Source organism: Ascaphus truei, chromosome 5, assembly GCF_040206685.1.
Source record: "Ascaphus truei isolate aAscTru1 chromosome 5, aAscTru1.hap1, whole genome shotgun sequence".
In the NCBI taxonomy this organism is placed as follows: Eukaryota; Metazoa; Chordata; class Amphibia; order Anura; family Ascaphidae; genus Ascaphus; species Ascaphus truei.
The window spans coordinates 138,316,310-138,460,488 of NC_134487.1; the positions used below are offsets into that span (position 1 = coordinate 138,316,310).

The window sequence follows — 144,179 nt, forward strand, 5'->3', positions numbered from 1 at the left end:
AAGCGCTATGTACATTAATGGCGCTACATAAATAAAGATATACATACATACATACACTGTATCTGGCTTGAGCTATGATTCTCAGCCTCAGATCACTGACACGTGAATAGTGGTTGCTGCTAAGACATATACTATATGGAAAGGAAGGACTCAGCAGGAAATTGCAGCACATGCAATATGCAACCTCACTCTCTTCAGCGCAGTTCTTAGTTGGAATTGTAAGATAGAAGAGTTCTTGTCACAGGATACCTGAAAGACTGGAAAGGGCATAACTCTCGAACAACTGGTAAGTCCCTTTCTAATATTAACTCTTTATGGCTGCCAAACTCAAGTGAAAGAGGTTATTTTCTGTTCGGTCACTGAATGCAGACATTGTCTAAGCCTATATTTGAGATACTTCTTTGAGAACAGCTAGTTTAACTACCTGCCACATCCTTTTTACAACACTACACAACATTATACAGCCGGGGCTTTAAAGGAGGAGTGTGGGATGGGAAACAAATTGATTTGCACAGACATAACCGCTGTGTGTAAATGCAAAATGATCATACTTCCAAACATCCATACATATTTCAGGCTGTTCACGGTCATTTACTTTTATTATCAATGAACAAATGGAAGGAATGGGAATGAATGTTGGACCCTATTAGGTTTTACAAGGTGCCTTACTTACACTTACTGCAGATATAAGGGGACTGGAGTGGGATATAGAAGCACCAGCAGTTTATAAGACCCCCATGAAAATGAGCATATCACTATATAAATGTATGCTGAGAATATGAGGCAAGTGACTGTAGAGCATCTAGTCATAAGATATGCTCTGTATGTAGCAAATATGTATATATTATTACTGGATTTACAACTTGGCATTGGGATAAGACCGTGTTGCCATTTCTTGTTAACATCTTCAGTGCTGGATGAAGTGCATCACACCCTTCCCAACAAGTCGCAATCTTGTAATTGACTGTGTAGTGATGCAGATGATGTGAATGGAAGAGAAGAGCCCTATTCTTCAGTTTAAATGGATTTATATAGAATCTAGCCTAGAAAATGGGCATCAAGCTGATGATGATCACAGGGACGTCATAAGTGCCATCTGCTCTGACAGACACTTAAGGGGTTAAACACCAATATGTTTTCTTTCTCCAAAAGTTTCGATTTAACTTTAGCACCATTACTCAAATCACAGCCGTCCCCAGGGATTAATCTGTTTAACGGGCTTCATTTTTATGATAGAGATTAGATTGGAGTCTAAAATGTCTATGGTACATGATACAATTGCACATTTTGTTGTGCTTTTGTATTCATCATAGTATTCTAAGCAGGATAATTCACTGATTGCACCACTTGTGAAAGACAAAACTGCTGGAATCAAACTGGGGATCTTTTTCACTTGAACTTTGCACAAACAAAATCTTTTAATCTCTCTAAAAATGACTGTTTTTACTTTAACTGGATGCACCAAATCAATTCTTCACATGCCTTTTAGAAGGTGTGACTGTCCTTTTGATTATACCTGTGGGTTACAGGCTAGCAAGAGTGGGTACAGTGCAAAATCCAAGTGGCAACTTGGTAAGTGTCTGTGTCTTTTGGCTACTTTGAATTGCATTTTTATTTAGGAAGATAGAGCATTGGCAACATGTTCATTTTCCGGGAGTAAAGCATTCAAAATTTAAAACAGACACATGAAAAGCTAAGTAAAGTAATTCCTGGAGAAATTATAAAATGAGACTAATAACAGTGAAATAGTTTGTATTCCTGCTCCCAATCCATGCCCACATGGGCACATCTATCTACTCTATGCATTATTGCTCCCTGAATTGGTTATGTAGGCTTCTTTGGATCCTGCATTAGTCCACCATATTACTTAATCACAGTGGTGAAAATAGTATGATCCTAAGCCTGAGTGGCAATTAACCTCTCCAATGTACAATGAAACAATATTTTAAGATGCATGACACAAAACCAATGTATGAAGAAAATATGTGTATTTGCGTGACTATTTGATCTACTACAGTCCACCATTAATTAATAGTGGGGACATTTCTGTTATATTTAGAAAAATGATTAATTTCTAAGCAGCCCCCTTAGTGGTGACTCATATGCAGTCAGATAGTAGAATGAAGCAAGAGGAAGTCTGTGCTTGTCTGAGGAAATCCACCTATTGCATCAACAGTGGCTTTGTACAGTGTGTTAATAGTTAGATTGTGGAGAATTATACATATTGCCCACTGAGGACTGAGTGGACACTTTTTAGAGAAATACATAGGGGGTGTAGAAGTATTACATAATTTAGTAAGGCCTTCATAAAACAGAAGTAAAATATTTACTGTACTGCTGCGGCCAGCTTGAGTCTAACATTTGCCCGTAATTGTCCAGGGCTTTTTTCGGCTGGCACCAAACTTGGCCGCGCGCCAGCCGCATCTTCCCCTCCCCGCGTGCGCATCTTCGTTGCTGTTCCCCTCCCCTTCCGACCCCCTGGCTGCTCCCCCTGGCTCCTCCTCTGCTTTGCGCAGCTTCCCCCTTACCCCTGCTTCCCCTTCAGCCTTCGGGGATGCCGGGGAACCCTGGCACGTGTGACCGGCGCCACAGTGACGCGCGGCACGCGCCAGGAAAAAAACTAAACCAGCCGCCGTCTGCCCGCTTATTGCCCCCACATTGCGGTGGCGGCCGCTGAAGACTCAGCTCGGCCGCCACTGTATATTATCCTAAGCCGGCCTCAAATTTTATTTACAGAAGCATTCCAGACTTGTTCTTCATTAGACATAACAAATATTGCAGACACTGCAATGCTCTCACCATTTTTGTAAATCTGTGGCTAACAAACCTCTTTTGGGCTACATCCCCAAAGCTCCATTAAATCAGGGCTCATAACATCATCTATATATATATTTGAAAATCTTGTTTGTGAGTCTCTGTAGACCATTTGATTGGTCCATCGGTCCGCCTGCCCCCCCACGGCTCTCATTGGCCAGTGCTCTAGCCCACTGTTACATTCACACACCACACTGCATACCCGCAGCCTCACACACTCCACGCCTTTGAGCCCACTCACCCTCCCCCGGTGCTCACGCTCTCCCCCGGCGCTCTCCCTCTCCCCCGGCGCTCACCCTCTCCCCCGGCGCTCTCCCCTGCCCTTCACCCCCCACCACCCTCCCTGCCTTTCACCCCCCATCCTCCCTGCCCTTATTGTACCATAGCATTTCATTATTTTCCAATTGCATGACATTAAATATTTCTGAGCCTTACTCCAGTTCAGACCCTGAAATAAGTGGTTTAACTCATCTTGAGAAAAAGATGAGAGGGAAATAACGCTGTTGGGTAAAATATTTTATTGTTCACATTATGCTCTTTACAAGAGAAAACATGAGTTAAAGCTGCATCCTAATGTGTGTCATTTTTAATAAATCAGTTCTGTGCTATGAGAAAATACTTGTAGCATTTTTTAAAGACATTTTAAATGTATTCTAATGTAAGAAGCATTTTTGTTTCTATAGCAGCCATTTACAAAGTCACATCCCCTTCCTCTTTTGAGACAGGCTCTGTCTCTTGAGCCCTGCCCTCTCTCTAGGAGTTCACCAATTGTAACAAGTGCCTACCTGGTCACATGATCTCCCACACAGAACTATGCATCTTGGGTAATCCTTTGCAGAACCTAACAGTGATATAAAGAACCCCTGAGCCAAAACTTCAGCGATTGATTACATGAGAATGGGTGGATCGACAACTTAGGTAATCACTTGCAAGTGTGCAGATTGTATTGATGCACATATTGAATGGAAAAAAAAATTAATTGCAGCTTTAACATTATGTTTTTGTCCTTTGTAAAAACACTGCTAGATTTACTGTGTCATTAAGTAAGGTTAAAGAGGCAATCTAAGCATCTTTAAAAATATATATATATATATATATGCATATTTTCCTTCCTTCCTTCCAGTGCCCACCTCCTGGCTGTTCTTAAGGGCAGGACCACCCTAAAGTGAGTGGTGTCCTTCCCCTCTAAGGCCGTGCCTATAGTGCCGTCAACGGCGACGGGTGACATCACCCATCGCCGTTGCCACCAGCGAAAGTTATATTTTGCCGGGCGGCGGCGTTGCGTGTTTCCGGCAATTTGATTGGTTCAAGGACCGTCACGTGACGCGACAGCCCTTGAAAAATCAAATTTTGCCGGCTACAAGTTTTCGCTCCATTGCATTGTCGCCGTCACGCGCACTATAAGCGCACACGCGGCGGCGGCGGCAATGCATTTGTTTTCGAGTGACGTCGCATCGCCGGCACTATAAGCGCGGCCTAAGGAAGGCAGGTCGCACAACTGGGAGCCTGAGATTGGGGCCTTCTCATGTGCTGTTCCCTCCACGGGAGAGTGAGTGTGGACCATTGTCATGAGAGGATTTGGCCCGGGATTAAAGGGGTGACCTCCCATTTGGCCACCCTCTACTCTCACCTGGGAAGCAAGGGGTTAACTGGACTGAGGTCCAGTAATGTGTTTTTGCCTTGCTTCAGTATCCAAATGTTTATTCCCCTGTGTAAATGTAATGTGTTATCCTGGTGTTTGCACTCACACATACACTAGGGTTGATGCGGGAGGGAAGGGGTTAATGTTAATTTAGTGATTATAGCCCTTTGTTCCCTTTTCCCGTCTTCTCAGGCTCCATTTTGCAGCCGTCCATAGGTCGCCATTGAGCCTCCATGCTTTCTAATGGCAGAAGTAGCGGTTTTGGACCTGTTTTCCAGCGATGACCAGCAGGTGGCGTCCGAGAGGAGGAGCGGCGGTTTCCCATTGTAAGTCAATGGGCTCATTGACTTCCATGGAGATTCCTCAACGCCGGCCTCGAGGAACAGGTTGGCAGCCATCCAAACCGCAGATCGCAAAAGCGGATACAATGTCTTTGAAAAGAGTTTAATCACTTTGGTCAAGTTCAAAGACAATTGACGTGGGAATCTTAAGTTCTAGGGCCCCTGGGAATAAAGTTATTTTTGTCACTAGCTCTTGGGAACCCCCACACACGATCCACACCGAGTCCAGGAATGAGAGACCCCCGTAAGGGGTCGAGCGGAGAAGGAGGGTCGCGCCATTGACTTCAATGGCAGAACGGAGTTCCCATTGAATCTAATGGCGGCGTGCACCATGCATTGTCTATGGCGGTGCCGGCCATTGATTCCAATGGGGAAAAGCTGCGTGGCGTAAAAACGACTAAGTGTAAAATGATGAAAAATGTAAGTCCATATCTCCGGTTCTGGAATGACCAGGGGGATGGGATTTGGGTGGCATGTAGCCCAGGTTCCGGCTTTAATGCATGACCCTTCCCAGCCCCCTCGGACCAACCAGACGGAGTGTGGACGAATGTAAAGATTTGTGTTTTTTCCATAGGCTCCAATGGCGGCGTTTCCCCATTGAAAGCCTATGGCGGGAAATCCCCTTGACAGCAACGGCGGAGCCCGCCATTCAACGCTATGGCAGCGGACCCCATTGATTTCAATGAGGATTTAGTGAAAAGCAGAGATTCATTTTTAAAGGGACGAATCCTGTATTTTAAAAAATGTATTAAAGTGCATTTCTGTATCTCTGGTTCTGGAGGTCCCAGAGAGTTGTAATTTGGCCAATATGTAGGGTCACTGTAGGCTTTAATAACTGGCAGATTTCGACCCACTGGACCCACCAGAACGGAACTTATTAATATGTGAAGATATTAAAGTATATATGGGATTTTGGATCTGCTCTGAAAATGCAGACCCCATCTGCTATGCTAATAGGGCAGGAAGGGCATCCTGAAAGAATCAGCATAGCCCTGTGATTTAGAGTGATCAAAAGGTAACTGCCCTGATTGTTTATACTAGGGGCAGGAACAAAAGAGCTGAGTGTTTTTAAGTGTGGTACTTCACACTTACAGAAGAAGCCAAAATCTACTTCAAAGAGATTTTTCTAGCCAACTCGGCACCAAGGGTTAAAAGTAAAGGGTTGAAATGGTATATAAGTCAGAGTTACCCCTTACTCATTTGTCTTCATGCATGGTCTTCATGATTGTCGTGATGTCTACATCTGAACCTGAATTATGGAAGAAATGGCCCATCCTGTATCCTGAGGCTTTCTTGTCCAAACCTTTCAGTAAGTGTCTATATTTTGTCTGTTATTTGTATAATCTGTTGTGTTCACCTTTTTCAAGGAATAAATTATATTTTATCATATCTAAGCCTCGTCCAGTTCAACCCAGTTATATTTTTGTGTGTATTATTAATAGCCTGTCACAAAGTTACCGTCACAGGCATTAATAAAACTGGTGGCAGCGGCGGGATTGAACTGGACCTGTATTACAGAGTACTGCGGGATTCTGTAATATAGTGGGAACTCGAGAGTAATTGCGAGTTCCTGGGACTAAAGATATTGAACACACAGTGTACAACATATAACACAAGATATGGCACCTCCTCACTGTTCCCCTACTTGTGAGAAGCATTGCCTCCAGAACCAAAGTGCCGGCCATCCGTGTGACTGGAGCCGGGCACCGAGACCGGAGGAGTGCATCAAGTCGGCGCGGGGACCAGCAGCCGGCAAGGCTGAAAGAGAGGCGGCGATCAGTGAGCATGAAACCCGGCAGGCTGAGCAAAGATCCACAGCTGCAGCCGCTGTAACCATCCAACCGCCGGAGAGCAGGGAATGGACCCAGCTCCGGGACGGCAGAGACCTGTGGAGGGAGCGGGTGGTCTCGGAGACCACGGAAGTCTTGCACCAGGAGAGGTAATGGCCGTTGCGGCGGCCTGTCCATTTTCCCTGAAAGAGCTAGCACTGGTGCGTGCATTGGGCAAGACGTGGTTCCCAGCGAAGTGGACCCAGTTCATGGCGTTGGTGCTGCACCGACCCGCTTACCCCCTCCCAGAGCCCGGCGCTCAAGCAACTCTGCTCTGGACTCAGCAACCCCTCGCAGGGGGTAGTCCACAGGTGGCAGAGAAGCTCCGGCCGGCGCTATGGCACTGACAACAAACAGGCCACAATAATGCCCCGTGCCCGGACCGTGCGCGGTCGGGCGAAGAAGCCCCTCAGGGCCAGCGATCACGAGCTGCGGAAGAGGTAACCCCGTTAGCGGCGAAGAGCGGCGGCCATCCATCAGATCCCAGCGGCGAGCCGGCGGCGGCGGAGAAGAAGCCGCCGTTCCGGCATCCTGCCGGCGGCAATTTTATTTGGGGGGAGGGTTGGGGTGTGCGAGAGGTGGGTGTTTTAAATTGTTTGGCGGAGTCGGCGATTCCCAGTGATGACTGGAGCCCCACAATCCACGCCGGTGACCCTGCACCAAAGCCAGGTACTGTTGCGGCAGCTACCCGGGGCTCGCCCATGGCGGCGACGCCGGCGGAAGAGCCGCGATTCCGGCAAAGTGCCAGAGCCCTTTCTGAGTGGGGGGAGGGACAGGGATTGCGGGAGGGGGTTATTTTACCTGGTTGGCGGGAGCCGTGTTACTCCACAAAGACCTGGGACCCTTGTCCTGCACCGTTTCACCTGTACCAAGCCCGGGCGCTGTTGCAGCAGCGGCCCGTTGCTGCCCGGCCCAGATGATGCCAGCGGCGGCCTCTCCAGTCCCCCTGCAATCGGGACCAACGAAGGCGGCGGTCTCTGCGGGGACCAGCGAGGTAAGCCAGACCAAGTCGCAGACTGACCCTGACTTATTTTTCCCTATGACTGTACCCTGTTGTTTCACTATAGGGGTGACCGGGGGGTGGCAGGAGATAGGGGCACCAGGGGAGGGGAAGGAAGGGCAGCTTGTAGGGCAGCCAGGCTTCCCCATTACCTTGGCGGAGCAGCAAGGGGACTCTCAGTTAAGAGCCCCACTGTTGTAGCCAGGTATCCGGGGCAGTGGCACAGTTAGACCACCCCAGGATCACCTACCAGCCAGGAGCTAAGGTGGGTGCATCTGCACCAGCAACCCTGAACTCATCCCCGGTAATGGGGAGGCAGTGTCAGGGAGATGGCCACACTCAGGTGTCCCTAGGATCCAGGTTAGGATTAGCTAGGGAGAAGCGGAGTGAGAGAAGGCTGCAGGTAGGTAGCCAGCATCAGATCTCAGTGGGAGAAGAAGGGCTAGTGGTAGCCGGGGAGGGAAAGCAGCAGGTATGGCAGCTAGAGTTCCCGATTACCCTGGCAGAGCCTCAGGGGGTTCCACAAATCAGCAACCCTCTGTTGCAGCCTGGCTATGGGCTGGGGGTATCATGGGCAGTGGCAAGCTTGTGCCACCCCAGGGATACCTGCCAGCCAAGAGCTAAGGCGGTTGTATCTGGAGAGGTGCCCCATAGCTCATCCCTGGTAAGGGGGAGACAAGGTCAGGGAGGTAGGTGCACTCAGGTAGTTCCAGTGTCTGGGTTAGGATTGCCCAGGGGGGAGAGGAGTACAGGTGGGCTGCAGGGAGGTAAGCATCAGGAGTCATCATCCGGGGCTGAGGTGCTGGGCCTAGGGGAGGCTAGGCAGGGAGACACTGTGGAGCAGGGGGAGATACGAAGGTCAGTGGGGTGTCAGGCAGCTGGCAGAGGCTAGGGATGGGCTAGGTAGGCAGGAGGTCCCTTGTTCTGACTTGCCAGGAGTGACCCCCCTGACAGATTCCCCAGGGTTCCCAGAGGAGGGGCTGTGGGTAGATAGGCAGCCAGGGAGGAGAGTCAAGGGTATAGCAGAGCAGCTACAGGTGGGCACAGGGCCAGGGCAGGTAATGTCCCTACAGGATAGTGACATAGCTCTTTCCCAGACTTGGTTGACAGGAAAGCGACGGTCTGTGCTTGATAGCTGGTCTCTCGCTGGTGCAGAGACATGCCAGTCCCTGGGCAGTATGCAGCCTGGTCTGCAGAGATGCCCCTTCACCATGGACTTGGTTCGCCAGGCACGGGGTGGGGGGCAGAGGGAGGCAAAGGAGAATGCCCGGCGGCCATGGTGGAGCCCTGCTCAGCAGGATCTGGACTTCACTATCCAGTGTGGCCAGGACAATGTACTGGACAATGCCGGAGGACAATTTGGCCAGGCCAATCCCTCAGGACTTATTGAGTGCTTCAAGGGTGCCAGTGGTATCCCAGTGCCAGGGAAGGCAGCTGGGGCACCAGGCACCCATTGAGCAGGGGAGGTGTCATGAGAGAGAGGATTTGGCCCGGGATTAAAGGGGTGACCCCCCATTTGGCCACCCTCTACTCTCACCTGGGAAGCAAGGGGTTAACTGGACTGAGGTCCAGTAATGTGTTTTTGCCTTGCTTCAGTATCCAAATGTTTATTCCCCTGTGTAAATGTAATGTGTTATCCTGGTGTTTGCACTCACACATACACTAGGGTTGATGCGGGAGGGAAGGGGTTAATGTTAATTTAGTGATTATAGCCCTTTGTTCCCTTTTCCCGCCTTTTCAGGCTCCATTTTGCATCCGTCCATAGGTCGCCATTGAGCCTCCATGCTTTCTAATGGCAGAAGTAGCGGTTTTGGACCTGTTTTCCAGCGACGACCAGCAGGTGGCGTCCGAGAGGCGGAGCGGCGGTTTCCCATTGTAAGTCAATGGGCTCATTGACTTCCATGGAGATTCCTCAACGCCGGCCTCGAGGAACAGGTTGGCAGCCATCCAAACCGCAGACCGCAAAAGCCGCAATGTCTTTGAAAAGAGTTTAATCACTTTGGTCAAGTTCAAAGACAATTGACGTGGGAATCTTAAGTTCTAGGGCCCCTGGGAATAAAGTTATTTTTGTCTCTAGCTCTTGGGAACCCCCACACATGATCCACACCGAGTCCAGGAATGAGAGACCCCCGTAAGGGGTCGAGCGGAGAAGGAGGGTCGCGCCATTGACTTCAATGGCAGAGCGGAATTCCCATTGAATCTAATGGCGGCGTGCGCCATGCATTGTCTATGGCGGCGCCGGCCATTGTTTCCAATGGGGAAAAGCCGCGTGGCGTAAAAACGACTAAGTGTAAAATGATGAAAAATGTAAGTCCATATCTCCGGTTCTGGAATGACCAGGGGGATGGGATTTGGGAGGCATGTAGCCCAGGTTCCGGCTTTAATGCATGACCCTTCCCAGCCCCCTCCGACCAACCAGACGGAGTGTGGACGAATGTAAATATTTGTGTTTTTTCATAGGCTCCAATGGCGGCGTTTCCCCATTGAAAGCCTATGGCGGGAAATCCCCTTGACGGCAACGACGGCCCGCCATTCAACGCTATGGCAGCGGACCCCGTTGATTTCAATGGGGATTTAGTGAAAAGCAGAGATTCATTTTTAAAGGGACGAATCCTGTATTTTAAAAAATGTATTAAAGTGCATTTCTGTATCTCTGGTTCTGGAGGTCCCAGAGAGTTGTAATTTGGCCAATATGTAGGGTCACTGTAGGCTTTAATAACTGGCAGATTTCGACCCACTGGACCCATCAGAACGGAACTTATTAATATGTGAAGATATTAAAGTATATATGGGATTATGGATCTGCTCTGAAAATGCAGACCCCATCTGCTATGCTAATAGGGCAGGAAGGGCATCCTGAAAGAATTAGCATAGCCCTGTTATCAAGAGTGATCAAAAGGTAACTGCCCTGATTGTTTATACTAGGGACAGGAACAAAAGAGCTGAGTGTTTTTAAGTGTGGTACTTCACACTTACAGGAGAAGCAAAAATCTACTTCAAATAGATTTTTCTAGCCAATTCGGCGCCAAGGGTTAAGAGTAAAGGGTTGAAATGGTATATAAGTCAGAGTCCCCCTTACTCATTTGTCTTCATGCATGGTCTTCATGATCTTCATGTATTGTCTAGATATCTACATCTGAACCTGATATATGGAAGAAATGGCCCATCCTGTATCCTGATGGCTTTCTTGTCCAAACCTTTCAGTAAGTGTCTATATTTTGTCTGTTATTTGTATAATCTGTTGTGTTCACCTTTTTCAAGGAATAAATTATATTTTATCATATCTAAGCCTCGTCCAGTTCAACCCAGTTATATTTTTGTGTGTATTATTAATAGCCTGTCACAAAGTTACCGTCATAACCATGCCTCTTCTAGGGTAGTGAGGAAGAGCTAGGACGGCTGCGAGTGCCCTTGGCCTATAGTGGCGGTCCAGAGACCATCATTCAGTGAGAGCTGAGGGTACCGCATCGGGCAGAAGTCTGCCACTGTAACTGTGCTGTACAGAATGAATAAACTGTTCCTGTTGTTATATACCTCTTGCCTGGTGCATGACCTTACTGGGGGGAGATCTAATAAGTTCTACCGTGGAAGATCACCTTCAGTTCCTGGAGTCTACGGCAGATGGAGGCACTGCACTGCTAAAGAGATATGTGGGGTATGAACCGCAGAAGCCTGTTCCTGTGTCCCCACTACCATCGGCGGATGACTCAGCCCTCTTGTTGCCAGTAGGTATTTGCACCATACACCCTGTAATGGCCCCTATCTGCGACCGGGTGGGGGAAACACCCTTACATTTGGAGGCGCTGCTGAGATCTGTAACAGGACAGGCTTTCAGCGAAACAAAGCTGGAAGTAAGGTAAGCTTCCAGAGCAAGTGCTAAGGAAAGAGGGAGGCTAGGTGTAATGTACAGGGGGATATTGCTCCTCGCAAGAAAGATGGCCTAGACTGCCCTATCGGGTGAATGGTCTGGAGATAAGAAGGCTATTGCTGTTCTAAGTTGCCCTGAAGAGGGTCCGTGCGGTTGGCAATTAAGTGGGGCGGTGTAAGAGTACTAAAAGGGAAGAGCCCAGAGTACTACTAGCCAGTAGCCAGATCATGGAACCACAGAGTGCTTGTAATGGATTAAAATCATTTACAGCATATCGAGATGGAGCTTTGCTAGCCTGGGGTACATCCTACTCTTGGTAGACTGCTAATCTATGTGCTGTGAGGAACCACAAAGAATGGATTCCTGTCGGAATCGCGGTCATTGCGTGGCCTGTGAAGGAATTGTGCCCAAAATGGAGGTTCCCTTGCCCGGGAATACGCCACATGAGTTACATGAGATAAAATGGTGCTGCTTGCAAACAGGCTGTAAGTGAACTTTTTGCAGAGTCCTGCAAGGGTTTGGTGTGTAAACCAGAACCCCACCCAAGTGATGTGACTGGGTCAGCCAGGAGTCATTCACGCCCATCTACGTCACCGATTGCCCCATGTCTAATCTCCACAAGAGGTAGGGGACACGGCGTCAGCCAATGCCTAAAGACTTTTGAGAATAAGGGAGGTACCGGATGCAGCGGACCCTCAGTTCTTCAGACCCTGGCGAATGAAAGGAGTGAAATACCCTTTGCTCTTGTGCCCGTTTGTTCAGAAACGAATGGCTAATATGAATTTTGACCATTACAGACTACCAGGAGGACTCTTGGTGGTAACCGTGGAAGGGAAGAGGTACCTTCGATGCCTCTGTCCCAAGTGTGACTTCCCAGGTGTCGACCTGGTCTGGGGAGTCCAGTGTGCCCGCTGTGGAGCACATTTCCTGAAGCCCACGCTGTTGCGGCCTATGGAGTTCGCCCAGAAAGATGCAACTGACCCCAATACTTGAGCTGTCGATACTGCTGCTAAACAATCTACCTCAAGTATGGAGGCTTCGGAGGGTCCCTGCGCCTGAGATGAGGCCCAAGGGGATTCGAGTGCCCGATGACTATTGAGCAGACTGCAACGGAACTAGACCCAGTCACCGGAGATGAACCAGAGATGGTCGGTGACCCTGAGCCAGCCCACGAGATCTCGGGTAAGGTGACTGCCTGGGGTGATGAGGCACCGCTGTTCCCAGAGGCGCAGGAGCCTGGTGAGGCCTTGCCTATTTCCACTGTGGATACAGAAATGGTCCGGTGCCTTTCCCCTGCGGATGTGTCCCTATCCTCTTCCTGCACCAGTAGCCACCGATCGTTGGTGGTGTTTCAGCTGCTGTTGATTATGCAAGCCGAGATGGAGATGGACCAAATGGTGTCAATGACTCTGCACGACAGCGGAGTCCCTTACGATAGCTACGACCGTGAGACCTGAGAGGCGGATGACCCACCTTTCATGGAGGTGTCCCGAGGCCCATCCAGAGACTCTCCGGTACCGATGGAGGTACCTTCCGGCCCTGATGACCACGTATTGGAAGCAAGTCAAGATACAGATTCGACCTCTACACAGCGACCGGATGTCAATGCTCTTCCAATGAAGGATCTGGACGAGCCCCAGGATCCTGTGCAACTTGCCAGAGATGACGTCATGCTGATAGCGACCGCTGGGGCAGATGAGATGGTTCCGATTCCCGCTCCGATGAGTACCGCTTCTCTGTCTGTACCGAGAACTGCCTTTATTCCCTCTATGTATGAGCACAAGGGCTCAACTGAAACAGCAGAAGTGGCCAAAGAGGATGATAGGCCTCTGGTGTGTTCGGATGTCCCCACCCCTGCTTTTCTGGCCCAGTACCGTGACTATTTGCAAGGTCAGAAACCAAGGCCAAAATCGATTGCTGCTTAGCCAATAGTTAGCATAACCCTAGTGTCTGGTCCCAGGGATGTAACTGTTCAGGGTTTAAGGCCCCTTTACCTACGACCATTTCAGTTGGTCTTCAGGTGTCTTGAGGCTCTTCTTTTGCTGGAACTTCTAACCAGGGAACACTTGCTACCCAAGTGTCTCAGGGTGGGTTACCGCCTGGGGAAGCGTATGTCCTCGAACCGTTAATGCGGGAAATTGATGCTAACCGGGAACAGTGGTTAATAAAATCTGTGAAGGCTTAAGTTCTCGAGCATAGTAGGAGCATTTTCCATAATACTCAATCGTACACCGGCGAAGACGTGAACGAGCTTCTGGCTCAGTTCAAGGCTCTCCGCCAAAAGGAGGGAGAAGAATTTTCCGCATTTCTCCGCAGGCTCCAACTATCCCTGTGGACACTGCTATCCAAGAAGATCATCTCTGTCTCAGATATTAAATACAAAAGTACTGTGACAAGCGCTAGACCTAATATTACAGTGCTGTGCACTAAAAAACTAAGCTGCCTGGTAATCTACTGAGACATCTCATATATCTCAAAACATAATCAATAAACACAAAAATAGATACAAAACCTGGTGCATAAGTGTGTGATGAAAAAAGTCCCAAATGAGTATGTGATAAAGTGATAGTTCCAATTTTACAACCTTGAGTGGCCGGTGAGAAACGAACCCAGTTCACAGTTCATAGGGGCAATAAGCAGTTCTTCTCATGGGATGGACTTGATCCTGCATATATGAAATATCAAGCAGAGAGAGCAAACATTGCGCAGTATATTTGAACAGACAATGGTTATTCCAAAAGTTGAGTTATCTGAAATGCCTACTTACTAGAAGTGGCTAGATCACATGCAGGGGAGAGAAACTGTTCTTTATGCCTTCCTGATCCTGGAAGCCTCGGTTATAGCACGAACCCCTCGTGGTATCCGGTGTCTCCGTGGGTCGTGAAAAGCTGTCTCTTCGAATCCTGTCTTTAAGGAATCCTGCACCTTTTTCTTCGTTAAGGAACAGAAAAAGGACAGAAGATTGCGCAGCACAGTAAAAACTTTTAATGACGCCTTCCTAAAAATATAGATAAAAATACTCACAAGAGAAGGTGAGTATACACACAATACAGAAGTGCTCGGCCTAGCACACACAACACAGCCGCCTCAGTCACTGAGAGTCCGTTCCGGTACCGCGTGTACCTCGCGTGTATCCGGCGCACTTGGGTGACGTCACCGTCTTCAGTTTGACTGGCAGCCGGGATGTCTGGGACACTGTTTCTTAGGCTCCTCCCTACGCGTTTCGTGACGGGGAACGTCAGTTTGTCAGGGGATTGACGAAGTGACGTTCCCCGTCACGAAACGCGTAGGGAGGAGCCTAAGAAGCAGTGTCCCAGACATCCCGGCTGCCAGTCAAACTGAAGATGGTGACGTCAACCAAGTGCGCTGGATACACGCGAGGTACACGCGGTACCGGAACGGACTCTCAGTGACTGAGGCGGCTGTGTTGTGTGTGCTAGGCCGAGCACTTCTGTATTGTGTGTATACTCACCTTCTCTTGTGAGTATTTTTATCTATATTTTTAGGAAGGCGTCATTAAAAGTTTTTACTGTGCTGCGCAATCTTCTGTCCTTTTTCTGTTCCTTAACGAAGAAAAAGGTGCAGGATTCCTTAAAGACAGGATTCGAAGAGACAGCTTATCACGACCCACGGAGACACCGGATACCACGAGGGGTTCGTGCTATAACCGAGGCTTCCGGGATCAGGAAGGCATAAAGAACAGTTTCTCTCCCCTGCATGTGATCTAGCCACTTCTAGTAAGTAGGCATTTCAGATAACTCAGCTTTTGGAATAACCATTGTCTGTTCAAATATACTGCGCAATGTTTGCTCTCTCTGCTTGATATTTCATATATGCAGGATCAAGTCCATCCCATGAGAAGAACTGCTTATTGCCCCTATGAACTGTGAACTGGGTTCGTTTCTCACCGGCCACTCAAGGTTGTAAAATTGGAACTATCACTTTATCACATACTCATTTGGGACTTTTTTCATCACACACTTATGCGCCAGGTTTTGTATCTATCTCTGTCTCAGAAGTGGACCGGTATCGGTTCAAACAATTGCTGAAGGGATCCCTACCTTCCCATCCGGTACCCCTTCTGATGCGGGACAAAAGTCCCGAACAAAGCTTGTGCAATAAATTTAAGCCACAATGGGAAACGAATAAGAAAATAAAGGAACGCGCCCTCTCCTGGCTTAAATTTATTGCACAAGCTTTGTTCGGGACTTTTGATAACTCGACATACTACCCAGTGTGGTGAGACGCGACCGGTAGAGGGATGCCACTTGATGATGTCACACGCACACGCGGACTAACCTGGAACTGATCAGGAGATCACCCCCTCTGAACTGACGGCTGGAGTATCTTCAGTGTACAGGAAGGCTTCTCAAGCAGAGTTGAACTTTCCGATGCTGGATACCAGCGACCAGAGGAAGGACGTTCCAGCTGTACATCTGCTCGTGCCCTGCTGTCCCCGCCGAGTGGTAACATGTCCCTAACATGTTATGCTGTGTAATTTTTATATTGATATACGTGCAATACTCACCTTTTACCCTATAAATTGATTTTTAATATACTACACTATGGGTTTTTTTGCGCTGTTTTTTCTTCTGTTTTGTATTAGTCTGGAGTGCTGAGCCATCCCATAAGAACAGCGGCATAAAACCTCCCTCCAATTAGGTTATATTTTTATTTAGGTCACAATAGCACTTATCACTCACTAATCACTTATGAGCGCAATAATTCTTTGTATCACCATGTCAGAAAGCATGAAGTTCAGCTGCACTTCCATGCCCCTAAAAAGACCAAAGAGCCCCTCAAGAATGAAGCCAAAAGGGCCGTCAGCTCCAAAAGTCCAAGAGACCTACCGTACGAAAGAGGTTCCTTCCCCCAAGTCATCGATAGCCAAGTCCGGGTGAGTCACTCCTACCTATCGGAGTGAAGGGGACCTCAGTAACGTCATCTGCTACCACTGTGATCAGAAGGGTCACATGTCACAGGCCTGCCCAGAAAAAAAATCTCCCCCACTAGGACTGTCCGTCCTATCATAATAATTTGCAGGGTCCAGACAGCCGAGACACCGTCCATATCAGTCAAACCACCAGACGTACCTGGTGACACAATAAAGAGAAGAAAGTGTGATCGCAAATAACACTAATCAAAGTGATACACAAAAAATATATAATATATATATACTCTCCTTAAGAAAGTGCAGCTCCAAGAACAGGGCACAATCCCTGCCCGAGAAACAAACAGTGAGAATAGCAGGGGCACAAATTTCATCAGGACATGAAGAGAAATAAAAAACAGAACAAAAAGAGTGCAACACTGTATATCAATTTACACAAGTATTGGAATTCTTTGAATGTTAGACTCACGTGTTCCACGTCATAAACATGCAGTTTGGTTATATAGAGTGACCAACTCTGAATTCATCCAAGCAAGTACTTCACACCATCACAGACAATATCTCAGATGATCCACAGGGGACATAGAGGGAGGGGAGCCCCACATACAAGAGGAGAAAGCAAATATAGTATAAAATTGCTTTAATTCATATAAAACACAAAGTAATGCACTTACATAAGTGTCTTTGTGGCAGGCATTCAGACCACCCTGGGTCACAACGCAGGAGCTAAGCAGACGACACTCCCAAAAAACAGCTTCAGATCCTGCTGCACGGCCAATAGGCAGTCACTGGGCTGGATAATGAAGTCCACCAGCAGTGGATGAAGCCACCCAAAGTCTTTGTACGGCACAACTCCACGCTACGCGTTTCGACTGTCCATCCTTCTCACGGGATAATCTACCTGGCGGCACCCCTTCCGAGCCAAGCCCCAATGATGGAATTCCACCATTGGACGCTTACTGTTAGGTGGGACCCGCTGCCATCATACACATCGTCGTGGACGGTGTTTATTAATTGGCGTTGTTGGACACTGGGTCACAAGTGACCATTGTGTATAGGAAGTTCTACAACAAATATCTTCAATACTGATCTTTACAGTCGGCAGAGACCATGAAACTGGGAGGACTCAGTAATGAAGATTACCCCGTCGATGGGGTAGTGAAGGTTCGGTTGGAGATTCTGCAGCTGAACACTGGCAAATCGCACCCTATGGATGTGGAGGCATTGGTATGCCCCGAACCCAAAGAGCATCCCAGTTCCCCGATCATACTGGGAACCAACACCGACATAGTGTGAGCCGTAATATGGGCCTACCTGCAAGAAGCCATCAAACTGCCTCTGGATAGCCTAACCATCCATGCCATCCTGTTGGAGGAGTTTGCAAGGTATCTGCCCTAGACCGTCATGGAGATCTGTTCAACTTGCAACCGAGCGTAACAGAGATTCCACCAGGGGGAGTGAAGTGCATGGTCGCACTGTGCTGCTCCCCCGACCGAGATGAAGCCGATCACCTCTTCTCCCTGGAGAGTACGCTCAAGGAAGACGCCCAGTGAGGCTACAAGCTGGTGCCCAAATTGCGGGAATGGACCTCCAATCTTCCGGGAAGAGTTAAAGTGTTCGTCCAAAATATCTCCCCATATCCAATTGCTTTTGATCAGGGATGAAAATTGGGGGCGAATATACCCTGTCACCCCCGTGGAAGAGATGCCTCAGATGAATGCCGCTGCGGCCTCCGAGCAGTCAGCTGGCCAGATTGGAAGAACGCCGGGCCGTATTCTCAATTTGTGAGATAGACGTGGGCTTGAGCCGAAACACCCACCACACAATCCTGCTAAGTGACGCTACCCCCTTCCGCGAATGTTTTCGTCGCATCGCCCCTCAGGATATGGACGATGTGAGAAACATCCTACAAGAGATGGAAACATCCGGGATTGTGACTGAGAACCGGAATCCCTACGCCTCGCCTTTCGTGGTGGTGAGGAAGAATGGGTCAGTACGATTGTGCGTCAACTACAGGACTCTGAACAACCGCACCGAACCTGACCAGTACACTCTTCCAAGAATAGAGGAGATACTCAACGCGCTAAATGGGAGTCAGTGGTTCAGTGTTCTTGACTTGCGAGCTGGGTACTACCAGGCACCGATGAGTGCAGAAGACCAGGAGAAGACCGCCTTCATCTGTCCCCTGGGTTTCTATCAATTTACGCGCATGCCCCAAGGCATCTGTGGAGCCCCCGCAACCTTTAAGTGCTTAATGGAGAAAACCCTCAGCGACATGAATCCGCGAGAATGCTTGGTCTACCCAGATGATATTATCGTCTTTGGTAAGACCTTGGAAGAACACGAGGAATGGCTGTTAAAAGTGCAGGACTGTATGGGTCGAGGCTAACAAAAGGTGAACCCCGCTTCAGCTAAATACTAAATGTGTATAGAGGGTAAGGTGCTGTGGGTGATACGGTAGGTAAACAGCAAAGAGGCAAGAACCCAAATGTAGCTCTCGAAACCCTCAAAATAGTAATATGGCAATCTTAAAATAATCTTTAATGTGATACTGATTAAAATAATGGGTTTTAAAATTCAACAAGGACACACATATATTAACCCTGAGTTGAGTGTATATGACACTCCGGGTTCTAAGAAGATATGAACAGATGAGGTAAATTAGATCAAATGTTCAATAGGGGAGCTGGTATACAGTATTCCCTGGGTACAGTTACTTCGGTAAGAGCAGAGATGAGGAAATGTTGTGGACCTGCCTATAGGAAGCAGGTGTAAACCAAACAACAAGGGGTTAGGTACATATATAGCTTGCAGTGGATGGAACAGCTGACAGATACCAGGTGGCGGTGTGGCTGATTGAGTATGCCTATGCACATATTAAAGAATGTGCTCAACCGTCATGGATAGTATTGCCACTATAATATACCTGGTTGGTGATAAAAAAAACAAGCACTAGCCTCACCGTAAGATCTCCGAGTGAACTGACAAACTCAAGCCCAGTTTGAGGGGGTATGCACACATGCAGTCTGGCAGCTGCTCGCTATGCGAGGTAGGAGGCTGCCACGTCAATACTGACAATGCGCGTGCACGTGACGGGTGCCAACGCGCGTTTAGTGAAAAACGCTTTCTCAAGGCTTTGATTTCTTTCGTGAAACGCGCGCATCGGCACCCGTCACGTGCACGCGCATTGTCAGTATTGACGTGGCAGCCTCCTACCTCGCATAGCGAGCAGCTGCCAGACCGCACGTGTGCATACCCCCTCAAACTGGGCTTGAGTTTGTCAGTTCACTCGGAGATTTTATGGTGAGGCGAGTGCTTGTTTGTTTTATCACCAACCAGGTATATTATAGTGGCAATACTATCCATGACGGTTGAGCACATTCATTAATATGTACATAGGCATACATATAGCCACACCGTCATTTGGTATTAGACAGCCACTTTAGCCACTGACAATAATCTATGCAATTAGCCTTCAATTATTTAGGCCAGGGGTGGGCAACCTACTTTTCAATGTAGCCACAGGTGTGGCGAATTAGAAGTGAAAATAGCCACACCATATAAAATGGAGGTATTATGTTGCGCATGTGAAAACAAGTTTATAAATTCCCTGGCCCGTTCTATAGTATGTGCGTGCGTGCCTGTGCGAACGCGCGTGCACGTGACACATGCTTTTTGTGTGTATGCTGTGAGCGAGTGAGATACTGTGTGTGTGTGTGTGTGTGTGTGTGTGTGTGTGTGTGTGTGTGTGTGTGTGTGTGTGTGTGTGTGTGTGTGTGTGTGTGTGTGTGTGTGTGTGTGTGTGTGTGTGTGTGTGTGTGTGTGTGTGTTATAAATACGTTTGAAATAAATAAATTAATACTTTAATAAATTATTTATTAACATTGTACATGCGTACATACACACATACACACACATTTCAGCGGCGGTAGCAGCGCGAAATCTTTCTTTTCGTCATCTTCTCCCGTCGGCTGGTTATACGCTCACTGCCGTGCACACGCGCGGCACCATTATAGAAAGGCTGACTAACCTCAGCCAACTATAACTGCCGTGCGCGCGCACGGCGCAGCAAGCGCACGCACTATAGAACGGCCCTCAGAACGCAAACTCCCTCATCCTCTCATGCCACCACCCCTACCATCATCATCATCTCCTCACCCCAATCATCATCATCTCATTTAATCCCCCCTCATCTCCCCCAGCACCCTTTCCTCTCCCAGCACTCTTGTCCTGCCCCCAACACCCTTGTCCTGCCCCCAGCACCCTTATCCTGCCCCCAGCACCCTTATCCTGCCCCCAGCACCCTTATCCTGCCCCAGCACCCTTATGCTGCCCCCAGCACCCTTATCTTGCCCCCAGCACCCTTATCCTGCCCCCAGCACCCTTAATCTCCCCAAGCACCCTTGTCCTCCCCCCAGCACCCTTGTCCTCCCCCCAGCACCCTTGTCCTCCCCCAGCACCCTTGTCCTGCCCCCAGCACCCTTGTGCTGCCCCAGCACCCTTGATCTCCCCAGCACCCTTGATCTCCCCCAGCACCCTTGTCCTGCCCCCAGCACCCTTGACCTGCCCCCAGCACCCTTGTCCAGCCCCCAGCACCCGTGTCCTGCCCCCAGCACCCTTGTCCTGCCCCCAGCACCCTTGTCCTGCCCCCAGCACCCTTGTCCAGCCCCCAGCACCCTTGTCCTGCCCCCAGCAACCTTGTCCTCCCCCAGCACCCTTGTCCTCCCCCAGCACCCTTGTCCTCCCCAAGCACCCTTGATCTCCCCCAGCACCCTTGTCCTCCCCCCAGCCCCTTTCAGAAGTCCCCCTCCTCATCAGTCCCCCTCCCCCATTCCTACCAGATCGCGGCACAGAGGCGATGGAGGCAGTGGTGGGGGGAGGAGGGAAGCGCAGCAGCACGTCAGCTGGAGCCGGCTCGGAGGGGAGCGTGGAAGTGCGTCAACTTCTGAAGCCGGCTCGGAGGGGAGGGAGCACGCTCATTTGGAGCCCTGGAGCGGGCGCGCGCATTCGGAGTCCTGGAGCGGGCGTGCGTTACGTGCTGCAGTGCGTGCGCACGGCACACATGTGCCGAAGCGGCCGGGGGGTGAGGGAGGGGAGCGCGTCACACCGCTGGAGCGCGTGCGCACGGCACGCATGTGCTGAAGTGGCCGGGGGTGAGGGAGGGGAGCGCGTCACACCGCTGGAGCCTACCACACCTTCCCTACCAGGGGAGGAGGGGGGGCACACAAGAAGTCCTGGCGGCCCTGTTCGCCACAGTTTCAGTGCCAATTCGCCACAAGTGGCGAATGGCGACAGGGTTGCACACCCTGGATTTAGGCTATACTCCCTTTCAAAGGCAGTACTCAGTGGTGTTACCTATACTTAGGAGCGTACATGATCACCTTCACCATCTACCTACATATATGGAAGCACAGTACCTGACGGTTGAGCACATTCATTAATATGTGCATAGGCATACTCAATCAGCCACACCGCCACCTGGTATCTGTCAGCTGTTCCATCCACTGCAAGCTATATATGTACCTAACCCCTTGTTGTTTGGTTTACACCTGCTTCCTATAGGCAGGTCCACAACATTTCCTCATCTCTGCTCTTACCGAAGTAATTGTACCCAGGGAATACTGTATACCAGCTCCCCTATTGAACATTTGATCTAATTTACCTCATCTGTTCATATCTTCTTAGAACCCGGAGTGTCATATACACTCAACTCAGGGTTAATATATGTGTGTCCTTGTTGAATTTTAAAACCCATTATTTTAATCAGTATAACATTAAAGATTATTTTAAGATTGCCATATTACTATTTTGAGGGTTTCTGGTGCTACATTTGGGTTCTTGCCTCTTTGCTGTTTACCTGTATGGGTCGAGGCCTGAAGCTGTCCCAAGACAAGTGCCATTTCTGCCATACCTCTGTGACCTACGTGGGACACTTTGTGTCAGCCGATGGAATCGCCAGGGATCCGGCCAAAGTGAAAGCCGTAGTGAATTGGCCGCGACCCGAGACCGTCATGGAACTTTTTCCTCGGTTTCTGTGGCTACTATCACTGATTTGTGGAGGGGTATTCGATTAAGGCCAATGCCCTCAACAATCGCCTCAAAATATACCCTTAGGACACAGGCCAGACAGCCATTCGATGATAAATGGACCACCAACTGTGAAAAGGCTTTCATTGGGTTTGAGAAAAGTCTAACAGAGGCACCCATACTCTCTGACGCTGACTCAGAACAGCCCTATCATGTGGACATGAGCCTCAATGGCCTAGGGACTCCGACCTGTGGCCTACGTCAGTCGCAGTCTAACACCCAGTGAGCAGAATTACCCCTTCCACAAGTTGGAATTTCTCGCCCTCAAGTGGGCAATTGTGGACAAGCTCCATGACTACCTGTACAGGGTAGTCTTCGAAGTATGGGCAGACAACAATCCGTTAACATACATCCTGAAATCCGCCAAACTGGATGTGGCACAGATGGCTGGCAGCTCTAACCAACTATAAGTTCACTTTGAAGTACAAACCAGGGTCCCTGAACATCGGGGCTGATACCTTGTCCCGAAGACCAGCTAGCGGAGAAGGCTGCTGCTCACTTTAACGCCAATAACAAGAGGCGCTACGACCACAAGGTCAGACACCGGGAAATCCACCCTGGAGACTCTGTGCTTCTCCGCAACCTCGGAATCCCCAGGAAGCACAAACTAGCCGACCATTGGCATGACAGTGTATTTGAGGTTGAGTCACAGATCCCGGGCCTCCCGTCTACCGCATAAGAGATGCAGAGGGCCGGATAGAGGTCTGGCACCGTAACCACCTCCTCCCCATCCCGCAGATGGGAGACAATGAGTCAGAAATACCGGCGACTCCCCTTGACGGTGAGCCGGAACAGTTAGAAGCTGACCATGAAACCATCATTGAGACCACCAAGGATCACACAGACGGTGAAGAAACCGCCCCCTAAACAGTAGAGGACCCTATGGAGGGACCCTCTCAAAGGGGACCCCAAAGTTACGGAGCACCTCCCAGAGGAGTTATGGGTAAAGGGCCCCGATGAACAACGAGACTATTCAGAGACATTTATACCCTCAATGGGAGAGGCTGAGCCTCAGGACTCTGTATATTACCCCCCTCCCCCCCAGGGAGTAGCTGAAGAACCGCTCAGACGGAACCAAAAAGTTAGGCATCCTCCCAATCGAATGACCTATGATTATGTTGGGGCACCCCACTATGAGGCTCAGCAGTGGTCTCGGGATAAAATACGATTGGTGATTGTGATGTTCACTGAGTTGTATAATCTCATGTAAAGCCATACAATGTGATAAGATTGTAAATACCCACTGCATTTTTATTGTGTAATTAAAAGTTAATTGGCTACGTTGTTCCGTATTCCCTGCACTCTGTGTGATAGCATAGAGTAATGGGGCTCAAAGGTCCCAATTATAAAATCTCAGGTGTTCGTCAGCATCAATCACATATAGCAACTGCTCCCATCATTGTGGAAGGACAGACTACTAAAAGCCATAATAAATTGCTTCATGAGAAAATATTAGTGAGACGACGACGCAATGTGTGTATTAATATACAGTATACAGATAAGAACAACAAAGTATTGTATTGTATGTCTTTATTTATATAGCGCCATTAATGTACATAGTGCTTCACAGTAGTAATACATGTGGTAATCAAATAAAAAACAGCGCATGGGAATAAGTGCTTTAGACATAAAAGTAACATTAAGGAAGAGGAGTCCCTGCCCCAAGGAGCTTACAGTCTAATTGGTAGGTAGGGAGAACGTACAGAGACAGTAGGAGGGAGTTCTGGTAAGTGCATCTGCAGGGGGCCAAGCTTTATGTATCATGTGTTCAGAATATCCACAGTGCTATTCATATGCTTCTTTAAGCAAGTGTGTCTTAAGGTGGGTCTTAAAGGTGGATAGAGAGCTAGCACCCTCTCTATCCACCTTTAAGACCCACCTTAAGACACCCTCGGGTACTGAGGGGAAGGGCATTCCAGAGGTGTGGGGCAGTCAGTGAAAAGGGTTTAAGGCGGGAGAGGGCTTTAGATACAAAGGGGTAGAAAGAAGATATCCTTGAGAAGAACGCAAGAGTCTGGATGGTGCATAACGAGAAATTAGGGATGAGATGTAAGGAGGGGCAGAAGAGTGTAAAGCTTTAAAAGTGAGGAGAAGAATGGAGTGTGAGATGTGGGATTTGATCGGAAGCCAGGAGAGGGATTTCATGAGGGGAGATGCTGAGACAGATCTAAGAAAGAGTAGAGTGATTCTGGCAGCAGCGTTTAGGATAGATTGTAGGGGAGACAGGTGAGAGGCAGGAAGGCCGGACAGTAGGCGGTTACAGTAATCAAGACGGGAGAGAATGAGGGCCTGAGTCAGAGTTTTAGCAGTCGAGCAACAGAGGAAAGGGCGTATCTTTGTTATATTGCGGAGGAAAAAGCAACAGGTTTTAGAAATGTTTTGAATGTGAGGGGCGAATGTGAGAGAGGAGTCGAGTGTGACCCCTAGGCAGCGTGCTTGGGCTACTGGGTGAATGATCGTAGTTCCAAAAGTAATGTGGAAGGAGGTAGTAGGGCCAGGATTGGGAGGAAGTATGAGGAGCTCTGTTTTAGCCATGTTGAGTTTAAGGCGGCGGAGGGCCATCCAGGATGATATAGCAGAGAGACATTCAGAAACTTTGGTTTGTACAGCAGGTGTAAGGTCGGGTGTTGAAAAGTATATTTGTGTGTCGTCTGCATAGAGGTGATAATTAAACCCAAAAGATGTTATTAGGTCACCTTGAGAGAGTGTGTACAGAGAAAAGAGAAGAGGTCCCAGGACAGAGAGTATTAAAGACTATGATGGTAAGGTATCAATGAGTCATTAAACACTAAATAGTGTAGGACAGCATTTCCCAAATGGTGAGTCGCGACCCGGCACCGGGCCACGGCACCAAAATTGCCGGGTCGCAGCGAGGCTGGCCGCGCGGTGTCTCCCGTCCCCCCTGCTCAATTTTTAAAAAATGGCGGCGATTCCCCCCGCGGTCCCGCGCGCTTGCGCAGGGCCCGCTCCCTTCCTCCCCCCCCCCCGCTTCCAACGTGGGATGGAGGAGGAAGTACCAGCTCCTCTGCGGCCCGCACGTTATGTGGGACGGAGGGGGAAATACAAGCTCCTACTGCGGCCCGCTTCCCCCAGCGGCCAGCTTCCCCCTGCGGCCAGCTTCCCGAGCCCCCCTCCCGTGGCACCCCCTCCCGAGCCCACCTCCCGTGCCCCCCCCTCCCGAGCTCACCTCCCGTGGCACCCGCTCCCGAGCCCACCTCCCGTGCCCCCAAGCCCACCTCCCGTCCCGGGCAGCAGGGGATATCGGGGGCAGCAGGGGAAAGCGTCCGGCGGCAAGGTAAGTCACCCCACCCAGTCACTGCCTCCCACCCAAGTGCCCCTGCCCCCCCCTCCCTCCCACCCAAGTGCCCCTGGCCCCCTCCTTCCCTCCCACCCAAGTGCCCCTGGCCCCCTCCCTCCCACCCAAGTGCCCCTGGCCCCAAAGTGCCTCCCTCCCACCCAAGTGCCCCTGGCCCCCTAGTGCCCTTGGCCCCCATAAAGTGCCCCTGGCCCCCTCCCTCCCACCCACACAAGTGCCCCTGGCCCCCTCCCTCCCACCCACCCAAGTGCCCCTGGCCCCCTCCCTCCCTCTCCCCCAAGTGCCCCTGGCCCCCTCCCTCCCACCCAAGTGCCCCTGGCCCCCTCCCTCCCACCCAAGTGCCCCTGGCCCCCTCCCTCCCTCCCACCCAAGTGCCCCTGGCCCCCTCCCACCCAAGTGCCCCTGGCCCCCTAGTGCCCCTGGCCCCCTCCCTCCCTCCCACCCAAATGCCCCTGGCCCCCTCCCTCCCACCCAAGTGTCCCTGGACCCCTCTCCAGTCACTCACATCCGTCGTTGCCTGTAATTCACTGTTTGTGTCTGTGTGCGTATAGGGGAGAGCGAGTGTGTGTGTGTATCTGTATCAGTGTGTGTGTGTGTGTGTAGCAGTGTCTCTGTGTGGCTGCGTGTGTGTCAGTGGCTGCGTGTGTGTGTCAGTGGCTGCGTGTGTGTGTATCAGAAGCTGTGTGTGTGTGTATCAGAAGCTGTGTGTATGTATCAGCGTGTCTGTCAGTGGCTGTGTGTGTGTGTATCAGTGGCTGTGTGTGTGTGTGTGTGTGTGTGTGTGTGTGTGTGTGTGTGTGTGTGTGTGTGTGTGTGTGTGTGTGTGTGTGTGTGTGTGTGTGTGTGTGTGTGTGTGTGTGTGTGTATATCAGTGGCTGTGTGTGTGTCTGTGCAGGCCCTATAGGCCAGTATAGGCGATAAAATTTTTAGTGGGTCACGAAGGAGAAGTTCAAAAATAACCGGGTCACGGAAAAAAAAGTTTGGGAAACCCTGGTGTAGGAAAACAGGTAGTAAGACTCATATTACTCAAACTTGCCCTAATGGCCATCTCATATCTAGGATGTATATATGGTAGTAACTACCTCAAATAGTTCAAGCATATACATATAATGTGTACAAAAATGCAGCCAAACTCAATGATCTAAAAGCAAGGAGTTGTAGCCATAGCCCAGAATCCAAACCAGTGCTTATACAAATACAGCTATATAAGTGATAGCATGTCTATGTGTTGGATCGGGAGTATCCTGCATACATAGTCAGAGAAGCTGCAGCAGAGTGATGCATACACAGTAATGTTTAAGTACTCATAATGGCAGAATAGTAACAATAAACATTAATGTCAGTACAATAACACACAGCCACACTGTAGCAGATATGAGTCAGGATATATAGCCCTCAGTGGTAAAATATCAGGTAACAATTGTATCGTAATACGACGGTATACAACTAGTTTCCACGATGGTAGGGGAGGTTCACCAAGTGCCTCCACAGACGTCAACGCGACGACGTCATGACCAACTAACATTTCGCGTTAGGGATAGGCGCTTTGTCAAGGTAGGAGGTGCTGATGTGTGTCATCTAACGTTCTTTCTACCTCCAACTAGAGAGTGGCTAATAGATATCCACCAATGAATTAACCTAACAATTAATAATAATTATAATGTGAACAGGGAATTCAGCAGAAGACCCTATTCTGTACTACTAGATTGATGACACTGTAATTTGAAATTGCCATATACAAGATGATGGTATAAAGCAAATAGCCTGCAATATGCAGCTATATACAGGAAGTCAGTAAAAACGTAGATACCAGGCTAATGCCTGAATCAAACAACAACATAGTTGATAAATGTTGTTTGATAGACATAAAATAAAGATAAAGATAGATTGGATTAAAATTTAACCTAGCAGCAGCAGACCAGGCTAATAGAGTGTAAACTTGTATGAGTGGACAAACCCACTCTGTCCACCCCACAAGTCAAAACGGACATCTAAGTTGCCACTGTATCCTTGAATGCCCTCCACATAGAAGTAGATAAAGAGAATAAGGTCTGCTGTAGTAATCTCTGTGTTAATCAACAGTGTCACATATTCACCCACTAGGGTATAGTCACTCACAGGGGATAGTGAAATAATGTCAATATCAGGTGGGTATGTGCTAGCAGAAACCCTAAACCAAGATCAGGGTGTGGATAGGGTATTGGTTCTTAACGCTATATATTGCCCTATAATTACTATATCGTGGAAACTGGTTGTATACTATCGTATTACGATACAATTGTTACCAGATATTTTACCACTGAGGGCTATATATCCTGACTCATATCTGCTACAGTGTGGCTGTGTGTTATTGTACTGACATTACTGTTTATTGTTACCATTCTGCCATTATGAGTACTTATTTCAAACAATCCAGGAGGAGCAAAATATAGGGAAATAAAAAACAGAAAACAGTGCAAATTTAAGTGCAGACGTTGAGACTGATGAAATATTAATGACGATATCTTGGCTCTGCTGGTCTATCTACTTACAAGATGTAAGTGGTAAGCATGCAGTTGGCAGATTGGGCTGCCACCCCAGGTAGTATCTGTGTATTTGTGGATATCCCTCCAGGCTTATCTCGTCAGGGTAACCATGGTGTACATAAGGGAGGAAACAAAGCTACATAGCGCGATCTGTCTTTCCAAAAACTTTATAAAATGAATATGAGCATATAAAATGTGCACCATGGTTAATATATGCTCATATTCATTTTATAAAGTTTTTGGAAAGACAGATCGCGCTATGTAGCTTTGTTTCCTCCCTTATGTACACCATGGTTACCCTGACGAGATAAGCCTGGAGGGATATCCACAAATACACAGATACTACCTGGGGTGGCAGCCCAATCTGCCAACTGCATGCTTACCACTTACATCTTGTAAGTAGATAGACCAGCAGAGCCAAGATATCGTCATTAATATTTCATCATAGTCTCAACGTCTGCACTTAAATTTGCACTGTTTTCTGTTTTTTATTTCCCTATATTTTGCTCCTCCTGGATTGTTTGAAATACATCTTTCTACTTGGAACCCTGGAAACAGGTTCTACCAGAGGGTTTGAGCAGGGTTTTTTTATTATTTGAGCACTAATATTAATTATTATTGCACTTGCACGTATCACTATTATATGTATTTAAGTTGTTAGCGCCTTATATTCACTTATTCACGATATTATGAGTACTTAAACATTACTGTGTATGCATCACTCTGCTTCAGCTTCTCCGAATATGTATGCAGGATACTCCCGATCCAACACATAGACATGCTATCACTTATATAGCTGTATATGTATAAGCACTGGTTTGGATTCTGGGCTATGGCTACAATTCATTGCTTTTAGATCATTGAGTTTGGCTGCATTTTTGTACACACTATATGTATATGCTTGAACGATTTGAGGTACTTACTACCATATATACATCCTATCATGGTATTCAGAAAGTCTTCATTACCGTTCATAGGAAAATTCCCAAAACGAGCGATTTGCTGCAAACGATAACATAGAGCCTCTGAAAAGGCCTAACCCGGTGATACATTTCTGCTGCAGAGAGAGCGGCTCTGCGAGAGCCGCCTCTCCCAATGAAAATGTCGCCCACAAATTATATTTTTTAATATACATGTGTTTCATAGTGTAGATGTGCAGGGGGTCTCCGGGGCTGAACCGCGTTGGTTTTATGTCTGGGGACCCCCTGCTTTCCGAGATACAGGCTCCTTTATGGGGTGCCGGTATCTCCTATGCTTTGAAATGTCCCGGTCACGTGACGCGGGACATTTCAATGCTGAGAGATACCGGCACTCCATAATGGGGCCTGTATCTTAGGAAGCAGGGGGTCCCCGGACATAAAACCAACGCGGTTCAGCTCCGGAGACCCCCTGCACATCTACACTATGAAAGAAATGTATATTAAAAAATATTTAATACACATCAATACACGCCCCCCTCCGCCCAAACACACACAGTAATGGGCAAAATAACTATTATCCAGATATGGATAATAGATTATTTGCCCATTATTAAACACACCATTAGCATGCATCAATAAAGTAAATAAATACAGCTCTACTTTCCACACCACCATGTCCCTCTGTCCTCCGTTGCCAGAAAGCATATATACATAATAAAGAAATTCTAATGACCCCTAACCCCTTAATCACCTTAGCGGTTAATAACCACTATAGTAATAAAGGGGTTAACCCACCCTCCCCCGATACAAACCGGGAGGCCTAAGCACCCACAACGGACTGACTATACCCACCCTGTACCCATTGAGTAGTATAGTGGTACATCATACCCATATAATAATAATATGGGCATGATAAGCCTCTATAGCACTCAATGGGCACCCTAATTACAATACATTAATGCACCAGACACACAATAATAAAACATAACCCCAAAAAACATACTTCACTAAATAAAAACAGTAGCCAGCTAATCCAATGAATACAAGCAATAAGAACATCAACAACGAATTAATTAAACCATTAACCAATCCAAACAATTATTTCCTAAAACTCGGAATTATTTTAATCAAACCAACTAATTACTAAACCAACTCAAAATTAATAGTCACATTAACCAATCAAACCAATTAATTTCTACAACATTAATGAATTCATTGAAACATTAAACTACAAAGTAATAAATTCAAACAGTATCTGAAATAACCATTAAACGCATTAGCTAACATAATACAACAATAAGTAAAAACGAACAACAATCGCAAACATTTGATTTCCATCAAGCAGGAAAAAAACAAACAATGACATCCACATAATAAACTGTAATTAAAAAAAACAAAAGCAATACCAAACCAGAAATGCCCCCCGAATATTGTCACAATAATTTATTAATCTGTACCCTAAAGTGGTACAGATTTAAATATTATCAGTCAATGTGCATCCCCCAAAAAATCAAAAAACACATCCAATGAAAAAACCTGTTAAAAAAGACATTTACAAACATTCAATATATTACTTACCATTAGAAGCGCTGGCCCTCCGACTCCCGGGGAAACAGGAAGCTCACGTACCTTGAAGGCCTCCAACAGCATCCGATGCCATCCGCCATGAAGATCCGGATCAGGTACCCAAATCTTCTTTTTTCTTTCTTTTATCACCTTCTTCTATCTTCATCTGTCACCCTTTCTTGATCTTTTTTTATCTTCTATCTTCATCTGTCAATCCAAAAAGCCCCATGGTAGATACCAACCGATGTTGTTTCGTCGTCTTCTTGGGCTCAAATGAGGCGTCACGGCTTTAAATAGGGCTTCTGATGTCACATTTAGCCTCAAAATGGTTAACAGTGGTTAACACTTGATTGGCTGTTAAAACCATGTGCCGACTTTAAATATTTATTTTTAAATTACGTCACTTAAAGGGAATAATGCCAGCCAATCAGAATGGCTGTGCTTCATTTGCCTTTAAGATGACGTGACTAAATCCAAGATGGCCGGCATCACATGGTAGTTCAGCCAATCAGAGTGTGGAGTGTGGAATTGGATCCAACTAAGAGCAATGTTATCAACATTTCAGATACAACTTTGACACCACAACAGATTTTACTTTTGAACAAAGGACTTAATTTCGCTCCCCAGGAGGATTTTGACCTATTCTAAACAATTATTGTTTTGCAAAAATATACTAGGAAACTAGCACTTAAGAAATTGTTCTCAAAAAATGACAATATTACTGTTAATTCGACTTTTGATACAGATGTACATGACTCTGACGGTGTACCGACAAATACAAATGTATGTTCTTTTAGGGAAAATGTCTTCAATCTTGAGATGGATACTCTTTGCCAAGAGGGTTGTATTGAGGACACACTTGACCCCCCATTTTTTGGTCGTGTAGACTCCGGTCTTAAGAGAAAGTCACTATTTATTCCTAATAGTTCCAAGGGCCCCTGTATATCCACCTTTGAGAGGTTGGTTGACAGGGACCTCAGGATCTTGGCTGAAGGTTTTTCCTTTTCATCGCCTACATATGACAATCTCACTAGACAGGAGAGGATTGACCTTGACATCTTAAGATATGACGATACAATCATTATAAAAAAGGCAGACAAAGGGGGTGCCATTGTGGTCCAATCTTCCCTTAAATACAAAGAAGAAGCTCTAAGATTATTAAGTGACAATAATTTCTATCTAAGATTGAAGACAGTTCCCACCATGATTTATATTAGGGAATTGCAGAATTTGTTAGAACTGGGGGATATACTTTATATTTTGAGTGTTAAGGAAAGACAGTACTTGAATTGTGAACATCCTATCGTACCGGTGTTCCACCATCTCCCGAAGATCCATAAATTCCTTGAGAACCCCCTAGGCGTCCCATCGTCTCTAGCATTGGATCTTTGGGAGATGGTGTTTCCCGGTACGTGGATAGATACCTCCAACCATTAGTACAGACTCTGCCCTCTTATATTCAAGATACGACAGCTCTATTGATTGCGTTGAGGGATATTACCTGGAGGGATGAATACAGATGGGTCACCATGGATGTTACGTCCCTATATACTATCATTGAACACCAGCACGGTCTAAAGGCTATTTATCACTATCTTCAATCTTCTTCACTCTCCTCAGCACAGATTTCGTTTATCACTGATTCTATTTTATGTTTACTAACACACAACTATTTTTTATTTGACTCTCAATTCTATCTTCAAAAACGTGGCACGGCTATGGGGACTTCTTTTGCTCCCTCATATGCCAATTTGTTTATGGGTCTATGGGAATCTGCACACATTTACGGTAGCACTAATAGTTTTCGTTCTAATATTATTTTCTATAAAAGGTACATTGATGACCTGATTTTTATTTGGCACGGTGAGTTGGACAGTTTACACTCTTTTATTCACAATCTAAATACCAATGATATTAATCTTAAATTTACGTTTCACACTGATACACATTCGATTAACTACCTTGACGTTACACTCCATGGTGATCCTGATACAGTTATACAAACTGACATTTTCACTAAGCCCCATTCCAGGAATTCCTATTTATACGCTAAAAGTAGTCATCCTAGATCCCTCATTCGGGGGATCCCCAAGGGCCAATTTTTAAGATATAGAAGATTGTGCTCTAATAAAGATTCTTTTATGAAACATTCAAAGGAACTTAGTTCCAAATTTTTGGCGAGAGGCTATTCTCCAGATGATATAAATGCAGCCTACGTTAATGCTGAAGCTATGGACCGCACTGACTTAGTCCATCATAAAAAAACGGAAACAAAGTAAGTTTCAAGATAATCCTTTATTTATCACAAAATTTAATAAACAAGCACATCAAATATGTACAATCATTTCTAAACATTGGGACGTATTAAAACTAGACTCTGATTTAGACTCTATCACTAAATGCGGTCCTAAATTCACATTCAAAAAGGCAAATACATTGGCCACTTCAGTCTCCAGAAGTCTCTTTCAATCAAGACATCAAAAACTCTTGGGCAATATACCTAAAGGATTTCACAAATGTGGTTTCTGTAGATGGTGTCGATTCGCAGAACCTACAAAAGATTGCATACTTTGTTCCCCAAAAATAGATATAAGATAAAGACTTTTATTAATTGTCATACTAGTTATGTAATATATGTTATTATGTGTGGGTGCAATAAGAAATACGTCGGTAGAACCATCAGGTCATTGAATACAAGAATTTCTGAACATGCTAGATTAATTACCAAACAAGATGTTACACATCCAGTATCGAGGCACTTCACAGAGTGCCCACAGGGTGGAATGATCAATTTCAAATTTATTGGTGTCGAACACGTGCCCTTCAATGTCAGAGGTGGAGACAGACTCAAATTTCTTAACAGAAGAGAAATGCACTGGATTTTCTCTCTCCACGCACTCCATCCACATGGATTAAACATTAACTGGGAACTTCAACACTTCATCCAGGATTGATTTATATGTTTAATTCGTTAATTGTTTCATTTTCCCCCCACCTCCCCTCTCCCCCCCTTTCCCCCTCACCCCCGCCCAACCCCCCCCCCCCCCCCCACCTTTCCCCCTCACCCCCGCCCACCCCCTCTCCCCCTTCTCTCCCTTTCCTTTCATATGTGGTTTACATTTATTTTTGATGGTTATATTATATTACAACATACTTACCTTTTGTTCACTGTTCTTTGTAACTCATTATATATTGATTTTTGGACTTTTTGCATGATATGTTTTATGTCTTTAAGCATACAAGAGGTAGTTTCTGGTCTTGCCAATCTTTTTTAATTATTATCAGTTTCAGGTTTCTTTCATATGTGTGTTTATTCTTAACAGTACACAAGTATTAAGTACATTGAATATGAACCTGGTTGTATTTTATTTATTTATATTTGTCTCCTAATATGGTGACGTCACTCTTGACACCTGCTGATCATCATTTGGTGATTAGGCTTCACAGGTGTTCTGACTCTGACACTCCATATTAGGGTTACTTGTCCACTGGCTGATCACTCTTTGACAAAGGCCCACTGCGGCTGAAACGCGTCAGAGGATCCGCCAGAGCTACACTATGATGCTCCAATAAACTTTTTCAGTCACCACTCCAGCCTTCCTAGCGACTTCTTTCCACGGCGGTGCATCGTTCTTACCTCCGGTGGGAGGTGTTTCATCTGTTCCAGTACGTCATCGGTAGCACGCCGGGTCACTGTGTCAGCTGATCGCTCAGTCCCTGCGGGTCATAGACCATCCACCGATACAGAGGAGCTTCCTGGTGGTTGGCAGTTCAGCTGTTTGTGGCTTATTTCTATTCACCTATCCGGCTTCATCTGCTTCAGTAACCGTGAGTCTCCATATTCACACTCGTGCTCTCCGGTGAGCTAATTGTTAGGAGAGTCTACACTCACAGGTTTCCTCTGAAGATTAGCCGTCACTTCATTCATTCTTAAGCAGGACACAGTGACTATTGTGACTCTTGGAGCACCTGATTGGTTAACCCTTTGGTTACCCAGTATACACTTGAAATACCGTGTGACGCCGGCTTCGTGATGTCATCTTAAAGGCAAATGAAGCACAGCCATTCTGATTGGCTGGCATCATTCCCTTTAAGTGACGTCATTTTGGATTAACAGATGAAGATAGAAGATAAAGAAGATCAAAAAATGGTGACAGATGAAGATAGAAGAAGGTGATTAAAGAAAGAAAAAAGAAGATTTGGGTACCTGATCTGGATCTTCATGGCGGATGGCATCGGATACTGTTGGAGGCCTTCAAAGTACGTGAGCTTCCTGTTTCCCCGGGAGTCGGAGGGCCAGCGCTTCTAATGGTAAGTAATATATTGAATGTTTGTAAATGTCTTTTTTTTAACAGGTTTTTTCATTGGATGTGTTTTTTGATTTTTTTGGGGGAGGCACATTGACTGATAATATATTAATCTGTACCACTTTAGAGTACAGATTAATACATTATTATGACAATATTTGGGGGCATTTCTGGCTTGGTATTGCTGTTGTTTTTTTTAATTACAGTTTATTATGTGGATGTCATTGTTTGTTTTTTTCCTTCTTGATGGAAATCAAATGTTTTCCGATTGTTGTCAGTTTTTACTTAATGTTGTATTATGTTAGCTAATGCGTTTAATGGTTATTTCAGATATTGTTTGAATTTATTACTTTGTAGTTTAATGTTTCGATTAATTCATTAATGTTGTAGAAATTAATTGGTTTGATTGGTTAATGGTTTAATTAATTCATTGTTGATGTTCTTATTGCTTGTATTCATTGGATTAGCTGGCTACTGTTTTTATTTAGTGAAGTATGTTTTTTTGGAGTTAAGTTTTATTATTGTGTGTCTGGTGCATTAATGTATTGTAATTAGGGTGCCCATTGAGTGCTATAGAGGCTTATCCTGCCCATATTATTATTATATGGGTATGATGTACCACTGTACTACTCAATGGGTACAGGGTGGGTATAGTCAGTCCGGGGTGGGTGCTTAGGCATCCCGGGTGGGTGAAGGGGGTATTAGCCCTAAGGATGGGTGTCTTGACCTTGCGGGTGGGTAGCGGTTGGGTTAACCCCTTTATTACCTTAGCAGTATTAACCGCTAAGGTAATGAAGGGGTTAAGTCCCCCCAGCAACCCCTCCGCAAGGTCTAAACAGCCACTAAGGGCAAAATTCCCCCTTCACCCACCCTCGCTAGCCACAGTAAGCCTGGCACGGGTGTTTAACCCCTTAATTCCTTAGCGGTTAGCCGCTAAGGTAATAAAGTTGCTGTAAATGCATTTTTCCTGCATTGGATGCATGCCGGGGGGCTCCGGTGCTGGTATTAATGGCTATCAGCTCCGGAGACCCCCAGCATCAATCCGAGCAGGAAAGAGCCTGATTTTTTCTAAGTCCCCACTTATCGCAGCTCATCGACGCATCTCCCCACCAATCTGCCCAAATTTTGAGGTGTATTGGATTGGGGAGAAGATCACCTTTTTAGGGCTGCAATAGGCGGCAATAGGCGAATCACGCAAGTTTATGATCATTCCGAAAATGGTCGTTAAGTGGCTGATCGCCGCTCAGTCTGCGATTTTATTTTGGTCATACGATTTTGCGGCGATACAGGCCAATATCGGCCACTTATCGAGGCTTACTGAATACGAGTAGCCATTTTGGCCGATAAGTGGTCGATAAGTGCATTATCGACGCTTATAGAATGAGGCCCTTAGTGTTTAAATACTCATTGATACCTTACCATCATAGTCTTTAATACTTTGTTGTTCTTATCTGTATACTAATACACACATTGCATCGTCGTCTCACTATTATTTTCTCATGAAACAATTTATTATTTTTTAGCCATTATATGACTTTTAGTAGTGTGTGTCCTTCCACAATGATGGGAGCAGCTGCTATACTCTATGCTATCATACAGAGTGCAGGGAATAGGGTACTTGGGGAGATTTGTTGCATATCTTGAATATGTTATCCCTATATGCACCGTATATGTAAGCCATTCCAGTAATACGAAATTAGGTGAGCGGTTTTCCATTTGATGTTGTTATGTTGTTCCCAAGCGGTGTCATTGGGGTTTTCACCGGGGGGAGGATGTAGCCATGTCTCCACCTGGCTCCCCCTCCTTTCCTCCTCACTATGTTGCTCCGCAGGGCAACTACACTTCCCAGAATGCCCCAGGATCTGAGGTCATGTGACATAGTACAGCCAATAGGGCAGCTAGAATCTCCTGAGGGAAGATTGGAACTTTGGGAGTGCTTGAAGTGCAAGCTGACAGTTAGTTCAGTTGGAGCCAGGACTCAGACAGGGAAGATAATATCTGGGTGTCAGTGGCACCCAAACTAGGTCATATTAACCCCTTAGGTCCAAGAGAGTTCACAATCATCTAATTAGATTGTGGCTGCTCCAGGGAAACCCCTAGCTAGGGACATTTCCCCAATCTCTGTATATGTTAGTTTATAGTGCCAGTGAACACATCATGTTGTGAAGCATAGCCTTCAGTCTGGGGCCCGATTTAAGCATACATCATTAACGACTATTTTATTGGTGGGACCATGCTGCTGGAACCCACCCCACACAGAGGCGGGGGCTTCGCTGATTGTGACGTCGCTGGATCTCCAGGATCCCTGTTGTTAATCAACCACTCCAGGTATTGGAGTACCCAGCAGGTACCTCAACTAAAGTGCACCAACGGGTAGCGCTACCATACATACATTTGGGTGGGCCTTGACATTAGGTAAAATGACATTAGGGTATTGGTGCCAAGCACCCTTTGTACTATGGGGACCCACTTGGTGTAAGGGGGTTGGGTGTGTGTATGTATGTGTAACGGGTATTCCCTATGAATACCGCCGCTACTACCTGCTGTGCAACCTGTGTGGCTCTCAGGAGCCTAAGCCTCCGCTTGGGGAACCTGGGGTACATACATATCATACATCTCTAGGTGCAACGCCTCCACCTGGGAGGGATCCCAACGGAGTGGGAGGAGGCCCTCACAGGAAACAACCACACAACACGAGCGAATATAAAACAGGACTGGCTTTACTGCATGGAAACACATATATCACTCAATAACATCATAACATCATCATGCGCCACGGCGGGCGCTAACCACACTGGGTGTCACGGCGGACACTAACCACACTAGGCGTCACGGCGGACGCTACCACCTCTAGGCGTCACGGCGGACGCTATCACCTCTAGGCGTCACGGCGGACGCTACCACCCACAATGTGACCCCACCCTGTGTCCAGTAACCCCCCACCCAAATGTCTCGTACTCCCAGAGTCAAATACCACTGTGCATATGTGTGTGTGACTGCGCAGCCACTATGTTTGGTGATAGGCCTGGTTGGTGCACGTGAGTTGCAGGTTACCTGCCCGGGCTCCAGCCACGGGTACCGCGATATCAATCCGCACGATCCGACGTTGTCCTCCACACCGCGTGGGTTGAAAGTCCAGCGCGAACAATGTCTCTCCTAGTCTTAGGGTCTTGGGTGATGTTCTGAGCCCACCTCGCAGGGCCGCACGGCTTCCGCTCTGTGTCCCTGACTACTTGACCAAATAAGGGGGGCAGTGTCCCTATCTAGGGCCTGTCCCTAAGCTCCACAAGCTATTAGATGACTCAGGACCTAACTGGGACCTTGGGGGCTGCTGGCCTATGCAGAGGGTCACTGACCCCTGCATCCACCTCTTACCCCTAGCTGGTCCGGATCCTGAGTGCCTGCGTAGCTGCAAAACCCCGGGAAATGTATCTAACTGGGAGCAGGGGAATCCGGCCTTCTGATTGGCTCCCTGGCGTCAGGTGTCTCTGCCCCAAAGCACCCTGGGGGCTGGCAGTCTATTCTCGCGCATGCGCGAGCTGTCTGAGCCTCCCGCGCTGTGCACTGCCATTGCGCATGCGCAACAGCCCTGTGTATGCGGCGCCCTGCTTCCCGAGCCGCCGGGCCGGTGGCAACGCGATCGCGGCCTTAGCGACGGCCCGATCGCGTCCCCGGCAACCGGCCTGCTCGCCGATCGCGTCCCTAGCTACCAGGGATCACTATGCTTCCGCTCCAGCCCGATCCACACGCGCGCTCGCAACTGGGAAGGAGGGGGTGAGTGCGCGAGGGGGGGGGAACCTGACTACACGCGAGGGGGACCTGGCTACATCCTCCCCCTGGTGAAAATTCTAACGTCCTCGCTTGGACCACATAACTTCCCACCAATGTACAAAAATTATATAATAAAAATGCAGTAAACATATAACTTAGCACAGGTAACTCTAAACGAGATTGCATAATTCGTTGAGCATCACAATCACAGACTGTATCTTACTACGAGAACACTGCTGAGCCTCATAATGGGGTGCCCCCATTTGATCGTAAGTAACCCTAGTTGGCGGGTACCTAACTCGTTGACTCCGTCGGAGTTGTTCTTCGGCAACTCCCTCGGGGGAGTAATAAGCATAGTCCTGAGGCCTAGCCTCTTCCCTTGAGGGGAGAAATGTCTCTGAGGGTACAAAACACGGGCTCTGCGGATCCAAAGGCTGGCCTGTTGGTGCCACCTTAGTAGGCATTGGCCTACGGGGCCCTTTACCCGTAGCTCCTTCGGGAGATGCCCCTTCTGCGGGGTGGTCCCTTTGAGAGGGTCCCTCCATAGGGTCTTCCGGAGTTTCAGAGTGAGTCTCGTTAGTTACAGTCTCTTGACCCACTTCTGATAGATCGAACTCACCGTTGAGCGGTGTGGCCTGTAGTTCCTCTTCTTCATCTCCCACTTGGGGGATGGGGAGAAGGTGATTACGATGCCAAACCTTTACCCGACCATCGGTGTCTCTGATGCGATAAACCGGGAGGCCAGGCATCTGTGACTCCACCTCATATACGCCATCTCTCCACCGGTCCGCCAATTTATGTTTTCCGGGGATTCCCAAATTACGAAGTAACACTGCATCCCCAGGACGTAACTCTCGATACTTGACTTTATTGTCATAACGTCTCTTGTTACCAGCATTCAGTTTGGCTGTAGACTTCTCAGCCTGTTGATACGCTTGTTGCAGACTGTCTTTTAGCCTTTGCACGTACTTAAAATGAGTTGTATTGAATATCCCATCCGTTGATACTCGGAGACGCACATCTACTGGAAGTCTGGCCTCCCGCCCAAACATGAGGAAGTACGGGGAGAACCCCGTGGACTCATGGCGAGTACAGTTATACGCGTGTACCAAAGTCTCCACATGACGACTCCATTCTGTTTTCTGCATTCCCTTCAGGGTTCCAAGCATGTCCAACAGGGTCCTGTTGAATCGTTCAGGTAAAGCATCTCCTTCAGGGTGGTACGGCGTCGTCCGGGATTTGGCGATGTTCAGCATTTTAAGTAATTCTCGGATCAGAGTACTCTCAAAATCTCGCCCTTGGTCGGAGTGAAGTCGGTTTGGAAGACCGTAGTGAACGAAGAACTTTTCCCATAGAACTTTCGCGACCGTGATAGCCTTCTGGTCTTTTGTGGGGAAGGCCTGTGCATAGCGGGTGTAATGGTCCGTGATGACCAGCACATTACCGATTCCTCGACTATCAGGTTCGATACACAGGAAGTCCATACACACCAGGTCCATTGGACCAGAACTCTTTAGATGGGCCATGGGAGCTGCTCGGGTAGGCAACGTCTTGCGTTGAACGCACCGGGAACAACGGCGGCAGTGTTGTTCCACCGCTTCCCGCATCTTGGGCCAGAAAAACCGGTCTCGGACTAGCCCAAAAGTCTTCTCTACCCCGAGATGCCCGTGGTCATCGTGTAGAGACTTCAACACCATATATCTCAAGTTTTGGGGTAGAACTAGTTGTCGCCTATCAGGGTGGTTATGATATGGAACTACCCTATAGAGCAAACAATTATCTATCTCGAACTTGTCCACCTCACGCATGAGTAACGCGACCAGATCTCGGGGAGCACTCTTCAATAGAGCAGGGTTCTTCCGCTGAACGGCTTGTCGAATTATGCTGATCACTGGATCTCTTAATTGATAGTTTACCAAGTCTTTCCATCTTATGACTTTGTCCTGGGTTATGTTCATCCCTGCGGGGCCGCAGTAGGCTGCAGGGATCGCTTGCGACTGGCACCCTAACGAATCGGCAACTCTTAGTTCAGAGAATGCGACCTGATCATTGATGACGGCCGCTATACTACACATTGCACGCATCCCAGGTCCAGGGATCTCTTCCCATTCATCATCATCAGGGGTGGCACTCAATCCTGGTCGTCGTGATAGCGCATCGGCCCCAATGTTCAGAGGCCCCGGCTTGTACTTCAGGGAGAATCGGTAATTACATAGTGTCGCCAACCATCGGTGTCCGGCGGCATCCAATTTGGCGGAAGTATTGATGTACGTGAGGGGATTGTTATCGGTCCTTACCTCAAACGTAACACCATAGAGGTAATCATGAAGTTTCTCCGTGATCGCCCATTTGAGAGCCAGGAACTCTAACTTGTGCACCGGATATTTCTGCTCACTGGGTGTCAGACTGCGGCTGATGTAGGCTACCGGCCGAAGACCCTCGGGGTGTTTCTGATGAAGGACAGCGCCCAGTCCATTGAGACTGGCATCCACATGCAGGACATATGGTTGTTCTGGGTCAGCATATGCAAGCACTGGTGCTTCAGTCAGGCTTTTCTTCAAATTCAGGAAGGCCCGTTCACACTCAGGCGTCCACTTATCACCAAACGGTTGACGGGCCGACGTGGCCTTTCTCCCAGTATCTTCAGGGTATATCTTCAGCAAATTGTTCAGGGGTTTAGCTCGACTAGAGTACCCTTCTACGAACCGACGGTAATACCCACAGAACCCGAGGAAGGATCGCAGTTCCGCGACATTATCGGGACGCGGCCAGTTCACCACCGCTTCTACTTTGGCCGGATCAGTAGCAATCCCCTGGGCAGATACGATGTGTCCCACGTAGGTCACTGAGGTGTGGCAAAACCTACACTTGTCGAGTGATAGCTTCAATCCTTCTTGGCCAAGACGATCTATCACCTTCAGTAGCCTCTCCTCGTGTTCTTCTAAGGTCTTCCCAAAGACAATGATATCGTCCAGGTAAACCAGGCACTCCCGAGGATTCATGTCCCCTATTGTTTTTTCCATCAACCGCTGGAAGGTAGCAGGGGCTCCGCATATACCTTGGGGCATACGCGTGAACTGGTAGAAGCCCAGGGGACAGACGAAGGCAGTCTTTTCCTGATCCTCTTCACTCATGGGTACCTGGTAGTACCCAGATCGCAAATCGAGCACACTAAACCATTGGCTCCCGTTCAGAGCGTTCAGGATCTCTTCAATACGAGGGAGATTGTATTGGTCAGGTACCGTACGATTATTTAGGGTTCGATAATCGACGCACAATCTTACAGATCCATTCTTCTTCCTTACTACCACTATGGGTGATGCATAAGGACTCCGCGACTCCGTCAGTATTCCAGCGGTCTTCATCTCCTCCAGGACATCCCTTACATCGTCCACATCCCTGGGGGCGATACGACGAGAGCGTTCACGGAACGGAGTGGCGTCATTCAGCCTAATAGTGTGTTGGGCGCTGCGACTGCGGCCCACATCCATCTCGCTGGTAGAAAATACTGTTTTTCTTTCCTTCAGCTTGGCTGTCAGTCGATCCTTCCACTCGGTCGGCAGGGTCGAATCCCCGAAGTTGAAGTCCAGGTCGACTAACCGCTCACCTACTACAGCGGCGTTCACCTGGGGCGCGGTTTCCACCGGGCTGACGGGATATATACTGCCCAGACTTTCTCCTACATCGATGTCCATTGGAAATGGGGAGATGTTTTGGATATACACATGGGTTCGGAGAGGAACTCGGGTCGTCCACTCTTTTACTTCAGGTATTACCCGATACCCTCTCTGGATCTCTTCCTCAGGATCACTCTCCAGTGAGAACAGATGATCGGTCTCCTCCCGATCCGGATAACAGCACCAGACGGCCATGCGTTTCACTCCCCCTGGTGAAATGGTCGTCAGTCCGCGTTGACGATTGTAGAGGTCCCCGTGACGCTCTAGGGCATATACTCGGTTGCACTCCTCTCTCAGTACAGGATCTAGGCGGGTATCGGCCAATGGCAATTCATTAGTCTCTTTCAAGTAGGCTCTGATGACAGCTCGTACTATATCCGTATTTGTCCCCAGGATGACCGGATACTGACACTGTCCTTGAGGTTTTGGGCACACCATTGCCTCCACACTCATGGGATGTTTCTTGCCGGTATTCAATTGAAGTATCTCCAGTTGAACGCTCACGATCCCATCGATGGGGTAATCTTCGTTGCTCAACCCCCTCACTTTCATATGTTCCGCCGACCGCAGGGGACAATGCTTCAGGTGCTGGTCGTAGAAGTGCCGGTATATTATGGTCACTTGAGACCCGGTGTCCAATAGGGCAGCAGCATAGACTCCCTCTACTACCACACGTACGATGGCCGAAGGGCCCACCTGACAGTAGCCATCTCCCCCTGGAGTTCCTTCGCCTGAGCTCAGGTCAGGAGCGGCTTCGGGAGGCGTGGGGGTAGCCTCGGCGGTTTTGGCTTCTGAGGTCTGCCTCTGACAGATCATAGTCCTGGCCGAGCTTCCTTTACGGAGCGTTTCCTTTTCTTGGGTGTCTCCATTAGGGCACTCTCTAGAGAAATGGCCTTTCTGTCCACAGGTATAGCAGACGACGTCTTTGAGGTCCAGTCGTCTTGGGTAGGTGGGGGAGGATCTCCCCGAAGCCCGCCCTTTCGTTGAGGGCGACTTGGGTGGCGCATCTTCCTCTTTGACAGGGGTCTTGGGCCGACGAGCGGACGCTCCCGGGGTGGCACTGGCCGGAGGATCTTTGGCTTTGGTGCCTGCATGCAGCTTGGTATAGGCCTCATGCCCTTTTACGATTCCCAGAATGTCCATGAAGGTAGGGGGAGGTCCCTCCTTTAGTGAGCACCTGATCATAATCACAATGTGATGCGTGGGGATGGCCCCTCGGAGGAACTGCTTGCGCCGATATTCGTCCATCTCTGAAGATAGGATGAGGCCGCAAGGTCGCAATTTCCACAGGACCAGCTGGATGCGTTGTAGGAAGTCGGACAGGTCTTCCTTCTCCTTCTGTCTGAGAGCGTAATACTTGAACCACAGCTCGCTCTCCTCTTCCTCCTTGCCATAGATCTGGACTAACAAGTCTACCATCTGGTGAGCAGAGAGATCAGGGTCTTGGTCACGCTGTGCACTGACCATGGTGGCCGCTGGGGGTCGTAGACTTTCCAGGATTCTCTGTCGTCTGACCGTTTCAGAGCAGGGCCATTCGTCGATCACCTTGAGGGTGTGCTCCTTCCAAGAATCGATACTCTCTTCGCCTGTGGGGACAGGGACCGTCCCTGAGAACGCCTTCAATTTCCTATAATTTTGGGCTTGAGCGGACGTAGTTATCGCTTCCACTAGCTGTGGGAATGTCACTCCTAACAGGGAGCCGTCATTGTTGGAGCCACTGGCTATCGCTGCTCGCTGCCTGTTAGGGGTTGGGGTAGAACTGTTCACGGACCGGTTAGTAACCGGTGATGTGGTCGGACTGCCGGCCCAACTGGTGGCCCCTTGCCTAGCATCTGAAGAGAAGGTCACTCTGGGTAGGGATATATCTGATCGGATGGGTATACTGGCGGCCATATCTCTGTCGTCCCAATCCTCATGTCTGGGGAGGGAAGTGACGTGACTGGAAACAGTTCCCGGGTAAATTAGAGGGCATCCGTGCGGCAAAGTCTCTGGTAGATACACTACTCGTGGGCCTCTATCAGGAAGTATAGCTTGTTCAGTGGCTAGCAATAGGGTATTCTCTTGCCGGTCAATGTCATAGTGCTTGCTGATGAGGCGGGCGTCTGCCAGACCAGGTAATGTCCTTACTGCGCTGCAGACAGTAAACATGGAGACATCAGCAGGCACTCCGTCTACGGCGACCACGTGTCGCAGAAGCTCTCCTAGCTTTTCGGCCCAGTCGGCCACTTGTTTGGGCGTGAGCGCAGACATGCTGACTGACAGGGTAACGGTACTAAAAAGTGGGGCACCCCAGGACGATCTCAGCAGCGCCTCCAAATGTAACGGGTATTCCCTTCAGGAATACCGCCGCTACTACCTGCTGTGCAACCTGTGTGGCTCTCAGGAGCCTAAGCCTCCGCTTGGGGAACCTGGGGTACATACATATCATACATCTCTAGGTGCAACGCCTCCACCTGGGAGGGATCCCAACGGAGTGGGAGGAGGCCCTCACAGGAAACAACCACACAACACGAGCGAATATAAAACAGGACTGGCTTTACTGCATGGAAACACATATATCACTCAATAACATCATAACATCATCATGCGCCACGGCGGGCGCTAACCACACTGGGTGTCACGGCGGACACTAACCACACTAGGCGTCACGGCGGACGCTACCACCTCTAGGCGTCACGGCGGACGCTATCACCTCTAGGCGTCACGGCGGACGCTACCACCCACAATGTGACCCCACCCTGTGTCCAGTAACCCCCCACCCAAATGTCTCGTACTCCCAGAGTCAAATACCACTGTGCATATGTGTGTGTGACTGCGCAGCCACTATGTTTGGTGATAGGCCTGGTTGGTGCACGTGAGTTGCAGGTTACCTGCCCGGGCTCCAGCCACGGGTACCGCGATATCAATCCGCACGATCCGACGTTGTCCTCCACACCGCGTGGGTTGAAAGTCCAGCGCGAACAATGTCTCTCCTAGTCTTAGGGTCTTGGGTGGTGTTCTGAGCCCACCTCGCAGGGCCGCACGGCTTCCGCTCTGTGTCTCTGACTACTTGACCAAATAAGGGGGGCAGTGTCCCTATCTAGGGCCTGTCCCTAAGCTCCACAAGCTATTAGATGACTCAGGACCTAACTGGGACCTTGGGGGCTGCTGGCCTATGCAGAGGGTCACTGACCCCTGCATCCACCTCTTACCCCTAGCTGGTCCGGATCCTGAGTGCCTGCGTAGCTGCAAAACCCCGGGAAATGTATCTAACTGGGAGCAGGGGAATCCGGCCTTCTGATTGGCTCCCTGGCGTCAGGTGTCTCTGCCCCAAAGCACCCTGGGGGCTGGCAGTCTATTCTCGCGCATGCGCGAGCTGTCTGAGCCTCCCGCGCTGTGCACTGCCATTGCGCATGCGCAACAGCCCTGTGTATGCGGCGCCCTGCTTCCCGAGCCGCCGGGCCGGTGGCAACGCGATCGCGGCCTTAGCGACGGCCCGATCGCGTCCCCGGCAACCGGCCTGCTCGCCGATCGCGTCCCTAGCTACCAGGGATCACTATGCTTCCGCTCCAGCCCGATCCACACGCGCGCTCGCAACTGGGAAGGAGGGGGTGAGTGCGCGAGGGGGGGGGAACCTGACTACACGCGAGGGGGACCTGGCTACATATGTATATACATATATATATTGTGGAGTAGTTGTATTATATCCTGTTCAGTAAAACCTGTTATATTCTACTGGTGTGTGTTTATTATGTTGTCCTGCACGGGGTTATCCCATATTGTTAGGATCCCGCGCAGGTGGAGGTGCTGTTGTCAACCGGATCAGGTACACCCCAGGCTCCCAGTAGCGGAGGTTCGGGCCTCCTGTGAGCCGCAGGAGACGCACCACATACACCGTAGCCGCTATATCTCCCAGGGGGAGGGGGAAAGTGTGTTACTTTACTAAGGTAACATTATCTATTGTGACACTTAACAGCCAAACTACTGGAAACATTGGCAACAAATGATTACAAACAGGAACCTGTTACAAAAATCTTACTCTCCTGGGGAGGTGGGCTAGAGCATGCTATAGAAATTAAAGGGTCCTCAGTTTATTAAGACTCATGAAAAATTGCTTTAAGAGTTGAATTTTCAATTTAAAAGAAGGTAGTAAGTATTATCTAATACTACAGAACTCATTTTTGTTTTTAAACACACATATAAGAGGATATTGCTTGGATTGCTCCTTTAAGTGACTTAATGGGGCTTCGTGGATCTGGGCCTAAGGGTGCGCTTTTGCAATTGTGAATGGATAACATTGTGTAAGTGTCACTAATCTACAAAATTAATGTAAATTGGGATTTTCAGACAAAACCTGTCCCAACTGCCACATTGGACTGTGTAGAATTACACCTTAAATTTGTATAAAAAGGAAACTTGAGAATGGTAATACAACCTTTGTGATTTTTTTCTTTGTACAGGGAGTGTAGCCACCTCACATGATGCACCACTGACTTGTCTTCAAACATACAACAGCACATAGAGTGGGACTTCACCCCTTCTGGGAAGCAAATCAACTTTCTGCCAGAAATCAAGCAGAACTCTGTGGCTGGTGTCCGTTTCCTACATAATAGTTCTGCTATTATTATGGTTGCAACAAGGATGGATCAGACAGTTTTGTGCACTAAGTTCATGTTGTTTCCATTACTACCATGGCTTGTACTGCTTGCTTCAATTAACAGAGGGGACAGCTACTCACTACCAGACTGTGAAGTGCACAAAGTCAAAGAGCAGCAGGTGAAGGTTCTGTGCTTTCACATGGATTTATCACGCTTCACTCCGCAGCTTCCAAAGAAAACAACCAACCTCGACATTTCTCATAATAACATTGAACTCCTACAGAAAGTTGACTTTCACAATATTACACTGCTGCAGATAATGAATGCTTCGGCAAATCAAGTCCACCACATTGAGAAGGGAGCTTTCCAGAAATTGGGTGCATTGCAGCTACTGAACCTCAGCAGCAATAGACTAGATGCTCTGACCACTAGTATGTTTGAAGGTCTGCAAAACCTTAGCACCCTATTATTGGCTGATAACTACATGGCGACAATAGAGCCGGGTGCCTTTTCTAATCTGCCAACCCTTAAGATTCTGGATCTGTCATCAAACAGACTTTACACATTGCAAGCTATGAGTTCTATCTTTCAGATAAGGAGTCTGGACGAGATATATATAAGAAACAACAGTTTACAATTTTTTTCAACTAGGGACATACTGAATGCCTCTGCCACGCTTCATGCAATAGATGCGTCTAGGAGTCCATTTTCCTCAATCAGTTTCATAACTAATGCCTTACAGAACCTTACTTCCCTAGACATATCGTTTTCTGGGCAACTACAACCTGTTTTATGGCACATTCAAGAACCGTGCTTCCTGAGAGGGTTAAAAAGATTAAACATGGAGGGGATACTCATGAAACCTACAGCTCTGTCCAGTGTGATCCAAAACCTGTCTTGTACCTCCCTTGAAGAAATTAACATAGGCTATTTAAACCTGACGGACTCTGACAGCCTTATTCATCAAATATGCTCCAGACACCCAAAGGTTCAAATTCTTTTCCTGCAGGGCAACAATTATACAGGATTTAAGTTAGACACCTTCCAAAACTGTACTTTCTTAAAACTCTTAAATTTGTCTTACAACACGTTCCAACATGTGCCTGCACACACTTTCCAGCATCTCAGCTCTCTCCAGCAGCTGTCTCTGGCCAATAACTTATTAACTGTACTACCACACAACTTATCTCATATGACCTCATTGAAAAGTATCGACCTCGGCTTCAACCATCTTGGTGATGTATTTTTAAATGACTCTATGTCCTATAGCAAACTTAAGCATCTCAGTTTGGTCGGAAACAAGATATCAAAGTTCAGTTCCTCATCACAAAGTGTTTGGAATTTGCAAGATTTGTGACTGGGGGATAACTTTCTCTTGGACATTGTTGGCTCCTTTTCAGCCAGTCTCAAAATGCTGCAGAATCTTGAGCTAAGGAAAAATAAGTTGAGTTTAATCACCTCAAACACTTTAAAAAATCTGGTGTCCTTGAAATGCCTGAATCTGGTTGACAATCAAATAAGTGCCATACATCCTGGAGCCTTTAATGGTCTTGAAAACTTGCAAACATTGTTACTTGGTAGCAATAAGATAACAAGTCAAGTTTTCCAGAAAAATACTTTCCAAGGACTAGGATCACTTCTTGAGCTTCAGCTTTTTAGCAACTACATTGCCTATGATTCCACCGAAGAGATAGATATTCCACCTTTTCACCTACTGAAATCCTTTAAAATGCTTACCTTTAACAGCCAGGGCTCCAAAGGCATGCAGAATTTACCAGTTAATGTCTTTATAGGCTTGGTGGCTTTGAAAAAAGTTCATGCAGGTCATTTGGCAATTTCCAGCATCGACCCAAGAACCTTTTCATATACTCCCCAGCTAAAAGAATTGGATCTGAGCAACAATCCACTCCAGAGATTGGATTCACAATTGTTACAACCTCTATATAACCTAACTGAACTGCACATCAACCAAATGCATCTGGAGTCACTTGATTTTCTCATTGAATCAAAGAACTTCAATCTGTTTCACTTGCGAGCTGCAGGCAACCAGCTCAACATGTTTACTTGTGAACAGCTTAAGAACCTACCTTCTCTTGTTTTTTTGGATCTGCGCAGCAACCCACTGACCTGCAGTTGTGACAACCAGTGGTTTATAGACTGGGCGCTGAGAGATATGAATACCCAGGTTCTGCATTTCTACCATTACACATGTGCTTATCCACCTTCTTCTAAAGGGAAGAAACTTGTCACTTTCAACATTAAATTTTGTGGGCTGGACTCCTGTGCTTTTATCCTATTCCTATCCACAACTCTGTTCATAAGTAACCTGTTGATTTCTCTAACTGTATGGCATTTTTGGAGATGGCAAGTGGTCTATGCTTACTACATTTTGCTTGCTTTTTTGTATGACAGAAAGCACCAGGAGAGGAAACATAAGTATCATATGATGCTTTCATCTCCTACAACTGTCACAATGAGGAGTGAGTCTTCAGTCAGTTTGTATCCAATCTGGAAGAAAATTATGTCCGGAAGCTCTGTCTTCATCACCGAGACTTCGAACCAGGAAAAGCCATACTGGAATACATTGTTGATAGCATCTACGGTAGCCGGAAAACAATCTGTATCATCAGCACTCACTACTTGGAGAGTGAGTGGTGTTCAAAGGAAATCCAGGTGGCTAGCTACCGCCTCTTTGATGAGAATGCAGATGTCCTAATTTTGGTGTTTCTGGAAGATATCCCCAATCACAGGCTGTCCCCTTATCATAATATGAGGAAAATCATAAAAAAGAAGACATATCTCGTCTGGCCAAGGGAGAAAAACGCTGCCCCTGTCTTCTGGAACAAGGTAAATCAGGCCTTGCAGACTGGTGAAGGCGAGGAGAAGGAAAATGGCCTGTTGCCTGGTGTATGTCTATAAAATATAGGCAAAAGTAAATGTTGAAGGTAAATGCTGCAGCCGTAACCTTGAAATACAACATGACACTTTAGCATTACCAGTACTCACTTACTTTTATAGATTCCTATAGAATAGACGTATGCTAACTCTGCTCCAATGGAAAATGTGTCTTATGTACATACAATGTGTATTATAATGAATCACCTGGAAGATATCATAGCCATATAATCCAGCCTAAATGCCACATTCCGCTAATATAAGGTCAAAAAAGGCCTGCCAGCAAATAATATTTGAGGAATAAATAAACCGTCATGCAGCTACTGGTTGATGTGACTCAAGTACCATGCAATATACAGTATGACCAATAAGTGCCTGTGGTACAACATAGGATTGGTAATCGAACCAACATGATGTTGAGTTAAGAGACTGTTGGATTAACTTTCTGGATACGATTGCCCCAACTTGACTTAAAGGGACTTTGCAGCAAGGCAGCTTTCTGACCATTTCACTTTGTTATTTACATAGGTCAGAAACTTGAGGTAACTGATATTTTTTGACCTTCCAGCTGGATGTACTCTGTGACTCACACCAGTGGTGGGATTGAAAAAATGTAATAACCGGTTCTTATCTTGGCGGCGAGCAATGGGCGGCATCAACCAGCATCTTTTCCCTGCATCTCTGTAACGCGTAGCTCACCACAAACGAAGCGCGACCGCGGTGCTGAGGCAGGGAATTGAGATATGCTGACCCACAGCCATGCGGGCGCGCCTAGAGTGTAGAGTAGTCGTTCAGGCCAGGTCAGGATTATAGATATTAGAATGGTTGAGGTACTTGCTAGGCTCAGGAGTGGAGAGTTGCGGATCGTCGGTGTGCGTAGCCAGGTTCAGGATTGGTGAGTATCGGACTGTCAGGGTACGTAGCCAGGTGCAGGATAGGAGATGGTCGGATCGTCAGAGTACTTAGCCAGGGTCAGGACAGGAGCCAGGAGAGAGGTCAGACAAGCCGGATCAGAAGAAGAGATAAGCGGAGTCCAAGGTACTAGCAGGGTTCAGGTAACAAGAGGAACACACTCCTGACGAAGCCATTGACAGCTTGCTGAGCTGGGCGAAACGCGTAGAGTGGTGTTTTGGTCTAGTGAGGGATCCGTAGCTGTACCTTCCACTGAGCAGTGACGTCACACGCGCCGGAGGAGAAACGGAGCTGAGCGTTCCAGGCTGCAGACAGCTGATATCCTGAGCCAGAGAGGAGGCGGTGAGATCGGATTAAACCCCCTAGAATCACTGTGATTGTGATAAATGCTATTTTAATTCTAGCACATTGTAAGTGCACATTTTATATGTTTATATGTTCATATTCATTTTATAAAGTTTTTGGAAAGACAGATCGCGCTATGTAGCTTTGTTTCCTCCCTATGTATACCATGGTTACCCTGACGAGATAAGCCTGGAGGGATATCCACAAATACACAGATACTACCTGGGGTGGCAGCCCAATCTGCCAACTGCATGCTTACCACTTACATCTTGTAAGTAGATAGACCAGCAGAGCCAAGATATCGTCATTAATATTTCATCATAGTCTCAACGTCTGCACTTAAATTTGCACTGTTTTCTGTTTTTTATTTCCCTATATTTTGCTCCTCCTGGATTGTTTGAAACAAGAGGTTAAACAGCAGCAAGGTCAGACAAGACAAGGTTCAGGAACTAGATGTGGCAAGGTACGGCGTCACAACGACAATGCTCAGCAAAGGTAAGCTGAAAGTGCAGGGTATATAAAGGAGGAGGCTCCAATAGCAAACAGGGGTGTAACCAGGAAGTGAATCGTCATAGGCTGCTGGTGCACGCAGGTGTGTCCAATGATGCAGTCGATCAGGTAGGAGGTTGCTTGCAGCCTACGCGTGTCACAGGATTCAGAGGGCGGGATTTGGAGTGTGTGATACTCCCACGCCGGTTCCGTGAGACGTCAGAGCGGAGGTGGAGCCTGGAGCGCTTGTCACTGCCACGCTGGTCTTGTTTATCAACAGAGCAGGGCGGAACCTACCGCGCACCTCAGCGGGGAGACTAGACGAGCGCCCGCGACGTACAGCCAGATGAGGGACGGGATTAGAGACCGCAGAAGGCGGAATAGACTGCGCAGGGTCCGCGCGTCACAGGACCGGAGGGCTGCACTATTTGAGTGTCTGTGACCAAAGGGCCAGTAAGATGAGGAGATGGTCCCTGAACGCCGGAACGACGAATCCTCACAGTAGCCCACCCCCCCTCTAGGAGCGACCTCCGGTGACTCCAAGAAGGTTTGTTCGGAAATTTCGTATGAAAGATGTGCACCAATGTGGGTGCGTGAACCCGGTGGCTAGGAATCCAGGTCCTTTCCTCCGGACCGAAACCTTTCCAGTGCACTAGATAGTGCAGTGATCCTCTGGAGATCTTGGAGTCCAGAATGGATTGAACCTCATATTCAGGTTGGCCTTGGACCACCAGTGGAGAGGTAGAAGGAACAGGAGCAGAAAAATTATTCGAAACCACGGGTTTGAGAAGAGATACGTGAAACAAAGAAGGAATTTTCATAGCGGGTGGAAGAGCGAGACGGAATGCAACCGGATTGATCTTCTCAGAAATCGTGTAGGGTCCAAGAAATCTAGGTCAAATTTCATATTAGGAATATTGAGCCTGCTATTTTTTGAAGAAAGCCAGACCTTGTCACCAGGTTTGAAGTCTAGAGCAGGTTTGCGATGGCAATCTGCCTGGGTCTTCTGTCTGTTGACCGCTTGCCTTATGTTGACCTGGATTGTTTTCCAAAGTTCCTGTAGCTCTTTGATCCTCTCGTCAGCCGCTGAGACCCCTGAGGAGGGTAACACCATAGGAAGAGTAGAAGGGTTAGATCCGTAATTGACATAGAAGGGAGATTCCAAAGTAGAACCACTGCATGTGTTATTATGAGCGAACTCTGCCCAGGGTAGGAGTTCAGCCCAGTCATCCTGTGAATCAGACACAAAACATCGTAAATATTGTTCAAGCAACTGGTTGGTCCTCTCCATTTGACCATTGGTCTGAGGATGATATTGTGACAGGGAGCAAAGGGTTAATACCTGATTTGCCATGCATTACTGTTGTTGCCCTGTCCCCACCATTTTTATTCCCCATTTGCAGGCCATTCCCTGTCTGCGAGGGTAAAAGACAAGATGCATTGCTTGCCATACCCTCTAACCAACACATGATAGCAGATCTTAAATGTAAGGCAGGATGTATTTTTTTGTAAGTCCAAGCAGGAATTACTTGGACCTCCAGCTGTGATATGGGTGAATGAGCTTCGGTATTTTTATGACCAAGCCTCAAACGGTTGTAATTATTTTTATGATGGAGCGTCAAAAGGCTCCCACAGATTTAGAGTCCCCCTGTCTAAAAGAGTGTCAATTATGAAAAGACCCAGAGACCCATAATGTATACAATACTGGCATACTGATGCAATGCAGATGTCAGGCTATTGACATCTTTAAGACAGAGACCAGACACAGTGGCCCCAAGAAATGGGTGTAGCCCAGGTATGCTAAGTGGCATGGGCGTCAACCTGACCCATGCGCCCTGCCCACCGGACAGCCCTTTTGACCGGTCTTATGAATTGTGGGTCACTTGGCTACTCGTGGTTTTTTTTGTTCCCACAAGGGGATTGGATCCACATGTTAAAGATAGCTTTGGCCAGTCTATAACTGTGGCTCCCCAGGTATTTCCCAGTGTGATTCCTGAATTTTAATCCATGATGTAAAGATGCAAGACTTTGTTCCAGTACAGCAGCAACCAGTCCAGGAGTGAAGGGGTTAATAACCACATAACCACAGGACTTTTAAAACCAAGGCTGCATTTCTTGCACTGGCAAGCAAAGGACAATTTCTTTCGTTCCAAGGACAATTTCTTTCATTTCCTTATCTCAGTGAGTGTTGTTTTAAATGTATTCTGCAGATGTTGTGTGTTTGTCTATTAAGGAAATAAATCACAATTTATTTTGCAACTTGTTCTGTTCAATCAAGTACCCAGAAATATGAATGTGTTGATAAAAGTTGGTGTCATCGTGACAAGCTTTTAAAAAACTCCTCCCCCACTCAAGACACAGGGACTGCCCTGACCACCCTGTCCGGTGGCTGGGCTGACCTGCCAGCTCTTGAAGTTAGTAAGTCCTGAGGGCTGTCCTGGCGGGAAAGGCCATCAGCATTACCATGCTCACTTCCCTTCTTGTGCTGGATGGTGAAGTTCCACTCCTGTAAGGCAAGACTCCAGCGCAAAAGTTTAGCATTTTCCCCCAACACCCTCTGTAACCAACTCAAAGGATTGTGGTCAGTTATTACTGTGAAATATCTGCCATACAAATAAGGCTGTAACTTCTTTAGAGCCCACACTATGGCCAGACACTCCTTCTCAATGGTGGCATATGCCACCTCCCTGGGCAGCAGTTTGCGGCTTAGATATACTACCGGGTGCTCATCGCCCTCCTCCCCCACTTGGCTGAGTACAGCACCAATGCCAAAGTCTGAGGCATCAGTCTGCACCAGGAACTTTTTTGCATAGTCTGGAGCAGCAAGTATGGGAGCGCTGGCTAGTGCAGTCTTTAATGCCTGAAACGAGACCTCACAGGCAGGAGACCAGACTACCAGCACAGACTGTCGCTTCTGGGTCAAGTCAGTCAGGGGTTTGGCAATGGCGCTATACTGAGGGACAAACTTTCTGTAGTAGCCTGCGGTGCCTAGGAAAGCCATGACTTGCTTCTTGGTTTTGGGAATGGGCCACTGCACTATAGCTTCCACCTTAGCTGGTTCTGGCTTAAGATGCCCGCCACCCACTCTGTGCCCTAGGTACAATACCTCTGAGATCCCTACTAAGCACTTGGTGGGTTTCAACGTGAGTCCCGCTTCCCTAATCCTGGCTAGCACTGCAGCTACATGCACTAAGTGTGAGTCCCACGAATTACTAAAGACAGCAATGTCGTCCAGGTATGCCCTTGCAAACCCTTGCATACCCTCCAGCAAGCGATTGACCAGGCGTTGAAAGGTAGCCGGTGCATTTTTCATCCCGAATGGCATCACTAGAAATTCATTGATGCCACTTGGGGTAATAAATGCAGACTTCTCTCTACCCTCCTGGGTCAAAGGGATCTGCCAGTACCCTTTACTGAGATCCATAGTCGTCAGATACCTTGCCCCCGCGAGTTCATCTAACAACTCATCCATGCGGGGCATGGGGTAGGCATCTGACACCGTGCCTGCATTGAGCTGCACGTAGTCCACACAGAACTGGGTGGTTCTGTCCTTCTTAGGCACCAGGACTACAGGACAAGCCCAAGGGCTCTGGGACAGTACAATTACCCCTAGGGCCAGCATCTCTTCTACCTCCCTCTCTATAGTGCTCTTCACCTCTGCTGACACTCTATAAGCGTGCTTATGCAGAGGTCTCAGATCCCCTGTCAACACTGGGTGTTCTGCAATGTGTGTCTTCCCTGGCTTGTCTGAAAACAGAGCCCTATACTTCTCTAGCATAGCCCTGGCTTCTGCTCTCTGCCTGACACTCAGCTGAGCCCCTATCTCCACCTGCTCTATGGTACCTCCCTGCCTAGCCTCCCCCAGGAGATCAGGCAGAGCATTGCTCGCCGGATCCCCCATCGGTGGGCTGCAAATGGCAAGCACCGACGCCACACTCGGTGCTATGTACTCCTTCAGCATGTTGATGTGATAAGTCTTATTTCTCCCTGTCTCAGCATCTACCTGTACAACATAGTTGCACTCGTTCATCTTTCGCAGTACCGGATACGGTCCCGACCAGGCAGCCATTAATTTGTTCTCCCGAATGGGCTTGAGAACAAGTACCTGCTGTCCTGGGATGAACTCTCTGCTACGGGCATTCTGATCATACCAAGTCTTCTGCTTGGTCTGAGCAGCCCTAAGGTTGTCCTGTGCCAACCCCATGAGCATCTCTAACCGGTCTCTGAGATCTATCACATAGTGAAGCACAGAAGCATCAGTAGTGGTAGTCTCCCCTTATAATCCCTCACAGAATAGGTCCAGAGGTCCCCGTACCCTGTGACCATATAGCAGCTCAAAGGGAGAGAAGCCTGTAGATTCTTGCAGCACCTCTCAGTATGCAAACAGCAAATGCTGCAGGTGAATCTCCCAGTCTTTTCCCTCTGCCTCTATAAATGTTCGCAGCATCTGCTTCAGGGTACCATTGAACCTCTCACATAGTCCGTTGGTTTGGGGTTGGTAAGGGGTCGTGCGCTGATGCTTCACCCCGCACGCCTCCCAGAGACACTGGAGCAATTCACTCATGAACTGCGACCCCTGATCGGTTAGGATCTCACTAGGGAAACCTACCCTAGAAAAAATGGCTAACAGAGCTTTAGCTACTGCCCTAGCATCAATACTGGCAAGCGCTACCGCCTCAGGGTACCGGGTGGCAAAATCCACCACCGTGAGAATGTAGCGCTTTCCTGACCAGCTGGGAACCATGAGGGGTCCCACAAGGTCCATAACTACCCGCTGAAAGGGTTCCCCTATTATCGGTAACGGGTTCAGGGGTGCCTTCACACGGTCACCCGCCTTACCTACTCGCTGGCAGGCATCACAGGATCGGCAGAACTCTGCCGCCTCACTGGATGCCCCCGGCCAGTAGTAACGCTGCAACAACCGGGCTCGCGTCCTAGCGACCCCCTGATGCCCCGCTAGTGGAATGGAGTGGGCTACCCGCAACAACTGCTGCCTATATTCCCGGGGTACCATTAGCTGTCTCTTCCCTGTCCATACCTCATCTAACCCGGTGGTCCCTTGCTCTCTGTATAGGAGCCCGCGGTGCCACAAGAAATAATCAGACCCCTTGCTTGGCTTAGACTCGGACGCCCACAGTCTCATGCCCTCCAAGCTGGGATCAGATCGCACTGCATCCCTAAACTGGGCACCTAACTCTGGCCACCCCCCGGTCACATCTGAGTCAGGGGGACAGGGAACAGGTACAGGGAACAGTAAGTCAGTGTCAGAAAGCGACTGAGTCTGGCTTACCTGTCTGGTCTCTGCAGAGACTACTGGAACTGTAGGTCCCAAAATGCAGGGGGACAGGGGCTGGTTCTGCTGCAATCCTTGCTGACTGGCTCCATGTGATCGCTGCAACAGGTGCCAGATCAGTGGTAAAAACACAGGTAACGTGTCCTAGGTCGTTACCCAGCAAGACCTCAGCATCTAACCCAGGCAAAAACCCCACCTCCCTCATGCCACGTCCGGCACCCCAGTCCAAAAAGACCCAGGCAACCTGGAGTGACCGCGGTCCTCCGTCTGGCATGGTCACTTGCATCCCGGAGCCCGGGAGCAAATCCTCTGGCCGCACCATCTCAGGGCGAACCAGAGTCACGGTGGCACCGGAGTCTAGCAAGCCGTCCGCCTGCCGGTCTCTGATGGTTACCTTCCGCAGATGCTTCTGCCGGACATCGTTGGGCTGCATCCCGACTGGAGCAACCTGATGTCCCCCGCTCTCAGCTGCTGGTCCTGAGGTGTCAAGTACAGTCTATCCGCTGGGCATCCCTCTGTGGGCTGGTTCCACGGCTGTACTTGGCTCCTCTGTGTGTGCCAGTCGCACACGGGCGACTGGCCTCGCAGCTGGTGAGTGTTGCACCTGATGGGGTCCCTTGGACCGGTCCCGGTCCGGACAGTCTGGCCTGAGATGCCCGACCTTGTTGCAAGTGTAACACCGCCTCTCATGCTTGAACTCTGCAGCCTTGGATGCATTGTTTGCTGCCGCAGGCTGGTGTGTCCACGGAGGGGTAGTCTTAGCGTCCTGGGCCGCACGGCCCACTCCTTTGGGTGCTACAGGGTCCTTCATTGCAACTCGGCTGGCCACATACTCATCTGCCATTCTCGCTGCTTCCTCATAGGTCTGAGGTTTATGGTCATAGACCCATCCCCTCACATCTGTGGGAAGCTGCTGCAGCAGCTGCTCTTGGAAGAATAAGTCCAGCAGGGTATGGAATATTGTAACCCCATTCCCCTCCACCCACTGAGTACCGTGCAAAGCCATCCTACTGGCATAGGTACTGTATGACTCTCCGGGGAGTACTACCCCCGTCCGGAACTTGCCCCTGTAAGATTCTGGGGTCAGGGCATACTGGGTTGGCAGCTTGCTTTTCACATGACCATAGTCATCGGCATCTACGCGTGGAATACCCATCACAGTCCGTTTGGCTTTGCCAGATAACAGTGGTCGCAGTCTGACCACCCAGTCCCTTCTTGGAATTCGGAACCGGGAACCCTGCATCTCGAAGTCATTCAGGAACGCATCGAGGTCATCTGTGCCATCCACGAACTTGTTGAAGCTGTGATGATCCGCCCGGGAAAGACCTTGTTCCCTGTTTGCAAGGTAGGAGTTGTGGGTTCTTTCGAGCACTGCTGTCAGGAGCTTTACCCGCTCAGCAGTGCTAACACCCGTTCCCAAATGTAGCCAGAAGTGCAGTGAGCCCAGGGACAGCACACTCGGCAGCCGCAGCTGATAGCTCGTCCGCAACCCCTGGTGCCAAGCCACCCACGACCAGGGGCTCACTAGCACTCTCCTCATGTCCTTGCAGTCCCGGAGTTGGAGGGACCTCCTGCACTCCGGGCTGAATAGCGTCAGCCAACACAGCAGCTACTGGAACTTGCCCCTCTGGTAGGACCCTGCGGTCCTCATGATGCTGCAAATCCTCCTCCAGTTGTGCCTTCGACCGCCCATCTGTCGGTAAGCCATACCCCGCACATCTCTCCACGACTTTCTCTCTGGTTCATGACCTGAACCTTCCTGAGCGATCGTTCATGGTGCCTTCAGAGTATGGGTGAAGGGAACAGTGAAGTCTCTCGTGCTCTTTAGAAGTGTATGTCAGTTGCTACTTGTCTGAGGAGCTCGCAAGCTACAAGGTCCTCACTATATTACAGAGCCCGCAGAAAACTGCAATATATGTTCAATCAGTATACCACCAGCTGCCACCAGTTTTTTAAAAGCTTGTCACGATGACACCAACTTTTATCAACACATTCATATTTCTGGGTACTTGATTGAACAGAACAAGTTGCAAAATAAATTGTGATTTATTTCCTTAATAGACAAACATACAACATCTGCAGAATACATTTAAAACAACACTCACTGGGATAAGGAAATGAAAGAAATTGTCCTTGGAACGAAAGAAATTGTCCTTTGCTTGCCAGTGCAAGAAATGCCGCCTTGGTTTTAAAAGTCCTGTGGTTATGTGGTTATTAACCCCTTCACTCCTGGACTGGTTGCTGCTGTACTGGAACAAAGTCTTGCATCTTTACATCATGGATTAAAATTCAGAAATCACACTGGGAAATACCTGGGGAGCCACAGTTATAGACTGGCCAAAGCTATCTTTAACATGTGGATCCAATCCCCTTGTGGGAACAAAAAAAACCACGAGTAGCCAAGTGACCCACAATTCATAAGATCAGTCAAAAGGGCTGTCCGGTGGGCAGAGCGCATGGGTCAGGTTGACGCCCATGCCACGTAGCATACCTGGGCTACACCCATTTCTTGGGGCCACTGTGTCTGGTCTCTGTCTTAAAGATGTCAATAGCCTGACATCTGCATTGCATCAGTATGCCAGTATTGTATACATTATGGGTCTCTGGGTCTTTTCATAATTGACACTCTTTTAGACAGGGGGACTCTAAATCTGTGGGAGCCTTTTGACGCTCCATCATAAAAATAATTACAACCGTTTGAGGCTTGGTCATAAAAATACCGAAGCTCATTCACCCATATCACAGCTGGAGGTCCAAGTAATTCCTGCTTGGACTTACAAAAAAATACATCCTGCCTTACATTTAAGATCTGCTATCATGTGCTGTTAGAGGTTATGGCAAGTTAGAGGTTATGGCCTTGTCTTTTACCCTCGCAGACAGGGAATGGCCTGCAAATGGGGAATAAAAATGGCGGAGACAGGGCAACAACAGCAATGCATGGCAAATCAGGTATTAACCCTTTCCTCCCCGTCACAGATATCCAGATGGGAAATGAAGGGCTATACCCAGTTGTAGACAAAATGAACGCCAGAACCGAGAAATAAACTGAGAGCCTCTGTCTGAGACGATTACCATAGGTACTCCATGTAAGCAAAAAATCTCCTTAATGAAGACTTCAGCTATCCTGGGGGAATTCGGAAGACCCTTGAGGGGTATGAAGTGAGCCTGTTTCGAGAATCGGTCCACTACCACAAGAATTGTGTCCATACTCTTGGAGATAGGTAACTCGACAATGAAATCCATGGATAAATGTGTCCATGGCCGATACGGAACAGGGAGAGGATGAAGAAGACCAGAGGGAGAGGTCCTGGGCGTCTTAGTCCTGGCACATGTGGGGCACGCAGCTACGAAATTTTTAACATCCTTTTGCATCTCTGGCCACCAGAAAGTCCGAGAAATAAGGTCCAGTGTTCTCTTGATACCAGGGTGACCTGCAGATCTGGATAAATGGCTCCACTCGAGGACCTTTTTACGATGATAGACAGAAGTGAAAAGACGGTCCTGGGAGGCGAGATGCCAGAGGGAATATGACTTTGTTGACGAACAATGTTCTTAAGAGCTCCAAATGAAGAAGCCGAGAGAATACATTTGGGAGGAAGAATAGATTTCTGCTGATCCTCGGAATTATCGTCCAAAGAGAATTGACGGGGTAGTGCGTCAGCTTTGATATTCTTCGATCCAGGAAGGTAAGAATGTATGAAATTTAATCTAGAGAAGAATAGTGACCATCTGGCTTGATGGGCACCGAGGCGACGAGCTCCTTCGATGTAAAGTAAGTTCTTATGATCCATGAGGATAGTACTGGGATCGTCGGTACCTTCCAGAAGATGTCTCCATTTTTACAGTGCCAGTTTAATTGCCAGCAGTTCACGGTTCCCAATATCATAGTTGCATTCAGCCGGATAAAAAAAATTCAAAAAGAAAGCACAAGGATGCAACCTGGACAAATGATTCTTTCTTTGGGAAACGACAGCGCCTACCCCAACATCAGAAGCATCAACTTCTAGAGTAAACGGGAGTTGGGGGTCAGGGTGAATGAGAACTGGGGCAGATACAAAGGCTTTTTTGAGAAGAGAAAAAGATTGACCAGGAGGCTGGATCTGCTCCTTTCTTGGTTAATTCGGTCAATGGAGCCACTAGCAAAGACATTTTTTTAATAAATCGATGATAATAATTAGAAAATCCAAGAAAGCGCTGGACAGCCTTGAGGGTAGTAGGTTGAGGTCAATCCAAAACTGCTCTGACCTTGGCAGGATCCATGGTGAGACCGGTGTCTGATATGATATATCCCAAAAAACTGGTAGACGTCTGATGGAAATTAAATTTTTCGAGTTTGGCAAAAAGTCTATTTTCGTGTAACCTGAGAAGTACCTGTTTTATATGAGAGACATGTTCCTGAATGGATTTAGAAAAAAATAGAATGTCATCGATATAGATGATCACAAAGGAGTTGAGAAGATCCCTAAAAACTTCATTTACAAAGTCCTGAAACACGGCTGGAGCATTGCATACCCAAGTGCATGACTAAGTACTCATAATGTCCGTCCCTGGTGATGAACGCAGACTTCCATTCATCACCTTGATGGATCATGACAAGATTGTAGGCACCGCGTAAATCTCATTTAGAGAAGATGTTAGCTCCTTGTAAACGATCAAATAATTTTAGAAATGAGGGGCAGAGGGTAAAGATTCTTTACAGTGATTTTGTTAAGAGCTCGGTAGTCTATGCAGGGGCGAAAGGAACCGTCCTTTTTCTTCACAAAGAAAAATCCAGCACCTGCAAGAGAGGTAGACTTATGTATGAAACCCTTTAGCAAATTCTCTGCGATATATTCTTTCATTGCCTTGGTCTCGGGCAAGGACAATGGGTACGAGGTCCCTCTGGGTGGGGTAGTGCCAGGAAGCAGGTCCATAGGACAATCAAACAGGCGATGGGGAGGTAGAACCTCAGATTTCATCTTATCAAAAAGTCACGAAATTCGGCGTAATGCTCTGGTAATTGCACCTTCTCCTTCTCCTCGGTCACGGTGGTACCCCCGATACTACTGGCTTCTAGAATGCAGTTCTTGTTGCAATGAGGACTCCATCGAATGGGTTCCTTGCCAAACCAATCCAACTGAGGATTATGGATCTGTAGCCAGGGTAGACCGAGGATCACTGCGATATGGTGGGGTATGGATCACATTGAATGGGATCTTTTCCAAATGATTATCCTCCACTCTGAGCTGAAGAACCTCCGTTTCCAAGGAGATAAATGCAGACTGAAGAGGTCTCCCATCTATGGCTTCAAGGGCAATGGGCTTCTTTCTCTGCTTCATGGGCACCCAGTGGCGTTCTGCGAATTCTTGGTCAATAAAGTTTCCTGCAGAGCCAGAATCAAGAAAAGCACGAGTAGAAACTTGGAAGCCCTCCCCAAAAATTGTGATAGGAAGAAGGATACGAGAAGGTTGATCAATAGAAATAGGGGAGAGAAAGAGCGTTTCCACTGAGACTCCACCAGGTCTCAGGGGAACCTTGCGTTTCCTGACTTTTGGGGACAAAAATATGCAAAATGTCCAGCGGTACCGCAGTACAGGCATAACCCAGCATTCTTGCATCGTAGTTTTTCAGACTTGGAAAGACTAGAACCCCCTAACTGCATAGGTTCGGAAGTATCCGGAAACGGGTCTCCAGTTTGGCTCACCTGACCTGGATTGATCCAGGATGGAGAAATGTGACGGTGAGCCTTTTCAGATTTCCTTTCTTGGATACGATGATCCACTTTAATGCAGACAGCAATAAGTTCCTCCAGGTCCGAGGAACAATCGTAAGTTGCCAGTTCATCCTTCACAGTCTCCGATAATCCATGCCAGAAGGCCACAGACAGGGCTACATTGTTCCAGTCAGTTTCAGCAGCTATAGTCCTGAATTCAAGAGCATATCTGGCCACAGTGCGATTATGTTGAGACACATGAAAAAGGGCAGAATAAGCAGATACCTTACGGTTGGGTGTATCAAACACCGTCCAGAACTCCTTGGTGAAGGCAGCAATATCCTGGGTAAGGTCGGGTCCGCTCCCAGATGGGAGAAGCCCAGGCAAGGTAAAAAAAAATCCAGGTTTTATGATTGTATTCCTTTCTTTTAATGTTTTTCATTGCCCATTGACTGCTAAAGTATTCATCTGTGCTTTTAGGGAACATATTAATACAGTGATTGATATCCAATGGATTTTTGGCCAAATGCTTTTTTTCTATTTTGTGTTATTTTTTCTATTTTTCTTGATTGTTTGGATTAATTAGTTAGTAATTTGGATGGCTTGTTTTTATGTTTTTTTCGATTGATTAGCTTTTTAAATTAATCCATTACTTGTTAGCTCCTGGTTTGATATGTTGGCTAGTTGTTTTATTAATTAATTCCTTTGTTGGTTACTAGTTAAAATTATTTAATAGTTCTGTTGGTTAGTGCTTTTATTAATTGAATTTGTAGGCTAATGCTTTTATTTCTTAAATTGTGGTGTTTAAGTGCTTGTGTATATTTCATTATTTTGGGCCTTCGTGTATTTTTATTACAGTGACCATTGACTGCTATGGTGGCTTATCATGCCCATATTATATGGGTATGATGTACTACTATGCCAATGAATTGATACAGGGTGGGTATAGTGGGTCGTCAGGCCTCCTGGGTGGGTAGCGGGGAAGGGTGGGTTAACCCCTTAATTATTATAGCGGTTATTAATCGCTACGGTGATTAAGATGTATGGGGCCTTTAGATTGTTTTTTTGTTTTCTTGTATTCTTTCTGGCAACGGAGGACATGGCCCTGCAGTATGCTGATGAGGATGCCCTTCATGATGGCAGGGGTAAGTAGAGAAAGGTTTATTTACTTTATTTATGCTGGCTGGCTAATGTTTTATTTAATAATGGGCAAATTAGCTATTATACATATCTGGATAATAGTTATTTTGCCCATTATTAGCCGCTAAGGTGATTAAGGGGTTAGGGGCCATTAGATTGGGGGGGGGGTGTATTCTTTCTGGCAACGGAGGACATGGACCTGCAGTATGCTGATGAGGACGCCCTCAATGATGGCAGGGGTAAGTAGAAAGGTATATGTACTTTAGTTATGCTGTCTGGCTAATGTTTGATGTAATAATAGGCTGAGGAAGTAATATGTTGAAATCAGTATACTGTTGAAATTAATATATTATTGAAATGGATTGGGGGTGTCTCTGGAGAAGGATTGAAGACAATGTTTTGTTTCCATTTTGTCTGTTATGTTTTCAGTTGCCATTTTGTGTGTAAGGGTTTTGAATGAGAGGTTTAGTAATGCTCGTGCGGCCCGCAAACCAGACAAGACCCGGTACTGAGGTGGGAAGGGAGAACACCACACACCCACAGCAGCGGAGGCGTGCCCGGAGTGTGGTATTTGAGCGTACCCGGGTCTGGGCTGGAGAAAAGGGTTAGTCGGGTACTTACCGGTTCCCGGGTTATAGAAGGTAGAGTAGTAGAGTCCGTAAGCCAATGGTCTGGGAGTGGAGAGAGTTGCATAGTCAGGTTTCGTTTGCCGAGTCCAAGGAGTATAGAAGACAGCGTAGTAGGGGGTTGCCAGGGTCGAGATCCAGAGAGGGTTTGCAGACAAGCCAGGTCAGGAACGTGGAGACTGAAATACAAGAGCGAGAGCCAAGCACAAGACCAGACAGCACGAAGCTACAAGAATCTATGCTGAGCACTGACTGAATATGGAGGCAGGAACTAAATGCCCAGCAGAGACCAATCAGAGAGGGGGCGAAGTAGAGGCACGGTCCCAGAGGAGATCAGGATAGGAGCCCAGAGTTGAGAAGGTTAGGGGTGGTTGCGCAGCTCGGGAGCGTGGCGCAGAGTGACACGGTAGCTGGGGGCGGAGTTAACCCCTGATGCGAGAGCACAAGAAGCGTGGGTCCGTGCGCGCGCTGTAACACCGACGGGCTGGAGCGCGCGACCCGGAAGAGCCACGGAGGTTGCTGCGGAGACACCCGCGGGGCGGAGGCAATGTCGAGGATCGGACTCCGGACGATCTTCCCAAGGTTTATAGGGGAATCTCTGATGAAAATGTCTGAGCAAGGGCGTGAAGTTGTTGCTGTGAAACCCAGGAACGCTCCTCCAGTCCATACCCCTTCCAGTGGACCAGGAATTGGACTTTGCCTCTGGAAATCCGAGAGTCGATGATAGAGTGAATTTCAAACTCTTCCTATCCTTGTACCGTAACTGGAGAAGGCCTGTGTGGATGATGAGAGAACTGAGAACTCTGGATGAAAGGTTTCAAGAGGGAAACATGGAAGACGGGCAGAATCTTCATGGACGACGGGAGAAGAAGGCGGTACGCTACAGGGTTTACCTGTTGAAGAATAGGGAAGGGGCCAAGGAACCTTGGAGACAGCTTCGGAGTGAGCGTCTTCAGTCTGATATTCCTTGAAGAGAGCCAGACCTTATCTCCTGGTTTATACTTGTGCGCCTCCTGACGAAGACGATCCGCCTGTCTCTTCTGTCTCTGGACCGATTCCCGCAATCTCCTTTGTATCCTCCTCCAGGAGTCTTGGAGAGCGGTTTCCCTGGAATCCGCTGCTGGAACTCCGGAGGTGGGGGTGAGAATGGGAAGACAAATAGGGTAAAACCCATAGTTTATGAAAAAAGGAGATTTCTGGGTGGATTTGTTCATGAGGGAATTAATAGCGAACTCTGCCCATGAGAGCAACTCTCCTGTATATGTTGAATATAAATGTGTATTTGTATATGGTGTGTGTTAAAGCTGCAGTTCAAGGGAGGATAGAGGATGGAGGAAGAGTGCAGAGAGAGGATGGGGAGAGGGAGGATAGAGGATGGGGGAGAGGGAGGATAGAGGATGGAGGGAGATGGAGGATAGATGATGGAGGGAGAGGGAAGAGAGAGGATGGAGGGAGATGGAGGATAGAGGATGGGGGAGAGGAAGGATAGAGGATGGAGGGAGATGAAGGAGAGAGGATGGGGGAGAGGGAGGAGAGAGGATGGGGGGAGAGGGAGGATAGAGGCTGGAGGGAGAGGGAGGAGAGAGGATGGAGAGAGGTTGGAGAGAATATGAGGGAGAGGGAGGATAGAGGATAGTAGATAAGGAAAAAAGCAGGGGGCACAGTTTTAATTTAATTTGTTTTCTAAATATTTTTTAATGTATCCCGGTTTTTACATTTGAAAATCTGGTCACCCTACACTTTCTCCCAATGGCACTCACACTTCACGATTACAGTGTAGTGTGCAGTTAGCAGCATATAGTGATATTTACAGACACAGTCCTTTCCCATACGAGCTTACAATCTATGTTGGCACAGGGAGATAAAGTGACTTACCCAAGGTCACAAAGAGGAGTTGAAACAGGCTCCCCTGATACAAACTCTAATTCTTTAGAGTCAGTATCTTCACTCACAGAGTCACTCCTCTGCCTTTAAGCTTGGGAGCAGTAGTGCTGTAGCAATCTATAGAATAAGGGACAGTCATGGCTTTTAATGAGCTGTCCCGGTGTCCTACCGGTTTGGGTGGGTGGGTAGGAGGAGAGCTGAGGTTGGAGGAGATCAGAGGAGGAGCGCGGGGCCGATCAGATTAGAACAGTTGTAGCAGGTAGTAGGGAGGAGCAGAGTAGGGCCCCATCCAGGGTGGGAGCGATGTGACATCAGGCACGAGGCGATTCCTGACCAGCTAGTTGCACGCGTGGGGGGGCGTGCCGTGGAATATGTCCATAACATCACGTGAGTGGTTCGCCCTCATGGCTATACCGTGCACGTGACCAGGGCAAGCACGACAAATACAAAAATATTTGTCTCGCCAAGCATCGCTCCTCTGCACGCTCACGTGCTGCTTGGACACAACAATTTACTTTAATTGTTTTGAGCGCACGAGTAAGCTCTCAGCCTGGACTTGCCCAGGGCTGTCTGGCTGCTTAACCACTGTAGCTTCTGGGCACCAAGTGGAGCTGCAGAGCACTCCATAGCTACTACCTAGGTCTCCCGGTTTGTTTGTGTGTGTGTGTGTGTTGGTAAGTGTGTGTGTCTGTGTTGGAAGTGTGTGTGTGTCTGTGTGTGTGTTTGTGTTGGTAAGTGTGTGTATTTGCAATGCATATATGTGTGTTTGATGCATTATGTGTATGTATATGTTGTATATTTAGTGTTTGTATATGTTGAATATAAATGTGTATTTGTATATGTTATGTGTGTGTTACATTTAAGTTGCATGTTTGGTATGTGTGTATATTGTGTAGTGTCTGTGTGTAAATATGGGGATATAGATAGAGGATGTGGAGAGAGGAGAGGAGGGGAGAGAGAGGATAGGATGGTGAAGAGATGAGAAGATTGGGAGGAGGAGAGGAAGGGGGCAGAGAGGAGAGGATGGGGAAGAGAGTAGATGAGGGGAAAGAGGGGATGGGGGAGGGAGGAGATGGGGAGAGAGATGAGAGGATGGGGGGAGAGTAGAGGATGGGGAAGAGAGGATGGGAGAGGGAGGGAAGAGAAAAAGGATGGGGGAGAGGATGGGGAAAAATAATGGAGGGAGGGGAGAGAGAAAGGATGGTGGGGAGGGAGTTGAAACAGAAATGATGGGGAAGGGAGAAAGGATGGGGGGAGGGAGGGGAGAGAGAGGATGGGGAGAGGGAGGGGAGAGAGAAAGAATGGGGGGAGGGCGTTGAAACAGAAAGGATGGGGGAAGGGGAAAGGGAGAAAGGATGGGGGAGGGAGGAGAGAGAGGATGGGGAGGGAGGAGAGAGAGGATGGGGGGAGGGATGGGAGAGAGAAAGGATGGGGGGAGGAAGGGGAGAGAGAAAGGATGGGGGGATGGGGAGAGAGAAAGGATGGGGGAAGGGAGGGAAGAGAGAAAAGATGGGGGGAGGGAGTTAAAACAGAAAGGATGGGGGAGGGAGGAGAGTGAGGATGGGGGGAGGAAGGGGAGAGAGAAAGGATGGAGGGATGGGGAGAGAGAAAGGATGGGGGGAGGGAGGGAAGAGAGACAGGATGGGGGGAGGGAGGGAAGAGAGAAAGGATGGGGGGAGGGAAAAGAGAAAGGATGGTGGAGGGGAGGGAAGAGAGAAAGGATAGGGGGAGGGAAGGAAGAAAGAAAGGATGGGGGAGGGAGGGAAGAGAGAAAGGATGGGGGAGGGAGGGAAGAGAGAAAGGATGGGGGGAGGGAGGGAAGAGAGAAAGGATGGGGGGAGGGAGGGAAGAGAGAAAGGATGGGGGAGGGAGGGAAGAGAAAAAGGATGGGGGAGGGAGGGAAGAGAAAAAGGATGGAGGGAGGGAGAGGAAAGAGAAAGGATGGGGGAGGGAGAGGAGAAAGGGTGGGGGGAGAGAGGGGAGAGAGAAAGGATGAGGGGGAGGGAGAAGGAAAGCACAAAAAGGTGGGCAGTTTGTAATCTATATATATATAAAACTGAAAGTGTTGTTTGTGTGTCCCTGTAGACAATTTGATTGGTCCGTCGGTACGGCCGCCCTCCCACAGCTCTCATTGGCCGGTGTGTCTCGTCCCGCCCCCCCACGGCTCTCATTGGCCAGTCGCACTCACCCCCAGTGAGTCACCGCCGAGACACCCTCCTGCAAATCCTCCCGTACGCACCTCCAGTGAGCCGGCACACAGCTACCCGCCCGCCACAGGCCCTGGCTAGCATCGGTTTCGGATGTCCCTCTCCTCTCCTGTAAATTTAAGGTAAGGCCCCAAAGGGGGTCAGTTCCTGGGCACTCCCCCCTCCCGTATTACCGCGCTGTTTGCTTTGGTAATGTAATCGAGGACATAGCTGAAAAAACAGATGTAGCCCCCTTTCCCTATGCCTAAGGGAAACTACCCGGGCGATTACGCGTGCTGCTATATCTGTTGCTCACAAGAAGCCTAAACCTCCGCAACTGTAGTGCCTCCAACTATGAGGGATCACAGCGTTGAAGGGATAACCCCTCACAGGAACCAATACACAGTCAGAAAATATACACACGACGTATATAACAAATCTTTACTGTACACACAATAACAATATACCAATATAATACCCAATACCCCTGTGTGATTCCCCCAAAGTACTGAGGGTGAGTACTTAGGGTACTGAGTGCCTAAACACCCAGAGTCCGCAGAACAATCCCACCCAAAGTGTGAGGTAGCGCTTCCCCAAAGTGTTATGAGCCGTTGGTGCACTTAGGATACCTGCCTAGACTCTCCTGTACCCAGGTGTCACCGTCGGATCAAAAGGGTCAGTCAGGTCCCATGCCAATAATTCCCTCACTCCTTATGTGTCCGATACGCCTTGTGAAGTGCGAGCTCCAGCTAGAGGGTCTCACACAATGTCTATAAGGCCCTGGCCTGGTCCCAGGTCGCAGGGCACCGTGCAGCCGTCTGATCGCCGGTGCGATAGTACCACTGTGTACTAAGGGGAAGCGTCCCTAGGCTGGGGCCTTCCCTGCAATACTCAGGCTGTGGTGACTCAGGGCCTACCTGGGGTCTATTGGGCAAACCTAGGCCTAGTCAAGGGAAGCACTGCTCCCTGGACACTACCTTCCCTGTAGCCCTCCTCCTCCCGACTGACTCATGGGTCTTTAGCCCTATTGACTGTAATGCCCCACGTGGTAAGCCCTCCCCCTGAGGACTCTGGGACATGTAGTCCCTCATTCCATCTTGCGGAGCCGCTAAGATGGCCGCCACAACCCCTGGCTCACTGCGCATGCGCACCGCATTCTACTGCGCATGCGCAAAATTTACATGGCCACCGCACTGACTGCCCATGCGCCCCGCATCACTACTGCGCATGCGCGAATCCAACATGGCCACCCCCATCTCCCGATCCTACGTGGAAATCCAGCAACTAACTGCAGCTCCCCCGCCCGGCAATGGAGGTAAGAAGGGGGCTCGGCTACACAGATATTCATTTTACTGTTTATTTCCTGGTTACAACGTATGTTTTTATTCAAATAAATGAGTTCAGTAATATACAGTAGTTGGAGAAGCCTGGCCCATATGTGTGTGTGATGTTGTCTTGCACAGGGAGACCTGCAGAGGGCAGTGTTGGACACCATTTTATAAAGCAGTAGGCATGTGAAGGAACAGCTTGCTTGCCCATATAAGGCCTGCTCAGGCAGGCTTTCCAGCTCACCCACGTCATTTTCGTGGAAACCAAACTATAAAATTAAAAAAACATGAACAGCAGCCTTGTCTATCATTCTTATTTGGTCTGAAATCCTCTGCCTCGGATTTCTACAAAGTGTGTTTGTTTCCTAAAACACCTTTAGGGCTGCCCTGAAGATGTTGCAAACCGTTTAACATGTGACCACCGTCTGTGGCTGCTTGGGAGACACGTAAACACAAACAATAAAACACATACATAAATCCAAGCAAGGACAGATTGTTAAATGCAACAGCAATAAGTGAAACTCCCACAGTACCGCTACTAAAAAATCTCAGGGGGAGCAGGCAAGGTAATGCTATGACACAATTCTAAATGCACATCTATAAAATACACAAATAAAAAAAGATAGGAAATTAATATAGGTCTATACAGCCCACAGAACAAAGACACAGTCAATTAAATCTTTTTAAGTGGTGTTAATTTGAACTTAATTGAAACAAAATCAAAATGCGGGTATTTTGTGATGTCATATTTACAGAAGAAATACAATTAGATGGATTTTCTACTGAACCACAATAACCAGAGGACAGCACACTTTCTGACTTCCAGTTGTGTCTCAGACAGGTCTGCGCTTTTCACTGTTATCTCCTAGCATACAATGCTTCCACTGCAGCCAGGGATTCTGGGAAATGACATGCAAATGAGTAAACAGTGTCACCTTTTGCTTCTACGGCCCGTAATATATATATGCAAGACCCTTTCATGTATATATTGTCCATAAGAAAAAGGAGCATTTCATTAACAGCTTCATCCATTTTGGATGCAGGGTTGTTGTTGCTGTGTGTGTGAATCAGGGTGTGACATCATGGCCACGCCTACCCGTGTGCATCATAACCACGCCCATCTGTCGCTCACAGCACTGAACTCTATACACACAAAATGTGTGTTTCACGTGCACGAGCTGTAGCACTCGCGCGTGTGTGCGCATGCACGCACGCGGCTACTATAAAACAAGCCTGATCCATTGTAACATGCACAACCCCTATAGTCTTATACCTGCCGCATTACACAGCTTTGTGTAATGCACACATACTGTAATAACTTTTTTTTGACTGCTTGTATAATGCCAGTACGTGCACTTTTATGCGTTGTATGTAATTATGTGACTATCCAAAACAAATTGCTCATATATTAGGGTCGCTAATATGCTTTATAGCAATTTTACATATTACGTGTCCTATTGTAGGGTGTTTTGTATAATTTGCATCACATGGATTCATTATATTTTAAAACAAATATGACACTTTATATAATTATACATAGTTTAAAGCCAACATTGCCTTCCCTAATGCCTCGCAGTAGTTCTGACACATGCAATCAAGCTCACGTCATATATTTTGAACTTAAGCATGATAATAAAAGTAACCTTTTCCATATTTAGATGAGAAAAGCTCGGAATCTTCCAATTGTAGTCTCCGTGTCCCACAAACAGCACTTTCACTTTTGTGGTAAAGGCAGCATAATTGTAGGTAATCAAAATGTTTCTTTTTTCATACTGTATAGCATATATTGATCGATATCCAGTCGGTCAACGGGGTATTGGTTTTGTACTAGATGGTGGTACCTTTTAATAGACCACAGAGATAATTATTCTGTAATGTGTGCACACAACCTCGCAGGTCTTCTCTTCGTGTGCTGTACCCAGTGGCGGATTTCCCACTAGGCCCGAGCCTAGGGCGCAAAATTTGGGGTTGGCAAAAATGTCCGTCCCCATATATTTATGCCGCGCTATCGGACCTGATGGAAAGTCACAGAGCTGTTGCGGCCGCCTCCTTACCTGCCTCCCTTCACCTCCTTCTGAACCACAGTGTTAAATGACGCACCAACATGACGTCACACGGCGTCTCGTTACCATGGCAACGCGACACCATATGACGTCACATTGGTGACATCTGACGCCACGGTTCAGAAGGAGGAGGGAGGCTACAACAGCTAAGTGCCTAGGGGCACTGTACTGCACTGTGTACTTCATGTATGCATGGGTTTTGCAATGCTATCTAACTTGATATTACCTTGAAAGTCCAAAGGGCCTGGAAAAAAATGATATGAGAGTTCTGATTCAGCGCACTACAAACATGTATGAGACTATTAACACCTGATAACAAATAAGATGAATGGCAAATGTCTAAGGAGTATTTTTGTTTATCAGCAGATCCTTTTTTAACTGTAATATTCCAGTCACCCAGAGGGTGAGCTAAATGGGGAATATGTAGTGTGTCGCAAACTGGATCTTTGCTCCAAACCCAGTGTGACGGTAGGGGGTAAATATTGCTGCTGTTAATAGAGGTTAAGGCCGTGTTCAGGGTTGCTGCTATGTGACGTATGCGAGCTTGTGTGCGCGCACACGTACATCGCAATTTCAGGTTGTTCGGTGTGAGTGTTCAAACTGAAAACTCCACCGGCGGCGCTGCTACATTTTGCCGCTACAACCAGAAATGATATTTGGGGCTGCAGTCACGTCACGTGAGCTGGTCCAGCGAACCAGCTCCGTGACACGTTCGCCCCGCCACGCCCCAAAACGCCGCAACCCGACTCCTGCAGCCTGAACACAGATCGTTGGGTTGCAGGAGCACGCGGGGGAGGCGCTCACGAATGCTCGCGTCCGCATTAGCCACCTTTAGGCTGTGGTCCCAGTCACTGCTACAGCACACCTCGGCGTGCGCTGTGCGTGTAAGCACCGCCCCTCAATGGGGCTGGGCCCAGTACTCACCTTCCCGCTGAAGGTGCAGCTGCGCTGTACTCGCAGTTTTTTTTTAACTCAATGGAATTGAGTTCAGAACTGGCGACAGAGGCGTGGCCATGCCCCCGCCGGCGGTTCACCCAATGAGGGCGAACCAGCCGCGTGAGGTCATGACCACGCACCCGCAAAACCCCGACCACGCCCCTTCCATCGCAATCTCCCTCTCTCCCTAAAGACCGCAGATCGCGGGTAGCGCTGTGCACGCTCTCCCCCTCCCCCCGCCGGGCGCTTGTCACAGTGATCAATGGGACCGCAGCCTTAACTCGGCCTAAGTCTGGCTTTACCCCGACCTGTACATTGGTATTGTATATTAGATGTCCTGTATATACGTATGTCTTTGCTTGGTTACAGCACCTCAGGAATCAGGGGTAAATGTTTGCTGGAGAATTGTTGCAACTTGGTCTGTGACCTTTCCCTGTATCCTTGTTATGTTGCAAATGTTATGTTGCCGTTCTACCCACCAATCAGGGCCTGGGCATGTAGGCATTATGTTTTAAGTGTATAAAAAGGTGGGGAGGGAGACCCCTAGCAGACAGAGTCTGCAGAGAGTTACAGAGGTGTTGCTGTGACAGGGAGAAACTGCACTGTCCACTCCAGTGCTGGTCTCGGTCCCTGCAACTAGGTATGCAGGGTATCCCCCAGTTGGGTATGTGTGATGTTTGTGTTTTTTGTATAGTTGTAGATATACTTTTCCAATAAATTAATTTTATAAACTCTCATGTTCTGTCTGCGATATTGATCCCTGGTATTAGTCCTGGTCTCCTGTGACAACCAGCGCAAACTGCATAATTTTTTACTCTGCATGACTGCGTCAATGTATCAAGCTGCTTTACTCCATTTCTTGCCCAATTTAGTCCACTTGCACCATGAGTATTTTGGCGAGGGGTTATATGAGAAGTCAAAGAATGTTCAGTCCGCGCTCTTGCTTCCTATGGTGGCAGAAAATAATTCTTCTCCTTCCTCTTGCAGCTCCTGTGGCTCGAAGTGTCTCCCCTCACTCCAAAGATGAACTCCGGTGGAATACTCCGCCGGCGCACCAGACAGCCAAGAAAGAAAGCACAGGAGCGCACCAAGGTAAGGATATAGTATATTGTATAATAAACAACAAAAATGTAGAAACTTACATATAAATAAAAGTTCATTCGTGTCCAGGTCGACCGAAATCCTCGTCAAATCGGCTCCACTATTGGTCAGGCAAGGGGGCGATTTTAGTTCCTTTCATGTGGCAGTCCCGCGCGCTGGGACTAACTCCGTGGCACTCACTGCAAAATCGCCTCCGCGTGTATGCGGATGTTGGCGTGATGTGCATTACGTGCCCAAGCTATCTCCTGATGAAGTATATTTATTTTACGAAACGCGTCACAAATTATGTAACCAGCTTTCCTATCCTTTGGGGGCTGGTATACACTCTAGTGTATCTATTCCGGTCGTGATTCCCTAACCCATCCGGCATCTGCGGACGGCCATAGGGGGCCTTTTTCCACACATGCGCACACGTTCTGCACATCACGCCAACATCCGCATACATGCGGAGGCGATTTTGCAGTGAGGGCCACGGAGTTAGTCCCAGCGCGCGGGACTGCCACATGAGAGGAACTAAAATCGCCCCCTTGCCTGGCCAATAGTGGAGCCGATCTGACGAGGATTTCGTTCGACCTGGACAAGAATTAACTTTTATTTATATGTAAGTTTCTACATTTTTGTTGTTTATTATACAATATACTATATCCTTACCTTGGTGCGCTCCTGTGCTTTCTTTCCTGGGTTATAAGGAATTAGTGGAGCAGAGAGTCAGCTCAATATTATCATGTGTAAAAACTTGCTCCTAGAACTGGTGCAGTTTAACTCTCTGCCAAATAAATCCATCAGGTTTGGCGGCGTTAGCCTCTGCTCCAAAAAGATCTGTGCCAAATGTAACTAGCAACACTTGAAAGATTCAGACATCTATTGCTGCTCACAAGTGGACGTTTGGAGCACATTGCACCTTTTATTATATCTATATGCCCATGTCTTGCTCTACTACGAAGTGACTCAGTAAAAATAGTGTTGCCAACTGTGGGTTTAATGTTTTTACATTTTAGGAACTAGTGCGTAAGCATACAGCCTCTGGGACACACGTCACTTTGCTTATGTGGCAAAATACTCATACATCAAAGTAACTTGAGTGATTTAGGTGTGTATGTCCTTCCCAGGAGTGACAAAACCCTAAACATAACTATAACGATGCTGCTTCTCATCGTAAGGGAAGGTCCCAATACACCCCACAGCGTCTTACCATTTATTTTAACAAGGTTTTGGCGTTGCCAGGGGTGGAAAGTTGGGATTCTGGAGGTGTTATAAAATATAAATAAGATATGGTGGTAGTCTGGTGCATGGGTGGGCAACTCCAGTCCTCAAGAGCAACCAACAGGTCAGGTTTTCAGTATACCACTACTTCAGCACAGGTGTCTGTATATGTCAGTCAAAGACTGAGCCAATGATTGCGCCATCTGTGATGAAGCAGGGATATCCTAAAAACCTGACCTATTGGTGGCCCTTGAAGACTGGAATCGCCCATCCCTGGTCTAGTGCAGGAGTGCGCAAACTTTCCGGTTTGCGCCCCCCTTGCTGCTCTCCACCCACTCCCCCCCCCCCACACTCATGTGACGTCCCGTTGCCATGGTGACACGTTGCCAGAAGCCGCCGGAGACCAGGTAAGTGACTTACAAAGGCCTCACGCGTGCTACCCCGGCATTTAATTTAAATGCTTTGGGGAAGAGTGCAGGGCCTCTGTAAGCACCGCGCCCCCCAGAAAATGTTGTACCCCCCAGTTTGCGCACCCCTGGTCCAGTGCATATAGCTTTTAAGACAAAAAATAACACTTGGAATCATTGTTGATGTGAAAATAATAAATATACTTTGAAGGTAACATTGACTTTTAATGTATTCATTGTGTACCAGGCTTTTTACATTAGGTAAATAAATCTTGGGAACACTGGAACAATCAAGGTAGATTTCCCTGGCCCAGTATTATTACAACACTTGTTAAGTTTAATTAATTTTCAACGAGTCTCACTGAATTGGTCTATTTTTTTTATACCAATGGTGACTTTGCAGGGGTCTATGAATCAATTTACAAAAAATGTGTTTTGACACACTGCACCATTGTCTGCACCAAACTACCACATGTAAACACACTTGTTAACATTTCTTATAAAGGTGCGTAACTCAGTGAGGTTTATGCAACCTCAGACCTGAAGGATTTTTTTTTATTGCAGAAAAAAATAAAAGATTATAGACACACAATTATTATATATGTTAGGGTGACCCTATTTGTCCCAGCAAAAATCGGGACAAATATCACGCATGTGTGAAGTTCGCGTGCCAGCCGCGCATGCGCGATCAGCGTTTACCGGTCACTTATGCGCATGCAAAACCTGCGTTTACCGGTGGCTCATGCACATGGACAGTAACCCAAAAAGTCGGGACAGAGGCCTAAAAACTGGGACATCTGGTCACCCTACATATATGTACATCATGTACAACTTTCTTTCATACTGAGACTCCAAATCACAAGCTGACGAACGTGAGAAAATTGGAGCAGACACCTGTACATTAGCTCTAATAGACAAAAAAATGCATTATTTGTATCAACCTTGCTCCAAAATTGCCGCAGCACATAGACCCGCTATGACTTCATGGGCATCTCACTAATAGTTAAATTTCCACTACAGCAGCAATCCACCCAAAAGCCTGAGGTTTCACTCATTTAATGTTAGTAGCTTGCACCCTGAATATCTTTTATTTATTAATTTATTTATTTAAAACCCCCACTTGTGAGCACTTTCATGTGTCAGACAGGTCTGCAATCCTGCCTTTATCCATTGTCTCTTATAGAGAAAAAATGCTGTCACGTGCTTTAATTTTTATTTATAAAATATTTTTACCAGGAAGTAATACATTGAGAGTTACCTCTCGTTTTAAAGTATGTCCTGGGCACAGAGTAAAACAAATAATACATGGTTATAAGTACAGTTACATAAATGAGCAGGGTATACATTATATACAAGACATTGCGTGCACAGTTAAAGAAAATATATATTATGAGCGTATGAAACAGTTACAGACCAGGTTAAAATGTGAGACAGCCTTAGATTTGAAAGAACTTAGACTGGTGGTGGCTGTGAGAGTCTCCGGTAGGTTGTTCCAGTTTTCGGGTGCACGGTAGGAGAAGGAGGAGCGGCCGGATACTTTGTTGAGCCTTGGGACCATGAACAGTCTTTTGGAGTCTGATCTCAGGTGATAAGTGCTGCAAGTGGTAGGGGTGAGGAGCTTGTTCAGGTAGCTGGGTAGCTAAGGCGGCGGTGCGCAAAGTGGGGGGCGCGGCGGTTACAGAGGCCAGCGTTCTTCCCCACGGCATTTAAATTAAATGCCGGGGGAGGCGTGAGGTCTCTGTAACTCCCTTGCCTGGTCTCTGCCGGGTCTTTCGGCGATGCGTCGCCATGACAACGGGGCGTCAAATGATGCCGCGGTGTCATGTGACGTCACATCTCCATGGCAACGCATGTCAAATGATGTGTTGGGGTCACATGACGTCATTTGACGCCGAGTCCTTAGGAGAGGGGGGGGCGCGAACGCTGCAGCTCCCGGGCAGGGGGCGCAGCTCCAGATGTTTGCGCACCCCTGCTCTAAGGAGTGGAGTAATGTTCTGTGGAGTTCAATGTACAAACAGTAATGAAACAAGTCCTGTGAACATCCTCTCCTTTAAGCATCTACCCAGGACATATATATTGCAGAGATCCTTTTTTTGGATTTTTTTTTTGCCTTTTAACATGACTTTAAAAAGAGTCCTTTATTTTTGTAAAGTCGGGTCCCGGAGTTTCAGTGTTCAATCTGCCTGCAGTGCTCTGGCTTTTCCCTGCTTCTTTCCCATTACCTTTAGTCTACAATGCTTCCACTGTAGCCAGGGATTCTGGGTAATGACATGCAAATGAGCACTCAATGTGTCACCTTTGGCTTCTTGTCCATTTTAACATGGACCCCTATAACCTTATGCCTGCCGAATATTAAAATGTTTTAGTGGTTAATCTCTTTCTTCTGATGGTAACTTGTAGACTGTAGGTGTCTCTGAGGAGTTTCATTTATTTATGTATGTTTATCTTTATTTATACAGCGCCATCCATGCACATAGCGCACAGCAGTAATACACATCACGTTATTATTATATATAATACATAATGGCAATAAGCACTTCAGGTATAAAACAATAGGATATTATATAATAACTTCCGCAAGTAGACCTATCCATCACTCTTCGGCTTTAAAATGTTTTTATTTTTTGGCTAAGGAAAATGACATACTTGGGTGTTTAGTAGGAGATATGTGAATTGTTGTGCCTCCACGATTATAGGCTTGCCATCCAGGACAGATCAAAGGATGGCTGCCTGTGGAGGTGTGGGAGCTTGAGGAGTCACATAACCCTCTCCCTTCAGATCAGAGTGATGACGTGCAATGCAACTGGGAGACGCTGAGTACAATGCCGGGCGCTGGGGGACGCAGCGGCCCCACCCGGCGGTTACCAGGGAGACAGGGAGTGGCTGTAACAGTTCCATGGCCCTGGGAACAGTAAGGGAGGCTTCACATTCACCTGCGTCAGGTGTGATCTACGGGACGCGCAGCCACGTGACACCCGCCCATTCTAGACGCACGGGCGGCCATTTTATACCCGGGAATCTCAGGGGGCGCGCAGAGAGGAAGGCCATTTTGTTCCTATCACCTTGAAGGCCCCGTTAATTGTTCAAGAACTTGAAGGAGCCCGTTAGGCACTGCATAGGGCGATTGTGTACGTTTAGCACGGGGGTCCCTCATTGGTGGGAGCATGTGACGGGTTTATTCAAGAGAGTACAGCGCTAATCCGATTAACACGCATACAAAGCAGAGCTGCTGCGGGAAAAGTCAGCTATATATATTCATGTATTATCACTGTTTATTATTATTAATAACTAAAGGACAGAGAAGCGCAAGCACAATATAATTCCTGTCTTGCCCTAGTGAAAAATGGCCGCCGGTTAGCGGGTGGGGTGTATTACGTCATGCAGAGTGTTGGGAGGGAAGAGGGTGAAGCGCGGCTTGTTGGATCGCTGTGCCTGTGACGTCATGGCCCCGCCTGACTAGTCACTTGTCTCTGTACCCAAAATCCACCGCGCGGGGAAGGCACGGGGAGGAGCGCGCGCGCGGACGGAGGAGGGCATTTTGTGGTGAGCGGGGGGAGCAGGAAGAAGAGGGAGACAAAACAAGATGGCGGTGTGAGGAGGCGAAGGAGCGGCGGGCTGCGGCGGTTACCGAAGAAAGGGAGAGAGGCAGAACAAAGAGCCGGAAGGGGCCAGTCGCGCCGCACACCGGTCTGAATATAGGGGCGGAGGACAGAGAGAGTGAGGGGAGCGGGCACGAGAAGCCAGCGGCTCCCCGGTGACCCCGCTCTGAACAAAGGAGTGACCGCCCGAGCATCGCTGATCTCAGGGCCCCGGGTTGGGGTTTCCCTCCGGGGGTCTTGTTACCCGCCCCTCGTGCGTGTGGGATTATTAATTGTCTCTCACACCGCCGTGTGTTTTGGGGTCTGATCTCCGGGGTTTTCTTCCTCCCCCGGAGGACGTGGCCGGATCATGGCGAGCAGTAGCGGCTCTAAAGCCGAGTTCATCGTCGGTGGGAAATACAAGCTGGTGCGGAAGATCGGCTCCGGCTCCTTCGGAGACATTTACCTGGCGATTAACATCACTAATGGCGAGGTAACTCAGCCAGGGCCCGCGGCCCCCCAAATTATTGTACCCATCCTTCCCCAGTATCAGAGTGTATACCCCATATACTACTTCCAAATCGGGATATATATATCCCATCTTGTCCCATGTTGGCAATGCGAGACCCCAAATATGTGGACAGACACCCCATATATTCTAGACACCCCTAACACCATGATCATATTAGGACCCCCCCCCCCAAATGACACCCCATTTCCAGGGATTAGAGTACGAACCCCAGATACCCCCGACACCCAGTAACTGTCCCTATTTAATCAATGTATAAACGGCAGAAATCCCGGCCATAAAGCTGCTGCAGACCCCCTCCCCGGCTATACATTTTTACTGTTACGTATGTTAGTGATTTTGGCATGTACACTATGCCAACCCACAAATAGTTACTGCACCCCTGCCCTGGTATCATGTGTGCCCATTTATGTCCTTTCCTGTGATCTTGATGGTTTTGTTCTTTGCCCTCTGTAATTCAGTACATCTGTTGCACCCGTCCTGTTTGCAATGAGCCATTTGTGTTTCTTATACTTCTGATCTAAGATGTTGTGGTCTATGCATTAAACTTTAGTGAGCTGTCATCTGTAATTTGTATCCCCTGTAATCTGGATGATTATTTTCTACCATCCCATGTGCACATCTCATTGAAGCTAGGTCCCTTGCCTTCTGCCCCAGCACCCATTAATCCAACAGTTTGCGCCAATGTGGTTTCTTTATCCCTCCTTACTGCCAACGCTGTCATCCCTTCCCAATAATTGAGTTCTGCGGCCTTCTGCCTGTCAACCCAACATTGGTAACGCCCCAACTTGGCCCTATATGTTGGTAATTTTTTCTCCCGTATTACAGATATATGGCTCTGTCTGTAATCCAGATGCTTGCCTCTTCCCTTTATTGTAATCCTGATCCTTGACATCCTACCTCTCTGTTCTATGACCCCGACTTGTCTCAGTTTTTAACCCAGATGTTTATGTGGCCTCCCCCATTCCCTAGTGGGTTAACTTGAAAAGAAGCTCTTTCCCTTCTCGCACAGATTTAACTCATGTATTTTTGTGTGGGCTGTGACATCCCCAGATTTGTGAGTGTTAGTTGTGTGAATTAAAAGTAAACCCTCCACCCCATTACACAATGGGTTTGTTTGGTGTTTGCGTACAATCATGATTAATTTGTATAGCTCAAAGTGGGTGTTAATGATATTTTCAGAGTACAATTTGGGGTGAATCTGGGCACTACTCAGACATACAGTATCTAACTGTTGGACCAATTAAGTCCATGAAACATGACACTACACACATGACAAGAGAGTGCTACCTAGAAGGGTTTCTTTTTTGATCAAACACTTTGATCACCACCGATACTAGTGTTCTTGCAAGACAGGTTTTAGGAACTGGTGGCAAAATTGGGCATTTTTTTTGCGGTACATCTGTCTATCCCATGTGTGTGACCATTTCCTTCTCGTCACTGCAGGAGGTGGCTGTGAAGCTCGAGTCGCAGAAAGCCCGTCACCCACAGCTGCTGTATGAGAGCAAATTGTACAAGATACTGCAGGGGGGAGTTGGCATCCCACACATCCGGTGAGAACCCATCACGGCCCTCCCATACAAACAATTAGCCATGTTCGCATCTGCTCACAGGAAGGGGAAATGTGCTGGGTGGAAAAGTACAGCTGTCTGTCCTAATAGCAACCTGTTAAAGACACTGGATTAGGAGAGGGAATCCCCTGTGCAATGTGTTTCAGACCCCTTGGCTGGAGTGATTAAGTAATGCATATTCCTCAGCTGGAGGCCCAACTTGTGTGACACTGGTTTAGGGTTAGCTTTGAGTACAGGCAGCCCTGGCAGAGAGGGTTACTGAGAGACATACACATTTCTAATTTCGGTACAGTACTTGGGTTTCACATGAGCCTGCAGAGCAACACATTGCAGTCGCTTGTGGAAGAAAATTAATTGCTTTTGGATGACGTGTTTCTTCCCCTCCCAGGGATAGCTTCTCCTACCCTTTTTTTTGTTAACCTTTTTTGCCTCTGAGCAGATTGCCCTTCCCTGACCCATAGTGAACAATCAAACCTGTTATGAATGACGTGTATGGCCTAACATGTCTTCTGGCTTCACTGTCAAAATGGCGGCCAGGCTGGCCCATGCTTCATTGTATGCTTGTTTACTTTTTGCGGCTGTCCTATTAGGCTAATGGAACATGCTCTGATCACTTGGGTGAGATTGGCCGAACTCCCGGCTTCTTGTGAGTCACGTCTGTGCACTTTAACCCCTTCATTACACTGTCATACGTTAAAACAAGCCTATTTCGCCATTTCTATTGCAGTAGGACTGCTTTGCAGGTTTTAAAATGGTATTTGGTGTTAGACCTTTAAGAATAGTCTTATTTTTTTTTTAATCCTAGTTTTGACCGCCTGCTTTGTATTGTTGCCGTAGTGATTAACAGACCATATTCTTGCCTTGTGTATGGTGCTTTTATAATCCCCCAAAGAAAAATAATGTATTGTAAATTATGCTGAATTTCTCATTGTAGTTTTTAGCGTTGTTTTTGCGTCGTCATTTGAAAGCTATTTAACATAACTATGCATCACGCATAAATTCTAGACAAGATTTTACATGCTTGGATGCCTTCACTTTATTGGATACACTACATAAGTTGAAAAGCTAGAATAGCTTTGATGTCTGTTTGCTGTTAGTGTATTGGTGGGGTTGTTAACACAGGTTTATGGGCATTTATTTACTCATATGCAGATTTGTCAGCAAAATACACATAATTAAACATAACATTAAATGAATGTATAACTTTTTTTGTTTAGTGGATAGAATGGGGTTATAGATGAAAATTCACACAGCAAATCTTATTTTAAACCCTGATCTGTGACATTTTACCAAATAGCATAACTTGGATGGTGTCACCACGTTGCTTGCTTTTTACTAAATTCTGGGGTATTGTGAAATGCACTCATTTGAAAGCGGTTACACGAGAGGGATGAAGTCTTCCTTCAAACGGGTCATGACATGATCTGAATATTATTCAAAGTATCATGGTATAGATGTGAAAAAAAGTGTACTACTACAGTATTGTGAATCCTGGGATAAATAAAGTGCAACAATAGTGACAACCAATTAAACTGAAGAAAAAAAAACAGATCCCAATTACCCAATAAGATAATGTGAATAAATCAACACATCAAATAGTGTACATAAACAGTGATAAGTACATAACTTCAATAAGGTAGTGTAAGAGGGCGTCTGCTGCTCTAAAACGGGTGGCACAGCACCCCACACACATTAAAAGAGAATAAAGACCAAAAAACAGTGCACAATGCTCATATTGTAATACATTTTAGTAAAAAAATATAATTTCAAAAAGGGGGGGGGGGGAGTAATCTGCGTACATCAAATGAATTCTTTAAAAGCATATGTTACCAGCACTGGAACCAATCTGGTCAGGGAAATAATCAACCGCTCTCACGATGGGGGTCTTCAGAAGATGTCTCCCTCTAAAAGGTAGATGGCCCCTACATCAGTGTGCGCAAAGGATCCTCCTCGAGGTGATGTGATAGTGTCCCAGGTTAAGGGAACTGCCCTCCGTAATATAGGTAATCAGTCCTCTCTGGAATCGAAAGGAAAGTCAAAGCTGCTCAGAGTAGTAACAGCACGCCACCCAGCGGTGTCACTACCAGTGTGACCCGGTGGTGTGTCTAAAGCAGATAGATTAAAACAGCTCGAGATAAGTCTCGGTAGGGAACAAACCGCACACTGCACTTTAGCCCAAGCTGCCGGTAGTACTAGTCAGCGGAAAGTGACATCACTGAGCGGATGCCAAAAATAAAGCACCGTTTCAGAAAAAGACACAAATTCGTGATTGTGACCACACGGCCGTAATGATGGTACCAGAAGTCAGTGGATCTGCAAATAGAAGCAATAAAATCCTACGCGTTTTGTAGCTTAAAAACACTACTTTGTCAGGGATGATGGATTTTATTGCTTCTATTTGCTGATCCACTGACTTCTGGTGCCAGCATTACGGCCGTGTGGTCACAATCACGGATTTGTGTCTTTTTCTGAAACGGTGCTTTATTTTTGGCATCCGCTCAGTGATGTCACTTTCTGCTGACTAGTACTACCGGCAGCTTGGGCTAAAGTGCAGTGTGCGGTTTGTTCCCTACTGAGACTGTTACCTCGAGCTGTTTCAATCTATCTGCTTTAGACGCACACCACCGGGTCACACTGGTAGTGACGCCGCTGGGTGGCGTGCTGTTACTACTCTGAGCAGCTTTGACTTTCGATTCCAGAGAGGGCTGATTACCTATATTAAGGAGGGCAGTTCCCTTAACCTGGGACACTATCACATCACCTCGAGGAGGATCTTTTGTGCCCACTGATGTAGGGGCCACCTACCTTTTAGAGAGGGAGACATCTTCTGGAGACCCCCATCGTGAGAGCAGTTGAGTTCCCTGGCTGGATTGGTTCCGGTGCTGGTAACACGTTGTGTAACATTATATGCTTTTAAAGAATGTATTTGATGTACGCAGATTACTTACCCCCCTTTTTTTGGAATTTAATTTTTTTACTAAAATGTATTGCCCTGAGCGTTGTGCACCTTTTTTTGTCTTTATCATGGTATAGCCCTGTAATAATAGCATCTATCAACAGCAGTATCAATGTATGTATATTCATTTTTCAACCCCTATCCATGCACTTCAGCAGCACTAGGCCGCCCAGGAATAACTTGGGAGAAACTGTGAAGTCCTTTACCGTCTGTAAAATAACACAGGTGGAAAAACACCCCCAGAGCAGTGGTTCCCAACCATCTCGTTGGGAATCCTGGACCGCACTCTGATATATCTATTCATATTTCTCTGAATGCTGCATGGTTGCCTCCGAAATCTGGTGTGACCCCACTGTTCTAGAGCAAGGGTGCGCAGGATTTTCTGGGGTGGGGAGGCAATGCGCTTACAGGGGGTCCGAGCAAGGCCTCTAAGTTCTTACATTGTCTCAGGTGGCGGGGTGATGTTTCGTTGCTGTGGCATGTGCACCCCTGCTCTAGACTAGCACAACCTATTTCTCAGTAATCCCCACACTTGTATGGGAGCAATTGGGAATGTGCACACCGGAGTGTGGGATTTCCAAGTAGCATAGTACTTTAATGGGAACATTGCCATTTTGTCTGCAAAAACAGATGATACCCCTACCTAAAACCAGTGTTTTGAAATAACATTTCTTTGGGGATTGTTAAATAGACGTGCATTTGAATTAGTCAGCCGATGGCTTAATTACTTGTACACCTGCATGTTTTTATATGTTTGAGCATCTCGTATATAACAAGTCTTATGTATGCGTTTATACTGTGTTGTACAGCAGGGCCCCGCTTCTCTGCGCTTCGCTTTTCGAAGTTTATTTTAAAGGAATGGTGTTCTCATCTGTACTTTTATTCATGCTCTTTGCAGTATTAAGTCTTCATAGAAGAGTGAAGACATGCTCCAGTTAACTGTTGTGAGCTGACTCTGGTAACCTGGTTTCATAATAGAGTTCGGTTTGCTTGTCTTTGTATTTTACATGGTTGCATAGTAGATGAGGTTGAATAAATACATGCGTCCAAGTTCAACCTATGCTAAATTTAGACGACGATACTTTATCCTATATTTGTACTTACAGTATATTGATTCAGAGGGAGGCAAACAAAAAACCTCAGTGAAATCATCTAATGATATCTCATAAGGGGAAAAATAAATTCCGTGCTGACTCCAATAATTAGCAATCGGATTGCTCCCTGGATCAGCATCCTTGCCATGTTTTCTTATTTGTTATATCCCTGTATACCTTTCCTTTCTAAAATAGATGACCAACCTTTTTTTGAACAAATCTATTGTATCTGCCCTCAATCTCCATGGGTAGTGAATTCCACATTTTAACTGCCCTTACTGTAAAGAACACTTTCCTTTGGTGCTGGTGAAATCTCCTTTCCTCCAACCTAAAGGTATGCCCCCGAGTCTTTTGTACTGCCCGTGGGATGAATAATTCTTTTGAAAGTTCCTTGTACTGTCCTTGAATATATTTGTATATTGTTATCATATCTTAGACGCCTCTTTTCTAATGTAAATAAATCTACTTTAGCTAGCTTCTCATAAGATAGATTGTCCATCCCCTTTATTAATTTAGTGGCTCTTCTCTGCACTCTCTCTAGTTCCAGAATGTCTTTTCTAAGGATTGGTGCCCACAATTGTACTCCATATTCAAGGTGTGGTCTTACTAATGCTTTGTAAAGGGGCATAATAATGTTTACTTCTCTTCCATCCATTGCCCGTTTAATGCAAGATAAGATTTTGTTTGCCTAGGAAGCTACTGCATGACTTTGGGCACTATTGCTAAGCCTGCTGTCTACAGGGATTCCCCTAATTTATCCCCATTTAATTTATAAGTTGCCTGTTTATTCTTGTTTCCCAAATGCATAACTGTACATTTATCTATATTAAACCTCATCTGCCATTTACCTGCCCAAGTTTCCAGTCTCTCCAAGACCTGGAGAGTTGGTTTCCTGCCCTTGTCTGCCTTATCACCTTGTCCTTATCAGAAATTACATCCTGCTCTGATTCTAGTACCTTACACAATTTAGTGTCATCGGCAAAGATGGAGACTGTTCTCTATGCAAACCTCAAGGTCATTAATAAACAAGTTCAAAAGCAGTGGTCCCAATATCGATCCCTGAGGTAGTCCAGTCACAACTTTAGCCCAAACTGAAAAGGTTCCATTTGACAACTGTCTATCCTATTTGTTACGAGATGCTTAGTTCTTGACTATTTTGAACATATACATACGTGTGTGCTCATCATGGAACACTTGTCCACTCCTTGTATTTATTTTGCCATCCGTTGACAGCACTAAATTCAAAACCTTTCCTCCTGTTTTGCAGGGTGTCCTTTTTTTTTTTTTACATTCTTTTTGTAGCTTGGTGTTCATCTAAAATCGGTGGACACCGCTATAACATCTATCTAGAACGTATGCTAAGATAAAGTCTTTAGCCTAAATGAAAATGCCAGTGCTTCTTCACCATTTGCAGTGATAATAGTGGCGGTATAGAGCGTGTCCTAGAAATGAGGATGGTGGCATGCTTAAAAATGGTTACAGGAATATTTAGCCGGAATAGGTTTGCCAGAGGGTATCGCAGAGAGTTATGATCATGGCGACAAAGGGATAGAAAAGGAAATGTAAAAAAAAAAATATATATATATATGAGACTAGTTTTAAGTGAACGCATTGCAGTTGCTCTCAGAGCATATATATATCTATATATAGAGATGGATATCTATCTCTATATCATTACATTACAGGATTTGTGCCGAGCACAAGGATCAAAGATTGAGCCGTCTGTGCTGAAGCAGGGATATCCTTAAAACCTGACCCATTGGTGGCTTTTGAGGCCTGGAGTAGGCCACTCCTGCTCTAGAGCAGGGGGGCGTGGTGTTTGCAGAGTCCCAGCGCTCTTCCCCATGGCATTTAAATTAAATGCCGGGGGACCGCCCGATGCCTCTCCAATCTCAATTTACCAAGATTCAGCCGGCTTGTGGATGCGTCCTCATGCAATGCAGCATCAAATGACGCTGCCATGTCATGTAACGTGATGGCAACATGGCGTCATTTTCACATGGCATGCCACCACATGACCCCAGAGCGTCATTTAACACTGCAGTAAGGTAAGGGTTGCAGCAACAAAAGTTTGCAAACCCCTGCTCTAGAGCATTGTCTTCGTCGTCGTCCCCTTCTCCCCCAAACAGGGTTCATAGGAATCCATGTGTTCCCCAGGGCTTCCTTAAAGGGTTCACTTCAATTTTCAGGTCATTTGAAAATTAAACCAAATACAGAATAATTTATAATGCATCTGATCTCAGACGCACTATTAGAGGTTTGGGGTTCTGAAGAATTTCCTGATATATTTTGTAGGGTTCCTTAACCAAAATATGTGAAAACCACTGCTCTAGAGCAAACCTTTCAACTGTTTTGATTAGGAGTTGGCTGAATGAAAGTTTCCAGTCTACTGCACCAGTATTGATTTTATTCTGCTGTACCGCAATCAATTCCTTGCTTGTATGTCCATTCTGTAAAACTGTATATATATATATATATATATATATATATATATATATATATATATATATATATATATATATATATATATATATATATATATATATATATATAAATATATATAAATATATATATAAATATTCCAGTGCATGTTACAACTATATTCTTACCTGAAAATATGATGCCTTTCCTGGTTATAGTGGTTTTGGTTGTGTTGTGGGTTTTCAATGGCATGTTTCATCTCAAGCATTTAGTCAGTGTTCTGCTCAATAAATGCATTGTAATGTCAAATTTAAAATCACCTGCAAAATATATCTCAATAGTGAGAGCCCAGAATAAGTTTAAGCAGTTTATTGTTGGATGTCATTAAGTTTCACGCTCTTATAATGCATGACGTGTGTATGAGACAATAAAATCTCTGCAAGCGAAGACTGCTGTATTTAAATGTATTTATATACTCTATGAACAAACTCATTGGTGTAAAATTGTTGCTGCCGGTGAATTGCTATACTTCACTGACCTTGTGCTTTAGAGTTCTTGATTTGACACTTTCCTTGACATTCACCATTCTCTCATTTTAATTCTGAGAAGAATGGCCATTGTTCAGTCATTTCTTGCTCAAAGGTGGACAAAACTGTCCTTGGTTGGTACATTTTACACTTTGTAAGCTGCTCCAACACCGCAATACATCAGATTAATGAAACCAAGTCTTAACAGTGGGCATTCTGCTTTTCTAATGGTGCTCCCTTTTGTACTTGTCAGTGTGTTTTTGAACAAGCCAATTTGCCATACTGTTTTTTAATGGCAAGAGCTGTGTAGCATCCTTAAATGATGTGCTCTCTAGGATGCATTTTCTGTTCAAGATGTCTCCAACAGATATCCTGGTCATTGTTACTGATCCACAAAAATGAGTTGGTTATTATCCCAGTAGCAACCTCCTGTGCATTCCCTTAATGCAGCTCATAGAATTGTTTGTTTTTCAGGCCCTTCTACTGAAAATGAGAATATTTAGAACATGAGCTGGTGCCTGTGCTTATAGGACAAGGTTTTTTTTTTTGCAGAGGAAACAATAGGGTTATGTAGGCTGTCATGTTGAGGGAAGGGAATTACATTTTACACAATGAAGGTTGGTTTTGTCAGCAGTGACCTAGAAAACAAAACCGCAACTGGGCCGTTTTTACTTTATTGTACATTGAAATGGAAAAAATGCCATAATGAGGGTAAATATTGTATGAGTTTGCCCAATAAGGCACTCATGATTTTGCTTGTTCATACTTAAAGAACCATTACCTCTTGATGAGTGTTCAGGTGTTCGGTCCTGTGGGTCTCTCGGACTATTTCATGGTCCTGCAGGTCAATTGGAAGCTGTGACATCATCCTTTGCGGCTTCTTATTGGCCTGCGTGATGTGGGACCTTTTTTAAACAGCAGAGCGGCTGGTAGCCCATTTACATGTACGGCTACGCTTTATTTATTTATAAAAATTTTTACCAGGAGGTAATACATTGAGAGTTACCTCTCGTTTTCAAGTATGTCCTGGGCACAGAGTAAAACAAATAGTACATGGTTACAAGTACAGTTACATAAATGAACAGGGTATACATTATGTACAAGACATTGCGTGCACAGTTAAAGAAAATATATATTATGAGCGTATGAACTTATAGTGACGGCGACGTCATACTGCGGTCGCTGGAAAAAAATTAAATCGAGATGACTTCCAGCGATCGCGCCGTCGCGCTTACTATAAGTGCACACGACGGCGGCAATGCATTTGTTTTGACGCGTTGTCGCCGGCACTATGAGCGCAGCCAATGTATCTCAGTGAGCTGTGAGTCCCAGAGCTGAAATTAATGTGGTTCAACTCTGGAGATCCCCTTCTCTCCATCTAGGGCATGGGTCTGCAACTTTTCAAGGAAGAAAAGCCATTTTATAAAACATTTGTCTCCCACAAATGCATACATATACCATACGCACACTAATAGGTATACTGTATTGGCATTAACATACGACAAATTAATCACCCCCTGATTTCCCCCTCCCCAAAAAACATCAAAATACAATTTCACTTGACAACACAGAAGTGAAACTTGGCACACACCCCAGGCTTTTTTTTGTTATTTTTTTTTACTTTTGTGTTTACACCATATAAAGAAGCAATTTATATAATTTTTAAAAGCAGCAGTCTGGAGTAATTCATCTATTTATTAAAGATATCTAATCCTGCCCTCTTCAAGGGTGGTTTTTTTTTTTTTAAATATATAAATCTGATGCTTCACTCGGGAGAAGTGTTTGAAATGTTAATTGTCCATGAGGTTATAACAAAGCTCTCCACAGAAACTACTGAAGTCTAAGGTTACCATGGTAACCGCATAGATGAAAAAAACAAATGACTGAAACTTTTTTTTTTTTCCCCTCCTTTCTTTCCCCGGGACATATTTCCAGCAGCAAGATCCAAACAGGACAAACGCGTATGTTCGGTGTCTTGATTAACTGCATAAAGAATGCTGTAGATTTAAAAAAAAAAAAAAAGTGATTATGCTCTGAAAGTTGTCACTAAATTCGCTTTTTTTGTAGGATTTCTAGGCCTTATGAGTGCGTACCTTGACTTACTCCTTGCGAAGAAAAGGAGAGTTGTAAGGAAAGCACAGTGTGTAGGAGATGCTTTCTTTGGGCGGCTGTTAGGGTAGTGTGGTTCCTTCTCTTACGAAGTGTGCATTAAAACGTGTGTGCAAACGGGGCGGCGCTTACAAAGGCCCCGCGCTCTTCCCCCAAAGCATTTAAATTAAATGCCAGGGGACCGCACAAGGCCTCTATAAATTCTCTTACCTTGTGTTCGGCGTGGCAACGCAGCATCAAATGCCGCCACGTGGTCATTTGACATTGGAAGGAAGGTAAGGGGGTTGGGCGCAGGCAGGGGAAAAGGTTTACACACCCCTGCATTAAAAGATCAGAATAGAGGGCAAATGAGACCTTCTGTAATAGGTTGTCCAAACATCTGGCTTCATAATGGCTTCTTTCGTCAGGTGTTCAAGCAGCAGGTCAAGCAGTATTCTACTTTTTAAAAAAAAAAAATCTTTAAATCAGTTCTGTACTATGAGAAAATACTTGTAGCATTAAAAAAATGAATGTTTTAAAGACATTTTTAATGTTTGTAATATAGGAAGCATTTCCAAAGTGACTTCCCCTTCTGATAGGCTCTGGCTCTTGAGCCCCGCCCTCTCTCTAGCAGTGAACCAATTGTATCTAGTAACTGCCGAGTCAATCATATTCCAGGACTACATTGCCCAGAATGCTGTGCAAGAACTGAATTAAATAGCCCCGGAGCAAGTGATTGATTACAGAATAACAGATCGATCTGCAGCTTAGCTAATCACTTGTCAGTGTTCAGATTGTATTGATGCACACATTGAATGGGGAAATGTCTTTATTTATTTTTATATATAAACGGCCGCTTGAAGTGTAGCTTTTAAACAAATTAAGATTTCCTGCCCCTCAGCATTTTCCTAGAATACCTGGGAATTTTGATTCTAGGTAAGATCTTCAGCTCAAGTGTTCAAAATATATAATTGAGCCGATTCATTGTTGCCTATGAGAATACCATCTGATACATATTGTCCAAGAGCACTAAAGACTTAATCTTTGGGGGAACTGCATATCCTTGAAATCTGTAATTTTTTTTTTTTTTTTTTTCCCCACTCGTGTTTTGAGGTGAACCATTGTATTTGCAGCCATTGAATAACGAATACAGAAACCCTGCGCTCCTCCCAAATTCACTTGCAATTTATTATTGAACTTTTACATTTTGATTCTTATAACAGATCAGTCATTCCGTTTACATCTTTTGGCAAAAAAAAAAAAAAATTATGGATGTACGCCTAACCAACTCTGTCACGGTAGACTCAATTTAAGCAAGTACTTGTATCATATTTCTTGTCTTGTGGTATAAACATTGTGAAAGTAAAAGGTTAAATGAATGAAGCATTTCTGCAATCTAATTCTGTGCAATTCAAGTTGGCAAGAACCAGACATTTAATTCATTTGGCTTTATGAAGGAAAAAACTTTGTACATACACTCCGGTTTGTCAGCCAGACACTTAACACCTTGTCCTGTAGTGTGAACTTCACACTACTACGTTGTAGAAGTTTTATACCTTCCCCTAGCAGCATACTCCATAAGGTATTGAAAGTTTTATATCGTGTTATTGATGCATTCTGCTATAGGGGTATTTCTGAACTCGCCTAATTCTGTTTTTCCAAGCATTTTTATATTTTCCTTTAAAAATCCTTTTTTACATTTCTCTTCCAATACGGAGGAAGCTGGGAAGTTCGTATGAATTGCATATGCTTTATTCAAATACTTCAATCCTGTTTCATAGTTTTGTTTGTTAAATTGAAATCTTGCTCGAGAGCATTTATGTTCCTTGTAATTTAGGATTGATTGCCGTCGTCATCAATACTACCCTCTTACATGAAAAAAAGGTTCACCCGCTGCTAGTTTCATGGAAAATAGATTTGAGACACAGCAATCTCCTTTTTATATTGTATTTTATGCTCCCCTTTTTAGATTGTAAGCAGGATCCTAAAACAATAAATTCACATACTAGATCAGTTTAGGTTAATATTGTGACTGCATTGCCTTATCTCGTACCGTGCTGCAATGTTGAAATTATAAATTGAAAAAATAGCCTAAGTGCTCTATTTTAAAAATCTTCAGTGAAATGCCCTTATCACGTGGGGGGAGGGGTGTGCACGATGAGTATCGGAGGTTGCCTTGCAGTTGTAGCATATGCTATTCATTCTGGGGGCCAATAGGTTCCCAATGTGCTTACCCTCTCCTGGGGGAAACAAAATGGCAGTTTAAATCTGCATCGTGCATGCATGTAGGAATCTGCAACTTCATCCGTTGTGGCTTACTATTGCACAGCCATTTAAATCCCAGCGTGAAACCAAGAAATGGATGCCTGCATCAGTAAGTATTTTGGGGATCGAAGGGTCTCTGGAGCTGAAAAATAGCATGGTTCCGCTCTGAGGACCCCTGGCTCTTAAATTAAAGGTCTGTAAATCAAAAAGGTCGGGGTCTAAAACAAAATCAGTTTACTGATTTTAATGGATATTCATTTTTTGTAATGATACGCTGACCCTTTCTCTGACTCTTATTTCCTTTCAGGTGGTATGGGCAGGAAAAGGATTACAATGTTCTAGTCATGGATTTGCTTGGGCCTAGTCTCGAGGATCTCTTCAACTTTTGCTCCCGCAGGTTCACAATGAAAACTGTTCTCATGTTAGCTGACCAGGTATGGTGTGTGGTGTCACTCTGACACAGACTAAATGGGGAGGGTGATTAGCCTCCAAAGATGTCAAGTATTTAATAAACTTTTTGCTAAGAATTCTTGTCTCTTACTGACTGTGACCTACTTACTGTGCTTTGCTTAACACTGCATTATTTTTTTTGTTCATTTGGAAATGTCATGTTCCAAATAAGCATACCTAGCTTGAAGAAATTGTTTATCAAACTAAAAACTTTTACCATGTCCTGCTTAGGAATTTTAACTAGCTTTATTTTGCTAAGCAATGATCACGCTAAATTTAACATAGATTAAACTCAGTGGATTTTTTTATTTTTTATTTTTATGTAAAAATTATTTTTTACTGGTTCAGAGATTTGCGTTTCAATTTTGGTACATCTGTCTTTCATTGTGTCTTGGACAAACCAGTTTAAGTTCAGACTTTAATTTACACACAGCCACAGTAGCCACCACCTTTTTTTGTCATCTACATTGCTTACAAATATTGTTTAATGTAAATGTTATAATATACTTACAAACTCGAATGAAAAAGTAATGTAGTTTAATGCAATTCCTCAATTGTAGAACGTATATTTTATTTATATAGCGCGAATGTATGCAGTGCATTACAAAAGAAACCGAATACAGAGCAATATAGTACATTAGGGTGCACAGCAGGAATCCTTGCCCGCCCGGTAAGCTTATGCTAAAGGTGTGAAAAGAGGAAGACAAACCAGACATCATTATTTTTTTTCTTCCAGATGATCAGTAGAATTGAATATGTACACACGAAGAATTTTATACACAGAGACATAAAACCAGATAACTTCCTAATGGGCATCGGACGTCACTGCAATAAGGTTAGTGTAATGATTTGTATGCGAGTGCCCATTCTTAATTGGTTAAATTAGATTAGAATGCAAAATAGTTTCTGCATGCTTTGATTTGTCAACATTGTTACCAAAGAAAGGGAGTGAAGAGTAAATCAGGTACAAATAGCTTTACTGACTGCTAACAAAAAAATCATTTTAGAAGTTTGTTTTATAATCCTAGTCACATGTAGCCTATAAATAAACCATTTAAACCATTGACCCTCGATACAAATTTTAAAATGAAGGCCATTTTCCCCTTGTACCATTTACTTTTAGAATGTGTATTTGCAGAATGTATGCACCATAGTTTTTCAAAAGTTGTTTAATAGAGTACAGTGAAGTGATTAAAGGAGGGTGTGCATCAATCGAACAATAAAACGTCTTAAACATTCAGGTGAAGCAGTTTTTACTGGAATGTGTAAAATCTCCAGAATACTTTTTGTTGATTTAACTACCGTAATAAGATGATGTGTGGATGCGTTCATACAATAGTATTTCTATCTTCCAAGCAATGCCATAATCGGAACCTTTCCCAGGATTCCTGCATGTATATTACAGACAACATGATGCAAGACCTCCTTTAATTACCACTTTTTCATGGGAAATAGGTGGTACAGTTTTTATAAGGCCACCTGTGTTGCATGATTTCAGTAACTTTTTACCTTGTTTTGTTTTTATTTACCTTTAGACCATTACATTTACTGAGCTAACATAACATGCTTCCTTGACAGTATCAATATGTATGAGTCGGGCAGACAGGCAGCAATTGGCAAATCAATAAGCATGCCGTGCATTACATATTTTAATTTATTTTTTTCCAATAAATTTCCAACTAGGGGACATTTTTGGTTGTATCCCGACAATGGGACAAATGTACACCACCTTATTGGAAGCAAGATTGCCAATTGTTCATTTCAATGTAATACAGTATATTTGCTGACTGTAGCTAATGTTTACCTTTGTTTGCCTGTATGAATGCCAACTTGAGGCCATAACATACGAAGTGAATTGGGTTAGAACAAAGGTGCTTGATGTGCACCCTGAAGACATAGGACCAAAGTTTATTTTTTTTCCCCACTGGAACTGATGACTCATTCCTGGGCTTGGAAGGTAAAGCCCACATTTTATGAAAATACCCTTTTTGTTTTTTTACATCTCATCCTTTCCTTTTGACTCTTGTTTGCTTGGGAGGAGTCTATTTATCAGCTTGTTTTGGCCCCTTACTCAAAAGGTCTTGCTTCAGAAATAAATATCAAGTAGCTACACACTTTTAATCTTCTTAACAATATTGAAGCTAGCTAGAATTAAAAATAATTTACCCTCTTATAGCTGCCACAATATCTTCCACAATTATTTTGAATTTGTTTTGGAGTCTTGGGTTAGAGAACTGACTGGTATTGTACAACTAAACATGGCAACAGAGTTAGAGCTGTCAGTGTATGTTAAAGTTGGTCATATAGCAGTTTGTTTTTTCTTGATCATCTTTTAATGAGGGATACTATCCTAAGTCCCAAAGTGATTTAAAAAGATTTGTTTCCTTGAATATATAATCTTTTGAAATCTGACGTTTTTTTGTTTGCCATGTTTAAGCTCTGAGCTATTGGGCTCAATATGTTCTATACCCATCTTTTGAGATCTAGCTTTCTGATTTAACTCAATGGGCCTCAGACATAATTTCACCATTACGTGTATAAAGTTCAATGTGGTTAGAAGTGTGTAGAGGTACTTGGTATAATTGAATACATAGTGTGTTTATATATTGGGCAATTTCCCCCTTTTGAGCTAAGGAGTCTTACAACTGACCTGCAATTTCACACTGGTTCTCTAAGGGCTAACTAAGCATTTGCGGAGACCTGGCAATGGGAACCCTAGTAGCAGAACTTTACTTTATTTATTTTTATTTTTTCTGTTACCCAAGTTTGCTTGTGTGTGCCCTCGTTTTTCCTGGCATTTCCCCTTGCGGGATCATCCTGTCCCTGTTATTGATTTTTGTGTGCAATTTATAATCGAATGAAGGCCTATATCCCAAATACATTGGGCGTTATCCAAAAGTTCTCACTTATTTGAGAGTTGTATACATTTTAACAAATGTAAGAATTTATGTAGTTATGTGTCATGTTTGCCAAATAACATATTCCAGTATATCCAGTTCTTTCATTCTAGCACCCAACCATTCTGTAAGGTTTTTTTTTTGTTTTGTTTTTTTTTCTCTAATGGAGCATATTATGTAAAAACATTTGGTAGGTTGCAGGATGTTTGCCTTTTTTTATTTAGTTGTAACTTGGTCCTTACCATAAACTTTCTGGCAAAGTGTAAACAAATTCCTGGTAATCTTGTTCCAGTAGAGTTAAGATGTATTTTTATTTTTTTGTGTCCCTAACTATTTGACCTGCAGGACGGATGTTTTTAAATGCCAGACTTTCAGCTAGTAACAAGCCCTGCATGCTTATAACTATAATCTTTCAGGTGACTAAATGCCTTACACCTCTTCCTTACTGAAGATTGCCAACTGTATTTTCAAAAAAAAAAAAATTGGTTGGGAGGGGTGATTGAGGAAGGGCATTTTGGGGTATGAAAATTCTGCTACCCAATACCCTTCCTTAACAGAGGAGCTGGCAGTGCACAGTGTTGACAGCTCAACTGTCATGGAAGGTGTAAATCCGTTCCCCTTAAAGATGGCTAAATCTGAATGTTGCCAATCGGTAACAAGTCAGTGGGCAGTATCATAATCTCAGATGGCCTTTTCTTAAATCTGCAATTTGTTCTCTTGAAAAACAAATTGTTTTGAATTTGGAGGGGTGGACTATCAATTATAGTTACCCATATCTGCTTGGTGGAAGGAGGATGGCATTTGACTCCCCTGTTCTTTACCGCCCGCCTCGGTGTTGCCTGTCTGCGCCGGCCATTGTTGCAATGTAAGCAATACTGTTTGATGCACTGCCACCCTCTATTGTCTGTTCAGTGTTTAGAATCTCCAGTGGGGAAGAGGAAAAGAAGCATGACTGTTAGTACTTCTCAGGACCCATCTTTCTCAGGATATAACCAGGTCTGAAAACTGTCTCCTATTCCAACCTCCACCCCAAACTCATGTGCTTTTTTTTGTAACTTTTATTTTTTTTTATTCTTGGTTTACTTTTACACTTTTTTCCTTTAATTTTTTTTTTTTTTTTAACCAAACGATTCAGGCCTTGCACAAGCACCTCTTATGTTGGCATTATTCAGACATACTTGGCAAACATGTAACATTACTAAGATATTTTCCCCTCCAGCTTTTTGCTTGTTTAATGCTGAATGTTTGCGTAGAGTTTATATATATATTTTTTTACTGTTCAAATTGCATAAGAGCATGCTTCAGAGATGAGGAAACTGTAAACTATTTTATATCCCTATTAGGGTTGGCGCTACGGTGGACTTTGAAGCAATACATGTGCTGGGAGCCTGTGGTTCATTTTTAAATCCTATTAGATCTGCATTCAGTGGTACAAATAATGCACAATTTAGGTCTTAAAATGTACATAGTGTTGAGAACCTGGAAGCAAATCCTGTCTTTAATTTGGTCCGGTGTATTACCAAAACCAGCAAACGTTTAGCCTTCTCTCGGCATGCAAATCCAAAGTGATTAACTCTCATCTAGTTGTCACATCCACAACAGCCCAGGCTAATGTAGTTAAAATCTAGAGCATATTTGAATATGATTAACACTTACAGACAGCTCTCAAAGATGGCAATAGTCGTCTAGCCCTTAGCATTATTGTACATGGTAAAATTTCTCTTCAGTCAAATTTTTGTTGCGTATGAAAATGGTGACATCAAAGATCTGGAACTAGGTGGCCTGGTGCCCAATTCAATAAACTCAAAGCAGCTACGCATACACAACTTTTGGTGTTATTTCTCTGGTAAATGTTTACACCTTTCATCTAATTCAATAAAAGTTTCAGGCAAAAAACAGGTCATTAGCATATACAAATACATTGGAGAAAATAAAACGTGTGGATAAAACAGCATTCAAACAACTGGTAACATTTTGGATAAAAGGAAATTTCCTCCATTTTGGAGGAAAGGTCTCATGGCTAACATGCATGCTCAGCCACGCCATCTTTCTTTCACGTTCAACTGGTCTTTAACTCACCACTCGCATGCAGTTTACACACACTATTACATTTTTGTAGAAAGGCACTGAGATTTTCCACACATTTTTTGCCTTCACAATTATTTAGAGGGCTTTACTGTTAATATATATATTTATATATATATATTTATATATTGCTTATCGGTTTTTGTTCCAGCTCTTTTACTTTTCAGAATTGTTTCGCATGTCCAACAACTTTAATGTTTTCAACTAAGGCAATATGTAACAATAATTTAATGATTAAACCTTTCACATTGAAACAATTATTTTTTTCCCCTGAGCATATTGAATACCAGACAAAATGCCTCAATTTGAGACAGCTGTTCATTTGCACTTCGGCCAACGAGACATTGATAGATTTTGGGCGGTGATGCTTCAGATACCTGTATATCATTTATAGAATAGGTAGAAGAGGTCTTGGCACATTTCTGCGTTTAGTGAATAGGTTCCCAAGTCTCTGCTTCCTGAAGATTTCATGCTGTCTACCACACTAAGATTCACATATGGAGTTTTGGTTTTTAACTATGCAGAATATAGGTCCTCTGTGCCTGAAAGTGTTACAGATGTATGTCGAGCACTAGTTATTAGAGCACAAATTTGCTCATCCACAGAATATTCTCAACCATGGGTTCTGACACTTTTCTTTTGTCGTAGACCAACCACTTCAATGGTAATTGTGTGTGTTTGTGTGTCTCATACAACGAGGAAACCATCCCTAAGGGAGCACTCGGGTTCACCAAAGTTAACCAAAAGTTTGTATCACACAGAATATTAAAAAAAAAGTACGGAGAATGGTTAAAAATTAGCAGACTCCCTGCACGAATCCTCATCAATGATGCTAAAGCCAAATTGAATAACTGAGACAAATGGCATGTATATGCACACAAAATGTGAATAAGAGAAAAAGTACTCAAATGTAAATCCATATATAAGGAATAAACAAGACTGACCAAATATACAGCACTAAATAGCAAAAAGAGACGAACTCTAACCAGACAATGCTGTATAACACTACACAATTAGAGGGGAGAAATACAATGGTATTAATTTTACAACTGTGCAAAATTTGGACAATGTCCTACCATGAATATATAGTGCACAGCTCCTCTTAAGTTATGGCTAGCACAAATATGCTGATGAAGGGTGGCTATAACCCTACTAACCATAAAGTATTCAGCTAACCATAAGTGGAGTGTCAGTCAAAAGTGTCTAAGTGCAGTCGATCATTCATATATATTGACAATCTGCAAGTTATAATGGTCAATCCATAGTCATGTAAGTGTGCATAGCAACAAAGTCACATCGGATATAGCTACCATGCGCTCTCACTCGTACGCATTTCGACCTTTGTCTTCGTGTGTGTGTGTCTCTTTCTCTCTCTTTCTCTCTCTCTCTCTCTCTCTCTCTCTCTCTCTCTCTCTCTCTCTCTCTCTCTCTCTCTCTCTCTCCTTTATGTAAAAAACAAAAACAAATTATGTATACATAACATTGTTGCAAGCCTATTTCCTCCATCCAACCCCCCGCCAAACTGTGCCTCCTTCCGTACTTCTAATTGTATAGCTTAAGTGCAAAAGTCACTTGGACACTGAACTTCTCTACCACCGTGGTAGTGTTGTGCTTGCCACTAGCCAATATTGTACCCGTGATATACTGACTTTTATAAGCGAATGTAATTTTAAAGAGGGTTGGCGCACTCATTTCTTTGGAATTTTTAATGTTAACCTTTTCCCAATCATTGATTTGGGGTGGGGAGGTTTTGCACATGCTAACTACTGTTGATTGTCCTGCGTCATCACACAGGCGTAGTTCAAAGTCAAAATCATCGCCATTGTAGCTATATCCCGTAACTTTGAAAATGATTTAGGATTTTCTTATTAAGTGTTTAACCTGTCAGATATAAGAAATAAGCATGAAGTGCTAAATTCACCAGTTTTTAAATAGTGAGAAATGTAAAAGTGAAAAGTTGCTTTAAAACTTCTGCTACTGCTATTATAAATACCCTAGATATCACTTGGCGTATTATTGCTGCTGTTAAAGGGGACAGTCGAAAAATAAAACTGTGCGTAAAAGGGCTGCAATAAAAAGCGCAGGTTCAAACAATCTCTGTACTCTGTATCGGGCATGCCTTGCTTAGCATATTTTAGCTTTAATCTTATCTCCGTAATATCCCAGATGGGATTGCTGTTATAACACCACGTTTGTTGCCAGTGCCAAGACTCAAACTGAGGCAAAGATATGACCATTTAAATCTTTGTCCGCGGGCCAATAGCAAACCACAACTTCATCAGTTGCGGATTTTTATTGATCAAACAGCGGCGACCATGTTGGACTCCCAGTCTCTTGGTGAATCACTCTAGATCAATGAGGCGCAGACTTTTTTTTCCCCCTGCGCCCCATGCCGGCGGTTCCCCTCTCTCCGCGCCCCACCCTGCTTACCTCGGCTCCGGTGCCATGACGTCACATGCCCTTGCATCGTCATTTGATGCCGCGTTGCCATGGTGACACGTCTAAGAAGCCGCCGGGGCCAAGATAAGTCTGGTTTACAAAGGCCCTGCAGCTCCCCCGGCACTTAATTTAAGTGCCTTTGGAAAGCGCGCGGGGCCTCTGTAAACCCCGCGCACCCCACTTTGCACACCGCTGCTCTAGATAATAAACAGCATGCAATCTGTTCTTCTGCATAGATGGCTGCAGTAAAAACTGGCTTCTCGTTGTTAATTAAGGAATGGGTGCTTTTCTGGATTAGAGTAATCACTCCCCTTTCCAAAAGCATAATTTCAAAGCCCTCCATCTGTCACCTGAGATTTGATCATGTTGAAAACTTAATGTTAACACTTAAAGTTAAAACTTAGTTAACTTAAAATTGCCTCTTGCCTGGGTTTTTTTTCCCTTTCTTTTTAATGCAGTAGTTAATTGCGTTGCTATAGAATGCAAGTATCTAAGCTGCTGATCAGTGATTAATCAAAGATCCTGCTTTCCAGTACACAAAGTATGGCTGTATTTCGAAAGAGGAAGTGCTGTGGCTTTCTAAATGCTATAGCAAGCCAAGGAAGCTTAATACATAAAAAAAAATAATAAAAGGCAATGGGGGGAGCAGTATTATCTAGTACTACACGACTGACTTATTTTAAAAAAGCAACAGGAATTTATCTAGTTAAGTAACTTATGTTGGATACCATTTTTATTTAGGTTAATAGACAATCTATAACGTAATGAGTTGATCAACTATTTTTCCAGCACTGTATGTGATGTACGGTGTTCTTTGCTGGTAGCCAACTGCCAGAGACTGAGTCAGCGTTTGGCTAAATTCCCCTTGAACTGCAGGCAGCGGGAGTGGGCCAGAGCTACATGATGCTTACCCCTAGTAGTCAGCTCATGTACTTGGCCTCTGGGAAATTTCTGTGGTCGGATGCTCAGTCACTTGCAAATCCTAATATGCGCATGCACATTGGCACAGGAAGGACTGAATAATTAATCCATCCTTGCATGTCTGTGCATGTTTCTCAATCTTAAGCTGTAAATGCCAATGAAGTAAGCATTTGAAGCACGAAACAATGTGCAAACAGAGAACTGATCTAAAAACATAGCTACAAAGTATAACTTTATTTTCATCCTCTATATATTTATCACTATATATCCAAGATGTTCAGTATGGACAAATAATAGTTTTAAGACTAACAATCACAAGAGGAAGTCCTTATAGGATACTTGGCAGTGTATATGAATTCCTTTCCTTTGTTTTCACAATTTGACAAAGTTTGACGTTTTAGTATACCACTCCACCTTTTCTTATGAGATTATACACAGACTGGATAGTGCTGTATTCATGCTGGTCCTCGCCATTGGTGAGTCCACGGAAATAGATACTTGTCCTTTTTGTGTGTCTTGGTGATAAAGCATTGAAAACCAAGGGAAGTATGAAAAAGTGACCAGAGGACTTTTTAATGAAGGCAGAGATCAATTTATTTGTCGTCCCCCCACCCCCCCACCCAAAAAAGGTGTGCTCATTAGAAATACAGTTGTGTACATAGCCTTATTGACTGTTGTGATGCTCTATAAAATCATTTACGAGGAATGTTTTTGACTGCACTGTCTGTATTCTCTAATTTGTGTTGAGGTTTTATGCATTCTTTTTCTTCCCAAGTTATTCCTTATAGACTTTGGTTTGGCCAAAAAGTACAGAGACAACAGGACGAGGCAGCACATACCTTACAGAGAAGACAAAAACCTAACCGGCACAGCCCGTTACGCTAGTATCAATGCTCACCTAGGAATTGAGCAAAGGTAAATATACAGATAAGTGAACCAAATTGCATGTTTCTGTTTACTAACTTGCAGTTCTCTTATGTTCCATAGTATAAACTAATGGTTAAATCAGCGGTGCACAAACTGGCGGGTGTGCCCCACAGAGGGGGACGGGAGATTTTTGTAGGGGGGCTATTCAGAAGGCTGCTGACGCCGCGGGGTCACCTAACGTGTCATGACCCCACAGCATCACTTGATGCAGGGAATGGAGGTAAGGGGGAGCGCAGCTGCAAAAGTTTGCGCACCCCTGGGTTAAATCACTTGGATTAGTTGCCCTTTCACATTCTCTGGTAATGGTAGTTGTCTCTGTTCTGTAACTTTGCATTTTCTATATTTAGTAACTGTTAACAGAACAAACCTGTTAACACATTTATTTTTTTTGGGGAGGGGGAGACTATCCCTTTAACATAACTTTCAGTGCTTTGTGAGAGAAGGATATTGTCTAGCAATGAGTGAAGTTAATCTCTAGTCTAGCGCATAACCTCCCCAATGGAAACTGTTGCTAAAGTAACTTGACATTACTGTGAGTAGTGGCATTCCAACTCCTCTCACAAACCATCTTGCAAACCCCTTATGCATTCACAAAAAAACTGGCTGCGGAGGAAGCCTTAATTAGGAAACCTCCATTCCTAGGCCTGAAAATTCCAGGCCATACATTTCAAGGCTTAAAATAGATCTCTTCTCATCTTGTCTGCCTTTATCAATGGGCCTTCGGAAAGTAGATCTGAATTCCATAATAAACCAGCTTAATCTATCTGAATACAGACACTGTAGTCATGCCTCTCTTCCTATATAATGTTCATACATGTTTTGGTAATTTAAATGGTATATACACCATTGTGTAAACATTACACATTTATCATCTTGCATGTTTTATTTGCTCAACGGTACCTACAATTCCCACAGTATATAATTAGCTTGTTGCTGGTGTGTACACCAGTGCTCATTAGGCACATATTGGAATAGGTGGCCAAAATTGTGTTTGCTTATTATTAAAATGCAAATAACCCTGAATAAAGACAATATCCAGCGTTTGGGTATAAGGGGGTAAAGAAGCAAAATTTTAAAGCATAAACTTCAAATGTTCTGCAGTTTATATTTTGGAAAGTATTCTCCAGTGTGTTAACCACTACAGAAAAAAAAGAAAAAGAATTGCGCATTTAATTGAATTGTTCATTTTACTTTGAGATGATGCAGATTTCACAACACATTCCTTTTCTTTGTTTAGTCGCCGCGATGATATGGAGTCTCTAGGATATGTGCTGATGTATTTCAACAGGACCAGCCTCCCTTGGCAAGGACTGAAGGTAGGTCATGCACTCGTACAGTACTTTCTAAAGGTCAAAGGTTAGGGATGAGTCATTAGCCAGCTACGTTCTCGGCACACAAACTTGGATGGAGTGCGTGCTCAAGGTTTCAGTGTGAGGAAATAGCTTTTTTTCCCCCCACCTAATACAATATATTGTACATGCTCTGACAACTGCTGTTTTGCAGAATTGTTGCAAACTTGACACTGCTAATGCAGCATTTCATGTTTGTTGGCAACTTTCTAAAATTCACTTTCATTCCCCTTGTTAATGGCCATGCACCAATAACAGATTGTGCATGATTCAGAAATACAGGACGATCTCCTTTTCTGTAGAAAGGTGGGGGTAAATAGCCAAATGAATGTACTTTTATTTAAAGTCTTTCAGTGCTTGGTCGCTGAAGTTCAGAGGCAAGTTAAAGCATTCAAAAATAAGAACATGCTGTGTTTCCAATGGGATCAACACTGCATTATCATTGCATGCTGAATGGGTTGCAGATTGGTAATCTTTGTTTTGTAAAGCTACCCTTGGACAACAAGTCATCTGCTAACAAAACCAAATCAATAACATGACCTGCTTAATTATTTTTATTTGGCCTCTGGCTGTAAGGGAGAAAAATTGGATAAGACCTTGAAGCAGTTCCACCCCAAATATGGAGCTTGTTAAAGCCATGACTCCATAAAGGCTGTATTTTGGAGTATATATTTGTTAAACTAAAAGGTATTACAACAGCAGTAATTAGAACAGTTGCAATGTAAGTTGAAACATCTCCCAGTGCCAAAATTACAGCAGTAACATGCAGTCGAGTCATTGGGGCTGTTCCAACATCCAGGAAAATCAAATATAAAACGTTTATACTAAATGTAGTAGAGAAAATGTTTGTGCACCCTTACATCTTTCTAGCCAAAAACATTTGACTACATTTACTGAAATGTGCTTACTTAAGTACCAGACTATCCTTCTGCCCTAAGAGGTTGTGAAAGAAGTGAAAAGCAGCATGTTTTTGCCCTGCTTTGCCGCCTCTATCTGCCTTATGCTCCACACTGCTCAAATATATTTTAAATGTCTTGTGTGTGAAGGGAGGTGTTTTAAAGTGAGGTTCTTCAGCTCTCACACGCTGATTACTACTTGAAACAGACCTGTCCTGCTTCTGTTGCTAATGGGTACATTTGACTTTGGATCAGTCTTCCTGATTTGTTGTAATTAAGCAACTCCCTTATAAAAGATTAAGCTCTTGTCAGATCATGCATTATATAATCCGCATTACTTGATGCAGCATGCTTAGTGGGACTGATCAGGAATACTGGCTGCATCCATCATCCTAAGTGTGCAAATGCTTTTTATTAGAAATTATTGGGTTAAATACATTTAGTTTATACACTAGTGTTTACAAAGCCCTCTGAACCCCTCTGCTTTGACACGTAAACAGTAATGAGTTTGATCTGCTTAATGCCAGTATAAATAAATAAGTCACAATACCAGATTGACCTTTGGTTCTCCCATATTAAATAATTTTTGTTCTGGTGTTTAACCTCTTGCATTTTGGAAATAGTTCCCAAATTTATCAGTGTTTCAGCAGGGAAAGGGTCAAAAGTAAATTAGGTTTTTATTTGAACTTGTCTTCCGGCTTAATCTGGTATTGCACAACATTTTTATATTGTGAACCACATGTTCCGCAGGCTGCAACAAAGAAGCAAAAGTACGAAAAGATCAGTGAAAAGAAGATGTCCACTCCTGTTGAGGTGTTGTGTAAGGTGGGTATGTGAGCATGGCCAATGCCATGGACTATACTTAACCCCCACAAAGTATATGATGGAGTCTTATGTTCAACTCCAGTGATTCTTCTCTCCCCCCCCCTTTCTCCCACGTTCCCAAGATATTCACAGGTAAAGTTACTGGGTTTATATCTCCAGGGAAAACAAAATGGCGGTCTCTGGAGGACCCTTCACTGATTTACAGTCCTTGTGAACAAAAGAGGGTTATTTGGTGGGTTTGCTTTAAAACAAATGTAATATGCCAAAAGAAGCTTGTTGTGTATCTCACTGGGCCATTCTGTTTTATCATACAAGTACAAAATACAGAAGTAGGCACAACTCAAATGTTGTTGTGCTGAAAATTGTTGCTGTCTGTGATAAACACTAGTATTGTCTAAAATAACTTGCCCAACCCAAATACATTATGGCTAGACAGATCTATGTTAAATCACAATATTTGCTCCTTTACTGCAATACAGTTTATTACAAAGTGATGATGTTTTTAATGTTTTAGTCTTTAGTACAGGTTTCCTATTCTGTTACACCAGATGACTGAGTGGTTAAATTGTACCCTGAACCTTGTATGTGTAACTGTATACACGTATGTATATGGTCATTGTGCCAGCTGGGTATGGTAACGTTGAACCGTAATTAGTTGCGTCCTTACTCTTAAATCAGAGGTATGTAATATTAACTTGACATAGCAGCTGCTTGCTAAAAATTTACCTTGCCTTTTCCTCTAAACTAAACGCTGCTCACTTGACGTATTTTTTCCTTACCCTGTTACAGGGATTTCCTGCAGAATTTGCCATGTATCTGAACTATTGTCGTGGCTTACGCTTCGAAGAGGCACCAGACTACATGTATCTGAGACAATTGTTCCGTATTCTGTTCAGGTTGGTGTCTCCACATCTATCTCAATAGTGTCTTCATACCTATAGGGCTTACACTGTGTATTGGCAATGCTTCCAGACAAAGGAATTCCCAGGAACTTTAGCTTTGATTTTACTGACCCTGGTGCTGAGATTAAACACTGTCTGCAAATTTCTGGTAGCTTTATAATGTGTTTGACGATTGTTAAATTAATGAACATTTATATGGTTATATCTAGTAACCTGGCTTACTGGCTTCTCGATTTAAAATGTTGGCAACCATGAATAATACTCATTAATTTAAATCTCACATGAACTACTGCATGTAAGTGAGCTCTATCTGCCTGCCAAAAGCATAATATGCCAAGAGGCTGCTTAATCCCTGAACTCTTTAATCCTACTGCGTTACTGGAGCTTGGTAACCATAAAATCCACTCAAAATGTACATGCTAAATATAGTAGGCAATGTATGGCATGCAACTAGTACACAGGGTTGTAATTACAGAATGTATGGCAGGGGCACAGGAGGCTCCAAATTCCACTGGATAAAGCAGGCTTAACTTGATTTTGGTTTACTATTTGTTTAACTATTACTTGATTAATACTGGAAAACATATTTTTGTATATTATGACAATGCTTGTCTATAGTCTGGTACATGCGTTGCATAATGGGATGAAGTTAAAGGCATTACATTATTATGGCATAACTATGTTCAGTCTAATACTTGGAATTTCTAATCAGAGTCCAAATCTTATTCCATTCTCTTCTAGGACCTTGAACCATCAATATGACTACACATTTGATTGGACAATGTTAAAGCAGAAGGCAGCTCAGCAAGCAGCCTCCTCCAGTGGGCAGGGCCAGCAAGCCCAAACCCCCACAGGCAAGCAAACTGACAAATCCAAGAGTAACATGAAAGGTTAGTAGCCAACAACCAAGGGACGTTGCAGGGAAAAAACAAAATACCTTTAAATAAAATTAAAAAAAACAATTTGGACATTCACAATTGAGTGTTAGTTCAAGGAGGTGGTAAAAATAAATTTGGCTAAAGAAAAAAGTACAAAAAGGTACAACCCAAAAAAGACGTCCTTGGAAAATTTGACTACTAACTTTAAATCCAAATTTCCTTTGTATATTTTTATATCAAAATCATCTTGGGATGTTGGGTCATTTAACAATTGCATCTTTCTCATGCATTAACCCCCTCTTCCAATTCCTGGAAACAGGTTTTTTTTTTTGGTGGTGTGAATGTGGAAGCTTGTCTCAGTCCACATTCCTGGACCTAACACTTCAAGGATTATCGGGGGCTTGGCCTTCCGCTCTTGTTTCAATTAACTGAGCAATTATTACTATTTTGTGTTGCAGAGGGGATCTGTAACATGTTGCAGGCCCCTTCAGCATCAAAAGGCTAATGGTGTGGTGGGTTTTTCCTCTATTCTGCAAAATCAATGGAAAATTGTGACGTCACACAATTGGCTACATTTAAATAGCTGTGATGTCTAACGTGAATGTACATACAGTACACTTCATCGTTGCCTGCAATCTTAATTTTTCCAAATTATAGTAAAAATTAAGAATTTGCTCAGCCTCCTTATTGCCCCATAAGCATACTTCAACAATGTACCTTTAGTGGAGTATCTGAGTACTGTTGCCATGAGTACATTAGCTGTCTCATACATTTTGGATCCCCCAGTAGCTTGCATAGAAATTAAGAGGCATGTGAACCAAAACTGTTCACATTACTATATATTAATCTGCCATTGAAACTACTGTCCTTGATACATGTCACAATTTTCCACTTTGTGCCGTTTGGCTGCTTTGTATTTTGACCAGTAATTGGTCTGCTTTTCTATCATTTATTGATACTGGATGCTCCTGCTCTGCAATGCAGGATCTGAATATTTGTATTTTCTGTTTTGTTTTCTGTATTCTGTATTACTTCCCTGGTGTAACAACAAGTTGCCCACTCCTATTCTCATTCTTCAAAGCCTTCCTGTGTGTTTGTTAGGCTAGTACACAGTTGAGGATAATCATTGGCCTGGAACACCATATTTAACATGTTGCTGCCCACAGATCTGCCACCCTGCCGGTGAAGTACAGTGGAATTGGCCGCGCAAGGGGAGAATGTTGACATCTGTCCCATGGCGGGGGATAATGCAATCTTTGGTCAGCAGGTGAAGAGGCAAAAGCCAGTCACCAAGGATTCAGAAGGGGACAATAAATGGCTTGAAACCAAACATCCTTATGGGACAATGCACACAAAGAATAGCAGTCAACATGTTCAAATGTGGCAAATAACCAGTATTGTGTTCTGTAAATCCCTAGAACATAGCTGCTTTGCTTCTTCCACCGCTTTAGAGGACAATAGATATTATATAAGCCATTTTGCAATCCACCCAAATCTGTATAGAAGACATTTAAAGGCCCTTATGAGAATGGAAATGAATTGCTATTTTTCTTTTAAAAAGTGACTTTACTGTAAGTAGTTTACAGACTAGTTGCTATATGGTGGAATATCTAGTAGTGGTGCATACGCCCGGCAATACCAACGAATATAAAGGGTGTTTTGTGGATTGAGCATGTTTTCTACTTCACTTCAGATAAACTTTTTATAAGAGGTAATTCAGACTGTTTGGGGCTGAGCTTTCCATACTTCTTGCCAAAGGTAGGGCTTGTAATAACTGCTTTCAGGGTCACAATTACCCATTTTCAGACTGGATGGTTGTCTTCCTTCTGTTTTGTCTGATTGCCGATTGGCCAGCATTGTATTTAAAAACAAATAAAATGCAGAGGCCAGCAGCCAAATAAATGCTTGTTTGACAGGTTCCGGAGCCAAGTTTCTGTGTGGTATGGGTATAACTTGTGTGAAGGAGGCAATCCATGAGTCTGACACGCCGGCATCAGCACAAGTGGGATGTACTCTGCAAGGCATTTTCTGGGCTGCCTCTCGCTGTACTCAGCTAAAATGACAAGTAGTGTCTAAAAGAGGCGGGTTTTAGCGCGCCCCTGAAAAAATGTAAGAATGAGGTACATGTTACTGTTGTGTAATTAGGAAAAATTATTCTTGGCAAATATTTAAATGCACATTTTAAATCTCTGTGCACATGCTTTTGCATGGCTTCCAATGGACAGAGAAATTATTTGGCAAACGAGTAAACTGTATCTCGGAAAGAGCATACAGATATGAAGACCTTCCCCCCACCCCCCCTGCATAAAGAGAATGTTTGTTACTGTAAGAACTTGTTCTACTGTTGAAAATTAATTTGAAGAGCCCTAGGTGGAATTTAGACTCTTCTCCACACTTGCCTCATGGCCTTTGTATGCTTTAGTAATGTAACTTTTATCCTAGCTACCATGTTTGTTAACGCTCGTGTCCATGGGTGCAGACAATGCTGCCCTTGCATTATTGATAAAAAGATAATGCTCTTCCAGCTCAGTGCAATGTTTGCGCACAGTCAGCCACTTATGACTGTTCTTTTGCTGGCAGTCTCTTGAAACACTCTGACAAAGCGCTTCGTCGTGAAATGCGTTAGAGGATCCACCAGACCTCTACTGTAATGCTCTTTTAATAAAGTATCCACGGTCACATTCTCCAGCCTTGCTTAACTTTTTTTTGGCGGTGCACAGATTTTTTTTTCCCTTTGTTGGAGAGTTGTATCTTGAAAAACTTGATTCAGGCAAAAACACAGTTTTCTAAACTTGTATTACTGTAAAGGAAACTAGCTCTTTAAGTGAGCAATTCAAATTTTAAATGTCATTACCCAGAATCCCTGGTTGCAGAGGAAGAGCTGTATGCAGGGTGTGCAAACTTCTTGAGCTGCGCCCCCCTGCCCAGGAGCCGCAGCGCAGCGTTGGTGCACGCCCCCCCCAATAACTTAGCGTCAAATGACGTCACGGGTTTGACGCTACGTGATTAGCCGTGTAATTTAACACGCGTTGCCTTGGAGACATGTGACATCACAGGGTCTGCGGCGGCAACATGTGGCCGAAGACATGGCAGAGAGCAGGTAAGTGAGTTACAGAGGTCGCACACCTCCCGTGGCATTTTATTTAAATGCCGTGGGGAAGAGTGTGGGGCCTTTGTAGATACCCATGCCTTCCCTAGAAATTCTCCCATGCCCCCCCCAGTTTGCGCACCGCTGTGCTAAGAGATCATTGGGAAAGGCAGGTCTGTGAACCCTTTTGAAGACGTGAATGCACCCACAAGTGCTATTTTTATTTGCTGTACTGCAACAGGTATTCGTCCCTTTTTTCTCCCAATAACTGATTAGACCCAAAAGGTCAAAATAGTTCTGTGAGCAGGTTTACTGGCAATGTACTTCTTTAACCCAAGCTGTGCTGAAAAAGCTGTGTAATGTGGCAGGCATAAGCTTATAGGGAGGGGTTTATGTTAAAAATGGATATGTAACAAAACGTGACAGTGCTCATTTGCATGTCATTACCCAGAATCCCTGGCTGCACTGAAAGCATTGTATGCTAAGATGATGACGAAAAACAGGTTTGTGGACCTGTCTGATGTGAAATGTTCTCAGAAGTGGTATTTTTATTTGCTGTACACTGGTGAAGGGTTTTGGTCACTTTTTGACTCCATAACTTCTTTTGTGCCACGTTTTAGGTAATAATTTCTGGGTGATCTACAAAACTTGTTTGTTACAACACTTGTGATCATGCCTTTTTTTATTTTTTTATTTAAGTTTTACAGGGATAAGCATCACACTTTGTTTGGACATAGACCACCTCAAACCTTTATGTACAAGGGTGACTAGTATGGATGAGGTTAAAGCCACCTCTATTCTGCAGACATGGACATTTCCCAACAGCTTTGAAAAACGTGCTGAACACGGACCACAGAATCTTGTAATTAATAAAATATATACTTTGTGAGACATCTACCATTTTAAAGTTTTTAATATTTTGTCTTCTGAGAAGTGTTCTAGTTTTATCTACTTGCCTTTGGTGCATTCTAAAATTGGTTGCATGTCTATTTTAAATCCTTGTTCAACATGTTCAAGTCAAACAGCCTGTTAACTCCAACATACTAAAGGGAGTTAATAACCAAACTGGAGCAGGGCAGTAATCGTCTGTGACACATTGAGAAGTTTGCTCTGACACACCTTGACAAGGAAGTGATTCAGTATTTCTGCATTTGTCTGATACTCCCTCTATAATCCTGATATGGCTGTATTCACTGGAACAGTGTTGTAAGGATTTGGCTCCTTATATGGCAAGCGTTCAAAAAGAAAAGGCTGTTTTCTGAGTTTCTTATAGGCTCATGGTCGCCATGTATCTCGAACTACACAATTGAAAACTGGTTAAGCCATTACTTATCAATATTTTCTTAAATTGGTCCCGTAGTAAGTTTTCTAATTTTTTTAAATACCCTTTAGATGAATTAGGTAATGGATCGGAGCAGGTACACTCCACAACTGCTGCCCGGTGTGGGTAGGAGGAGAGGCGGTAGTGAGGTGTCTCTCCCACCGCAGACTCGTTCTTCTATCCCCCAAGCTTCTTATACCCCCTCCCTCCCCCATCCCCCACTCCTCTTATACCCTCTGCCCCCCGGAGCGCTGCTTACCCGTGCCGCCCTGGTGATGCTCAGGTCCTTAATCACCTCAGGCGGCTGCTGCCACACACAGACAGTGACACACGCACACAGTGACACACACACACACACAGAGACAGTGACACACACAGAGACAGTGACACACACACAGAGACAGTGACAGTGAGATACACACACACACAGAGAGAGACCGTGAGACATACAGAGACCGTGAGACACACACACACACACACACACACACACACAGACAGTGACACACGCACACAGTGACACACACACAGAGACAGTGACACACACAGAGACAGTGACACACACACACACAGACAGACAGAGACACACACAATAAGCCCACCTCAGCAAACACACAAAAATAAGGCCTCTCCCCCCTTGGGGTGGGTAAGGTGCCTGGGAGGGGGTATAAGGGGGCATGTGGGTTACCTGGGGCCCGTGGATGGGCTGCTGGAGCTGCATAGGTAGCCAGTGCAGCTAAGAGACTGGCAGGCCCTCGGAGCCTAAAGGGAGGGGCGGAGCCTAAGGAGACGGCATTACTGGGGGAGAGAAGGGAGGGGAGCAGTGCTGTAGGAAGAGGCGGGCCAAAAAAAAAATCTTGGCAGAGTGACAGCACGGGCAGCCAAACGGGAAAGGGGGAGTTTAAAAAAAAATTTTTTATTTTTTTAAAACCATTCTTGCAGGCCGGCTTCCCGGGGGCCGGACCAAATTACTTCGCGGGCCTTATACGGCCCGCGGGCCGGACGTTCCCCACCCCTGCTTTAGATGAATTAGGTAATGGAACACGGTAAAATACAGATGTTTCATAGCTACCGAAGTAGCCAAGAGAAGATTCCCAGCGTCCAGGAAATGCAGTGGATAACCGATCACTGCATTCGGCCTGCCACGAGAAAGCCGCTGTCCAACACTTGGCTTTCACACTACCTCGGTGTCGCCGGGGAAAAAATTTCACCTCTACTATGGCTCTAGTATATTTCTGGCTACATCTGTATGTATGAGTTGTATTGAGTGACAAGTGTTATGGAAGATGTTGACAATTTCTATAAGGCACGTTTATCGTTTGTGTCCTTTATGGTGGAGTTTGACTGCTCTTGTTAGAGCCAGTAGTTTTTTAAACTGTTTTGCTTCAATTAGCATAATGCTGCTGACCAAGCAATATCCTACATGTGTTTTTTTTTTTTTTATCTGCTACTAGCTGAGAGACCCGGCGTTGCCCGGGAGTCGCACTGTTTCTCCCCCCCACCCCCCCCCCCCCCCCCCACACACACACTGTCCCCCCTCCCCCACACACACACACTGTCCCCCTCCCCCACACACACACACTGTCCCCCTCCCCCACACACACACACTGTCCCCCCCTCCCCCACACACACACACTGTCCCCCCTCCCCCCCCCACACACACTGTCCCCCCCCCCTCCCCCACACACACACTGTCCCCCCCCCCCCCCCCACACACACACTGTCCCCCCCCACACACACACACACTCGTCCCCCCACACACACACACACACTGTCGCCCCCCCCCCCCCACACGTAGGCCGCGGCCTGTAGAGGGTCTGCGGTTGCAGAGGGAGATCTGTGGCGTGCGTCCCGGTCCGCGGCCCGTAGAGGGTGTGCGGTAGCGGGAGGGAGATGTGTGGCGTGGTGGGCGGTCCGCGGGCCGTACAGTGAGGTAGCGGGAGGGCGATCGGTGCCGCGGCCTGTAGAGGGTCTGCGGTTGCGAAGGGAGATCTGTGGCGTGTGTCCCGGTCCGCGGCCCGTAGAGGGTGTGCGGTAGCGGGAGGGAGATGTGTGTCGTGCGCTGGCGTTCGGAAGAGCTCCGTGCGGGCCGCTGCCGAAGTGAGTAGGTAGCCGGTGGTGATGTTGTTTAGCGGGAGATGGGAGGGGCGCGGTAGCGGGAGGGAGATCTGTGGCGTGCGTCCCGGTCCGCGGGCCGTAGAGGGTGTGCGGTAGCGGGAGGGAGATCTGTGGCGTGCTGGTCGGTCCGCGGGCCGTACAGTGTGTGAGGTAGCGGGAGGGCGATCGGTGCCGATGGTGTTTGACTGTAGGCCGCGGCCTGTAGAGGGTGTGCGGTTGCGGAGGGAGATCTGTGGCGTGGACCGGGGGGGGGGGGGGAGAGTTGGGGGTGGGCGAGGGTGGTGTTTTGAAGAGGCAGTCTGCAGTGTCTGCAGTGTTTGGTGTTGTGTGAATGTGTGTGTGTGCAGTGTTTGGTGTGTGTGTGTGTGTGTGTGTGTGCAGTGTTTGGTGTTATCGTGCGTTGTCTGTAGGTGTTGTGTGTAGCTGATTCTGTACCTGATTGGGCAGTCTGTGGTAGCAGACGGTGAGGGTTTTGATAGCTGTGAAGCGTGGCCCCAGAGCAGTGAAGGTTGTGCTGCAAATGCAAAGCGTTCCCAAAGCTCAGTGAGGGGTGGGACAGTGTGGAAGTATTAGCTCAGTGAGGGGTGGGACATTGTGGCATTGGTGTTGGACGCAGGCCAATGAGAGGTGTGCGGGGGCGAGCATGGCCTGAGCCGGAGTGACAGGTCCAAGGTCCTATGCGATTGGCCCTTGGGACGCAGACATACAGTGCTTTCTGAAATATATAGTAGATGAGAAAATACTTTTTGCATATTTTTTTTTCTATAGCAACCATTTACAAAGTCACATCCCCTTCCTAGTCTGAAACAGGTTCTTGCATACCCCTTTTTGTAGCCCTGCCTTGTCTAGCAGTGCACCAATTGTATCTAGTGACTGTCTGATCACATTATCTTCCACACAGAACTTTGCATCTTTGGTCCTCTACTGCTGCACTGACAGCCATTTAGTGAACCCTCAAGCCAAATCTTCACAGATCAAAAGGCAACTTGGCTAATTAGCATTGTGTGGAATGTTTTAATCCAGATACCAAAAGGCAAACATTTTTAAAATAAAGGGAGCTTGGACTGCTGCTTTAAAACGAAAAATCGCTACATTCATGATCGCATCTGAAGGTTGCCTATACATTGACCAACTTAATATTGATGGTGCTGTGCAGCTTTAAAATTAGTTGAGCTGTTTCAAAGCAGTTTCATGATATTGAGTTACATAGTGATACTGATGCATTACGTTATAAGGGTAGGTCTGAGCTCACCTTTTAATTCTGTTCTGATAAAATAGTTTTGGAGGTGTTTGGCCCCTCCACTGTTTCAAAGATCCTTGTCAATTCTCCAATTGACATAGGAATAAAACACTTAAATGTGAAGTTCACTCTGAGAAGGCGGTGAGTGTGACGGACAAATGAGAAATGTATGTATGACTTGTGCACTCACAATTTTTCATATGTAATGCTATGGGAAATGTATTTCTGTTTTGCCAACTTTAATTTCACATAGTCACATATGGCATAAAGGCTTCTTTCACTCACTCAATTCACATTTAACATTTCACAATGTTTAGTCCACAAGACAATGAGATGTTTTTTTTTAAATTAAGTGTAGGTACCTGCTTAAATGGCGTTTACGTTTCCGTGGTTAGCAGGCGTAATCATTTTGGATCACGAGGCAACCATAGAGTTATAAAACTTGGGATCAAAATGTAGAATTTCACTGAAATAGCACGGCAATTTGGGAGCACCGCAAGCTTTATTTATGTTTTCCATAAATGTAAGGCCTGAATGTGATTATGGAGAATGATGGAAAGTGGCAACAGGGCAAACCGGAATTGCAGATAAACCCCTCCCCATAGTAGTAGGTAAGTTCACAGCATGTCAACATCTGCATTTAAAGCTCCAGGATTTTCTCGAGTTTGTATTTTTCCCCACCTCCTTTAGGTGATTTAATATAGAACTTACATGCTGCTTCACCTCTTTACATTGATCCTAAAGTTCTGTGGAGATTCGTAGCATCCAGTGAACATTCAGTATGTGTACCTCCTAATGACACACATTTCTTCCCCCTCTGATCCTGCTTTTTTGGTCTTCATTTCTTGGCAACATGCTTCACTCCCTCCACATCAGTTAATAAAACGTATCCCTTTTGTTCTTTTCCAACAGGGTTTTGAGCACGCACGGAACAGACGTCGCAGATCCGGGCACGAGCTGGACCCGTCACTCCCCTAAAGCCTAGAGATTTTTAGTTCTTATGTACACTTGCCAGTTGTCGTGGGAGACCATTTACTTGGTGTAAAACTGAACTTAATTTCAGTCTAAACTGGCTACCTGCGGTGTCCGCTGTGCCGACTTGTAGCCGCTGTTAATAATTGTGAATATCACTAAGATTAGTGAAACATGGTGTCCAGTTTTCTATTGCATCTTTTTTTTTTTTTTTCCTCCATGTGGGGCAAGGGGTGGTTCAGTTATTGGGTGTTCGACAGAGTGGTGGAAGAAATTGTGCATTTGCCAATTTTTTTTTTTTTTTTTTCCTTTGGTTAACCTCTTGAACTTTACACTGCTTACGACTTCTCCTACTTCAGAAGAAAGGCATGAGCTGGTTTCCTAGAGACAGTTGTGATGATCCTTGTATAAAAGAAACAAAAAAATCTCGTTTCCTCAATTTTTTTTTTTTTTCCTTTCTATCACTTCAATATATATATATATTTTTAAAGCTGTACACTTGACATTCTTAACCATTTCACTGTTGGTCACCTACAGTGTATTGTCAACACTCATTCAGTGAATGAGTTAACAAATATTTGCGTTGCATACTCGTGCTTCTGCCACCATGCATGGTTATTGTGGTGACCATTTGGTTCCAGATTATTAGAACTTGCTGGCTTTGCAACTTGCTTTCTCTCTAGAGGTTAGTTGCTTACAAAATCATTTGTGGTCTATATACATCCAGAACAGTCTGTGCCAGACCTTGGTAGTCTGAAACCATCTAATCTCCCTAAAATAACTAAAGCTTACAGGTTTTAGGCATACAATAAACTGCTCTTTCCTGTGTTTTTAATAAGGACAACTTCAACAGTGCAGTCATAAGACAACATTGGAATTGCTAGTCTTTAGAAACCTGCATTAACTCTCTCTTTATTTAAGGAAAAATGCAGCCTATTTGTCAGTCTATTGAACACTATACAACTAAAAGATGTATGTAAGTGGCTTAGGAAATGTAATCACTGTAAACATGATCTGGGATATATTTGTTTTTATTAACAATTTTTTTTTTGTTTACAAGTTCATTAAACTAAAATAGATTCTGTTTCTGCAAGATTAGATTTTTCGTAACCTCATTCTCAGAAATTTCAAAGGTTTTAAATATTTAGTTTTTATTCTGAATTTTGACGTTTTGAATGCCGTCTCCCTTTTATAGGTTAAGCCTTGTCTGAATATTTAATTCATGGCTTCTTTCCTTGCAATGCCCAGTATGGTGCCTTTTATGGCACTTTCACAGCTAGAACACATCTATAAACTGCTTCTTGCAGGTGTTGTTCACAGCTCAGAGGGAGCACTTGTAGTTGCTGGGGTTGGAATGAATCAACGTGGCCATGTTGGCTAAGCTCAAGTACCTTGGAAATGAAGGTGCTCTGTACCGCAGAAGTTTAGTTATCTTGAGTTTTAACTACTACTGACTGGGGAGCAATTGACAATTTTGGTTTATTACCCTTGTTTTCTTGCAGGGATGGGTTACTTAAGTGCAAGAGTCTCAAGCATTCCAAAGTGGAACCAGAAATGTGCTATAGTTGCATGCAGCTAGTTTTCAGTCCTGTTTTCCAATAAATGCTCAACACTGACCTTGAAGTGACCCCCTCCTCACGTGATTTAATCAGAAGAGCAATATCCTGAACCATTCTTGTCTGGCTACTGCTTTTCTTTTGTTCATTTATCCAGCTCAAAATAATAAAACAATATTGCTGGTAATTCTTTTAACAGTGTAATTTTATTCCTTTTTAGCATGTCCGTAATCAATCGGTTACCAAACTATTTTTGTTAAGTTATTCCAACATGTGAAACCCTCCTTTGTGCAATAGATGTGAAGACTCAAGATCTTTTCTGATTTAATTTTGTTGAAAGGTCTGTATTGACCACCCTCCAGCAGTGAAGAGATTAAGAATGTCTATCCAGCACTTGTTTATAAAGTGGGTAGTGTCTGTCTGGTGTATGATTATCCTCAAGTTAATATGTAAGATAATGAATTTCATAAATGCTATGTCTGGTTTCAAGTTATCAGATTGTTGTAGTGGACATTGTTGTCACTATAGTAACTGATCTGCTTTCCCTGTCACTTCCCTGGCTTGTTAGGACTGATGTGCTAATTGCTACAGAAAAGCCAAATAACTGAGCACTGTTACTATTAAAATTGTTTAGCCTTTTCCATGCGAAATGAGTGTAATGCGCAACTATATGGGTGTTTAAAGTTATTGCCTCTGCTTTGTAAACCATATGAAAAAATACCCTAGCTGTAGAGGTATCGATGCAGTTTGAAACTGATTGCAATAGCTAAAGAGCAGTGATGGTAGTGATGTCGAATTGACCTGGCAGGAGATGGACGGCATTTCCCCAATACACAAACACATAAGCAGATGTTGAGGTTGGGTTCCACCTTTAATAAAGCAGCAGCAACTTATGAGTTAAACTATTGGGGGGGGGGGGGGTTCAATTGTTATGACATAATGTTTAAGACTATAATAAATCCATTGTCACAAAGCTAGTCGCCAATAGACTCCTGTTTTAATATAACGTATACAAAGCCAAATCGTAGGTCCAAGGATAAGGCCACAACAAACCAAACATCTTCCAGAGAAATATATTCTTTTAAACAGGCAATCTGTTCTAGAACCAAAGTGAACTATTATGGGGCTGTCATCTGAGTAATTTTTTTTTTTTTTTTTCTTATCTGATATCTAGACATATGTTTTATTTGTTTACAGTTGGATTTGAGGGGTTGGCTTTACTCCGAGTTTATTTTCTCCCTTCTGTGTGATGTCAGTCTGAACATGTGCATGTACTGCAAGAGTCCCACCTCCCCATAACTTTATTTGCTTTCTAATAAGGATTTTTGAATGGGGAAGTGTTCGGCAAGCAAATGGGTTTTTTTTGTGTGTGTGTTTTTGTTTTTCCCTTATCCCACAAAAGCTACTAAGAAATCAAACTGTCCGACTGGTATTGCACCTGTAACTAAGCTTTATGACTTGTATTATATTTATAAGTGCCACTAGATTAAAAATTAAGTGGATTTTAAACATTTTAGTTACAGATTTAGATAGATTACAGCAGTAATTTCCTGACACCTGCCTAGCCCTTTAATCACAGCGTTGCAACCAGGGTGCCCTCCAGATCTGAACTGTACTAATTTCCACTCCAGGGACCATCTACAGCTCCCAAGATACTTACCAGTGAAATAGGGATTCAGTTTCTATATTATCCCAAAATCACTTGGGATATGGGCATCATATGGAGGTACATTCATGATACCTGTGGGAAGTTCGGTGGGGCTTGAATTTTGTAATGGGAAAACAAAGCAACAGTGGCATGCTAATGATTACAAAACTCCTGATGTTGAGCCAGAATGTAATTTTAATTGCTTTAAGGGTCCAAGGTGATTTTCAAAACCAGTCCCGTTTATAAATGTTTTACTTGCATAGTTTTAAATATTTAATTTAAATCAATGAATAGCAATAAAAAAAAATAGGCTTCAGAGATTACATATATAGTGATATTACAACTCTAAAAGGGGATAAACATTTCACTTCTAATCCTATATGAATAATAATGCATGCCATTTGGAAGACCGACACTGCATGCATCATTATTCGTATAGGATTAGAAGTGAAATGTTTACCCCCTTTTAGTTTGTTAAAACCTTTTGTACTTGGTCACTTCCAAGCCATTTTACCAGTGCTGAAATTTGTTTGGAATTGCAAATTTATTTATTTATAAAATATTTTACCAGGAAGTAATACATTGAGTTACCTCTTGTTTTCAAGTATGTCCTGGGCACAGAGTTAAAACAAATAATACATGGTTACAAATACAGTTACATAAATGAACAGGGTATACATTATATACAAGACATTGCATGCAAAGTTAAAGAAAATATATATTATGGGCGTGTGAAACAATTACAGACCAGATTAAAATGTGACAGCCTTAGATTTGAAAGAACTTAAACTGGTGGTGGATGTGTGAGTCTCTGGTAGGTTGTTCCAGTTTTTGGAGTGCACGGTAAGAGGAGGAACGGCCGGATACTTTGTTGAGCTGTGGGACCATGAACAGTCTTTTGGAGTCTGATCTCAGATGATAGATGCTGCATGTGGTAGGGATGAGGAGCTTGTTCAGATAGCTAGGTAGCTTGCCCATAAAGAATTTAAAGGCAAGACAGGAAAGGTGAACTTTGCGCCTAGACTCTAGTGATGACCAATCTAGTTCTTTGAGCATTTTGCAGTGATGTGTGTTGTAGTTGCATTGGAGAACAAAACGACAAATTGAATTGTAGAGGGTGTCAAGTTTGCTAAGGTGGGTTTGAGGTGCAGAGCCACATACTATGTCTCCATAGTCAATAATTGGCATTAGCATCTGCTGTGCAATACGCTTTCTGACCAGGAGACTTAGGGAGGATTTGTTACTGTAAAGTACCCCTAGTTTGGCATAGGTCTTGGTTGTCAGGGTATCAATGTGCATCCCGAATGTTAAGTGGGAATCAAACCATAAGCCCAGGTATTTAAAACAAGTGACAGGGGTTAGGGTGGTGTTAGCGTTGGTTCTAATCAGGAGCTCAGTCGCTGGAAACTTTAAAAATTTAGTCTTGGTCCCAAATACCATTGTTACAGCCTTGTCAGTGTTTAAAAACAGTTTGTTTTGGGAAATCCAGTTTTCGAGTCTCAAAAAGTCAGACTGAAGTATGTGTTGAAGGTCAGAGAGGCTATGGCTGTGTGCATATAGGATTGTGTCATCTGCATACATGTGTATTGAGGCTTACTTACAAGCTGTGGGAAGATCATTAATGAACACTGAGAAGAGTAGAGGCCCAGAACAGAGCCTTGCGGGACACCACAGGTGATATCCGAGGCGTTGGAGTTAGAGCCAGAGATGGACACATGTTGGGATCTTCCTGATAGGCAGGACTGAAACCAGTTTAAAGCATGCTTCCCTATTCCAGAGCTCTGGAGTTTAAGCAGGATAGCATGATCAACTGTATCAAAAGCCTTTGCAAAATCAAGGAATACTGCACCAGTGAGTTGTCCCCGTTCCATTCCACACTGGATTTCATTGCAAACTGGTGGAGTGTTTGGGACGAAAGCCAGATTGCAATTGGCTAGGGAAATTTGTCTTGGTATAGTAATCACTTAATTGGGAGTGGACACATTTTTCCATGACTTTGGATAGAATTGGGAGAAGTGAGATTGGCCTGTAGTTTGAGACAGTGTTTTTGTCCCCACTTTTGAAGATTGGGACAACTGTGGCAGTTTTCCAGGTCTTAGGGATATGGCCTGCAGACAGGATAGAGTTGACTATGGTAGCAATTAGTTTGGCAATGGCTGGGGCACCAAGTCGTAGGAACCTGATTGTAGTAAGTCAGGTCCGCATTGGCTGCTTAGTTTTAGTTTGAGGTGCGCTTGTGTAATCTCTTCAGATACTGGGCCAAATTGAAAATTGTGGGCAGTGTTGGGAGGGGGAGGGGGTGGGGCTATGTGGGTACTCCCAGGATGAGATTCAGGTTTGTGGTTTGGGCTGCGTTTCGCTAATAAGTTAGTGGCACACCCCACAAAGTAATCATTTAATGCATTTGCAATGTCAGTGGGGTTTGTCAGAGTAATATCCCCGTTAGTGATATTACTTGGTTGTTGATGGTTAGGAGGCTGGAATATTGATAACCTTCCAGAAGTTAGCTGGGTTTGTGTTTTGATGGAGATTGTCAGAGTAATATTGTGCTTTTGCGTGCCTTGTTTGCCTTGTGCACATGTTCCGCGTGCATCTGTAGTGATTGAGATCCTTGGTAGTGCCAGTTACTTTGTAGCTTTTCCACAAGGTATCCCTGAGCTGGTAGAGTGCAATAAGGTCAGTTGTAACCCATGGAAGGTTGGCCCCCCGTACCCTTATTTTGCATAGTGGAGCATAGGTATCGCAGAGTTTTAAGAACTCTGATTGGAAATAGTCGAGCGCAGAATCAGGGTCGGGAATTAAATCGATTCTGTGCCATGGGCAGTTGGTAAGGTCATCCAGAAACTGTTGTGGGATAAAGTTTTTAAATGTTCTAGTGAGGAGAACTTTAGGGCTTGAATGGGGCGGTTTAATTTTCCTTACACAGTACACTATTGCATAGTCACTGAAAATGTCAGGAAGGATGCCAGAGGATTGGATTCTGCTGGGGTTTGAGGAGAGAATCCAGTCTAGCAAGGAATGGTTATGCGATTTCAGGTTTGTCCGTGTGGGTTGGGAAATGAGTTGCGATAGGTTAAGTGACTTGAGTTGTATCTGGATTTTGTGGTTTTTAGGGTCAAGCCAATTGAAGTTGGAATCCCCAAGAACTAGCAGCTCACTCTTTTCATTCAGAGAGGAAATGGAGCCAAGAAACTGGGTGATATTAGTCAGAGATTGTAGAGGGGCTTTAGGGGGGGGCGGTAGATGCCAGCTAGCAAGATGGGCTTAGAAAAGGGGAGGCAGATTCTGTCAACTAGGATTTCAAAAGAGGTTTGGCTTGGGGGGCAATTGAAAAGTGTAAATTGTAAGGTCTGCAATATAAAATAACACCCCTCCTCTCTTTGGCCTATCTCTCCTAGAAATGGAGTATCCCTGAATGGTGATATTTGCATCAGGGGTTTTAGGGGTTAGCCATGTTTCTGTAAAAACGATGGCTTTGTGTTTATGCACAAGGCACCATGCCCTTAGTTCATCCAGTTTTGGCAGTAGACTCCGGATATTTATATGGGCGACAGATAGCCCTTTTTGGAAGTTGAAGGGGATATTCTCAGGGACTTGGGATAGAGTTGAAATGGGAGGACCTGGGTTAGGTTCAATATCACCTGCTAAAGAGAGTAATAGTACGAGTAGAAATTTGGGTAGTTTGCAAGTTGTAAATTTGTGCTGTTTGCCATTAGAGTGAGAAGTGGTTGGTGTGCTGTTTTTTAGAGTTCTCCACCAACATTCAGTAGATAGTGCAAGGCGTTTGAGTAGTCCAGGGGGTATGGTGATGTTGGGTGTGGGCCAGGATGGAGTAGTTTGTAGTGTATAGAGGGAGTAACATCTCCATGAGGCCAGGAGAAAGAAAAAAGTTAAGATACATAGCAGGTTCATTATGCCAGAGGTAGGCAGTGCTGCATGGAGCTGTTGTGAGCAAAGTGAGTGTGTGCAGACTAAACAGCAGGGGTGTGCCTGTTCCTTGTCAAATGTTTTGCTGCATTGCAATGCTAGTCAATTCAGGGTTTCAGTGGGCTGAGTGGATGTGGGAGGTATTTTGTGCAGTCAGTTTTGGGAGAGGCTGCAGTGAAATAAGTTGTAAAGGGGTGGGGGGGGTTAAAATATGCAGGTTAACAAGCATGGGATCAAAGTGTGGTCATATGAGCTCACTTTTTGTTGCCTTGAGTAAGAGAATTTGCAGAAAGATGCAGTCACCAGTCAAACTATAGTCTATATATTGTCACTTAAAATGATCACTTTAAATGCATCACTCTTAAGATGCCAATGCAGGGGGGATATTTGTTTTATACATCTAAAGCAGTCACATTAACCCCCCCCCCCCCCCCAATAAATCAGCTTGTTCCAGTTGGTCAATTAGCAGCACACAGTTAAGAGGGGGGGGGGGGAAATCCACCTTTTGATATACAAACATAACAAGAGAGATCAATAGTACAAGCCGGGAGGGTAATTCTTTTAAAACAGGACTTGCAGATCAGGGACATACCTGTGAAGAGAGTGCAATTAGATCCATGTCATATCAGCTGAGGTTATTGGTCTTGCATGAAGAAAGTAAATATATAAACTATAGTCTAACTATATATTGTCACTTTAAATGCATCATTCTTAAGATGCCAATGCTACCCTGCCAAAATGGTTTCATGGAACATGTAACACTACTTCTACATTTTTTTTTTTTTTGTCATCTTCTGAAACTTGTGTTAAAGCAATTCAATCTTTGCAGTGCAGTATGTTTTAAAGAAATCTTTCGCTGACCCAGTACAGCAAGCACAATGCTTTTCCTCTAACCACCTACTCCCCCTCCCCCACTTCATGGGGTTTCCCCTCCTTTCCACATTCCTGAGTGCAATTATGTGTGTGTGTGGTGTGTATGTGTTAAAAAAAAAAGTGACAAACCCACCACAGAAAAGCAAATGGAAATATAGTTGTATATAAAAAAAATATTTATTTTTTTCAATCTTTGGTTTATATGATTTTTACCCTGCGACATAAAACTGTTCACTTTACAGAAATATAAGCATTTGCAATCCTGCTCAACACTCATATTTTAAATACTCATTTCAATCTTGCAAAGTCTCTCCCTAATAGTGTGAGGTGTGGACCTGCAAGTTTCTAAACTGTTGCAAGATATATTAAAGGGTTTAATCACAGTTGCAAGCAATCTGTGTGAATCAATTCTGTAAAAGGAGAGTCTGAGTTGGGATCGACGTGAACTAATGATAGTAATTGGCAACTATAAATGATAGCAATATGTTTTGGTTTTTCATGGTATTAAAAAATGTTTACCTATTTTTCAATTTTTAATTGTAAGGATAAATGCAGATAGTCACTAATCAGAAGCAGGGTAGTGTTAAAGTTTTTCTATAAACATAAGAACATTCCATGTGATGCACAAACTGACGAAATTAAGTAAATAAAAAAATCTTTCCACTTGAAAAACCTAGAGCAGAGCAGTCTCTAATTTCAACTGGTTTCAACAAGTATTGTTGTTAAATGTTACCAGTAAGTACTACATTGTTACCTCGTTTTCAAGTATGTCCTGGGCATAGTTATGATAACAAATGACAAATACATAGTTACATTAAGTGAACAGGGTTATACATTATATACAAAACATCGCATGTATGGTTAAAGATAATACATGTTATAGGCATATGTAACGGTTACAGACCAGGTTAAAATATGAGACCGCTTTCTTTTTTAAAGAATTTAGATTGGTGGTAGCTGTGAGTCTCCGGTACATTGTTTGTTTGATTTGTGGGGTGCACGTTAAGAGGGGCCGGATACTTGGGACCATGAACCGTCTTTCCGAGTCAGATCTCGGATAAGTGCTGCATGTGGTAGGGGCGAGACGCTTGCCCAGAAAGTATTTGAAGGCAAGACAAGAGATAAACTTTGCGCCTAGACTCAAGTGATGACCAATCTAGTTCTTTGAGTTTTTCGCAGTGATGTGTGTTGTAGTTGCATTGGAGGACAAAGCAGCATATTGAATTGTAGAGGGTGTCAAGTTTGCTAAGGTGAGTTTGTGGTGCCGTGCCATATAGTATGTCCCCATGCAGGCAGTCCTCGGTTATCCAACAATCCGTTCTGGAAGTAGCGTTGGGATAGTGAAACCGTTGTAAAGTGAGTCCCATGTTAATCAGTGGCGGTGAGCGTTGGGTAACAAACATAGGATTGCGTTGGATATGCCATTCGTTGTAAAGGGAAACGGATAGCAAGGACTATCAGTCGATAATTGGCATTATCTGCTATGCAATGCGCTTTCTGACCAGCCGACTTGGAGAGGATAGTTTGGCATAGGTTTTGGATGTCAGGATATCAATGTGCAACCCAAATGTTAAATGGGTGTCAAACCATATGCCCAAATTATTTGAAACTAGTAACAGGCTAGGATGGTATTAGTTGGTTCTGATCTGGAGCTCATACATTGGTAGTTTTAGAAATGTAGCCTTGTTCCCAAATACCATTGTTAGTCTTGCTGGTGTTTAAAAACAGTGTTTTGGGCAATTTGAATTTCAAGTCTGTCATGTTGCAGTATGTGTCCAAAAAGGGTATGGCTGTGTGCATATAAGATTCATCTTCATACATGTGTATTGAAGCTACCTTAGAAGCTGTAGGAAGATCCATTGATGAACACTGAAGTGTAGAGGCCCCAGAACAGCCTTGCGGGACACCACAGGTGATATCCAAGCGTTTGTAGTTGGAGCCTGAGACACCTGTTGGGATCTACTGCTTCAGGGACTCAGGGAAACGGCTCAGTGAGTAAAAAGACACTGACAGGCAATGTTTGCAGCAGGGGAACCTGGTTCAATTCCCGGTGTCGGCTCCTTGTGACCTTGGGCATGTCACTTTATCTCCCTGTGCCTCAGGCACCAAAAACATAGACTAAAATCCATAGGGCATGGACCTGTGCCTGCAACAAAAAAAAAAACTAGCAGTGCTATACCAGAACATGCTATTATTATCTACCTGATGGGAATTAAACCAGTTTAAAACCATGCTTCCCTATTCCAGAGCAATGGAGTTTGTTTAGCAAGATAGCATGATCAACAGTATCAAAAGCCTTTGCAAAATCCAGGAATATTGCACCACTAAGTTGTCCCAATTCCATTCCACACTGGATCTCATTGCAAACTTTTAGGAGGGTAGTTACTGTGGATTGTTTGGGGCGAATGCCAGATTGGAATTGACTAGGGAAATTTGTCTTGGCATAGTAATCGCTTAATTGGGAGTGAACACCTTTTTCCATGACTTTGGATAGTATTGGGAGAAGAGAGATTGGCCTGTAGTTTCAGACTGGTTTTGTCCCCATTTTTGAAGATTGGGACAACTCGGGAAGTTTTTCATGTCTTGGGGATATGGCCTGCAGACAGGATGGCATACCCCAACTCCATGTGATACTCTTTCGTAGACTTTTCTATGAACTATTAAAATGAATTGAGATCAGAAAACGACCCAAATTTGTCTACAAGTGCACCGAAAGATCTTAATCCATAAGCGTTCTCTACGTAACATAATTTGCCAATCGCCTCTCAGAAACCTCTGTTCGTTTCCAATAAATGTAAGTATGGACATGTAATGTCCGGCATATTTATAATTTCCATAGAATTTTTTTTTCCCCATCCCTATTTTATTGCATATGTATTTTTGATGAAGGGACTTCATTTTAATATGTGCTCCTGTGTATGGATGACTGAAAGATATAGTATTGTAAGTGTATTAACAATATACACCTCACATTTTATAATTGCCTGGAGGATGTTTAAGGCAACAAACTTTTTTTTATAATTTTTTTTTATTTATGGGGGCATATACACTCCTAACCAACATATTCTGCGTCAACTATGTACATGCACAAATCTGGGGTATTGATCTCATTTAAAAATATATATATTTTATTCAATACCAACATTTTTGAACCAACCTGTTCAAAATGCCACTAATACTTTTAATGTGGTAACAAAATTGAACCTAAAATTATTAATTTTGTCTTTCCCCTTATTTGGTATGCATTTTTGGGCCCCTGGCACAATCTTTAGAATATATTTATTTAATTTTTTTTACACACCGTACATTTGACTAATCTTCCCAATCAACAATCACAATCTGGACAATTGAACACTGGGTATTTTTATTTTTTTTAGAAGAGAACATGTAGAAAATGTAAGAAGGCATTTTTAGTAGTAAAAAGTAAAATCTATTGTATCCTAAAAGGGAATCGAAGTGGAATCAAAATATATAGAGTAGAAGTCAAACCACTAAACTGTTAATTGAGACTTTTTTTAAAAACCATAACTGTTGGACACTTCCATCCTGGAAACCCAGACTGTAGTCTAAAGAGAACACAATATGTTATTGAAAATAATTATCGCTATTAAAAATCCACTGTTGAAGACACATTTAATACAAGGGAGGATCCCAGTGTGAAACCCTCAAAAGTTTCCGTATTAAGGTCTCCTGGAATTATAGATTTTAATTAAGCGTAAACATTTTTTGCAAGTTTTTTTTTTTTTAACTTCGGTTTGAATGAGCTTTCATAGAGTCCGTTATTAATTAACGTTGGGGTTGAAAAATTGCTCCGTTACGTGTTCGCCACAGTGTCCAGCCACCTTGTCATAACTCGCGTTCATTCAACCCTTTTCATTTACTTAAACTGTAACCCCTTTAGGAAACTTTCTTGGGTATAGTAAACAGTAAAGTTTGATTTTTCATGACCCTGTTTTAATGGAAATACTACCATAAGCATAAACAGTATGGCTTGGAGTCGAAACGAAGTGGCACATTGTCCATGTTTATAATTTGGCAGTGACTATAATTGGTTTTCTTGACCGGATCTTTCATAAACTTCAGTAAAGCCTCAGTCTTTTTTCTAAGTCGACGGGAAGGCTCTGACCGACCAGTTATTCGATTACCCATCCTTTACATTTTTGCGGCGCATGAAGCGAAAGCAACACGTGGGCCCAAGTTAAACTTTGCAATCCCATTTCTCGAGCCATTATTTGAGCCTTGACACGAATCTTCGCAGTTTGGGAGACCAGCTTGTCGTTGAACAGTGATCCATCTTAGGCCTCGTTCAGGGTGGCAGACAGGAGGTGGAGGGCGCGCGTCCGTGTGTGTGCGCGCGCGTCAGTCTGCTGGTTGATGTGTGCACATTATCCCCAGAAGACCTTTGCTAGCGTTGAGGCGGGTCTACAGAACTCGGCTTAGGGATGAGTGTTGCTCTGTTCAAACCATTTTCAAGAATGATTTGATTGGCTGCTGAAGTACCATTGACGACGCTGCAGCTTGAAAAAACGAGTTGTTTATGCAAACTAGCAAGCATCAACTCCGTACTTCGGCGACAGGGTAGCTTCTACCCTGACAACTGATATTGACTTTAAATACTTTGTTTCGAACGTGCGCGCGCACGTCGCAAACAGGCAACCTGAACGAGAACTTCGGTTCGAAAAAAATTTGAACAGAGCAACACCCATCCCTAAACTGAGTTCTGAGAATGATAAACAGACATCGCCCAGCAGACTGACGCGCACACAAGCGGACGAGCGCCATCCACCTGTCTCTGCCACCCTGAACGAGGCCTAAAAAGGTTTTCTTCTAAGATCAGCCAGGCTGGGAGTCCATGGTGATGCGTTTTGTTGCTTTTCTGTTTTCGGAAGCCTTTCTTTGTTCTTTCTCCACTTCAAATAACTTTCCCGCTTTACGATTCACAGTGCCCTCTGCCTTTTTCACGACTTTAAATTTAAAACCAGCGGTATGACTCGCACGTTTTCGTTTCCCTGACATTTTGTAAATGTTTTTAATGAGAATAGACCCACATTGGTGACTAGAATCTGCAATCAAGGACACAGTTGGTTATTGGCGAAAAGCCTTAGGGTCGCTCTAGAGTGTTTGTGGCCGTGTGCGCGCGCATGCATGTGCCGCATGCTTTTCAAGTGTATAGAGTCGTGCTGCCGGGAGCGACAGGTAATGTGTTTGTGTGTGTGTGTGTATATATATATATATATATATATATATATTTACATCTCTTATTTACGCTATTATTTAAAATATATATATATGTATATTTTTTTTAGAAAAAAGTTGAATCAATTTGAAAAAATGTATTTGTGCGCTCATTCACAGATACACACATCCATACATGCACATATACACATATACATAAATTTAATCGGCGGTAGCGGCGCAAAATTTTTATTTTCTAGTTTTCCCCACTGTCTGTCGGCTCCACGCGTGGCCCTTGTATAGAAGGGCTGACTAACCTCAGCCATTTATAACTGCCGTGCACGCGCCTGCACTATAGTACCAGTCTTAAAATGCACCTGGCCAATCAGCCTTGTGGGAAGAGATTAAAAAAAAAAAAAAACTTTATGGATAGTTGCAGTGCCCTACTTAACTTTTAACACGTGATTCGCAGATTGTTGGAAATTACAATATACATTTACCTTAATATCAGGTAGCTTTATCATTATCGGGGGATCTTATGATTAGCATTAGAATGCCTTCCTTTCAGCCTCTCAAATATTAGAAAGATAGTTTCGTGTGTTTGACTTAATATTTGTATCACTCATCAATTTCATTATATCCATTTTTCTCCACGTTATGATGTGGGTAGAGCAGCACACATTTAACATGCAATATTTTTACATTTAGCCAAAGAAATTGGTTATGGTAATTCGTCCTCAACTATCCTGGAACAAAAATCAGGATCCCCATTAGAACACAATTCACTAGAAGTCCCCCGAATAATTCTCTAGCGCAGTGTTTCCAAACTCCAGTCCTCAGGGAACCCAAACAGATTGGGTCTTAAGGATATCCCTACTCCAGCACTCTGATTGACCCACCTGTGCTGGAGCAGGAAACTGAGGACTGAAGTTGGGAAACGCTGCTCTAGTATCACAGATTAGTAAAGTGTTTGCATTGCTAGAACAAAAATACTTGATCTCCAAATAAAGTCCGCAATTATGAATAGAGACCTTATTTATTTTTGTCAGTGTGTGTACACACATACATATCGTGTGTGTGTGTGTGTGTGTGTGTGTGTATACATACACTTGTATATACTTTGTCAAAGCCGTTATTGCTAGAAGACTGTCTGAGAAGACAAATTAGGTACTACTAGTACATCGGCTTGTTCGTCTTATTACCCTGCACTACCTCGTGTCTGATGTTAATCTGTGCCTGCATGTCAGCTCTTGTCTGGTGTTGTGTACTGAACTTTTGTATGAGTTACTCACTACGTCAGTCTGATGATGATGTGCTGGTTTCATCGCTAGATCTTGTGGGCGACTCGTCAGAAGATCCTTCTAGAGATTATTTTTCTTCCTCATTTGCTTCTAAAAATCATTCGCCTTAAAATCTAGAAGACACTATTTTTTCATTGTTCTCAAATGACAATATGGAATTTTTTTTATTCCAATTATAAACTTGTAACTAAATATTTTTTTTAATTGTCATTTGTCATGTTTTCACCCTTTAAGTCACATTTTGATTTCACTAGCCACTCATTTTGTTTACTTCTGGAGATCACATAAATTCAGATGTATAAAACTTAACCCATGATATGTCTTTCTGAACAATCTGTTTCTTAGTCACGTCTGTGCATAATTTCTTGAGGCTAGTTTACTACATATATCCTGTACATTGGGTTGCTTATGCTATAATAGGAGAACATCAGAGTTTTGTAGCATACTATTTTGAGGTGTGGGGTGTGCAGTGATTTCTGGAATAGCAAATGGTGACGAAAGCATGCTTGTGGTATGGTGGTGCAACTAGATTGGTGGGAAGCCTGGAAATGTAAAGGCTATTTCAGGACCAGCATGAATTGTACAAATAGTGGGAAGATGCATTTTTTGCTGTATAATGGATGTTGTATGTTTTATTACATTAATCATTGGTCGTAAAGCAGCTTAATTCCAATATTGTTGCTTATTCTTTTGAAGCAAAAGTTTGCAGGATCATGGGACCATGCTCCAACTATTACACACCAGTGATTACTTGCTATCTTCTGTTGATGCCACAGAACATTCCAAGTATGTATTATACATTAGAATCAATAATCACACCTTTTTAGCTGAAGGCCATATGTACTAAATGCCCAAAATATGTGAAGCTGTGCTTGTGTCGAGTTGTAATATATACAGAAACCAAACAATTGACAAAGTGACAGTACTAGATAAATGTATGTTCTTATACTGGGTTCGGATCAAATTTTTTAAAGCTTGTATTTTCTTTACAGCCACCCCTTGGTTTGAGAAACTTTTATTTTTTTTATGGAGAAATAAAATAACTTCTAATTGAACCTGATGTAGTCAGCTGTCATGAATTCTTGTGCAGCCAGTCCTGTATTTTACTGAAGTTATCATATGATCAAGAAGAAGTCATTTTCAACAGATAAACAGAATAGCAGAAATGCAAACAAGAGAATGGATCGTTTTGTAAACAAACCCCATTTTGCACTTTTGTGTGATTCTAGTTTGTTCCTTGGTTTCTTGCTTTCCTCAAATTACTACTGCTTTAAAACCCACAACAGAAATTTGTTCTGTCCTGGGTACTTCTAATATACTGTATACGGTATTATTCCAATAGTGCTTTAGTGCTTTTTTTTTCTTCTTGTCTTTCCACCACATATTATCGGTTAAAGCCTCGGAGGGGACTTCTCTAATATTTGGATTTTTTCCAACAATTATTTTGTTTTGAGAATGATCATTCTCATTTTAGTCCCTTAACCGTTTTCAGTCCTTCCCTCAAATAACTTGTACAGGTTATACGGCGTGGGGTAAGCTTGTTATGTTTCTAAAACGCTAAGATTAAAGGTTTATGGCTGCTGCTTAATGTTAAGTAACTGATTTTTGACAATGCAAGTGAACATTTTACTTTTCTTGTTTATGAAAGGGTAGTTCTGGTGTTTATCTGCATTAGTAAGCACGTTTCTCACCACTGAGGAGCAAGTTGAAGCAGACAGCTGTCAGTGTTTAATTAGAAGTCTTGTATTGCTTACCTCCCCTAAATATTTGAAGGGTACTCTCTGTATATACTACAATTAACTTTGGAATTTTTGACTACCATCAACCATTCCCCATGACAGACCACTGAAGCGCAATGGCTGGTTAATGCATAGGAGTGGTTATCGATAAAGGTAATGGGCCTGGTTGTTAAAATCATTTTTAATTAGTTTAGTTATACCATTTATTTAAATGCTTCATAGAGTCCTCACTTCAATGCTTCAAGCTTAATTTAATAAAAAAAACTTGATTCTTTGAGAGGTCATATCTTTTAACAGCAGAGTGTACACGAGTACATTTTGTTTACTTGTTGGGTGATTATTAGTGAATAAAGTTCCGGTGTGTGCATATTTCTGATCTTTTGTCTACTGCATACAAATATATATCTGGTGGTTTTCGCTATATTTGTTTCAGGAAGAGCAGAAGAGGCACCCGAGAAGCAGGATTTTGTACTCTGGGACATAATTAGAAACCATTGTAATGTAACTTAACTTTATTATGCATATTTAAACAATTAGTAAACTGTCCACTGAAGGGTTACGTCTAAAGTGGACTAAAATACTAAATTGCTTAATTTGTTGGGGGAGGGGGCGGTGAGGTATGCAATTTCTTTTCAAATGTTCGAATTGCATCCATCAGTTTCCAAAGGTAATACCGTCCAAATTTTCAGCCGTGCAAAGAACACCTGATATATGTACGAATGGTTATGTAGTCTGCGTGCATGCTGATAGTTTACTGATCATACATGAAAGTGATCCTGCAGTAAACTAACCCCAACATTTGTTACCTAACACGAGTCAATCCCACTTTACTAGAATCAAAATTAAATAAGTCTTTTTTTTTTTATGTTTGTCTTAATATTTTTTTCACTCCGTTTCCATTATGCCCACTTGGCCTTTTGGTGGACATTCTCAGCCAACTGGACTATAGGTATTTCTAGCCAACCTACAAATAATAGCGTGTTCTTGAATAGCGCTGCTAGTTTTACGTAGCTCTTTACAGATACATTTTGCAGGCACAGGTCTCTGCCCTGTGGAGCTTACAATCTATTACAAATTTATGTTCAGTTGAATCTATATGCAGAGGGACATTCTAATGCAATCACTGTAGCGTCAAGGCGATAAAGCCATATGTTTTATTTATAAAAATGTTTAACCAGGAAGTAATACATTGAGAGTTACCTCTCGTTTTCAAGTATGTCCTGGGCACAGAGTTATAAAAAAAAAATACATGGTTACATTAAAAGAACAGGGTTATACAGTCAAATCACGGACAGATAATTGGAAAACTGGGTACAGGGGATAAAGGAATTTGTGAGTTTCAGATTGAAATAGAGCAGCTTTAACATCACACCCTTTGGCTGTGCCAAAGGCTGTCCGCCTTTGGGGCAACACAGATGCACACTGGGGTGGGTGGCTGAGATGCAATGCAGCTGTGACAAAATGTATGGATGGATTTTAGGATTGAAATTAAGGTCAGTCAAACTGCCAACATTAATTCACAGATGCAACAAATACAGTAGTGGTTCCCAACAGATCACCTCATTAAAAGAACCAAATGGCAGAACCAATTATTAGAGCTCTCTATCTGTATTTATGTCTTGTAAAAAAGAATTACAAATTGACTAAAAATGTTAAGTGAATTTTACAGGGGTTTCTTGTGAAAACAATATGATGGTCCATTAAAATGAATCACAACCTACCTAGTATCTTAATCAAATCAACTGCAACTATCTGAAGGATCCTGATTCATAGGTGGAAGACAAGCACTCAAATCAATATTTACTTGGACATGGCCTTGCTCAGATTTTCACAATTCCTTTACAGTGAAGAATAGTTATGCAATACCTCCAACATATTTATAATCTTTACATTTTGAAAGGGCATATTGCATTCCTGAATGTAAGCCCTACCCTTTCTACATGGAAAAGGCTTCAGAGATTCCCTGCTGTCTGCGATAGAACAACATTTCAGAGTAGAATCATATTGTAGACAGAATCAAATGATTTAGTCAGTCACTGGCCTCAGCTGGCAGAGAGCCAATCAACAGATTATGGCACAAGCAGATATTTCTGGGAGATTAAATAGTAACCATAGTGGTGGGTGAGTAAATCAGTAATTTTTATGTTTGTGCAGTGACAGAGCGAACAAAATGAAGGTAATATGTGCAATTGGTCTCGTGTTTAGCTCTGATTTTGGGTGGGATTGTTTCTAATAATTGTGGAATGCCACCACACCTATTTAACTGTGTTCATTAACGTATTAAAACCTGCCCTGATATTGAGAAGCATCCTGTCATAGGGGAACAGTCAGCCCTGCAGGTATAGAGGAAGTAGGTTGGTCCCTACTCTGGTTACAGTATGTTTGTTTTGGAAAAGAAGGCTCACACAGGGATTTGGTGTGGCCTTCATTTATTGTTTTGGTTCAAAAAAGAGAATGGGAGACCAGATTTTGAAATATTACAAAGCTTTGCAGCAGTTTGTTATAATCATACATTGGATTACAATTAGCATAAGAATTACCCTGTGTGTAAAGATCTTAAACACACAATAGTAGTAGTCATGGTTTATGTACTGTTTATTGTTTGACTAGTTATTTAAGGCATCATTTTCAGCAATGTGCTAGTACAGTATATCGTTGTTGGAGCTAGATTGAAATAAATCAAAAAGTCCAATTACTGTTCCCTTAATGTTCTACTTCTCGTACTTCAATTTCCAAGAAGGAAATGCATTTAGTGTGCCAGCTTTCTCCAGTATATTTGTTTACCTTGTGACATTGCTTTATATTGAAAATTATGGAAACCTGGTCAAATTAAAGCTACAACTAAAGAGAATAACAGGTTCTGTTGCAGGGGACCAGAGGTGTAGGTGATCTGTATCTGAGATTAGACTCAACCCATGGATAATAAATAAAACATAAAAGAAAGACATCTTTGTTTGGACAGCAGAATGAGTGTTTGTCACAAAATGACGTTTACGTGCCAACTTCAGCTTGGCAGCTAACGCTGGCTTCTCATTACTGTCCTTGAATAACCTTGAGTACAATGTGTTGAACCTCTTCAATAGCAAAGGGTTAACGTGCTGCTCTGTTTACACATGTCCATCATATTAATCTACCCACTCCTGGTAAAAATGTGAATTTATTTGAGCCCTCTGTTTAATTAAAATATTGCATTTTTAAATAGTGCTTCCAGATTTGGGCTGGATCTCAATAGAAGTACAATTATTTTTTTCCACAAAATTAGGCATTTGTACATGGGACACACAGAAATAAGTGATAACTAGCTGGTCCTCTTCTCACCATTGTCACATCCAGCACAACATTTTTGTTGTAGTTGTCAATCATGCCTTTTTTTTTTTTTTTTGCTCGTTATCTAGGCGAGATCGCATTCAATACTCCACTGGAGCAGTAAATGAGATCTAAAGAGCGGTGTTAAACCCTCCTTTTCCCATCACTGCTATGATGTGAGTCGCAACCATGGAGGGGTCATGGCGCTCTGCTCCTGTGGTCTCTGGTATTAAAAGGGTTAACTTCCTTGCCCCACCCCTGTGCCGGATGCAACAGTCTGCAATTGAAGCTGTTGAAGAATCTGTTCATGTTTTCCTACTGTAAAGATGCCAACCCCCGTAGCTGGAGGTAGACCCTCCAACATTTGACACAGAACAATAGGCACTGTATTTGCCCCGTCAGTGGGATAGAGGAGCTTCCACGCAAGAGACCCTTCCTATGGGGGTGCAGTTTACTGTATGCAAATACACAACATTATATTTATGGATTTATTTGTGTACATGGTGAACCCCCCCTCCCCCCCAACCAACCAGCTGATCAATCTCCTAGCTGCTTTAGTTAGACAAAGGTTCAGCTAGTGGCAAAAATAGGCACAGCTGAATTGAATAATTGCAGGACATACAAAAAACCATGTACAGTGCCTAATAAGTGCGGTTGGATGGTATGGTGAGAGTAAACCTAATTTTGTAAAGAACTTGGCAAATTCAAATTGTTGGCTCATAATGGTAACTGTGCTTAAAACACAGCTGCTTTTTGTTTTATTTGGAAATTAAGCACAAGTATCTTTTGGTGGTTTCTAATTGGGGGGAGTCAATTGGTTTCCCCTACCCTTATAGAGCCAATAAAGATAGGGTTAGGTGAAGAGTGCTGCTTTACCGAAGGGAGTAGGGAGAGGAAATCAAACACCCAAACCTCCCACGTCTCTTGACTTTAAAAAAATAATAATTGCAACGTACATCCAGATTTAATTCCTTGCATGTCACTGCCATTAATGTACCTTGGTTCTAGGAGGGAGTAAAGTGCAGATCATTACAGGTTTCAGTTGAACTGAATTGATTTACCATAAACATGATTAATTGTAAATGAGTATATTCAATAGCAATATCAATTACTTTAACGAAAATACAGTTACTATATGCATCTGCCATTCACACCTTTCATGGTTCCAGATCTCCACTGGAGTTCACAATAAAAACTAACATTTTGTTACCCAACGTGTTTGTCTTTTTTCCTGCAGTTTTTGGGGTATTAAAATCGCTTTGCATTTCCCTTTTTGTTTTTTCCCTTCAAACATTATTTGAAATGGGGACTTTTTTTTTTTTTTTTTAATGGTCCTATGCTGATACATTGCCCAGTGAGGGAGATCCTTCCCTCTATTTGTCCATCCCAAGGGACCAAACATGTCTGCCAATGGGCAAAACAATACTGTTAATTATATAGCTTTGAAGGTGGCAAGTCTTTTTCTGAAATTGTACATTCAGACAAATGTTTGTAAACGTATGCCTCGGGTGGGCTGTAAAGCCTATATCGCTCATCACAGTCCCCACCCATCAGTATTTGTCCTGCTCAAATTGAATGGCTGCCTATTAATCTGACTGTTTATCAATGGGGTTGAGCAAACAAGATTGTAATCCTGCCAATAAGATGTTCTGCTGAAATGAAAGGCCTTAAAATATTTCGTTTCCAATGTGTCGTTTTAGCTATTATCCATACCACTGTATGTGAGTCTGCACAAATATCAGAACATGGTTCATCTCGCGGAGCAGCCAGTATATGTCAATATAGTCTTATGAAGACTGAATACCCAGGTTATGTATTTACATAATTGAAATGTGATAAAGTGGTGTCCATCATCCAAGTTCCCACTAAAGATATATATTCCCCCTATTATCACCAACCACTCTTTTTGAACAAACATAATTTGCAAGCCTTGCATATGGCGTGGCAAAACGATTCAACCCCAGTATGTCTTGTCTGATACTATCCAACTGCACACACCGCTAGTTGAATTACATAAGGCAGTACACTGTGTTGCAGTAGGTCTGTAAAGCGCTGTCTCTACGGGCTTTGGGGGTGGAAAATTAGTCTTCATACATCACACCAAGTAAACACAGCAATTTACAAAATACAGAAAGTCACAATGGCTCAAACAGAATCCTGCACAGTGAGGGTAATCTGTAGCTAACAGGGCAGATTTCAATGTTCATCTGCTACCTGTTTTATACCAGATGTCAGTACAGATAACAATGGTAGAGCAAGAATGCTTTGGCAGGGATAGGCCTGCATTGCAGTGGTAAAGCAATTGCTTCATGCTTTAGGGAAGGAGGGGGGAAGAAAAAAAAATAAACCACCTTAGCTGTGGGCGTTGATGTCACTACTTAAATGCTCAGGTGAAAGGAGCCATTGGCTTGAACTGACTCAGCTAAGCTTTCCCCATGCATGCATATTCATGGCCCCACCCAATATACATCTGAGCTTTTACCTGCTGAACAGGTTTGGAGATGCACTAGATAGGCAGCGGCTGTTAACCCCTTTTAACATCAGAGGGACAGAAATCACTGCCCGGCCTCTCTGACTGAAAGGGTTAATCTGTCACATATGCAACCATAATGACTAGAGCATGGTTTGGGTGCACATGAATTGTGTGTATGTGTATATATAAAGATATATATCTATATATCCCTGTTCACTTAATGTCACTGTTTTTGTAACCATAACTCTATGCCCAGGACATACTTGAAAACGAGAGGTAACTCAATGTATTACTTCCTGGTAAAACGTGTGTGTGTGTGTGTGTGTGTGTGTGTGTACACACACCCCGTTTTAGAAAATATTTAACCCCATTCACCTTGCCATCTTTGCTAATAGTAATAACATTTTATTGCCAGAAAATCAATGATAAAGGGACGTGTTTCATAACTATGTTGCGCTTATGAGCGATCTTATTAATTTTGCCGTTCTTCCTGGAACTATGAGGGTTAACAGAGTTTAAATATTTGCTGAACTGGGGAACTCCCAGTGAGATGACCTTCAGCTCAAAGACAAGGGTGCTCAACTCCAATGCTCAGGCCCCCAACAGGTCAAGTTTGAAGCATATCCCAGCTCTGCTCTAAGAAACCAGTTCTTGTATGTTCAAAAAGAATGAGAATGACTGCTGCTTTTAACCTTTCCTGAATAATTAAAAAAAAAAAACATACGTTTCACACATACCGTAAGCAAATCCTGATTAATTGTCGAATAGTGTTTTTGTGGAAACCAGCTGCTGGATGCAAATTAGTTTGTGTGATGGTACCAGGGGTTATGATAAAATACCACAACATTTTTATTTTCACCTACAGTATTTTATACCGCTGCTTTTAAAAATACACATTTACACTTCCTTTTCAAAGGAAAACTGCTACTTTAAAAAAAAAAAAAAAAACTTCACCCTTTTTTATTTTAACAGCTGAAATCTTGCTTTAATCTTTCTAAAAGGCAAAGTTTAATAAATATATAAATAATAAATATATATTTTTTTAATTGCAGTTCAAACGGCTTTTTTTTTTTTTTTTAAAGTCACTGACCCTGTCCATACATGTATACGGCAAAATACATTTATTTGTAAGGCCTTTATCCAATACACTTAGATTGTAAGCTCTTCGGGGCAGAAACTGCTTTTCCTCTTGTTACTTTCATGTCTGATGTGTTTATTCCCACTGTTATATTATTATGTGACGTGTATTATTCCTGTGAAGTGCTATGTGTCTGGATGGCGCTATATAAATAGATATACATACAGTAAGAAGTGGGGTGACATTTAGACCAGGAGTTAGCAAACTTTTTTTTACGTGTGCCTCCACCTGCTCGCGCCCTCCCTCCCCCCCCCCTCATCCCTCCTACCTTTTCTCTGGCATCGGCTGCGTCCCATTTGACCCTGCGGCGCCATTTGACTGTGTTGTCAAGCGATATACATAGGGCTTGCGTGCTCCCCCAGCATTTTATTAAAATGTGGGGGAAGAGCGTGGGGCCTCTAAGCGCCCCACCACAGAAAATGTCGGGAACCCCAGTTTGCGCACCCCTAGCTTAGGCAATAAAGGTGACTTCAAGTGAGTGGAACTTGGTGCATCGGTAACTGCACATTACCACGCTTCTCACTATGTTAAATAGGGGCCAAAGATTGAAACTAACTCTCCTGCTACAGAGTGGCTGAATATGTTAGTACAAATGTTCCTTTTTCCCATATATTTCCTATTTCTAAACCTATTTATTTCCTGAGGTTAGCGAGAAGACAAATGAACAAAGAGGAACAAGGAATCACACGGTTAGTAGTAATCATTACCATTCACTAATGCCTCCTCAAATCGGACATCTATATTTGTATACGTAATGTTCTTGATGATGCACTGCTTTTTTTATTTAAACCCTTCAGGAATGCGATTGAAGTCCAGAGATGATCCCATTTTTATTGCTGGTGAGCTTGTCGGTTTAGTGTACTCACTAGAGTTGCCTGGTGGCTTCTCCAAAAATACTGGACACAATGGTGAAGACACCTCGATACTCACACACACAAACCTCTCTCTCACCTCTCTGGCTCCACTTCCAGGCTCCTGATACCTCCTTCTGCGTGGCTGCTGCTTGGTAATGCAGCCAATCAGGATGAAGGAAGCTGCCCAGCCCCCTGGCAAGAGCCCTGCTCTTGGAAATCCCATGGCCCACCAAGCCGCTCAGATCACTATGTCAAGAGAGGTAATACCAGACACATACATGTCCAGCATTACCTCTCATTTTTTTTACTGGAAACCTGGTAACCCTAGTATTACTAACTGGCATGGAAACCTTCCTGAGAAATCAATCTTTTGAGCAAACCCATCATGCCTCAATTGTTTTCGGTCTTCTTTATACGGAATCGGTTTCACTCCTTGTTGGCTTCAGTGCTCTCATAGGCCCCCATTGAATGTGTAGTCTCATTTGAACAGAGATGACCTCTTCTCCAGCACTGAGAAGTGGCTTCACGTCCTATTGATTAGGAGCTGTAGACATCCAAGATGCCTCTCACTCATTAAACTTGATGCTTTTTAATTGAAACAATATTATGTTTTATATATACCGTATTGGCCCGAATATAGTGCTATGTTTTTTTTTTTTTTTCCTCCTAAAAATGTCCTTCCGAAAACTGTACTCATATTATATGCGCAGCCTAACACCTTTTTATTTTTCATGTAGAACACCTTCAAAACTTTAGGGTTGTATTATGTGTGAGGCTGTACTATATTCGGGCCAATATGGTATATATTGTCCAGATTCCACAAATCTTTCTGATTTTATCTCTGATTATGGTAACTTTATTGGATATGTGTGGTGGCATGTGTCTTTCAGGTTATAGCTCTGGCCTAAATGATTAGGCAAAAAAAAAAAAAAGTTGTCTGGGAAAGACTTGGTAAGATAAAAATATTAATTTTCCAATGAGAATAACTCACCTGAACATGTACTGGCAGAACCCCTGGAATCCAGATGGTATACAAAACCTACCAACTAGTGTGGGAAAGAATGAATTGCCCCCTTCCCTGCCAAAGAAGCTAGCAAAGCAATGCAGGGGTTAAAGGGTTGGATTGTGCTGTGAACTCTTAACCATTGATTGTTTTATGGCTTTAATGTTTGTATTGTGGACAAATCACAGTGCCTTGGAGGCTGGTAGAGGCAGAGTGTGTGTGTGTCACATCCAGCATCCTGTGACAAGGGAATAGTGAAAGCCCTTAATCCAGTTGTGGCTGAGTTTGTTCTCTGATGTATGAAGGAGCACCCCATCATCCAGATTTAACTCCTTAGACATGTCTGCCATTAATAATGCACTTTGATCCTAGGAGGGACTGCCCCTTTAAAGATGAAGCCTTGCATGTGGCAGCAGGAAGTTAGGCAGTAAGTGTCAGACTCCTTTTGAAGTGGAGAGAAGCAGGGGAAGAGACCATACTTGATTTTAAAGAGGAAAAGCTTTTATTTAGTCCTTAAACTCCAATTCCGGAATATATATATAATCAAAAAATAAATAGATGATACCGTTCTGTGGCTAACTAAATGCTTTTATTTGTACATACTTATTAAGGTTATGGTGGGTAAAAAAAAGTGACAAAAACCCTCCACAGTAAAGCATTTGAGCCAATGCCAGCAACCAACCTCACACTGATGATACCCATCAAGGTTGAAACATGTCTGTGAGTGTGTTTACTGGCTTTGCATCTCCCAAGTCCTTGCTTAAAAGCTGTGTCTAAAGCAGCATGCATTGGCTAAGGGTTGCTCATGTAATGTGAGCTTGAGATAAAAGGTAGCACTGTGTGCTCATTTGCATGTCATTTCCCAGAATCCCTTGCTGCAGTGGAAGTGCTGGGTGATAATGGTGAAAGACAGGGTTGCAGACCTGTCTAAGACATGCAAATGAATATACAGGAATATTTACAGTTGATATATATATATATATATATATATATATATATATATATATATATATATATATATATATATATATATATATACACACATGTAGAGGTATCAGTACCGTGTTAGCCGAGCTTCAATAATCAAAAAATAAATAGATGATACCGTTCTGTGGCTAACAAAATGCTTTTATTTGTGTGAGCTTTCGAGATACACTGATCTCTTCTTCCGGCGATGTTACAATGAATGAAGCAAGGATAACTTAAAAACAGTGTCTCTTGGAATGTTATCTGTGCTTGTCCTTCCCCCGTGTGGATGTGTTTTATGGCTAGAGGTGTCAAAGGGTAACTGAAAGCAAGTGAAGAAAGAGTGTGTATGTGTATCAGTGTGAATAAAAATGAATGGAGAGCCCACAGTATAAACAGTGCTCTACACAAGGTGTGTGTGGAGTGAGAGGGATATAAATGGTGTGGGTGGGTGTGGAAATGTGAGAGTTTGTAGCACAACTAAAAGTGTGTGTGGATACTATGTGCTCCCTATTGGTGTATATGGATGGAAAAATAAGGAGTATTAGTATGTGTGAGAGACAGCTGTGTGTGCATACATATAGCACGGTATGTACAGACCGGTATGTACATGTGAGCGCTAAAGGCCATGTCTGTACATACCGTGCTATATGTATGCACACACAGCTGTCTCTCACACATACTAATACTCCTTATTTTTCCATCCATATACACCAATAGGGAGCACATAGTATCCACACACACTTTTAGTTGTGCTACAAACTCTCACATTTCCACACCCACCCACACCATTTATATCCCTCTCACTCCACACACACCTTGTGTAGAGCACTGTTTATACTGTGGGCTCTCCATTCATTTTTATTCACACTGATACACATACACACTCTTTCTTCACTTGCTTTCAGTTACCCTTTGACACCTCTAGCCATAAAACACATCCACACGGGGGAAGGACAAGCACAGATAACATTCCAAGAGACACTGTTTTTAAGTTATCCTTGCTTCATTCATTGTAACATCGCCGGAAGAAGAGATCAGTGTATCTCGAAAGCTCGCACAAATAAAAGCATTTCGTTAGCCACAGAACGGTATCATCTATTTATTTTTTGATTATATATATATATATATATATATATATATATATTACACATTTTAAGTTATGGTGGGTGAAAAATGTGACAAGAAACCTCCACCGTATTGCATATAGCAAATAAAAAGATCATGTGTGAGCACATTCACATGTCTTAGGCAGGTCTGCAACCCTGCCTTTCACCATGATCACCTAGCACAGGGGTGCGTAAACTAGGGGGCGCTCTAGATTTTCGGAGGGGTGGGGCACGGGGGGTTGGTGGCAGCCGAGGAGAGCAGGCATGGGTGCACATGGGGAAAAGTTTGTGCACCCCTGACCTAGCATACAGTGCTTCCACTGTAGCAAGGGATTCTGGGAAATAACATGCAAATGAGCACACTGTCACCTTTTGCTTGAAATCCATTTTTACATGGAACCCTTGTAAGCTAATGCTCGCTGTTAACACAGCTTTTAAGCACAGCATGGGAATCAGATGCAAAGCCATAGAAACCCCTCACAGATGTTTCAACCTTGGTTTTCAATCTCTGGCTTTGCGGGGTTAATACACAGAGAATAACAAGAACTGAAGTGTATTCTGTCCACCCTGGTTCTTTTTCATCAATCGAACAAGGGGCTACAAATACAATAATATTTAATAAAAGGTCTATTTACCCGGCAGCCGGCTCTATAACATCCTCCCTTTCCCCTTATTAGCCAGCAGTGATTTTCTCCCAGATTATTAGGACTCAGACAGCGCTGGTTAGGTTGGCATATTAGGGTTAGTGTTGGGGTAAGTGTTAGGCTGAACAAGTGTTCTTTTTATCCTGTTGTCAGTTATATAGGGACCTTATTTACCCGTCTGCCTGTTAAAAATAAGTGCCAGCAAGGTAAAAAAAAATAAAAACCTTTACCTCAATGTAATTGAAAAAGAGAGCTTGTTTATCCTGGCCTTAACCTAAATATATGGTTGTGCAACCCTTGAGGTGATTACTAGCACCTGATATCTGATTTTCTTCAGGGACTTTTTACTGTGATGTAATAACCACGTATGAAACAGCTCACCTAATAAAGAAGCTGTTCCTTGCCCAAAAAGGAACAACCTGCTTTTAAGGTCACGTTCCACCCTGATTCCATATACTGTACAGTAGTATTGTGAAAATCTCTGGTCATTACTCCTGCTGAG

General features: G+C 44.4%; 1 protein-coding gene and 1 pseudogene across 8 annotated transcripts; both read left to right on the forward strand.

Annotated features, from left to right (window-relative positions):
• The first annotated feature begins 225 nt into the window (after nt 1-225).
• LOC142494469 (uncharacterized) lies at nt 226-51,086 on the forward strand (annotated as a pseudogene).
• A 27,944-nt stretch (nt 51,087-79,030) lies between these two features.
• Nucleotides 79,031-133,491, forward strand: CSNK1A1 (casein kinase 1 alpha 1). 8 transcript variants are annotated; one of them, XM_075600948.1, is made up of 11 exons: nt 79,031-79,702; nt 81,185-81,291; nt 92,968-93,094; nt 93,847-93,945; nt 96,920-97,003; nt 102,228-102,367; nt 103,617-103,695; nt 105,366-105,449; nt 106,239-106,345; nt 107,093-107,241; nt 108,396-109,912. In XM_075600948.1, the coding sequence occupies exons 1-11, from the start codon at nt 79,580-79,582 to the stop codon at nt 108,413-108,415; spliced, it is 1,119 nt and encodes a 372-aa protein (XP_075457063.1). In that variant the 5' UTR covers nt 79,031-79,579; the 3' UTR covers nt 108,416-109,912. The 8 variants fall into 8 exon arrangements, with proteins under 8 accessions (XP_075457063.1, XP_075457065.1, XP_075457067.1 ...); XM_075600950.1 differs by lacking the exon at nt 108,396-109,912 and adding an exon at nt 115,906-133,491 and having other exon boundaries at nt 79,036-79,702; XM_075600952.1 differs by having other exon boundaries at nt 79,037-79,702; nt 107,093-107,205.
• Nucleotides 133,492-144,179: the final 10,688 nt, after the last annotated feature.

What these genes read in the sequence shown, in the direction of transcription:
- CSNK1A1 (XM_075600948.1), top strand. Translation starts at nt 79,580, where the DNA reads ATGGCGAGCAGTAGCGGCTCTAAAGCCGAGTTCATCGTCGGTGGGAAA. An exon ending in GTTGGCATCCCACACATCCG is followed by an intron (nt 81,292 to 92,967) that starts GTGAGAACCCAT and finishes ATTTCCTTTCAG; the next exon opens with GTGGTATGGGCAGGAAAAGG. An exon ending in CACCTAGGAATTGAGCAAAG is followed by an intron (nt 102,368 to 103,616) that starts GTAAATATACAG and finishes TTCTTTGTTTAG; the next exon opens with TCGCCGCGATGATATGGAGT.